Source organism: Nuphar pumila, chromosome 7 (assembly GCF_984573655.1).
Source record: "Nuphar pumila chromosome 7, dmNupPumi1.hap1.1, whole genome shotgun sequence".
Lineage (NCBI taxonomy): Eukaryota > Viridiplantae > Streptophyta > Magnoliopsida > Nymphaeales > Nymphaeaceae > Nuphar > Nuphar pumila.
In genome coordinates this window covers 31,759,837-31,904,015 of record NC_143255.1, presented here as the reverse complement: position 1 = coordinate 31,904,015, position 144,179 = coordinate 31,759,837, and the positions used below count along the sequence as shown (strand labels likewise).

Genomic DNA, 144,179 nt, shown 5'->3' with positions numbered 1-144,179 from the left:
GTATATGTATGCTAAATATTACAAACATGTGAATGAAAAACACTTGTTTCATTTTATGAGACATCGAAACTTACGAACCTGAAATCTTGCATGAGAAACTTTTTGAAGATTAAGGTAAGAATGCACAAATTTGCATCTTTAAATAAATAGTAGGATGATTTAAGTAAGCAGGAGTACGTAAGACTACGTACTCTAAATAAATGCACGTGTAATTGAAATAGAGCAAGAGTACGCAAAATTACATCCCTCCATAGTTATATTTGTATATAGGATACATATATATTAAAGCAAAAGTCTCTGCACATAATAGCGCAATGACAAAGTAAATAACGTAGAGTAGGGCTCGATGTGTGAAACCAACCATCGTGCTAAATAAATTGCATACGTAAGCAAAGCCCAATATATGAAACTATACATTGAGCTAAGTAAACTGTGTAAAGAAGGAGCTTGTGGACGTTACAATGCGATGAAAAAGTAAACAACGTAATTTAAATGAGACAAGAATACACAAAATTGCATCCTTTAGTTAAAAGCGTATATATATATATATATATATATATATATATCACCATCATCATCGTATGCAACTTTTTTCTACCATAGAGATGGTACGAATCTCTGACAATTCCGAGTGTAGATTATCAATTTGTTTGTACCTCATTATGCATGTCAAAGGTGTAGAGTCTTGTTCGTTGCACCGATGTGGTGCACTAAAAAAGGTTTTTATCACAGTGCATAAGAAACAAGGTTAAGTTCTTGTAATAGTGGAAGATGCGACGATCGTGTTGCAGGGGTCAAACCTAAACCTAGTTTGGATCGATCGGACCAAGCCGGGTAGATGAGACATAAAAAGAGTCGGTTAGGTTCGATAACAATCTGTGTTAACTAGGTTTGACCGAGCCGGATTCATTACAAAAAATGGTTTAAGCTAAGTTTGGCCTTTGTTGAACTCAGCTTGGTTGAATGAAGAAAGTGGCAACCCGATGCTACCCTTGATCGAGCCGAGCTCGGTTTAAGAAGACCGAGCCAGACTTAGGCCAAGGGTGAAAGACATGACCAAGCCGGTCTCGGTTACAAAAATATGGATCGAGCTGAGCTCGACAGAGCCAAGCATGTAACAACAACAGTTGTTGTTGCTCGTGCGAACAGGGTGGACTTAGTGGCCTGGCCGAGCTCGACCTAGCCTCCAATGAGACAGGACCATGCATGGGCTCGGTCCTCGTACAGAGAGAATCGATCTGGACTTGGTTTAAACCGAGTTCAGCTCAGTAAACCCAGGGGAAGGGGGCGAGGTTGGTGGCCAGGCCACTGCCGGAGGCAGTGGCCGCGACGGCTAGCCCAGGGTCCCTGCTCGCCCCTGGTGGCATGACAGGGAGAGTCGAGAGAGGCAGAGAGGGGGAGATACCATGACAACGCGAGTGTCATTGTGGCCTCTTTTGCCCCTGACCGAGATCCTTGCCCGCCCTTTGTAGCGTGACAAGGTGCTGGGAAGTTGAGCCCAACTTGGGTTCACTCAGACCAACCACTACCATTTGGGTGTGGCTGGTACAAGGCAGGGCAAAGGGGATACCCTCCCTTGCAGCGATAACAGCAACCGAGGTTGTTGTTGCATTGGTTGCTTGGGCAGCCACAAAAGAAGGGGAAAAAGAGACAGAAATGGGGGAGGAGGTAGGCGCAGGTGGCGCTTGCCCTCCGATCAATCAGAGGATGATGAGAGAGGTAGGAGGGTGCCGCCCTCTTGCTAGAAATAGAGAGACGAGGGAGCGGGGTAGGAGGGTGTTGCCCTCTTGCTGATCAGAGAGAGAGAGAGAGAGAGAGAGAGAGAGAGAGAGAGAGAGAGAGAGAGAGAGAGGGAGAGGTTTTCGATAGGTGAAGAGATTTTTGGCGAGGGGGAGAGGCGGTGAGGGTGCAAAGTGAGAGGGAGAGGAAACCAATGAGAGGAAGAGAGTAAATAGAGAGGGGGGGGGGGGGGGGGGAGTGCGTAATTTAAAAAGGAAAAACTCCCTGTAGGGGATTTAAATAGGGAGGCAAGAGGGGGGATGTCGACATCCCTTGCTTGGATCTGACCCAAGGATTTGGGTTCGAGACCTAAATTTGGATTGGGTTGGGCAACTCAATGCTCTATTATATATATATATTTTAGATTTGGATATTTCAAAGATCCAAATAAAAAAAAACCTTAGAGGAAAAGTTTTTAAGAAGGGGTTTGTAGTCAGATCAGGTCACTATTAGATTCTGATACCAACGTGTGTATTTGTGTTTTTGATTGGTTTGGATCTAATTCTAGACTCCAAATCAATATGGATATTTTTTTGGATCAAAGATGATTTGAGGTTAGATCCCTACCTCATGGATCCAAACTTATGCCATTTTGGTTTTTGAGTGCTCCGGATTTCCCTAGAGCTGCGTTCTCTCTTTTATATATACTTTGAACCTGGATCAGGTCTACTAAATGGGTCAGAGTCCTTGTTATAAGCTTTATAAGCTTGAATCCAAACATAATAAAACCAGAGATTCCTTATATGTCAAAAGTATCCTCAAAATTGAGTTTAATGGATGTTGATCTGTGTGGATCTTCTACCAAGATTTAGATTCATAATGTGTTTGATCAAGTTCCAAACCTTTTTAACATCTAAAATTTCATCAATTTATTCATGGTCGTTGAATTTCATTAAAATACAAAAAATTTGCAGACTTTACAACAATATCTCCGTCTCTCTCTCTCTATATATATTGTAGCCACAGGAATGCAGTTGCCTCTCTCTCTGACTCGTCCAACCATGGAGCCAGCAGGTTGCAGGCTGCAACATGGCGACATGCTCTCTCTATGACTCAACTCTCTCTGATTTTGCATTTTGTGAATTTGTGTAATTTTTTGTTTTGTGGTGTTGCCCTGTTTTTTTGGTATTTTTTTCACAATTTACATAGGAATGGCAGTGGACCGGGGAAAAACGGGGCCCCACCCTGCCTTGCCACTTTTGGACCGGAGATGGAGTACCTGAAATGGGGATGGAGGTTAAAATCAAAACCCGTGCAGGGATGGACTTACGCTTTCTTCCGCCCCATCCCCGATCCCTGTTAGTAAAATAAGTAAATACCTTTAGGGATGGCAGTGGACCGGGGAGAAATGGGGCCCCGCCCCATTTGGACCGGAGATGTTGGACATGAAACTGGGGCGGAAGCAGGATAGCATGATGGAGGTTAAAATCAAAATCCATGCAGGGATGGAAGGCAGAATTTTGAGAGGGAGCTGGGGTGGGGACCTTGTCCCCCGCCTCCAGCCTGGTCCACTGCCATCCTTACATTTACATTTGATATTGACTGTCAGCGTTGCTGCCTTGTTTTTTGTTTTTGCAATTTTCCTTCATAATTTTGTTCTGCGATGGTGACCTGCTTCATGACTCACGTTGTTATGCACATTGCACAACATCGAGCAGTGAGCACACCCCGACCCTGCTTCACCTTCACGTTGTCACGCACAGTAGCACACTCGCACAGCATGTCAGCACACCCCACGTTGAATTTAAAAGGGGTTCATAGTGATTCCTTGACAGAAAGACTTAAAAAACAAGAAAAATTGAAAATTGTAGAACTTGGACAGCAAAATAACATTCACTACTTTAATAGAAAAACTTGGAAATTTTCAAGGCGGTTGCATGGTTTCATGACTATCAATGTTTTTGTCTCGTTGATGGTTGCTTACTTGGTTGTCTATTGATCTATTCTGTTAAAAATTTTAGAATTTTTGATGTTTTTTAATTATTATTGATGCTCATAAAAGTATTGAATGTATAATCTTGTTATTCAAATTAGGTGTATATATTTATAATAGGAGGTAAGAAAATGTGTTTTTTATAATGATTGATTTAGGACGTTAGGTTATTTGATTTTTTGGGTATAAAATCATAATATATAATTTTGTTATATTTTTTTAATGAAAAACCTTCACTCGTGAGTTGATTTGTTCGAGTTACTAAATTGCAAACCGGCGATTAGATATCGAGTTTCAAGAAAGCCAACCATGGTTGTGTCTTGCCAGTCTAGTGAGTCTTTAAGGTCGTGTGGCCATAAGGCGACTCTTGAGGGCTTTCTAACGGTCACAATATTTAAATTCAAAAGACGTGCCTCTTGAGGGACGAAGAGATTTCTTCCATGTGTTATGTCTCAAAACTAAAACTCTTCACTAAATATAAAATGCACTGAAAAGATAATGTATAAAAAATACAGAAATCATATAAGCATTCACGATTATAGTAAAAAAGCATTTTTGGTTTGTGAATGAGTTAAGAGTTCGGACTCCCGGGCAATTTTGAGCGTGACTGCGAAGTCTTCACCCCGTTGCAAATCCGGTCCATTAAAGTTCAATTTCTTAAGGAGCCGACTATAATGTAAGGGCTGATGCTCACGACATTTAAACCTATACCCCATCTCTTTTTCAAAGAAAAGAGCGGAACAGTCATGAATTATGATCATGTTGTGTATAACCAGTCAACTTAAGCACAGATTTTACATCATCTAATGCAGTGTGGAGTAAAAGGTTAGAAGCGTTTGGCTTGTGAGAAATAGATTTAGAGATCAACTCTTACTCTTTCAGTTAGTTAATTAAGCCAACTTAAGCACAGATTAAAACGGGCAATCAAGGTTAGATTCTCATGGGCGTTGCCCCTTTGCGCAAGCCAATGCTTAGCATAAGACTCGGGGGCGGCGGGGGTGCTAGCATTGAAGCTTTATGCTGCCGGCACAACCGTAGATATGGCAGGCTGAGCCAGCACCACCAGGTCCCTATGCCAGGTGCAGTTTCTTCAAATTATAAAAAAAAAACACAGATTAAATTCTATTACTTCTCTCTGTAAAACAAACGTAGTAAAGAGTCTGGATCCACATGGTGGCAACTTGAAGTTTTACATCCTTCTCTAATGCTCTCATAAAATGAGCGGATGCCCTTGCTCGAAGATTAGGTAGATGCTAGGTTGGTTTGCAGTAGTCTTGCCATTTTCATAAACATGCAGGACTTTTTGGCCTCATATCTTCGAGCTAGGGATGCAAATGGGTCGAATATGAAAGAGCCAAACACAGAGTCGGGAACAGTCAAAATTTGCAAAATCTTCATCTTGGATCCAACCCATTTGCATTCCTACTCGAAGGGTGTGATTCCCTGAGAGTTAGGCTGGATTAGATATCCGAGGATCTCTCTTCCTCTCCCTTTATTTCACTGAAGTGAAGGGATTTGAGATTCAGCATTTCAATGCTTGGGATAGTTGGTATGGTGCAGCCAGCCCAGATTCTGGGATTCAAACGCACCCTGAGGATTCTCACGGAGTTTTAGGCTGCCAGGATAGTAGGTAGGTAGAGCCAACACGGCTAGGTCTTTGATCCTCGGGTTGGTTTCTCTGCCTAAATAAAATAAAAAAGCGCACCTTGAGGATTGCAAACATCCTTACCTGATTTTTTCCTTTTTTTTTTGGCCTGAGACGAGAAAAACCTCGCATCACCCTCACTGACCTTAAGTTGACAGGTCTGAAGTTGATAAAGTCCTTCCTGCCAACCGGATCTCTCGTGCACCCAGTTTGGCCCTTGCCGTAAGGGAAGTTACTCATGGATTTCGAACTGGAGATATCCAGTCTAACTTGATGACATTCACAATTTTACCCCCTACAACCATATGAGCGCAGCAGCCCTTAAAATCTAGTTACATTGTATTAAAAATATATAAAAAAGGTTGTAGATTTAAAAACCCACAAAAAAAGATTTCAACATGTATGAAAAGAATTAAGAATAAATTCGGTGATTTTTTTTTTTTGCAGTTAGATATCAATGATCTTTGGGGAACCCAATGGGTTCTCAGAAAGAGAAGCAACACGACGCTCTACCAATTGCAGGACATGAATGAATTGGTCCTGTCCATCTTGGAAGCCATGTTCTCCTACCCACTTCAGATACACCACTGAATAGGAGCGAGGTTCTTCTTGACTGAATTTGTTATCACGTTTCGAGAGTGTCTCAAATGAAGGTCGCCTCTCTCCGTTTCTCATCTCTTGGAGGAACAACAGCAAGAGCAGCGGCAATCTTCCCATAAGCCCAAATATATAACTAACATAGATAGAAAGATATGTCGGATTTCCGCACAGACACTCAAAGCAAAATTCCTCTCACCCTCTAGCACGACACCCACTCTATTTATTCTTGCTTCTCTTCTCTTCTCTCTCTGATGATTTTATGGTCGTCATAGACTGGGGATGGGAGCTCAAAAGAGCATTCTGGCCGGAAAAGGTACATGGTAATCTGCTTTGTGATGTGTTTTCCTACATAAGTTCTTGTCTTCGTTTCCTTGACTTCCATTAGCATTGCAGCAAAAATAGATGTGAACGTGGATTTCTCTCACCAGCTGTATGGAGCCCTCGTGCCCGCTTACTTTCCTGCTTTCAGGTATTGGGTTCGTCTGATTTCCTCTTCCTTTTCATCCCGGCCATCAATGGTGGTCGCCCCCTTTTTCTCTTGAAATCATCAAAAGCTGTTGTTTGTATCTGTAATCTTCTTTCTCTTCCATCATCAGGCACTTGGACAATCCCCTTTCTCAGATTATTGGGAGGTGCCACCTTACATCTCCTCATCCATTTTGCTTTCTAACGTATGTTAAGTTAACGTGGTTTAATGGATTCCCTGATATATTTACTCCAGCCTCTGCATCAAGCACCCGAATCTGTTTGGTAAAAGCGAAAAGCTCGACGTGTTGTTGGATAAGGGATTGTATGATTCCAATATTCTCATTGCTTATAGGAGACCAGGTTCGCAGTTGCTTGCCCAGCAGTCCTTTGTGATTCAGGTTTGTTTCCCAAACAATGGAGAAAGCAGAACTTGGTGGATGTCTACTCCTTTATTCTTCAACTGATTATTGATCTTTACAGCACTCCATTGCACCTGAAATCGCTGTGCACGGCATGCCGGTGGATAATTTCTCCCGTTCGGGCAGCGGGGGCGTCAACCTCTGCCGATTTTCTGCCGGTTTTAATCTCAATGAGCCTGCGAGCTCTGCCTGGAGCAGCACAACCAGTATAAGGTATGAGGTGAGTGGCGCAGTTCCGACGTGCTCGCAGTTACTGAGTTTCTCATGGAGATATTGTAGCTTGAACGTACATTTCTTTATGTATACTTAGCCTGACTCATATGCTTGTGACTGTTCGTGTTTCTCAGCATGTTCGTCTGATGAATGACGAAGGTAGATGCATAAGTAGAGACATGGATGGAATTCCACTAACTTTCAGGTGGCAGCTAGTTCTACATTTGGCATCGTGATACCTTTCGTTTATGTTTCTAATTACATGCACTTGACGTGTTTTGTCATTGATTTGTTCTGATTCAGTGGTGGTCTTCGTGATAATATGGTGATTGTGAAGACAGAATCTCAGTATGGAACAGCCAAAGATGACAGCTTCTCCCAGGTAAAGAAAAATACTGGAAGTTTCAATGTCTTCAAAATTATATACACGCACATTTGCACTCACTCAATACTTACACCAAGAAGCATTCATAGGTGCAATATATATATATATATATATATATATATATATATATATATATATATATATATATATAGAGAGAGAGAGAGAGAGAGAGAGAGAGAGAGAGAGAGAGAGAGAGAGAGAGCTGAACATATTAGGCCCTCTTTTCTCGTTCTGCCCCCATTAGGCCCAATAGTTTGAAGTGTTTTATGATAGATCTGAACCGTCAGATGTGTTAAGCATGCTCGATTTAGTGGGAATCGACCCTAGGATCATGTTTTTTTGACAAAAAAAATGTACTTTTATGAGCCGGTAAAAATTGATGCCTTCATAGCCATTGATTTTAGATCACCGGATAAACCTATATACAGATCAGATTCTGGTGATCCAAAAGCTGGTTCCCACTAAACAAAACCTATAGATCACATCTACGGTGTTAGATGTGAGAAAAAAAATACCAAAAACTATGCTTTTTGAAGGGGCCTAACAGGGTAGAACGAGAAAACGGGGCAGAACGAGCACATTACTCATATATATATATGATATAAATTTGCTATAGTCATTTATACATGCAATCTAGTAGAAAACACTATACATTTTCACATATTTTTTCTTATAAATTTGCTACAGTCGTTTGTAAATGCAATCTAGTAGAAAACATATATGTTTCCACATTTTTTTCACTGCATATCTAACCTTATAGATGTGATCTAATATTTTCTCTAGTATAAAACAGGTTTCTCTAATATATATAGTGCACACGTTTTTCACTTTTTTATTTTGTATTTCCAGTTGAATTTTCAAATAGAGCAAGGGTTACCTGTTCTTTCAAAATGGCTGGCATTTAATCGATTCAAGTTTCTTACAAGGAGAGGTATTAAAGTAGGACCAGCATTTCTCTTGATGAGGTAGCGTCATTATTGTTGCTTGACCCTCATGTTAAACTTTCGAAAATACAGCTAGATATGGGGTTGCTTATCTTTTCTTGACAGCCTTACAGGTGGTTCCATTGTTGGAGACATGGCTCCATACCAAGCTTTTTCTATTGGAGGGCTTGGTAGCGTTCGAGGGTACGGTGAAGGTGCTGTTGGATCTGGCAGACAATGCTTAATTGTTAATAGTGAAGTTTCAGTTCCCCTGGTATGATATATTTTGTGTTTGGTTATTAGGGTATTTTCTAGTACTGCACAAAACTGCAAAGTTGTACTCTATATGGCATTGCTAACAGATGGTTCTCAATTTTGTTGTCTCCTTAGATAGTAGTTATCTTTGAGAATGATAAACATAGTTGATCATAGAAGGCAACTTAAATGTGAAAAATGTGGATTTCAGATGGAACTTGATGGCCATTGGAAGATTGAAACTTTCTGTAAATAAGCCCTTAAATATGGGCAACAATAAAGTCTACTAAGGACTTGAAAATTAATATTTCTCACAAGATACACTAAAGCACATAAATCTCACAAAAATGCACTAAGGCACACACATAAAAGTTATCAAATATTATTGTGAAGAGCTTGAGAACAAGCTTGAATTACAAGAGGGCTGAAGCCCTTTATATAGAACATATAATGGCTGGCTAGACATTGGGCCAGAGCCGTTGGGAGCTGACTAACGGCTAGTCAGCCCAATCAAATCTGAAAAGAATAAAAAGAGGAAAAATAGAAGAATACAAAAAGTAGAAAGGAAAAAGATACAAAAAGACCTATATATGAAATATATTTGAATATATATATATATATATACTGTCAAATATATATACGTTTGTATATATAATTCTAACACTCCCCCTCGAACTTACGGTGCAATCACCGAAAGTTTGTCAAGAAGGAAGTTGAACCTTGGCGAACACAGAGCCTTGGTAAAGAAGTCAGCAAGCTGATATTCTGATATCACATAGGGAAGATCTAGTCTTCTTTAGGTATTCTTTACGCACGAAGTGACAGTCCATTTTTATATGCTTTGTTCGCTCATGAAAAGTGTGATTCCGAGCTATGTATATAGAACTCTTGTTATCACAACATAATCTTGTAGAATTCTGAAGATGTACTCCCATATCTGAAATGAGTTGTTTGAGCCATACAATCTACATGGTAGTAGTGGCTATCGCTCTATACTCACCTTTTGTAGATGATAAGGATACTTTTTGTTGCTTTTTGCATTTTCACGAAACCAAGGATTCACTTAGAAATACACAAAATCCAGTTGTTGAGTGTCTGCTATTTGGATCCCCCTCAATCAATATCTGAGTAGGCAATAAGATCTAATAAGGAGGAAGAGGGTAAAAAGACTCCCTTATTGATGGTGCTTTTAATGTATTTGATGATTCTCATAACTTCACCCATATGAACTGATGTAGGAGTGTGCTGAAACTGGCTAGGCACATGAACTGTATGAGCTATATCAGGTCTTGTAATACTTAAATACATCAGAAATCCAACCAATTGTTTGAAGGGAGTTGGATTGTCGACTCCATCATCGACTTTCATCTTCGTTCCAACAATCTCAGGAGTATCAACAACTTTGTCATCTTTCAGTCCTGACCTGTCAATAATATTTAGAGCAAACTTTGTTTGTGCCAATATATATCCTCTGGTAGAATATGATACTTCTATTTAAAAAAAATATGTTAGAAAACCAAGATTAGTCATTTCAAAAGTTTTTTTATTTTTTTAATTTCTTCTTTATCACTCTCTGTAATTAGCATATCATCAACATATAAAAGAAGAATTACAATTCTTACAAAAGACTTCTTGACAAACAAAGCTATGTCAGTATAACATGTTTTGAAACCGTATTCAGTAATAACATTGCTAAATGTATCAAACCATGCGTTGGGTACTTGCTTGAGTCTATGTAAGGCTTTTCACAGTTTAAGCACCTTGCTTTTAGGAACCATTAGCCCCGGTGGAACATCCATGTACACTTTCTCATTAAGTTCACCATTTAAAAAGGCATTCTTAGCATCCATCTGAAATATATTTCAATTTTTAACAGAGGCAATAGCAATAAGGGTTCTAACTGTGGCCATCCTGGCAACAGGAGCAAAGGTCTCTTCATAATCTACTCCATACTCCTGAAAATAACCTTTGACAAGTAACCTGACTTTATGTCTCTCCAAGGACCTATCACTCTTGGTCTTAACCTTGTAGATCCATCTACATCCCATGGCTTTCTTTCCAGGAGGTAAATTTATAATTTTCCAAGTGTTGGCACCTTTAAGGGCATCTAATTCTGTACTCATGGCTTTTTCTTATTCAGGTAGTCCTCTGACTTCATAGTAACAATAACATGAGGGTTCAAAGTATAAATGAATGGCTAAAGGGCAAGCACTGTGTTTAGGAGAGAAGGAATCGTAAGAGACAAATCTATCAGAAATCCTTGAAGTTTGCTCAGATCTATGAATGACAGGTTGTTCAGTGAGAAGTTCTAATGTTTCATGAACACCTTGATTTAGATTTTCAGTAGAAACATTCTTATTTTTTCGAGTGTATACTATTGGTTTGTCCAATGTTCCACCTTCAATAGAAGACTCTATAGAAGTTTCTTGATTATCATAATGATCATCACTACCATAATTAGAAAGCAATTTAAATAAGAAAGAGTAATCAACATCTGCATCTTGTGACTTACATCCTTCAAATCCACTTTCATTTTCAATAAAGTTAACATTTCTTGAAACAAGGAGTTTATCATTTTTGACATCATAGCATTTATACCCTTTTTGTGATTCAAAATAATCAATGAAGGCAAAAGAGATAGCTTTGGGTGATAGTTTATCTCCTTTATCATTCAACACATAACACTTACAACCAAATATTTTAAGTCTTTGATAATTAGGTTCATACTTAAACAGTTTTTCAAAAGGTATTTCATTTGATAGAAATTTTGAAGGCATCCTATTTATAAGATATACTGAGGTTAGAGCAGCTTCGGCCCAAATATTTTTTGAAACATTCTTAGAAATAAGTAAAGTCCTTGTAGTCTCAATAATATGCCTGTTTTTTTTTTTTTTGAAATGCCATTTTGTTGTGGTATTCTAGGACAAGATCTTTGATGTAAAATTTTTTCATTTTTCAAAAATTGTTTAAAATCATTTGATAAATATTCTCCCCAAGTGTCTGTCCCTAAGATCTTAATCTTACTTTCAAATTGAGTTTTGATCTTGTTATGATAGCTTTTGAAAGATGCAAACACCTCAGATTTAAACTTAAGAAAATAAATCCAACAGTATCTAGTATAATCATCAATGAACACAACATAGTAGGAGAAGCCTTCTTTGGAAACAATAGGAGCGGGACCCCACATCCGAATGAACCAACTCAAAAGGCATAGAGGAGTAAAATGTTCTTTGTCCAAAAGGTAGCGAGATCATTTTCCAAATGTGAATTCATTGCATTCAAAATTGTCTTTACAAAGATTCTTCGTAATAGATACAAAATTTAATTTTATTATATTTGGATGACCAAGTCTATAATGCCAAACTTTGATATCTTTGGTTTGAACAGAATTACAAAAAAATCTTTTGGAATACAAAAGGAGTTCATATAATACAGATCTCCTTGCCTAGAACCTTGCCCAATCAATTTCCTGCACCGGCGATCCTGCACCCAACATTTGTTTGATGAGAATACAATATCACATCCGTAATCCGAGATTTGAGAAACCGAAAGTAGGTTAAGATTTAATTTGGGTATGAATCTAACTTTTGGAATATAAAACTTGGGATTTATCAAATTGTTTTTGAAATTTTCCACACCTTTTATTTTCAAAGAAGTTCCATCGGCGGTAGAAATAAAGGATGCATTTGAGTTAGATTGACATTTGGATATAATGGATTTGTGTGGGGTCATATGAAATGAACCTCTGGAATCTAGAAGCCAAGAACATGTATCGGGAGTGGAGGAAGATGCAATGGCCGCCCCGGATGTAGATCCTTTGAGTAATGGTTGTCATGCCTCTGTCAATTGCGATAGAGATTTAGAGAAATCCTTGAGGCTTAAGTTGTCTTCTTCTTGTTTTGATGGAGCCGCGACAACCTTTTTTTCATAAGGTTTATAGTCCTTTTTGAATTTCGGACATTGAGGTTTAATGTGATTAGGCTCATGACAATTGTGACAAATTACTTTGAATTCTCCTCTATTTTGATTTTTGTTGAAGTGAGGGAGCTTATAAGGCTTGATATAATTTTCCGGTTTGAAGGCGACAAGAGCATAATAATCTCCTTGATTGCTACTAGGCGTAGCAAGAACACTATCACTTTTGCTCATATTAAGCCTAGTTTTTTCTCCACTAAGCTTAATAAGAATTTCATGAATAGGAGGAGGTGAAGAGGAAAACAATAAAGAAGCCCTAGTTTATTCAAACTCGGGTCTCAAATCATAGAGGAAAGCAAAAAATCAATCTTCTTCAACTTGAGCCCTCCTCATTTCAATAAACTTACCTTTCCATTTCGGTTCAAATTGCGCAAGTTGAGCCCAAACCGAAGACAACTTCTTGAAGTAGTCTCTAACACTCTTTTCCTCTTGTTTGATGTTTCTAGCTTTTTCTTAAAGATAGTATTTATGAGCCATGTCTTTTTCGGTGAACATACCTTTAAGATATTCCCATGCCTCACTTGCTTTTTTGTAACATAAAAGATTTGAGTCTATCTTAGTCTCAACTCTACTTAGCATCCAAGATAGAATTTTAGCATTTTTCATGTCTCATTTATCTAATTTTTTATAATATTTTTTCATTACTTTTTCTTTTCCTTTAAGATTTGTTTCAACACCATTTTCACATATAGTAATTTTAGGAGTAGGTTCGAAGATAGTACCTCTAACATACCCCCATAATCCTTTACTTTTTATGAATGTATCCAAGTGTCCTTCCCAAATGATATAGTTGCTACCGTCAAGTTTGAATGGAGGGACGAAGTTGGAGTTGCTCGAGTTGTGTGAGGAGAAATCAGCCATGTTGAAACAAAGAAGAAGAAAGCATGATCCAATGGGAGGTAAAAAGGAAGATCACCAACATGCTTTACGAGGTAGCTTCTACGAGCACCAATATTCTTCACGAGATAGCTTTCCACGATTAAACACGAACAAGCAGCCCCACGGCTCTGATACAATGTAAAGAAGCCCTTAAATATGGGCAACAATCAAGTCTACTAAGGACTTGAAAAGTAATATATCTCACAAGATACACTAAATCACATGAATCTCACAAAATGCACTAAGGCACACACATAAAAGTTATCAAATATTATTGTGAAGAGCTTGAGAACGAGCTTGAATTACAAGAGGGCTGAAGCCCTTTATATACAGCATATAATGGAAAAGATACAAAAAGAGGAAAAACAGAAGAATACAAAAAGTAAAAAGGAAAAAGGAAAAAGATACAAAAAGACCTATATACAAAATATATTTGAATATATATATATATACTTTTCCATACGTGAACTGTGAAGAGTATATATATTCATATACTGTCAAATATATACGTATGTACATGTAATTCCAACACTTTCATGGTACTAGCTTGAAACTTTTAGTCCATGAGTGTAAAATGATAAAGAAAATGGATCTAGTTTCTAAAAATTTGACTTCACTAGCCAATAATTCATTTTGACTCCTAGTTTCACCTGTTGACATGTTGCTTTCCATCACATCAGTTACAAACAGAATTTTAAAAAGGTGAAATTCATAGTAATTTGGTTAGGAAATTTAATGATAAGGTGTAAGCCTTGAGGAAATTATAAAGAAAGGTGTACTAAAAAGAAAGAAAGCTTTTTCCTTTGATCGACAAGCTGCGCGAATATGGGATTCAAACCTGAGAAAGCAAGTAAAGCTTTAGAAAAGTAATGAAGAAATTGGCTGGCCAGATATTCAATGATGCTATACATTTAAGCGTGTCATGTCATCATCATTCATAAAATCAATTTGGAATACAGGGATAAGATTTTGAGGATAGATAACATTTTAAACATATGAAAACAAATAATGTGTAATCATGAAAGCATATAAACTCATCAACCAAATAAAATAAACTCGATGAAAACATTCAGAGCTTTTGAAACACTTAATTTATAGTTTTTTCACGTGTGCTAACTGTCTATAATGGCTGATAAGAAATGGAAAAAAAAAGAAGTGATCCTATTTAGGGATGGCAGTGGACTGGGGGAAAACGGGGATCCGTCGGAACCCGTTCCATTTGGACTGGGGATGGAGGACATAAAATGATGAATGAACAGGGGATGGAGGTGAAAATCAAAACCTGTGCGGGGATGGACTTACTCTTGCCCCCGCCCTGTCCCCAATTCCTGTTAATGAAATTAATAATATACCCTTATATATATTATAATATATATATATATATATATATATATATATATATATAATTTTTCTAACCCTAAACCCTTTCTCTCCTTCCTCCTTTTCCTATTTTCTTCTTATTCCTCTTAAAAACTTAACAAATTTTACTACTAAACCTTCAAATCTACCACAAAGATGTTTGTTTTCTGTGAGCATTTCATGACAAAACCCATTGGTAATTACACTAAGTAATTGCCTTATGTCATCCCTATGGGGACGAGGACGGGAGCAGGGGCGGGAATGGGGACGGTTATTTTGGGACAGGGCCGGGGTGGAGGTCCAAAGTTTACCCCGCCATGGGGATGGAGGGCAAAATTTTGAGATGGGGTGGGGTGGAGATCTTGTCCCCCGCACCCGCCCCGGGTCCACTGCCATCCCTAATCCTACTATTGTTTATTGCATTGTAATATAGTATTCATTGATCCAATCTTGAAAGTCTACAACTCTGGAAACCAAAAAACACTTATCTCATTCCCGTGTATGCCTATCATCTCATGCAAAATTCTCTTTTCTCCTGCCATATTTTCCTTTAAACAATACATCAAACATGAAGCCTGTAAAAAGACTAATGAGTCCTGTATCTAATTTTGATCATTTGGGGCCCAAGCCAATTCATGTTTTTCTCTGTGTTGGTTATCTAGACTGCAAAATATTTGTAATTCTCATATGTGTGTCCTATATGTAATTGCCATCATTTGGAACCCAACCCACCTCAAGCCAAAAATATCAACCATGGTTTTCTCCACTTCTCTTCTTTCTTCACGCATTACATTTCTTCTTTTATGATTTATAGGAGTACATAGTTATCATATCAAAGGACAAGGCTGCTTCTTACAAGTTGTTGTCATCTTCATCATCCAAAGGAAAAACATTTGCTTCCTTCTTCCTTGAAGCTGCTTTTGTGGTGTCTGTTTGTCAGAATCACCACTATGCATTTTCAAGAAAAGTACCATTTTTGGAAGATCTAACATGGAAAAACTTTAAGTTGTTGTAAAGAAAGGAAATGATCTATAGTATATGTGTCTTTTTGAAGTCATGTGTCTTTTTGAAGTCTCTTTCATCCACCCCCTCTTCTTTCTCCATCCACACTTTTTTTCTCTTTCTTACTACTTTTTATCTTTCTTTCACTTGGTTCCTTATGCATGTATGAGGATGCTAACAAATATATCTGCTCTCATATCCATGCTTCTCCTTTTTCCTTTGTGTCAACGAAGGAAAACCTTGCCGTTCATTCCTTTGTGATTAAACTCTTTATGTAGCTTTTATGTCGTACTTTTGAACATTTTTTAACCGTTGTTCCCTCTTTCTTTTGAACAGTCTTCTCCTTGTGTTTCAAGTCAATCCTCTTCATTTAAGTTCTTTTCAATTTCATTTTTCCTGTAGCCTTTCATGATAACTTTAAAATAAAAACTTGCTTTTAACTCTTTTCTTTCATTTTTCTTTGTGTTCTTTCACGGTGTTACCTATCTCCTTTGAGGAAAGATTGAATATCAAGATTCTCCTATTTTTCCTTAAAATTTCACCCTATATTCTGGGCATTCTTTTTGGAATGCTGATTTCCTTCTTTCAAATTTACCTTCTTTTATAAGAAAGCTTAAATAATCAAATCTTCTTGATTGTATTGCTTGGGGGCTTCACTAAGCATGCCAGGTGGCAGCTTGCTTTTGTAGCTCTAGCAGTTAGATGTTATTTTGAATTTGTTGTCACAAAAGGAGATTCTCATATTTTGTCGTCCCAACTTCCAAGATATGTCATTGTCATAGACTGAAAAATGAAGTCATTGGTGGGTTGCTTTCACATGTTCAAAGCCAGGTGAATTTTTGGGAATTAATTAAATGTAGAATAAATTCATGCTTTGTTTATTTCTTATGTTGTGTTTCTTGTGTCATTCATGTTTTTCTGTTGCAATATGTTCACTTTTGTTGTTTGGTTCTTGTAATTGTTCATTGCTAGTAAATCTATCTTGTGTGCAGTGTTCATTTGTGCCTATCACTGTCACCTATTCAGTTTTTTTATTCTATTGTTCCAAGAGCTTCTTAGTTCACCTGAAGCTTCTATTTAGCTGCTTGTACTTCCTGTATATTAGATCTAGAAATTAGGATGAGAGCTATTAGGATGAGAGCTATTCCTGTAAAGGATAATTGAATTTATGAATTCTAGGGTATTTGATTGACACAAAAGTCGTAACAAGCTACTCGCAACCCATTGTATCAGCAAGTTTCAGATTGGTTGGGTATTCAATCTAACTGCATTATTGGAATTTCTTTGAAATTTGATATGCTTCTTACTTCATCAACTCATTGATTTGCAAGTTTCAGTTGAGGCTTAGTTATTTTAGGCACTATCATTAACTGATGGATGCCTTGTGGGCACTGAATCTTTGATATCTGTTAGGTAAATTTAAAGTCCAGCCAACATCAAATTGACGCTAGCTAGTTTAATTGTTTATACTACACATATTACTGTTACTTGACATCTTACTGATAGGACATTCTGCGTCTTCCTGTGTGTTCCTGAATGTTTCTGGTGCCTCAGGAAATATGCTTTCGTACTCTTCAATCTTGATGGGTCGGTGGATCATCAAAATCATGGATATAATTAATGAGCACTCACTGCTCAAGATTGTAGCCTTTTCTCTTTTTATGCTTTACTTCCTTAAAAGTCAAGAATGGAGCCTAAAACTTAGGCCAATATTGTCATATAGCCTTGTACACATTCAAGGACTGTTTTGGAAATTAAAAGGATGTTCAAAGAAATTTTGGGCACACAGCTGTTATACTTCAGAAATAGCAGCCAATAGCTTTCAGGAAATGTTGTCCAATCTGTCACTTGGGACACAGAATTCTTTCTTTCCTAACACCCTCAGCTGATAATGTGGCCAGTAGCAACTGGTTATTGTTTGCTGCCTGTTGAGTATGCTACAAGCTATGTCACATGGGTGTGGGTACGGGTGCGACACGGGTGCGGAGCAATTTCAAAAATTTTGGACACGGGGACACGGCTATATATATATATATATATATATATATATAAGACTCGGTCAAGGTTGTGCCTATTAGGGGACATGGCTATATATATACATATATAAAGATCGATTTTTTTTTTTGTTTTTATGTCTTTTGCCCTAAAAAATGGACAAAAATAGACTCAGTCAAAGTTGACCAAGTCCAAAATGTGGACGGACTCGGCCCCGGTGCGTTGACCGAGTCCGACACTTGGTTGACCGTGTCTGCATCCGTGTCGGGGCATGTCAATGCGGGTGCGTCGACCTTATAGCCGAGTCCGTGTGACTTAGGCTACAAGCTGCTTTGTACAATGTATTTATCTTTGCTATTCATCCTGTATGCTAGTTCAGTGTTTTCCCGTAGGAATAAAATACTCTACTTGATCCCTTCCTGTGGGAGTTCAGTTTTTTTTCTCAGGTAGCCAAATGGAAAACAAAACTGAAATTAAAGGGCTATATCATGACTGCACCGATCATAATATTTGTAGCACAGTAGAGGTGCTGCCCCCTATGGAAAGCACTCTCTTTCAAGACCCCTTCTCGTTTTCTCTCTCTTTCTCTTCATCTTTCATTTCTTCTAACTCAAGTCCGCTAGCATAAAAAAAAGGCTGCCAGTGATGCAGGCCAGATGTCATTTTTTCAACTAGCACACTGAACAAGTCTTTGTTTACTCTCAAGGGACTAAAACATCAAGATTCAAGACTCAATAAGGCTATACATAATCAAGATAGTATGTCTACTTGCACCAAGTAGGAAGGAAGCCATTGTGGTTATTGTTTTGCCTTTACTGTTTAATTGCAATTTTCATATCATTTACTGTTTATTTCACTCGAACTTGAAGAATTCCATTCAATGTTTCTTGTGAACCTTTAGAAGATGGAAAGAATATCTCTTCATGGTCCCCCAGTTAGTAGTTATTAATGCGTTCTGGTTGAGTTTATTGTTAAAATGTAAAACTGTACATATATGTATATATAATAATATTATATTATATTATATATATATATATATACATTTTTCATTTCTTTCTTTTCTGTAATTTTTTTCCTTTATTTTTTATTTTTTGTCTTTATGTCATCTAGTTCAGTTTGAACTAGAATGACTGTTGCTAGTCAAGTCCTGTCCAGACTTGACTAGCAATAGAGCTGTTGGACTGACACAGTCCAACAGCTCTTAATAGAGCTGTTGGACTGACACATTCCAACAGCTCTAAATAGAGCTGTTGGACTGTGCCCAACAGCTCTATTGAGTCCTCTTTCAGCTGTGTATATAAAGGGGTGCAGCCCCTCTTGTATTTTACTCCAATGCTTCTTAAGCAATTGATTTTTCATATCAATAAAGAATACATTTTTATTTTTATTTTGTTTCCAGTTATACCCTTTTTAAGGGTTATGCTTTAGTGTCATTCTTGACACTTGCTCTTGTTAATCTAAGCTCGTGTTTCGAAGATCCCCATTTCATTTCATGGTATCAAAGCCGCGGAAGTACTAAATCTTGAGGAAAAGCTGCCTCGGTTTCCGTGCCCGTTTGCAAAAGTGTTCGCCACTTGAAGAGAAGTGTTTTATCACTTCATTGGAGAAGATTTCACATCTTGTTGTATTGTTTTTTTTCTTTCTTTTTCATTTTCCTTGTTTCTCTTCTATACCTATTCTTTCTCTCCTTGTAATCGATGGATGACAATGATAAAGTCACCATCATGCCTATGAAACTAAGCGATACGAACTATGTAACATGGGCTTCAATCATGAAGCACCATATATGGGGAAAAGGCTTATGGGGGATTGTGGATGGTTCCGATTCGGAACCTAAGCTATCTCTTACTAAAAAGGAGGGAGATAAAGACGTCCCTCTATCGGAAGAAGAGAAAATCAAGGCTATTGCCTCATACGAGAAGAAATGGAAAGAATGGAGAATATCTCATGCGAAGATAATGTCATGGCTTATCAATAGCGTTGACATTAAAAAATGCTCAAGTCTTGCCAAATTTGATCATGCCGATAAGGCATGAGAATACCTTAAGAATATGTATTCCCTTAAAGATATTGCACACGTGTGCAACCTCCAAGAAAAAGTTCGAATGATGACACAAGGAGACAAAACTATTCGTGAATATTACAATGGGTTGTCCGAACTTTGGGAAGAACTTTCCCTTTTAGAACCAAAGTGGCATTGTGCCGAAGACATCGAGCTTCGTCAGAAACAACTCGATGTTGAACATTTTTACCAGTTTATCACTGGATTAAGGCCGGAATTTGAAACCACTAAATCGGCCCTCTACTTCACCGGGGAAAAATTCCTTCTATTGTTGAAACTATTGAAGAGTTAACAATGAAAGAAAATCGTCTCCGGAAAGGTTCTTTAAAAATTGAAGATGATTCCGTTTTAGCCGTGTCTAGACCAGAGAATCATGTTCGATCATATAGGCCTCCTCACTTTAACCGACAAAATGGTGACTATGATAAGAAGAAAGTTATTTGTCATCACTGTCATGAACCGGGACACTACAGGCCACAATGTCCCAAACTTAAGGAGCTGAGAGAAAAAAGAGCTGCAATTGCTGGATCGGAGCCTAAAGATCAGGATGCACCAGTTTCCCTGGCCCAACTAATGGAGATTCTTCAGCCTCTCATCAAAGGTGCCTCTTCCTCATCTGAAGCTTCAACCGGCGCAGCAGCCTCATCTTTTTCTGATCTAGGTAAAATTTCTTGGCTTCTTAACTCTGGTGCATCTTTTCATAAGACCCCAAATAATCAAAGTCTATCCAAATGTGTTAAAAATAAAACAAGTGTGTCAAAGGTCTTTACTGCTGATGGGACTTCTCTTGAAATAGAAGAAATAGGAAATTTTGAAAAAATTTATAAAACAAAAAATTTTTTTATTCCAGAAATTAGACATGTTCCCAAATTAAATTTAAATCTTTTATCTGTATCTCAAATTTCTGATTATGGGTGTAATATTTCTTTTTCTTCTCATGGTTGTTGGGTACAGGATCGCCAGTCAGGCAAGCTGATTGGGGAAGGCCATAGAGAAGGAGGACTCTATTACATGGATTTTTTGGAAATGCCAAAGAAAGCTTTTTGTTATAATATTCAAAAAATAGAGTTGGAACTGTGGCATAAGAGACTTGGTCACCCACATATAGCCAAAATCCAACATTTTCCAAATCTAGGGAAATTTTGTAATTCTGAATCATTTGATTGTAAAGATTGTATTCTCGGCAAAATGAAAAGATTACCATTTCAGAACAGAACCTTTTTCTCTTCAAGACCACTTGAATTAATACACTCGGATGTTTGGGGTCCTGCACCAGTAATTTCTAAAGGAGGATTTGTTTACTATGTTATTTTTGTCGATGATTTCTCCCGACATACATGGATGTACTTTCTCAAACATAAGTCTGAAGTATTTTCATACTTTCAAACTTTTCATAATATGGTTAAAAACAAGTTTCAAAATGATATTACTATTTTTCGCACAGATTCAGGAGGAGAGTTCTTATCCACAGATTTTCAAAATTATCTTAAATTACATGGCATCACACATCAAAGATCTTGTCCTTATACACCTCAACAAAATGGACTGGCAGAACGAAAACATCGCCATATTATAGAAACCACTAGGACTTTATTAATAGCAAATCAAGTCCCGAAAGACTTTTGGGCAGAAGCTGCCTTAACTGCCACATATCTCATTAATAGGATGCCATCTTCTTCGTTACAAAATATCACTCTCATTGAAAAACTTATGAACATTTCTCCAGACTACTCTAGACTAAGAATATTTGGGTGCAAATGTTTCATATTTACTGACAAAAATGATAAACTTTCCCCTCGTGCGATTCCCTGTGCCTTTTTAGGATATGCTGAAAACCAGAAAGGTTATAGATGTTTTGACTTCAAAAATAATAAACTATATGTGTCTAGAAATGTTTCCTTTCTTGAAAAGGAGAGCTTCTTTGATTTTAGAAAATTAAAAGACGTCACTGAGTACTCCTTTTTGCTAGATCTAACATCAACATCTAATGAATATGACCTTGACTGTAACTTTGATGATGATCAAAGAATTATTGATCTTAATGTTGAAAATGAAGAAGTTCATAGAGATACTAGTATTCAATATTCCAGGCGACAAGAGTCTAATCCTCCATGTGCACTTGAGAAATATTCTAACATTCCAACTAGACAATCAACCCGAATCTCGAGGCCTCCAGGAAAGTTTGTATCATACGAGTCTTTCTCACCCACATATAGGGCAGTTATTGCATTAATTCACTCATATGAAGAACCATCCACATATTTTCAAGCAAAAAATGATATCAAATGGATAGAAGCCATGAAAGCTGAATTAGATGCACTTGAAAAAGCTTCTACATGGAATATTCAAGATCTTCCTCCAGGGAAGAAAACTATAGGATGTCGATGGGTTTATAAAATTAAAACCAAGAGTGATGGTACTCTTGAAAGATATAAAGCCCGTTTAGTAGCCAAAGGTTATGCCCAAGAATATGGGATTGATTATGAAGAAACCTTTGCTCCGGTGGCTCGTATGACTACTGTCCGAACCTTAATTGCCTTAGCTTCTATCAAAAAATGGTCTATTTTTCAAATGGATGTCAAAAATGCTTTTTTAAATGGAAAGCTAGTTGAAGAAGTATATATGGAACCCCCTCCTGGTCTAAGTATTCCTAAGGGTAAAGTCCTTCGCTTAGAAAAAGCTCTTTATGGACTTAAACAAGCACCAAAAGCTTGGTATGATAGGTTTAGTCGTGTTATGATTGATATTGGTTTTCAATTCTGTTTAACTGACACTGCTTTGTTTATTAAGAATTCTGATGCAGGGATCATTGTGCTTCTTCTCTATGTGGATGATATGATCATCACCGGAAGCGATAAACAGGGAGTTGAAACAATCAAAACACTTCTTAAATCTCATTTTGAAATGACTGATTTGGGCTTGTTGAGATATTTTTTAGGCATTGAAGTTGCTTATTCTCCTAGAGGATATTTATTATCTCAGACTAAATTTGCTTTTGATATTGTTTTCAGGTCTGGTATTACTGATGATAAGAAAGTCGACACTCCAGAAGTTGTTAATGTTAAAATGAAGATTGATGATGGAGAACTTCTTGCAGACCCTACTCCTTACAGACAGCTTGTCGGGGCACTTTCCTATCTATCCATTACCAGACCAGATATAGCACATGCTGTTCATACAGCAAGTCAATTTCAACATGCTCCTACTTCTGTTCATATGGGAGCAGTCATGCGTATTATCAGATACATCAAGTCCTCTCTTTCACGAGGACTTTTCTTATCTTCCTCCTCTTCTCTTGATCTAATTGCATATACTGATGCTGATTGGGGAGGTGATCCCAATAATAGACACTCAACCACTGGCTTTTGTGTCTTTTTAGGGGAATCATTAATCTCGTGGAGGTGTAAAAAGCAGCAGAAGGTATCTCTCTCATCCACCGAAGCTGAATACAGAGCCATGGCAACCACGACCATGGAAGTAGTTTGGCTCCGACGACTGCTTGCTGACATGGGAGTTGAAGCAACAAAGGCTTCACAAATGTGTTGTGACAACAAAAGTGCGATCTACATTGCCAGTAACAGAACATTCCACGAACGCACCAAACACATCGAAATGGATTGTCACTACGTCAGAGAGGAATATCTACACGGGATAATTGATCTGCCATATGTCACTTCAGAATATCAGTTAGCAGACTTCTTTACAAAGCCTCTCGCTGCTCCCCGATTTCACTTTCTCTTAGACAAACTTTCGCTCATTGTACCGTAAATTTGAGGGGGAGTGTTAAAATGTAAAACTGTACATATATGTATATATAATAATATTATATTATATATATATATATATACATTTTTCATTTCTTTCTTTTCTGTAATTTTTTTCCTTTATTTTTTATTTTTTGTCTTTATGTCATCTAGTTCAGTTTGAACTAGAATGACTGTTGCTAGTCAAGTCCTGTCCAGACTTGACTAGCAATAGAGCTGTTGGACTGACACAGTCCAACAGCTCTAAATAGAGCTGTTGGACTGTGCCCAACGGCTCTATTGAGTCCTCTTTCAGCTGTGTATATAAAGGGGTGCAGCCCCTCTTGTATTTTACTCCAATGCTTCTTAAGCAATTGGTTTTTCATATCAATAAAGAATACATTTTTATTTTTATTTTGTTTCCAGTTATACCCTTTTTAAGGGTTATGCTTTAGTGTCATTCTTGACACTTGCTCTTGTTAATCTAAGCTCGTGTTTCGAAGATCCCCATTTCATTTCATTTATTATCTTAGTTTCTGTATCCATCAGTCATAACCTGCCCAGCAGTATTATCAAGAATCATTCCTGTTTCTTTGAAAGCTTAATTTCTTGCTCAAATTCATCTGCGGAATTATCTGTTGAAGGAGCTGCCATGCTTATGTTAATCTAGATACTGCATTCAGTTCATGTATGGTTTGGACGTACTATACAAATACAGCATGGATTCACTTTGCTTTAGCCACATTTGTGCACATGGCATTTAGATGTACAGATTAAGGCGTTCACTTATATCTTGATTATTTGATTTATGAAGACAAAATTATTCGAAGGCGCTGTCTTTATGGATTGTGGCACCGATTTGGGCTCTGGACGCCTGGTTCCTGGTTAGTTTGTTTCATACTCATGCAATCTTTCTTTTTGCTTTCACTAGTTTCTTGAAGTAAAATGGCATCTTGACACGGCTGCTATACACGTTGCCACTCTAAATCTATAAATCCCTTAAACATCTCCTTCACCTGTTCTGTTTAGCTCCAATTGCATACTTGATTTTGTACTACTGGCAGCATGACATGCTGGGAACTTGATCTTGTGTTTCTGGTATGGTCAATTTTATATCACTATCCTTATTCCAAAACCATTCCTTTATTCTGAAGAGTTTTTTTTCCCTCTGTTCCAGGGAATCCTGCACTTAGGTGTGGAAAACCAGGGTCAGGAGTTGGATATGGATGTAGCCTGCGATTCCAATCACATATGGGACAAGTTCAGGTTGATTATGCCATCAATGGTTTCCAACAGAAGAGTATCTACTTTGGCGTAAGCAACTCCGCATCTTAACTATCTCAACTTCAGTTCCCATGAAGTTCTGGTTCACGGGTCTTTTTGTCTCATACACTGAAATTCATTAATCTCTCTCTCTCTCTCTCTCTCTCTCTCTCTCTCTCTCTCTCTCTCCTTTGACCAAAATGCAAGTGTTTGACAAACCACTCTGTAATCATGACAAATTCACTTCACTTAAACCCTACAAAGTAACTTGTGTTCTTTCTCTCGACTAGGCAACTCTTTGCAGGGGAAGATGATCAAGGGTTTTCCCAACGTCTAAGTGTTCGGTGTTGCAATTGAAGTGGTTAAGAACAATCCAGTGAAATGGTTGGTTCAGTATGAGCAAGAACGGTTTAGGAATTTGTCAATCCTTGACAACTGATGTCAAAAGATGGTTCAGGTTACAAATCTCTCTTTTTAAGTCTTGAGCCTTTAATCAAACCACTAGCTTGATTGGTCTAATGCTAGATCAGAATTGGACCAAACCCAAATCAATGGTTCACCATCTCTTCACCAGCTTTATATGGCCTAGATGTAGTGACATCTGGCTTGCATTCTCGGGCATAAGCACCCATTTTTAGATGATCACCAACATTTGTTGACTCTAACATTCCCTAATGTAAATTGGGTTCTTGTCCAAAACTTGCACCGAATGGGTTAAACAACGGAAAGGGTCCAGTTCTTCATAGGAAAACTCTCAAGTACATTCCACACCCAATTTTTTTTTTATGACCAAGGTGTAATGCAAATTTAATTTTTTACAAATCACAAGGGCTTATTTTTTTTCCTTTAAATATTCACTGTATGCCAACAAAGTTCACACGTCTGACTAAGTGAGTCACGAATTTGATGCTTGGGGTGTGCACCCCACACTGAAACAGGGCCACAGTCAACCGTAGCACCTCTCAACTCATAATAGGACGTCTGAACAAATGGTGGTTTCTCTTCGTCGCCTACAATAAAAAAAACCAGTTTGTTTAAAGCAACAACGAATGTCCTGTGAGAAAAGATCAGGTGCAATGTGATTGTACACTTTTAGTGTGCCGCTGCACTTGATCACCCGCCATTTTGGAGATAGGGCTTGTCAGTTGTGGGGCCCAAGAAATGATGGAGGCCTAACAGGTGCAGCGGCACACAAAGTGTACAACCACATTGCACCTGATCCTCCCTCAATATCCTATTCCTCAGCTAAGCCTCATAAGGTGCTTACACTACATTGAAGAACGTCTTGTACCTTTTTTTGGCAATGATCCTTTCAGAATATTTGGCTATAAAATTGGTGACATCCCAACACTTGGACTGAATTCGATTCGGTTTAGTTGCATTCAGTAAACCAAAACCATATCCGATTATAATCATAAGCAGATATGATTTTGATTTTTTGCTACAAAATTAAAAAAATATGCGAATTTGAAGGGTATCTGAATCCGTTAAAATGTAAAAATGCGGTTTTGGTATTTCACATCTGAATCCAAATTCAAATTAATCTATTTAGCCTTCCAGTTAGTCGAATATGGTATTGGCCATATGCGATCAAAATCTGAACGGTTTACATCCCTAATCCCATGGTATCACGATTGCTGCAACCCAACCAAATCTGCTATTACATATAAACCTAATTTTATACACATTCAAAATTTCCGTAACAGTTTCCATCAATTATTAGCAAGGCCCTTTTGATACATTTGTTGGTATGGTCGCATCTGTTATTATACCCACACTATGAACATTTTTCCATTAGATTCTGCGACAATCTCAAATTAAGTTCCTTGGGGTTGCAGGAAGACGAATATAAAAGCAAAGATAAAGCTCTACGTCCAAATCTAGGACTTATGGTCAGACACCTTTTTTTCTTAAATGATGAGGAATCTTCCTAAGGATGCAGGTCACTTAATGGGCCTGCCTCCCTACCAAATAAACCCCAGGTAGTCCACTGACTCTCATGCCTTACAGGAAACCGACCAGAGAAAGACGGTCAGACACCTTTTATTATGTCCAGGATCACATGCTGGAGAACAGCAAGGCTGGAAGCCAGAGGGAGGCTGTTCCACATTGGCAGCCAGTGAGACTGCCTCCTGTTATCTGCGATTGGCGCGACCAACTTGACAATGCAATAAACAGGCACAATATACTAAACTATTATTCATCAAACCACACCCATAACTTTATGAACTAATTAAGTATCAGCTTACACTAGTTTCTGTTTAGAAACACACCATCTTTCATCACATAGCATAACTAAACCAAGCCAAACCAAACGCTATATTCTTACACATCAAATCCTGATCAATAGGGCTTTACCTGCAAGGATATTTTAAATAAACCATGTTTTTTTCAACACCAAGGATCCTTGTGTCAATGACCAGGGACCATTGACCAAGAAATTCCTTAATGCGAACAAGCCAAGAATGATTTGCCTTTGAGGGCAACCTAATGGAATGATCAATCCCACGATCTGAAAATGCTGCAAAGTGAACAGACACTCATAATGTGGTGATTTCTCCATTGGTTGCTTCAAGGAGGAATTCCCGAAAAATAGAATCCTTCATTGGCTCAATGAAGGGAATCATATAAACTGAGAATACCTCCTTCATGGTCTTCCTGCTGTCATACTTTGAGAAGATCACAGCAGCTATCAGCTGCTGTGACCCAATTGCAAAGGATCCCATTAACCTGCCCACCATCCCTCACATTGGAGAGTGGCTGAAAAGCAGCAAATTGGATATGCTCAATCTGAACATGACTTGCATCTTCATGTGAGTAGACACTCGTCACCTCTGGCACAAACAGATTTAATCCATACTGGTCCTCTGCTGATTTTGAGTTCACAGTATCAGATCTCAGTGACCTTCCAGCCAGAGAAAATTTCCCACCATTTATCTCACCATAACTCCCCTCTTCTGCATGCTCCACCTTCTTAGTGTTCAGGAAGCGACCACCACGTCCTCTTGCACGACGCGTTGCATGAAGATGGCGTGATTCATGGAGATATGGCTGAAAAAAATGAGATTGAGAAAATCCAAAGTTCATGAAGTTATTCAGAACTCATGATTTGATTGCCTCTATGCCACATGAAAACCACATATTTTCTTTCCATAAACATGCTGGGCATGATGCATAACATGCATTTAAGTGATCTCTTAAAGCTTTCATGCAGATGGAGCATGTGTCATGGCTTCAAGGAATTTAAGCACATACAAGCACAAAGACTATAAAACATTTATTAAGGTTGAAGTAAGATGATGTCGTTATGCTTCCATCCCACACTTCTTGTCATGTTATAATATATTTGGATATTTCAAAACATATTGTGACTGGTTTGGATATTTCACATGAAATCTACTACCCAATGGGCATTTGAATATGTCAGTAGTCATATTGTGACTAGTTTGATTATTTGACTGCATTCTTTTATATATGAGGCCTTCTATAAATGTCCCTTTTACATACCTTAGAACCCTCTTTACAGCTTCAAAGACATTCTAGGTGCATGCATGAACTGTGATATTTGGTTAACCACATATACTGTCTGTCTGCCATGTAAGAGTTATGTATTATAAGACCCCCACAATGCTTCTATGCTATGTCACATGGGTGCGGGTGCGGGGGTGCGGCACTTTCAAAAAATAAATAAATAATATATATATATATATAAGGGGGGTCCGCAGGGGGGGCCGCCCCTGGCGGGGGTCCGCAGGGGGGGCCGCCCCTGGCGGGGGTCCGCAGGGCAGTGCCCCCCCCAAGATCTTTTTTTTAAATTCCGCAGCCCATTTCATAGGGAAAAATTAAAAAAAAAATCCAAAAAATGGACCAAAATGACTCTGGTGCGTTGACCGCACCCAGGGTCAGGTTGACCACACCGGGTGCCGCACCCGCGTCGCGTCGATGCGGGTGCGGCACCTGTCTGGCCGAATCCCTGTGACATAGCTTCTATGGTAGTCTGACCTATACAATAGCTTCCTTTCAACATAGGTTGAGCGGACATTCAATGCCACAGGGAGTTCTCATGGGTTTACAATTGCTGTTACCTATTCATTCTAGTAGATCAAGGGAATATCTGTGTTGCATAAGAGTCAACTGATCATTGTTTCTGTCAACTTTGATCCCAAGCAAAATATCATAACCCCAAGTCCCTCATCTAACATCTGTAATTTATCAGCCTTTGGACAAAAAATATGAGTCATTACCTTCAGTGATCACAATGTTATACACAGGCAACAATATGATAGTAATTCCATGTAATCCATAAGAAATGAAGAGAGTAGTCAACGCTACTTCGGATAAACCCATGAGGTCTTACCATACAACAAAAGCTATCAAACCATGTCCATGTCCTTGAAAGCTGGTGACGGTTTGGCAAAAATGATGACATCATTTATTCGTCATATTTGTGATAGGATTCCTGTTGCTTTTTCTAATCAAGAGCAACATGGTTCATTCATTTATGCCACAGTGTCATAATTATCTTAATTCTTAACATGGTCCTATTCATGTATGAGATTAAAAGCAGCCTCCAATTTTTCCATTAAGACATTCCTCAAAAAGTTTCTCCAAAATTAAGGTAACTTTGCAACAAAATAAATGTGTCTCAGCTATTCTAGAGATTGATTCTTGAAGGGTAGTAAACAGTAGATAAGAAAGCAGCAAAATTGGTTCTTGAAGGGAAAGGCACATTGAGTTGGTAAGTACCTTCCGAACCTTTACTAGTTTATTCTTTAAGGCTGCCTTTGCTCGAGATAATCTGCGTCGAAGAATTCCATGGTACTGCTTAGCATTAACATAAACATGCTCATCTTCTGTCATGTGCTGTGGCAGCAGCATTCTACCATGCTTCATAAAACACAAAAAAGGGAAAAAGAGAAGGAATAAACACTATGGTCAAATATTTGTTTAGAGATAGCTTATGTTGTTAAAGAGCTTGTAAAAACTCAATGCATACCTTCATAATTAGGGCTGGGAACCAGGCCGTGGTGCAAACCATTTGGGCCAATTTTTTGGGAACCAATGGGGCCAGCACATTGCTCACCCCTATTTAAGAGAATACTAGGTAGCACAAGATATGAATGGCCATATGTTTAAATAAAAAATACATAAAACATATAATATGCAACGGGTACTTCGAAATGCCCACCATACATGTGTTGACGCTGGTATTTCGAGGTGTTGGTGCTAGTGGCTTCTGGGTGCTACCACATATAGACATACTATATAACATATAAATACATTCTACAATTTTATAAATATGTTATATATTTTATGTTTTTAGCATGGCTCTTACATTTTAGTATAATGTATATTATGCTATTATGTGTGCAGCAGGCAACCCAGCTGCACCATACACCCTTTTTTGGTAAAACAACTATGTTGTACCACATACCAGCACCTGAACCTGTGACACACACACACACACACACAGAGTTACAAGTGTTCTGTTAGCGGAAATTACCAAAAGACAGTTTTTAAAATTTGTGTTACTTTTTAATGACAAAGAAGTTACATTTACTTTTCCTTAACTAAAGTTACCGAACCACTCTTGTTACTTTTTAAAGATTGTCACTTTTTACTTTTCCCTAAAAAAAGAGACTGCCCCCAAAAGTAACATAAAAATTCAAAACCACAACCAGCTTAAGGGTGTTTTAGCAATTTAAACTAGTTGAATACTCATAAGCCATAACTTCAAAGTCCAAAGTTCTATATTTAGATACAACCCCCCCCCCCCCCCCCCCACACACACACACACATATATATATATATATATATATATATATATATATATATATATATATATATATATATATATATAGGGAAATGGAAACCTACAAAATGGGTACAGTGCTAAATGAAACATGCTATTGGATTTCCAGTGTTTTTTTGAAATTCTGATGTGATCAATATGTTTGTTTTTATAGGAATCACTTCTTGGAGCATTTGATTCCGATGCATGGATAGGTTCTTATAAGATTTCAAAAATCAACGGCCTACAATTTTCATAAATTTTTTAGGCTTCAAATACCATTTTTCCATCCAAAATGCATGATCCAAGTGTCTATTTCTAATAAATGAATCATGCTGAACACATCTATGGGGTTGGAATTTCGAAAGAAAACACTGAAAATCCATTAGCATGTTTCATTTAGCACCGTGCCCATTTTGTAGGTTTCCATTTCCCTATATATATGTATGTATGTGTGTGTATCCTGCATAAATGATCACTCAAGGAAGATGTTGAAATGACATTATCTATAATAACGAATCAAAATGGTTAAGTACATCTAAAGATGAAAAGGGTAAGCTACACCCCCTTTGTAAATGTCATATAGCAGCCATCTTAAAAGAATTCATAGATGTGATAAACAAAAGCCTACAGAATATAAAGAATCATTTTACCCAAAAAAAGTAAAACTAAAAGCAACCCACCATTGCATGAGCCCCATAAGTTGCAATTAAGCCACAACATTGACCACTATGAGAACAGTTTGCATATACCTAAAAGTCATCATGACCAAACAATCAATAATCCTTTTTTATTTGAGAAATATTAGTAAGAAACAAGAAAAGGAAACAAGTCTAGCTATAGAAGGCATACAGAGAAAAAGAAAATCATGTTATAAAAGGATAGGAAGAAAATACCATTTGCCGATGCAGTCCAAATCCAAAACATGGCTGTTCTATAAATGCTGATGAGCAAATAGAAATTGTCCCATCTTGATGCTGATCCTTTTTATTTTTCATAGGATCCTTGCCATCACCTGGGCCAGAGTCTTTTAAAAAGTTTGAGTTCATACTTGCAAGGTAAAGTCAATAATCACTATATATAAATTAGCAGTTAAGAAGTAGAGAAATAACAAGCCAACTATCAGGCTTAAATCACATACAAGCATCGGAATACATGCGTCATACTTGAGAGACCCATAAAAATCATGTGTGTGTGTAGACTTGGAGGAGGAGCATGTTAAAATGTAAACTGTAATATATATATATATTATTTAATATTATTATATTTTCTTTTATTATTTTATTTTTCTATTTTTCTTTATTTTCTTTTTTAGCATCTAGTTCAATAGAAACTAGATATTTGATCCGGTCAAGTTCCTGTTGGAACTTGACTGTGCAAATAGCTGTTGGACTGTAGTCCAACAGCTATAATAAATGCTGTTGGACTATAGTCCAACAACTATAATAATAAATGTTGTTGGACTGTAGTCCAACAGCTATATTAAGAGACGTTGGAATCCAACGTCTCTTTTTGGAGAGCTCAAAATGAGCTCTCCTCTCTCTCCCATTGTTTTGTATATATAGGGGTGAACCCCTTCAATGTATACAACCATGCTTCTTAAGCATTTTGTTCATGAATAAAGTATTATTTATTTTTCAAGTGTTCTTCCCTTTATACCCTTTCAAGGGTCATGCTTGTAGTGTCTCCAATAGACACTTGTTTGTGAGTTATTTGTGCATTTGTTGAAGACCACCATTTCATTACATGGTATCAGAGCTACGAAATCCTTAGATCTTGAAGTGCTTCCGCCTCGATTTCCGTGCCACATTTACAAAAGGTGTTTCATCACCTTGTTCTTGGCTCAAGAAGATTTGTTTGAAGAAAGGCGAACTTGTGCTACAAAAAAATTGGTTTTGTATCCTCTCTTATTCCTTTGTCTAATCTTTTTCTTTTCTTTTTATTTTTCTCTCTCTCTCCTCCTATTTATTCCTCTCTTACCCTTGTAAAAGATGGATGACAATGATAAGATCACCATCATTCCTATGAAGCTAAATGATACTAACTATGTAATGTGGGCTTCGATTATGAAGCACCACATTTGGGGAAAAGGTTTATGGGGTATAGTGGATGGTTCCGATTTGGAACCTAAACTATCTCTTACCAAGAAAGAGGGTGATAAAGAGGTTCCTCTAACGGAAGAAGAGAAGAGTAAGGCGTTAGCCACTTATGAAAAGAAATGGAAAGAATGGAGGATAGGGCATGCAAAAATTATGTCATGGCTCATCAATAGCATAGACATTAAAAAATGCTCTAGTCTAGCTAAGTTTGAGCATGCCGATAAGGCTTGGGAATACCTCAAAAACATGTATTCCCTTAAAGATATTGCACATGTATGCAATTTACAAGATAAAGTTCGGACAATGACTCAAAAAGATAAAACTATTCGAGAATATTATAATGAGTTGTCCGAACTTTGGGAAGAGTTGGCTCTTCTTGAGCCCAAATGGCATTGTGCCGAAGACATCGAGCTTTGCCAAAAACAACTCGATATGGAACATTTCTATCAATTTGTGAATGGTCTAAGGCCGGCGTTTGAATCCACCAAATCAGCCCTTTTACATCGTGGAAAAATTTCTTCTATTGTTGATACTATAGAAGAGCTCACTATGGAAGAAAATAGACTTAGAAAAAGTACTCCAAAAGTTGATGATGACTCCGTTTTAGTTGTATCTAGACCGGGGAATCATACTCGTACTTACAAGCCGCCTCATTTTGGAAGGCAAAACGACGACTTTGATAAAAGAAAAGTTATTTGTCATCATTGTCATGAACCGGGGCACTATAGGCCTCAATGTCCAAAGTTAAAAAGAAGAGAAGAAAAAAGAGTTGCATCTGTTGAATCTGAGTCAAAAGATCAAGATGCACCTGTGTCTATGGCTCAACTGATGGAAATCCTTCAACCTCTTCTCAAAGGGGTATCCTCCTCAACCGAAGCCTCAACTGGAGCGGCAGTTGCATCTTTCTCCGGTCCAGGTAACTTTCCTTGGCTTTTAGATTCTGGTGCTTCTTTTCATATGACCCCAAATGTTAATAGTCTATCCGAATGTCTTAAAAATGACTCAAGTGTGTCAAAGGTTTTTACAGCCGATGGCACATCTCTCGAAGTAAAAGGAATAGGATGTTTTGAAAATCTTCAAAAATCCAAAAGATTTTTTATCCCAGAAGTTAGATATATCCCTAAACTTAATTTGAATCTCTTATCTGTCTCGCAAATATCTGATTATGGATGTAATATCTCCTTCTCTTCTCATGGTTGTTGGGTACAGGATCGCCAGTCAGGGAAGCTGATTGGGGAAGGCCACAGAGAAGGAGGACTTTATTACATGGACTTTTTGGAATTACCCAAGAATGCATTTTGTTATAATATTCAGAAATTAGAATTGGATTTATGGCACAAAAGACTTTGCCATCCTCATATGTCTAAAATTCAATATTTTCCAAGTTTGGAAAAATTTTGTAATTCTGAAAATTTTTCTTGTAAAGACTGCATTCTTGGCAAAATGAAAAGGTTACCATTTCTTAGTAGAACTTTTGTTTCCTCACGACCACTTGAGTTAATACATTCGGATGTTTGGGGCCCCGCACCAGTTATTTCCAAAGGTGGTTATACATATTATGTCATTTTTGTTGATGACTTTTCTAGACATACTTGGATTTATTTTCTTAAACATAAATCTGATGTCTTTGCTAACTTCCAAATATTTCATAAAATGGTTAAAAATAAGTTTCAAAATGATATTTCTGTTTTTCGCACTGATTCAGGGGGAGAATTTATGTCCAACGAATTCAAAGACCATCTCAATTTACATGGTATTACACATCAAAGATCATGTCCACACACTCCACAACAGAATGGCCTAGCCGAACGCAAACATCGGCACATTATGGAAAGTACTAGGACATTGCTAATTGCCACCTACCTCATTAATAGGATGCCATCTTCCTCATTAAAGAATACAACTCCAATAGAAAAGCTTGTTAATTTAACTCCAGATTATTCTAGATTAAGAGTCTTTGGATGCAAATGTTTTGTTTTCACCAACAGAAATGACAAACTCTCTCCTCGTGCAATCCCATGTGCCTTTTTAGGATATGCTGATAATAAAAAAGGCTACAGGTGTTTCGATTTTCAAAATGACAAATTATATGTGTCAAGAAATGTATCTTTTTTGGAAAAAGAAAGCTTCTTTGAATTTGAAAAATCCAAGGATGTCACTGAATACTCGTTTTTAATTGATCCAACTTCAAAATCCAATGAATGTGATGTTGGATGTGACCTTGACAATGATCAAAGTCCTATTGTTGTTGAAAATGATGATAATGAAGAGCAAATCCATAGGGATGTTAGTCTACAATATTCAAGACGTAGAGAGCAAAATCTTCCATGTGCATTACAAAAATACTCTGAAGTCTCACCTAGAAGAACGTCTAGAATCTCTAAACCTCCAAAAAAATTTGTGTCTTATGAATCTTTTTCACCCACGTATAGGGCCGCCATTGCATTAATACAATCATATGTTGAACCATCATCCTATTCTCAAGCAAAAAATCATATAGAATGGATAGAAGCCATGAAAATAGAATTGGATGCACTAGAAAAGGCCAATACTTGGACGATACAAGATATTCCTCCGGATAAGAAACCTATAGGTTGTAGGTGGGTATACAAAGTCAAAACCAAAAGTGATGGGACCCTGGAAAGATATAAGGCCCGTTTAGTAGCAAAAGGATATGCCCAAGAGTATGGCATCAATTATGAAGAAACATTTGCTGCTGTGGCCCGTATGACCACTGTTAGAACTTTAATAGCCTTGGCCTCCATTAGAACATGGCCTATATTTCAATTAGATGTCAAAAATGCTTTCCTGAATGAGAATCTCGTTGAAAAAGTATACATGGAAGCCCCACCTGGTATTAGTATCCCTAAGGGTAAAGCTCTTCGTCTAGAAAAAGCTCTTTATGGTCTTAAACAGGCTCCAAAAGCCTGGTATGACCGATTTAGTCATGTTATGCTTGATATTGGTTTTCAACCTTGTTTAACTGACACTGCTTTGTTTGTTAAGAAATCTGATGCAGGCATCATTATTCTTCTTCTCTATGTGGACGATATGATCATCACTGGAGGCGACAAACAGGGAGTTGCAAATATCAAATCTCTTCTTAAAACTCACTTTGAAATGACTGACTTAGGTTTATTAAGATATTTTTTAGGCATTGAAGTTGCTTATTCCCCTCGGGGGTATTTGATATCTCAATCTAAATTTGCTCTTGATATCGTTTTCAGGTCTGGTATTACAGATGATAAGAAAGTAGACACTCCAGAAGTTGTCAATGTTAAAATGAAAATTGATGATGGAGAACTTCTTGATGATCCTACTCCTTATAGACAGCTTGTTGGAGCTCTTTCTTATCTTTCCATTACTAGGCCAGATATAACTCATGCGGTTCATACAGTCAGTCAGTTTCAGCATGCTCCCACCTCCGTGCACATGGGAGCGATTTTGCGTATTATTAGATACTTAAAATCCTCTCTTTCACGAGGACTCTTCTTGTCTGCTTCATCTTCATTAAATTTAATTGCATATACTGATGCTGACTGGGGAGGTGATCCCAATAATAGACACTCAACTACTGGTTTTTGTGTGTTCTTAGGTGAAACCTTAATTTCGTGGAGGTGCAAGAAGCAGCAAAAAGTCTCTCTTTCCTCCACCGAAGCTGAATACAGAGCCATGGCAACCACCACTATGGAGGTTGTTTGGCTCAGACGATTGCTAGCGGATATGGGAGCTAAAGCAACGCAAGCTTCAAAGATGTGCTGTGACAACAAAAGTGCGATCTACATTGCAAGCAACCGGACATTCCATGAGCGTACTAAACACATTGAGATGGACTGTCACTATGTCAGAGAGGAATACTTACATGGAACCATTGATCTGCCATATGTTACATCAGAATATCAATTAGCAGACTTCTTCACCAAGCCTCTCGCTGCTCCCAGATTTCACTTCCTCTTAGACAAACTTTTGCTCATTGTACCGTAAGTTTGAAGGGGAGTGTTAAAATGTAAACTGCAATATATATATATATATATTATTTAATATTATTATATTTTCTTTTATTATTTTATTTTTCTATTTTTCTTTATTTTCTTTTTTAGCATCTAGTTCAATAGAAACTAGATATTTGATCCAGTCAAGTTCCTGTTGGAACTTGACTGGGCAAATAGCTGTTGGACTGTAGTCCAACAGCTATAATAAATGTTGTTGGACTATAGTCCAACAGTTATAATAATAAATGCTGTTGGACTGTAGTCCAACCGCTATATTAAGAGACGTTGGAATCCAACGTCTCTTTTGGAGAGCTCAAAATGAGCTCTCCTCTCTCTTCCACTTTTTTGTATATATAGGGGTGAACCCCTTCAATGTAATGTACCATGCTTCTTAAGCATTTTGTTCATGAATAAAGTTTTATTTATTTTTCAAGTGTTCTTCCTTTTATACCCTTTCAAGGGTCATGCTTGTAGTGTCTCCAATAGACACTTGTTTGTGAGTTATTTGTGCATTTGTTGAAGACCACCATTTCATTACAGAGCAGATATGTGCGATGCATGTTTACCACCATCATCATCAAGATGAAGTCTTCTCCATCAATATGAAGCCAGCTTTGCAAGTCACTTATTTCAAGTAGCTTACTCCAAAATGTTCAACATCTATGTCACATGGGTGCGGGTGCGGGCACGGGTGCGGGTGTGGGTGCGGGGATTCGGCACTTCCAAAACACTCGGGTGCGGGGGTGCGGCAGGGGCAAAATTGTAAAATATATATATATATAAAGGGGGTCAGCAGCTGTCTGTCAGTTGTTGCAGCTGTCAGCATTACTTTTTTTTTTAAAAAATTCGCAGCCCATTTGGGCAAATTTTTTAAAAAAAAAAATCCAAAACAAGAATGTACTTAAATGATCCTGGGTGCGGTCAACGCACCCAGGATAGGGTTGACCGCACCCGGTGCCGCACACGCACCCGCGTCGAGTCGCGTCGACGCGGGTGCGGCACCCTGCTAGCCGAATCCCTGTGACATAGTTCAACATTTATTTCCTTAAATCCTTTATGAGCCTTCTCCTTCTGACTGCATTAAATCACCCATTCAAGCAGTGAACATTTCAAATCTCCACTTTTAAATGCCCAAACCATCTCAACATTGTTGGCTTGGGTCCATTGACAATGATCACTACCGTGATTCAACCAGGAAACGTCTGATGGTCAACAATCTGCATTTGTATTGAAAAGCATTATACCAGCCTATTAGGTGGATGTTTCATGTGTTATGATTTGGAATGATGACACTATCTTTTCTATGTACTAAGCAATCAGAAGCTTGACTTTCTCCTGCCTAGTAACTAACTTATGGAATGTAAGTGGGAATCTTAACATCATTCATATCTTTTAACTGAAAATTGTGCCTCATAAGTAGTTTGTCATCAATAAGGATGGATGAGATGCACCGAACCCTAGGTAGAGAGAGAGAGAGAGACGGCTGCACAAGAAGCAAACTCGTTAACACAATTAGGGCAGCTACTCTCTATGTTAAATAGAGAGAGGCCAAAAAGAATAAATTACATCTAAGTCCATTATTAAATAAAACTTCAAATAATCTCTAATCTAAGAAGGCTTAAACTTAAAACCACCTATTCTCAACACTCCCCCTCAAGCTGGAGCATAGATATCAATCATGATCAGCTTGTCACAACATTTTGAGAAATTTGGTCTAGCAAGAGGCTTTGTAAACATATCTGCAACTTGGTCTTCTGACTTTAGATATTTGGTAGTGATATGACCAGCTTGAACCATATCTCTTACATAGTGGCAATCAACTTCAATGTGCTTTATTCTCTCATGAAAGACAGGATTGTTCGCTATATATGTTGCAGCCTTGTTATCACACATCATGGTCATAGGAGAGGAAACCTTCACCTGAAGATCATGAAGAACAATATGAACCCACATCAATTCAGCAGTTGTTTGGGCCATAGCCCGATATTTTGATTCTGCACTCGACCTAGAAACCACATTTTGTTTCTTACTTCTCCAAGAAATCAAGTTGTCTCCCAGAAACACACAGAATCCTGTGGTAGATTTTCTATCCACTACAGATCTTGCATAGTCAGCATCAGAATAGGCCACTATCTCCAGAGTTCCACCTTTTCTGAACAATAACCCCTTTCCAGGAGAAGATTTTAGATATCTGAGAATCATTATAGCTGCATTCCAGTGTACCTCAGTTGGTTTGTCCATAAACTGACTAACTTTGCTTACTGCTAAAGCAATATCCGGCCTGGTCACAGCTACATACAGTAGCTTCCCTACTAGGAAGCGATAACTTTTGCTATCAACTGGTTTTGACCCTTCTTCAAACAACTGAACTTTATGGTCCATGGGAATATTTGCTGGTTTAGCTCCCAACATTCCTGTTTCCTTTAATAAGTCAAGAACATACTTCCGTTGAGACAAAACCATCCCTTCACGGCTCCTGGCAACTTCTATACCCAGAAAATATCTAAGTGAACCAAGGTCTTTTGTAACAAAGTGTTTTTGAAGATGAGCCTTTGTGGCTTCAATAGCTTTCACATCATCTCCTGTAAGAATGATGTCATCCACATATACCACCATAACAACTATGCCAGAGTTAGTTTTCTTGATAAATAGTGTATGATCTGCTGCTGACCTAGTAAAGCCAAAGCGTGACATCACTTCAAACAACTTTTGAAACCATGCACGAGGACTTTGTTTCAAGCCATAAATCGCCTTTCTCAATCTACACACCTTCTGACACTCCCCCTCAACCTCGAATCCTGGAGGTTGTTGCATGTAAATAGTCTCAGATAGATCCCCATATAGAAATGCATTTTTCACATCTAATTGGTACAAGCTCCAACCATGCTGAACAACTACTGAGAGAACAAGACGAATGGTACCCATCCGTGCAACAGGAGAAAACGTTTCAAAGAAATCAATACCATATGTCTGAGTATACCCTTTTGCTACTAATCTGGCCTTGTACCTTTCAATAGAACCATTAGATTTGTACTTTATTGTATATACCCATTTACATCCAACAATATCAGCATCTGCTGGGAAATCAACTAGATCCCATGTATGCTGAGATACTAAAGCATCCATTTCTTCTTCCATGGCCAGCTTCCAGCGGTTATCAATCTCTGCCTGTTGATAGTTCAGAGGAATAGTTTCAGCAGATAAGGCTGAAATAAAAGTTTTCATCTGATTTCCAATTCTGGCATCGAAGACAAAATGAGATATGGGATATAAGGTACATTGTCGTGTCCCCTTGCGTAGAGCAATAGGCCTGTTATCATCATCATGAAGATCACTATTGTCAGTAGAACTTACTTCAGGGGAAGAAGAAGATGAAGGCACTTGCGGAGGTGGAGCTCTACGCACATATACCAATGGAGGATTATTAAATCTAGAAGATGATGAAGTTTGGTTCGGTAATGAGGGCACAGATTCCAAAGGAAAATGAGGTATAGGTAATGGAAAAGACTCAGCTGGATCAACCTGCAGCGGGGAACCGGTACTAGAGTAATATGGAGTGGATTCCAAGAAAGATGCATCCGCACTGACATACTCTCGGCGAAAAATAGGATCATAACATCGATATCCCTTTTGATTTTTGGGATAGCCTATAAATATGCATTTTGTAGCTTGAGCAGCTAATTTATCACGGTCAGGGCCAAGTTTGTGTACAAAACAAACACATCCAAATATTTTTGGTGAGAAAGAAAAGAGTGGGGCATTAGGTTTTAGGATATATAATGGAATTTGATCACCCACAGAAGACGAAGGCATGCGGTTGATCAGATAGCAAGCTGTGGTAATCGCATCACCCCAGTATAACGCAGGAACATTAGATTGAATCATAATGGTCCGGGCAACATCAAGCAAGTGCCGATGTTTTCGCTCAGCCACCCCATTTTGTTGAGAGAAGTTTGGGGTTGAATGCCATGATCTTGGTAAAATTGTAACAGACCTTTTGATTTAAACTCAAGAGCATTATCGGTGCGAACAATCTTGACAATAGATTCAAACTGAGTTTTTATTTCAAGAATTAAGGATTTGATAATACTTGGAACTTCAGATCGTTCTTTTATTAAAAACACCCATGACAACTTAGAGAAATCATCAACAATAACAAGATAGTAACGACACTGAGTCCTAGTAGGAATCTTACTAGGACCCCATACATCTGCATGAAGAAGTTCAAAAACTTTATTACTAGACTGACTTTGACTCGAAGGGAACGAACTTCGATGATGCTTACCCAACTGACATGCTTCACACTGAAATGATGTAGTGGAAGGAATTTGAGGAAAGACCGAATGAAGCTTTGACAATGAAGGATGACCAAGGCGACGATGCCACTGAACATGACTGAATGAGTGTTCCACTGCAGCATGAACATTACCCACTGGATTATGTAGGTAGTAGACTCCATTTTCTTCATAGCCGCCACCAATCTTCTTCCCTGTCAGCAAATCCTGAAAATGACAACCCATCGGATCAAATATTACTCTACAATTTTGTTCTTTTGTAAGGCAACTAACAGAGAGTAAACTTTGAGGAAAGTTTGGAGCATGAAGAACATTTTTCAACTGTAAGGAGGAGGATATAGAAATATTTCCCTGACCAACAACCGGGGAGGAACTCCCATCAGCTAATGAGACTCCTTGATGAACAGTAATATCCTTTAGATCTGAAAAAACAAGTGAATTTCCACACAAGTGTCTGGATGCACCAGAGTCAATAATCCACTTACTGTCAGTCGGATGAAGATGATTTCCTGTTGAGTAGGCAACACCCGCTACAGAAGGAGTGGAAATCAAAGGGCGAAGAGCTATCAACTCATCATATTCAGCACGACTGAGGGTGATACTTGTAATGAAATGGTGGTCTTCAACAAATGCACAAATAACTCACAAACAAGTGTCTATTGGAGACACTACAAGCATGACCCTTGAAAGGGTATAAAGGGAAGAACACTTGAAAAATAAATAATACTTTATTCATGAACAAAATGCTTAAGAAGCATGGTTGTATACATTGAAGGGGTTCACCCCTATATATACAAAACAATGGGAGAGAGAGGAGAGCTCATTTTGAGCTCTCCAAAAAGAGACGTTGGATTCCAACGTCTCTTAATATAGCTGTTGGACTACAGTCCAACAACATTTATTATTATAGCTGTTGGACTATAGTCCAACAGCATTTATTATAGCTGTTGGACTACAGTCCAACAGCTACTTGCACAGTCAAGTTCCAACAGGCACAGTCAAGTTCCAACAGGAATTTGACTGGATCAAAATATCTAGTTTCTATTGAACTAGATGCTAAAAAAGAAAATAAAAAAATAGAAAAAGAAAATAATAATAAAAATATAATAATATTAAATAATATATATATATATATATTGCAGTTTACATTTTAACAATACTGTCACTTGCAGAGATATTATCATGTACATTTGTTGCCTTGAGAGTATTAACATTTGCTTTAGGAACATATGACTTTGAAGAAGAAGAGGTTGGCCGACCATGTTTATCCCAGCAACGATCTTCTAAATGTCCAGATTTTCTACAGAATGTACATTGAAGCTTTCTTCTGCCTCTCATACCTCGTCCACGACCTCGTCCTCTGATATTCTGAATATTTTCATGCTCATAACCAGAGGAGACAACTAGAGCAGATGACTGGGTCACAGGCTGTGATTGTGGAAGAGAGATCGCAAGTCTACTCAGGCGATTGTATGCATCAGCAAGAGTGGGTACATCTGGACTTTTGCAACAGAGAATTCTGAAGATAAGCCTATAAGAAACCGAGCAACCATAGTCTGTTCTTGATGATCCTTCTGCTTCGAACAACAAAGAGTCCTGTGAGCATTGAGTCTTTCAAACGCAGCTTTTACTGATGCATAGTACTGGGCCAAGGTCTGATCTCCCTGCTGTAAATTATATATCTCTTGTTCGACTTGCAGGATACGACTCACATTAGTCTCTTGTGAATACGTATCTCGAAGATTGTCCCACATCTGTTTGGCTGTATTATAGTAAATTAAACCATCTGCAATATGGGTTTCAACACTATTCATGATCCATGACATAACTATGTCATTATCTTCATCCCAAGTAACGTATTTTCCCACCTTTTTAGTGGGTTCGTTTTCCAACAAAATATGTTTTCTACGATGTCCAGACACCGACATCATAAAAGTTCTGGACCACCTGGCATAGTTAGTTTCATTCAACCTTATAGAAGAGCCGTACGAGAAGGGATTGGCAAAAGCCTTATACTCTCCAATATGTTCAATTTTGGAATCACATTTCGAAGTTTCACCCATACTGAATATTTAATTCTATTTCAGCCAAAAAAAAAATCAGATTTACCCACTTGAATAGCAGGTTTTATAATCCCAGCAGCCACACCAGAGATAAAATCTTGACAAGCTTCAAGCAGCACATAAAATAGCGTGTGTGACAATCACGCATCAGCCAAAAACGACGACCAACATCTATACTCAACACAGAATCCCACGACAATAAAAAACTTTCACATAAACAAGATATTTTTTCAACACAGCAGAGAAACACGCTTGTTGTTTCCACGACAGAACGACAGTAAAAAAAAAAACTTCCACACGAACAGGATAATTTTCAACACAGCAGAGACTCACGCTTGCTGCTTCCACGACATGAGCACAACTAAAACTAACATGCTTCTTTCACAGCATGAAAAAAACAAATCACGACAGCATGAAAAAAAAAATCACGGCAGATGCTGAAATCACGACAGATGCTGAGATCACGACAGATGCTGAAATCACGACAGTTGTAAATCATGACAGCTGCTGCTGAAATCATATTGATAGATGTTGTAACTCACAACATGGGAAAAAAAAATTCACGACCCAGCAGGTAATCACGGCAGATGCTGAAATCACGACAGCTAAAGAAGGAAGCTCTGTAAATCACGACAGCTAAAGAAGGAAGCTTATTTTTTCAAGGGACACGAAAAAAAAAATCACGGCAGCAGCACATCTCGATCACAAATAGCAGCACATACAATCTGTTATAAGCTGCCAAACCCAAAAATCATGGCAGGTGGAACTCAAGAGCTCAAGGGTTACGACTGCCAGACCTGAAGACACACACCCACGATGCTCCCTTAGATCTGATGACAGATCTGGGTCATGACCTTGGTCAAATCCCAGATCTGTTATCAGATCTTACAAAAAAAAACAGCTGACCTGATTTGAGTATATAATTTTTTTTTTCTCGTAGGTGTAGATCAATCGTAGATTGATCACGATCGATCACGCTCCCACGATCGACTGCTCTGATACCATGCTAAAGGATGGATGAGATGCACCGAACCCTAGGTAGAGAGAGAGAGAGAGAGAGAGACGGCTGCACAGGAAGCAAACTCGTTAACACAATTAGGGCAGCTACTCTCTATGTTAAATAGAGAGAGGCCAAAAAGAATAAATTATATCTAAGTCCATTATTAAATAAAATTTCAAATAACCTCTAATCTAAGAAGGCTTAAACTTAAAACCACCTATTCTCAACACTTTCAATAATAAAATTATGAAGACTGAAATAACCTATAACATTTTTATTTTGGTCGTGTTTCAAGATCCGGGCTAGATAGAAGAAAACTGATGAAGTTTATGAGTTCAACTCATTCAATTGAAAAGGCTAAGCTTTCTAAAGCAAGAAAACTGAAGTTCATAATCCTTGGCATTCATGTCTTGGACAGTTTCTTGGATATTCATCCAACCATCTTTTTCAGTTCTCAAATATCAATATTAATCAAGGTTGCCAGACTAGGAAGCGGAAGCGGGAAGCGAGAAATTAAAAAAATATATATAAGAATTGAATGGGAATTAAAATGGAATGCAAATAAAAACTAAAATAAAAGTTACTATTCATACATTTCATGATTTTTTAGTGTAAGAATCAAATTTTTAACAAAATCTAAAAAAGATGACTGCCAATTTAGAGAAAGTGCATGGAAGTGAGTGTGAAGTGTGAGGAAACACATAAAAAACATGAAAAGTAGAGTGAAAAAATATATAAGAAGAATAGATGAAGCGTGTGGAAAACATAGGAGAAGCGTGGGAGAATCGAGATTCTCATCAACTTTTGGAAGCGAGGTGTATTGCGCTTCCAAAGCAAGTTTTCAGGAAGCAGGCTTCCCACCTATCTAAGAAGCTTCCGGTAACTCTGGTGTTAATCTCCTTAACAATAGCTAAATGATTTCACTTACCTTATAAGAGTAAGGAAGTTTTCTTAGCATAAAATAATTTCATATGAATGATGTCACATAATTGAGTTCCTAATTAAAAAAATTTGACCAACTACAGAAGGAAGTTTACTGTCAAAGGTGAAAGCTTCCTTGAAACATTAAGCCATGTAGAGTGATGCCTCAAGAAAGTGGAGTTCAAGGATCAAATACCATCATCTACTGAAGGGAAATCATTCATGTCTTCTTGGATCATTTTTTTTTTCATAATGAAAAACCACCATTATGGTTCAGACGTCCTGTTATGGAATGAGAGCTGCCACATTGACTGTGGTCCTGTTTCATTGTCCATGGTGTAAAGCTCCATGAGTACTTCCCCCTTGCCCACCGGGGATCCTGTTGGATTCGAACTGGTGGCAAGGGACACACCCCAGGTATTGGACCCACGACATCATTCAACTTGAATGTCTTAAGCCAACCCACCTAAATAATGCCAATTGCCAAATGATATCTAAATAGTGCCTTTCTGAGTGCATATTGCATAAACAGGTTACTGATACACAATGTGTTATATCCTTTAATAGGAATAACACAAGAAAATCCAGTGATAGTTCTCTCTTTTCATTTTAGGATTTGTATAGGTCATCCATGAATTCTTGGATGGTGATGTTATGTTATGAAAATAGAATTTGGAAATGATAAGGTTGTCTCATGTATATATGTCATATCCATAACCAACCCAAAGGTGAAGAGAAAAGGATATTATGCATCAACTAATATCCCTCTGCTTAAAAACATTATAGTTTCAACAGGATGCAACTAAGGTAGAGTAGAATAAACTTGAATTCCCATAAATCCTAAACAAGAATTTCCTTGATGAAACATTTATCAACAAATTATAATAGTATAACTTTGGGAATCACAATAGAATGCCATGCCATACTATAGGATATTCTTGATACATACAAACATAAATACTTACATATGTATAGTCTATGTGTATGTGTGTGCCAAAACCAATATTTGAGTAACTGAGTTGTGTCTATCAGATGTAATGGTATTACTATAATTCTATATGTCATCATTGCATCCAAGTATTCAACTATTAATTCACATTCTTCTCTTTGGAGAAATGTAAAAATCATTGTGATGGCATTAGACTTATGCATCATGAGAGGTTGAGGAAAACCAAGAAGAAATGGCATTTCATCTGGGAGGAACTACTGGGATTAGTCTGCAGCTCACCCAGGGACCAGCCAAATAAACTTGTACATCAATGGTGCAACCAGGTTCTCATCTCTTGAAGGAAACTCTAAACCCTAAACCCTAAAAAGTTGGAGAAATCAGTTTTAAGAAATTTATTTTTTCTTTAAGATGGTCAGGAGTTGAATCAAATATAACTACTTGCTATCATGTTTGTGCACCAAATCCAGTATTGGACAAGAGAACTGGACTAGCTACGCTTTCTTAAGGAGTTAGGAAAACCTAACAAATTTTAGTATCCACTATTAACAGACATAATTAAAAAAAAAGGCTCTTTTCACTGCAACAATAATAAATATAAACTAGCATGCTGTGACAACTTCATCCCTATCTTGCAGCAGTGAAAACTTCATCCCTATCTTGCAGCAGTGAAAGAAATAGACTAAAAAAGAGAAAATTACCCTGAATTCCTGAAACAAACAAGACCAATGAAGGATAGGCAATAGATAGAGATGACAGAGGTGCATCTCAAAATAAAGAAATGGCAGGTAAGCAACAAAAGAGCAGATATCAAGAACCCTCATATTTAAAGGGTCAGTCACAATTTGGATAGAAAACAAGCAAAATGATTTGCATCAATGAACATGTGGGAGAAAAAAATCCCAAGTTTAAGCTTGGACTTTCTTGATTTCATCCATTCCCCTCGATGCCATGGAAGCTCTCCCACCCATAAATATAAAGAAATTACATTCCTTCCCTTAAGATTAAAAAGCACATGGAAGACATGAATATATATTTAAGAAAGTCAAATAAGCATGTAGCCATGGTCCCAGAAACAATGATTCCGCACTGTGACAAATTTAATGTTCAGAAGCATAAAGAGATGATTAGTTCAAATAGCACTGAAACTGACAGCTCAATGTGCTGTTATGAAACCAGCCTGGTGGTGGTTATCAGATAAACTTTTTGGCTGATAGAATTTTTACAGTGCAATGCATTTTAAATTTTAAGTTAACCATTGGCAAATTGACCAGTCTGACACTGAAACAGAGACCCTTAATCTTTTAACGACACAATAAATGTACAATTGAAGATATAGAAGAACACTAAGAAGATGTTCTAACAATGGTTAAGAAAAAAAAAGAACCCTAAACAGCAGAATATCATGGTCAATAAGCTGAAGTGGATAAATTACTTCTTTAGCGATATGAAAACTTCTCCAACTCGGTACCATGGGGTTGAATGTGATAGTTCGGTGAAATCATATTATTTCAATCAAGGAGACAGATTAGATGACAAATTCACATCAATCCAGGGTTATCCCCTTGCTTGGCCATAAAAGAAGTTAAAATAAGAAGAAGAGAGAGAGAGAGAGAGAGAGAGAGAGAGAGAGAGAGAGAGAGAGAGAGAGAGAGAGAGTACAAACATAAATTTTCAAGGCAGCTGAAGGAACTCTTTTTGCCACAACATGAAAAAAACATCAGAGCCTTTGAAGGTCAATTTCACTTCCATTATTGTCATCATTCAGATTCCTTTTCAAGGATGATTATATTTGTAACTACAAATTTTCATATCGGCGCCTCATAAAAAAGAAAAGGAAGATTGGTCAATACCGACTGCTAGAGATCTTTTTGCAGCATCCCAGATGCCTTTCTCCGGGTTCAACCAAGCATAACCTTGCATTAGAGTGTGCTGTGCGGGCAGGGGCATGCTTGAGGGTTGGGCACCTTCAAGAGGTTGGTCAGGGAAGGACTTCAACCGATTGAAAGATTCATGGCTGGCCACTTGAGAACCAAAGGCACTCCACCATGGTACCAAAGGAACTGGGGAGGATTGTACTTTAGTAACCTGGGGAAAACTCCCTTGATTTTTGTTCAGTGCTGCCTGCATCTTTAATGCTCCTCAGAATAAACCACAGACAATTTTGGTGAGTAGCCTTTAGATGACATATACTATTCCACAAAAGAAGGTCTGGATTTGAGGTTTATTCCAAAATTCACACCTTCAAACAGGTAAAAATTTGCGTATGGCATGACATGTGCATCTAAAAATTATAAAATCAGAAACCCCATAAGGCAGAAGCCATCAGTAATCAGCAGACAACTTTCTCCAGCCAGTTTTTAGGCATTCCATTCAATAGCAAGTCTCTGTGCCTCTTTACTGCCACTAAGAAAGAAACCAAACTACTGGAGTTCAAGAAATCAAAGTGCCAAAGACAGCAAACTGTCCTGATGGCAACAACTCATTAGATATCGGTGGGGGGTCTACACATCAAAATAAACACGACCTCTAAAAAAACGACCTTTTAACCCAGACACAGTGAGGAACAAAGTTCTCAAAACAGACATAAAAGAACAGAACCCAAAGCACAACCGTCAGGTCCATCCATCTAAATATAGATGGTCGAATGATTTAATACTCCATCCCAAGGAAAAAGAAAAGAAAAGTTGGGCACTTCACTGTTGAAAAAGTTTACCAGGGCATCAATGAAAGAAAGGGAAGCATTTTTTACAGCATAAAGAGTTAATTTCAACATCATATAAGCCACGATACTCAAGAAAAATATCACAAGATTCATCACTTTAGCTAACCTCCACAGCAGATTTAAACGCATTGGCTTCGGCCGTGTTCACTGTTCAAGCCTCCACAATGAGAAGCCTAGCTCCAATGCACCAGGAAATGGCCGCAGAGAGAGAGAGAGAGAGAGGGCCGTTCGATCCCTCGCCCTCCACAGCTTTCTTTATTACACGTACTGTTGTTTGACGGATCCGATAATATGGGTGGTGGGTACGCGGTTCAGGATTTGCATGCGTACACCTCGTATCAATGTGGCGGCGAGGAGTGGCGTAAGTGCCGGCATGGGACACTTGGTTATGGAGTGCTGACATAGTAAAGTGACTGTTCTCCCCCAAGTTCCAACCCAACTTTTGGCACGACCGTTATAGAGTGTAGATGGTTGACCGTTGAACTGCTTGAAACCCCGTAGACTTGCAAACAATCAGTTTATAGTTTAATCTCTCTCTCTCTCTGCCACTTTATTCCACCTTTAAGGGCTATAATGTGTATGTGCCTGGCTCGATATGTACATATAGAGCGAAAAGATTGCCGCGATACAAAGTGGATGAAATAAGATAAATATCCACCAATCTTTTTTTTTTTATAGTCAAGACTCAAACCCCTACCAGTTCATTTCACTATAATCATAAAAGTGCACAAAAAAACACCCTTCATTTAGTGGGTGGGGGTGATGTTGGTCATCCCCTCTAGCTAGTATTGCTAGATGTTTAAGCAAAAAATGAGATTTACAATAGTTGTAGTTAACTTTAATCTTATCAAAATTGTACAAAACCCGTATAAGTTCCATAGGTGAATTATTGGTTCTTCTTCCTTCTAGCACCTTCTTTTAAGTCATAAGCTAAACCGACTCGGCTGGTTTACACAATGACTTTCTGTTACTCTCCTATTCTTTAGGATGGTATGCCAAGCACTCCATTCCCTTTCCTCCACCTTTCCCTCTAGGGTGAAACAACCCGCCTCCACTATGTGGCCTCCATTGTTGGGTACCGTGTATCACGTGTCAAACTTCTTGGAAGATGCTTTGAAAACTGACTTTAATCCATTCTCCAAGGGGAATCCCAACACGGTAGATGCCTCTCTTTCCTTTTCCTCCATAACATCCACACTACTAAGTGAAAAAGAAATGTCTCAACTTATTTGGATTCTCTTTTCTTTGAACTTCCTCCCTATCCATCTGCTGTAGTCATCTTTTATATTGGAACCTGGCCTCCAAGGTCTTCCAGATTGGATGACAACCGATTTTCATATTGTAAGAACAAATGCTTGCTTGTTTTCTCCTCTTTTTGGCAAAATGAACACAAACCCAATCTTTCAAGCCTCTTTTGAGTTAGAAATTTGCCTTCCATTGCAAATCTTAAGGTGATGCAAGCTCTGATCGGGGGGGGGGGGGACTTATTTTTCCATACTTCTTTATATGTTGGCTCTTTCTATCCTTGTTCTCTAATCATCTCCCACATGCTTCTCATCATATATCTTTCAGCTGAACTGCAAAGAAGTTCGTCCTCTCTGCCAGGTTGCCATACTTCTCTTTCAACCTTTTTGTTTTTTTGGAGTGGGTGGTGTGTGTTCTCCCCGGCACGGACAGTGCGTGTTCACCACGTATGTAAGCACATGGGGCTCGTATTCCCGTGTGTGTCAGCATCACTTAGCATCGGAGTTTAGTGCAGCTGCAAAGACTTAAGTATTTTTTTTTGCTATTCTTGTGATGAAATGACGGTTCAAGAAAATGACAAAAATGTCCTTCATTCAAAAAAAAGGAAACAACGGTTCAAAAAAAAGATAAAAATGCCCTTCATCCAGAAAGTTGAGAATGATATTGACTCTTCAAAGTCTTAACAGCGAAACAAACCTGAAGCATTCTCTCTTTCTTTTTCTGTTTGAACTTTTCGTCGTCATCTTCTTCTTCTTCCTTCTTCCTTCTTCGTGAATCACTGTAAAACCCTCTCTCTCGAGAGAGAGAAGAAATTAAGGGAGGCAAAAAGGCGGCGATCCGATGGTGATCGTCATCCTCTTTCTGCTAGCAGTGGTCGGAATGCTTTTCTCGTCTAGCGGCCAACCGACTGCGGCCGCCTTCGAGGGACACCTACAACTAAATCTTCCTCCAGTACACCTACAACAGAGTCTTTCAAAGTATAGCCTGTATACCTCCTATGTCGACAATACTTTCGACCAGGGTTATGCCTTCCAAGCCACTCTGACGTTGCTCAACACAGGCGTCGAGAATGGCACGTTCCTCTCTGGCTTCCCCATCATGGACCTCAAGACTGCCATCGGGATGGCTGGCGGCTACGATTTGATTACGGTGAAGATCGTGCTTAAGGGAGCGATGTTCAACATCGCGATTTATGATTTACACACAATAGCGATTTACGAAAATCGCGTAGCGCAAAAAAAATGGCAAATTGCAAAATCGAGTAGCGATTTATGAAAATCACGTAGTGAAAAAAAAAATAGATGGCAAATCGCATAGCGAAAAAAATGGCAAATCGCTAAATCGAGTAGCGATTTACAAAAATCGCGTAGCAAAAAATAAAAAACAGAAAATCGTGGGAAAGGGTGTTACGAAAACCTCGAGCAAGAAACAACCGAAGGAAATATATGAGCGTCACGATCAAACAAAACACTTTATTGCTCTTTTTCGACAGTTACAAGAGGGAAAGAAAAGAAAAAATTTATACAAGGCCCAAAAAAAAATTATACAAGACTTGCGTCGGGGGGAGCCCCCGAAACCCCCTCCTGTGAGGGCAAAAACTCTGAATCAGGCTCCACAACTCATCAAGTTGAACCATGCTACAGTCAGTGTGCAGGTCAGTCGGTGCTTGATGGAGCAATGTAAGATCGTTTGCTAGATGTGCACAGAGGCAGAAAGAGATGCGAGAGAGAGAGATGGTTGATGTTCATGGCCTTCTTCAGGGGGATTCCTTTCTCGGATAATCCTTCAGTATAAGGATTGGATCTTAAATAACCATCTTCGGGGTACTTAAGTCTTTGCAACCGCTCCTTTTCTAGAATCGTTGTTTTTATGGCACCCATGGAGGAAAATGTACTTAAGTCTTTGCAATCGCACCGGACTCCGACGCTAACTGATGCTGACAAACATAAAGATACGAGCCACACATGCTTACATACGTGGCACTCATTGGTACCCCGAACACACGATGTAGCTAACGGCCGTCTTGGGGGAGGGGGGAGAGGGGGACATATAACCTGCTTCCTTGTTTTTGGGAGAAGACTTACCCTTTCATCCATCAACTTAATGGAGGGGGACACATGTTTGTCTATGACATCCACGTGCATAATTGTTGCGAAGAGATGTATATAAAACTTGTTGGGAGTTGACTGGCAATTGTTGGATGAGGGAACCCCTTGGCATCCAAGGGTCAAACCAAAATCTAATTTTCTTACCTTCTTCAACCTCTCATCTAACACCCTTCATTAAAGCCCAAGGCACCAATTTTGCATTCCTTCCAACCATAGGACATACAAATAATTTCCCCCCGGGATAGTTTGTTGTTGGCCTACAACCAAGCTAGTTTAGTGAGAGCCGCAGTATTCACATCCTCCATGCTTTTAATGTCCAAACCCCCTTCAGCTTTGCGTTTTCACACTTGGTTCCAGTTGAGAAGGTGAGAATGCTTGTGAGATTCATCATACTATAGAAATTTATGAATGATTGACTCTATCTGAAGACGAAAGCAACTCATCCAATACAATGAAAAGAAAAGTAAAAATAGACCTGATTAAAACAATCTTGGCTGCCATGGATAACAACTTCCCACTCCACATTTCCAATTTTGCTTAGAACTTTCTAACCAATTTTCCACATTCCCCACTGATGAAGTTGGTTGATCCACTCCACTGATGAAGTTGGTTGATCCATTGGCGAGAGAGGTTGAAATGAATAAAAATGGTTTTCTATTTACTAACCTAACGGAGTAAAAACTGTGTTGCCAAGCAAACCCTCAGACTTTAACGGGACTTATCCTTTGTTCTCCTCATGATTCATGCACCTTGATAGTTGTTACCATCACCATTAGAAAAAGACAAGGAGACATTGGATCTCCTTCTCTAATACCCCTTTCACTAGGGAAAAAGAGAGCTTGCCTCCCCATTAATTATAATGGCAAATTTTGGTGTTATAATACACATGATCGTTGCAATCCAACTTTCTGCAAACCCATAAAACCCCACCCCACTCTATCATATACTTTAGTTAAATCTGTATTAAACATCTCTTTTTCTTCCCGCTGCCATATAATGAATCATCTCATGGGCCAACAGATGTCTTGAATAATTCTCTTTAAAAATGCTCTCTGATTGCTACTGATTATTATTTTGACTGATATACTCCACGGCTACACAGGATAAGCATGAGTCAATCTTCTGAATAAACCGGACTCCTGTATGAAGAGTCCTTTGACAATCAATTGTCGATCTTATGAATAAAACGAACTCCCATATGATGAGTCCTTAACAACTACTTCCACACATCCATCTCTTGGTGTCCAGAATTTAAAAAATTTGAAAGATGCTGCCACTTAGTGTCAGGGTGAACTGCTTGATAGAAATCCGTTATGATCATATATGTCCCGTGGCAAAATTTGCACTGTGTTGGGGAATCTATTGATCCAACAATCATTGACTAGGGCTCTGTCCAAGCGACCTGCTCGAAATTGAGATCCATGTTGTCCATTTTTCCATATAAACGTGGATCAGAATACTCCACCTCTACTAGACAGCATTTCTTAATCATTTCATTCAATCACTGGGGATCCATATGGCCTACATGAGCCAAACTTTCCCTTAAAACTGTCAAACAAGGGCATGCATTTGATATTTTCCTTTAACTCAAGCTATATCACAAGCTAAAATTTAAAAAAAAAACAGTCTTAATCATTAAAAGTTCAAATTATTTACTTTTTTTTTTATAAAGATGAATGAGTACTTTTCAATTTTCAAGGGACAATACTAGAAACCAAAAGGTATCATGTAATTCCAAGATGATAGATGTTGACCTAAGGTCTCTATTTGACTATGTTTAAGAAAAGTTTGTGCAATACTTAAAATTCTTGAGAAGTGTCCCATATTCGAAATCAAAGACAGAAGGTTGATCGGTAAATGAAATTTTCTATTTTTTTCCCCATCTTTTTGAAAACCTACAGTTAACTCATTAAAAAAAAATCTCTGGTTGACATGGTTCTCTTGGGTGTGGAGGGGAGCAAAAATATTGCTTTTTGGGTACGTTTGGTTTCTTGTGGGGGGGGGGGGGTACTGTCAAATGAGATTCACTTTTTTAGATCTCACTGGTTGCTTTTGCCAAAAAAACAACTGGGATTCACTTTCTGAGGAAGTTAATCTCATGTGATCGAACCGAACGTAACTGTTTTTGTGGGACACAATCACTTCGCTAATCTGGTAGGCACGGCTTGTGATATTGTTGCTTAAGTGTTTTCGATACTGACCAAGAACATCCCTTGCCAAAGCTCTGTACTTAAATGAGCAAAGGAGACCTCAAGTGTTTTATCAACCCGCCGAGACCTGCTGATGTACAGCCGCTGACGAGGGTTTTTCCTTTGGCTTACACCGGAAAAAAGTGTTTTTTTCCGTTTAGAAATGGTGGTTATGTCCCCGATACTAATTGCATGGTGCTACATTAAGTGGGTGATAATGAAATCAAAATTATTAGGAAGACTTAAACAAAGCTATACTGGGGGCATGTCTACTTTAAAAAAAAAAAAAAAAGGTAGACCTTTTGTTAAGCTTTTTCCTATCCCAACAGGGTCACACCTTTCATAGGTGTGGGTCCATCGCCCATAATCAAGTCACTTAATGGGCCTTCCCTCCTGCAAGGTAAAGTCCAAGTGGGGTCACCGACACTCAAGCTCTTACCCGGTGAGAGCGGATCCAAAGTCATTTTGGTTTTTCTCTTTTTTTTTTTTTTTTGCTTTTCTCAGTTCATGGCCACTTTATGTCTCCCTTTTCACTGTTTTATAATTCCCATGAAAAGGACGTGGTTGGTCTGGTTCCATTAACACCGCACGTCATCAGGCTGCAACTTTAGAACATCAGCGTAGCATAGGGTGCGTCCGAGTTGCTATCCACGTCTGAGAGGAGGTGCTTGAAAAAGTTTTTTCTCGAAGCTCTTTGAGTGGGAGGCGACGTGTTCACCAGAATTCCGTCACCCCCACTCACTCTCACTCGTAAAGGAGCAGACAGCCTATGGTGGTGCCATCGGATCCAACAATGCTGTTAGTCCCCACCCATGAATCGGTACCGGGCCTGAATCGATTTTCAAAAATGGTTTGGATAATCGCGTGGTTTTGGATAAGCGAAGCAAATCGATCTGAATCTGCCATTTTCACATTTTTCTTTAATATAAAAATCATTAAAACCAATGTCCGCACTTGTGGAGGGGTGACAACCAATTTTCCTATAATGGTTGGGTTACATCAAGGATCTGCTTTAAGCCCTTTCCTATTTGCTATAGTGATGGATGAGCTTACGAGATCAATTCAAGAAAATGTGCCGCTGATGATATTGTTTTGATTGATGAGTCTAGAGCTGGGGTTTATGCTAAGTTAGAATTATGGAGACATACATTGGAAGTAAGGGGTTTTAAGTTGAGTAAAAGTAAGACAAAATATATGGAATGTCGATTTAGTAAGCAACGAAATAGAGATGAGAGTGTAGTGAAGCTTGGTGAGAAAGAAATACCGGTGGATGATTCTTTCAAATATTTGGGATCTATCATTCAAAAGTATGGAGAAATTGATGGAGATGTAAATCATAGGATAAAGGTTGGGTGGATGAAATGGAAGAGTGCAACTGGAGTGTTGTGCGATCGTAGAATGCCATTGCGGTTGAAGGGAAAGTTTTATAGGACGACTATTAGGCCCGCTTTACTATATGGTACGGAATGTTGGGCTACCAAGAGACATCATATTCAAAAAATGAGTGTAGCTGAGATGCGTATGCTGAGATGGATGTGTGGAAATACAATAAAAGATAAGATTCGGAACGAGGAGATACGTAAGAAGGTAGGTGTTGCACCCATTGAAAATAAGATGAGAGAGAATCGTTTACGGTGGTTTGGACATATTCGATGAAGGCCTAATGATGCTTCAGTTAGAAGGATGGAGAAATGGGAAAATATATTAGTTAAAAGAGGTCGGGGTAGGCCTAGGAAGACATGGATGGAGGTGATAGGAAAGGATATGAATGCTTTGAACCTCACCGAGGACATGGCATTGGATAAAAATAAATGGAGGAGAAGGATTCATGTGGAAGACCCACAATGATTTTCTTTGTTGGTTCATATCGCCGACCCCCAATTGTTTTGGGATGAAGGCGTAGTTGTTGTTGTTGTTGTATAAAAATCATTAAAAAAAAATTTTAAAATTAACTCGTTGGAAATCAATTTCAGGCATTTGAGTGCTCACCATTTTTATTGCGTGCATACAAGGAGGGGAAATAGTTAATTGAGTTGATCAGCAATTAGTGCTATCTGTTCTTTCTTTAGCACAATAGACGTCTAAAGATGGGATGGAGATCAGTGGGGACATGGACACGAGAGCGGATAAAGTCCAAGGACCTTGGACAAAAAACTGTGCAAGGCACCTTAGATGTCGTTCATCATGAAGATGGTCGGCACTCAAAATCCGACAAAATTGATGGTCCCCACCTAGATGAGCATCATGGGAGCCTTTGTTGTCATTGTTCTGGACCTGAAGCACGTCAGAGGTTGTGGGTGTTTGTTTATCTTCACGGTGGGCGGACGGACGACGACCTCCAAGGTGGCTTGGATAGTTTTCTTTCCTAAAGGTATGCATGTTTGCTTCATTGAACAAATGCCACTTGAAACATGCCGGGTGTCATTTATCCAAGACTAATGAGTCACATGGGCATTGGTTCCCTGCCTTGGAGTTTTACGCTGTCGGCACAACGGCTGACAGTGGCGGAGCCAGGGGTGGGCAGGGGTGGGCGGTCGCCCACCCCAAAATTAGAAACCGAAAAAAAAAATTGAACAAGTGTCGGGTATAATATCAGTAATAGTTTTTTGCACATTATCCAATAATTTTGTTACTTTACCTTATATTTTTACATACATTGGCTTAAAAGAGTCTTTGATTAGCTCATAAATGAATTGATTCGTACCTAAATTCACACGGGTGTGGACTGTAGTCCGACCTGTATGCAGCCTTAGACTCTCTCTTTCTCTCTCTATATATGTCTCTCTCCCTCTGCTGCCAAAGCCGAAATAGAACAGGAGAAGACGACCATCTCTCTCTGAAACCGATGGCCTGCACCATCAATTTTCGGCGTCTAGATGAAGGGCTGGGAGACCAGAACAGCAACAAGCGGAAGAGATCGGCTGCCGACGATGGTGGTCAGCCCCTCTCCATGGAGATCGATGACCACCCATCTTCGAAGAGGGTGGCCCTCCCTTCCGCCGAGGAACCGGACAGACCCACCTTCGGCAAGCCTACCTACGATGAAGTCATCGCCGGAAACTTCTGGCATTGTCCCTGAGACCCGAAGTCTGCCCACCCAACCAAAAACTTCTGGCTCCGCCACTGACGACTGTAGGTATGGCATGCTGAGCCAGCACGTCCAAGTCTTCGTGTTGGGTGCGGTTTCTTCAGGTTATAATTTTATAAAAAATAAGAGGCTGGAAGCAGCAGGTCTCCCCCGGACCAGCCGGTTTCCGCATATCAAACATGGAACTATACTCAGGCAAGGACCGATCAGTCCTCTCTTGGGTGTGTCCCATGACTCAAACATGCCCTAAGGTTCCTTGGACTTGATCTTCTCTAGACAACCACTAACGACAGGTGACTCCAACTTGATCATTGCAATTTAGGCTCTGTTTGGGAGCTACATATGAGAGAAAAGATGGTACTTAACGAAGATTTAATAAACAAAAACCTGAACTGTATTTAATAATTTGACATGATTTCTTAAAAAACATACAATTTTCAATATTCTTGTATGTCTAAACTTGTAAATATTCAACATCATCAGGACCTTTTTAACCTTTGTAATTGCAAATTGACAACTTATCGCGATAAAATTGTACCTCGACATAAAAAAAACATGCGGTTCTGAATTTAAGTGAGAGTTTGCACTAACCTGCGAGTGGTACAATTTTATCACAATAAAGCATTAATTCGCAGTTGTGAAGGGTAAAAAGGGTCATAACAATATTGGATACTTGAGAGTTTAGACATGGAAAGTATAAAAAATTATAGTTTTATTTTAGAAAATCGTGTCAAATTATTATGACCATTTTTATTTTAATAAATACCACTTAACCCCGATCAACAGGTGCTTGGAAACTCTGTTTTGAGAGAAGAGAATGGTGTTGGGAGTGGACATGTGATATTTTTAACTACATCTTCACAAAACAAAGATGTTGCTCCCATTTTCTTCTTCACTCCCACTACCTCTCTCATTTACATTGTTAAATTGGGTGTTGGAATAAAGCAAATGCGGCATCTCTTTATGCAAATCTGGAACATGGTCCCAAGGATAAAGCCTAGAAATTGAATATAATCACACACATATTTTTGAAAAGTAGCGAGCAGAGGATGTCCCGTTCATGGATTATTTTAGTCTCAGTATGGTGCTTTAAATCGTTTTCAGAATGCTTTTGCAAATGCTTTATTCCCTTTCTGTCCCATTTTGCAAATGCTTTATTCCCTTTTTGTTCCTTTTTAGAGTAGAGTAGAATATCGACCAACCATTGAATTTAATGCAAACTAATTGTGGAATTTTTAAGGGTTTGAGCAAATATTCTGGAATTTTTACAGTTGATGGGATTAACCGGACACTGGACATCATTCAAAGGATATTCAGCCATTGGATCGACCTAGTTTGAACCGCAAATTAATTAAAAACAACATCAATAGATTGGCCATGGTACATGGTTTTCAATAGGGGTGTCAACAGGTCGGGTTTGGTTTGGACCCAGACTTGAACCGGATTTTCGGGTATGGTATTGAGTTCGGACTTGGGTTTAATCAAGTCTACTACAAGAAAAACCATACTTAGACCCAATAAGAACTACATGAACCCGACCCGGACTATACCCAGTAAAATAATATTTTTTATCATTTTACATTGAAAAATTGATGGTCTTGATTGGAACTCAGGTCGGGCCTGGGTCTGATATAAAATTTCATAAACTATACCCGGGTCCATGTATTAATCGGTCCGTTGAGTCCGGACCCGGATCTTAATCAGGTCTTCTTATTTGTCACCATACCCGGACCCTATAGGGTCTGGTCCCGGTAAACCCCGCCCCTTGACACCCCTAGTTTTCAAGCCATATGCCGGCAAAGAACAGTCCGGTTTATGGTTGTACTTGTCTTTGTTGTGGGTTGTCGTTGATCCAGTTCCAAGTGTTCAACCAGCAGGTGTAGTCTTGGTTTTAAGATATTGAAATTTAGGCACACACGGACTGACTTTCGTACTATGGTTTTTTTGCTTCCAAGTCTACTTCGAGAATTTCTCTGCTTGAATAAAATTGAGGATTCCTGTCGTCACAGGGACACCCCATTTCGGCTGCATGTTCCTGGTTGACACGCTCGGACATGAGGATTTGGACTTGCGAGTCAACCGCATTCTATGTCATTGAGTGAATTTGTGAATCAAACCCATGCTTGGGAATGAAGACTAAAAAATCCTAAAAAGAAAATTATAGATCAATTCTGGGGAATTCAAATCATTTATTTATTTATTTATTGATATTTACACGAAGAAACCAACTCCAGGATAAGAGACTTGGCTGAGCTGGCTTGCCTGCCATACTTACGGTCGCAGTCCTGGCAGCGTAAAACTCAAAATGCATAATGAACTAAATAAAATATGACAACTTGCTTTGATGGGCCGGATTTGCATTTTTAAGGGATAAATCAGGATAATTTGTTGTCATATGTTTAAATTTAAATACTTCAACATAGGGCCCAAAAGGGTTTGGCATAGTGGGATGGGACCTAGGCCCCTAGACAGGTGGTCTAAGTTCAAATCCAATGGGTGTCACCCCTGGTCTAGGTTCAAATCCAATGGGTGTCATCCCTTGCGCAAGTTGAAGCTTGACAACTCCCTGTGGTCGGGTAAACCCAGCCGATCTTAAGTACAGTAGGCAGAACCAGTGCAGCTAGATCTATGATCTTGGAGGTGGTTTCTCCATGTAAATATAAAAGAAAAAATACTTCAACATGGGATAATTTGTTACTTTATGCTCTTGTAGAAACAGAACCATGAGGCTGCTGCCACGAAGAATGCCCTTAAATTTTTTTGATAAAATGTCTTAGATTCTCTTTTTATGAGTACCCCTGTCCAACTGGATGTTCTAATTTTGTCCGGCCCACTGTATCACCACTCTATAATAAACACGCAGAGAAAGAGAGAGAGAGAGAGAGAATACAGTGAGAAACACAAACTAGTCAGAGTGAACAAAAGAAGTGATCACAAAGTGAAGATTGTCAGCCAACATTAATAGCCACACATTACACACCTGAAGCCAAAGAAAGATCACAAAGACATGAGAGAGAGAGAGAGAGCCTTCACACGTGAATGCAAAGAGAAACGCAAACTAGTCACAGAGTGAATAAAAGAAGAGAGATCACAAAGTGAAGATTGTCAGCCAATACTAATAGCCACACATACATGAAGCCAAAGAAAGATCACAAAGTCATTACAAATCTGTCAACCTGAGGAGCCATATCAGCCATCTAAAAGAATTTGTACTGGCTAGTCAGAGAGTTCTTCAGGTTGGAGTATAAGCCATACAGAGAGTACTGCCGTAGATTCTTCACCTCATACCATGAGTTCAGAGCAGCATAATGCTTGTCCGTACCAGAAAAAGTCAGCTGTATGCCAAGACTGCAGTCTACAGAGCCCCCATGGATTTTACAGTTTGAGTATTTGATAGCACAGTCATGCCCATTCAAGCACACAAAATTTGATTTCCCTGAACATGATGCACACCCATCCCTTTTCCAGTACAAGTTTTGGAGCCTTCCTTTCTGAAATTCAAGTACCTGCAGATATGCATATGATCACTCCATCAGATCCAACAACAGACTAAGCTGAACATGTATTGACCCTTAATCAACAACACAATCATACCAACGTGAAGCTGGTTACGATGTAGCTGCTGTTTGCAACAAATGTGGGAATGGATCGTGCTGCATACTTCCGACCAGCAAATGCTACCATATAACCCCCATACATATCCTATAAGAGTAGTAGATCAATCAATAGAATTCAAAATACAAATACTGGCAGGGAGACAATAAAATACAACTGAAACTGCTTTGAAATATATAAGCATTCTCATTAAGGTATCCAGTGACACAAGATGAACATCAATGCAAGACTGATTGAAAAGAGGGCAAGGTTGATCTATCTGAGAACCATAAATCAACACAGCATGCACCTAGAGAAAATGAGTGAATGGAAAGATCCTATAAAAAGAGCAGTATACTAGCAGTTTCTGTACATAACCAATAAACTGGACTTGCCCAAATTGGAAGATGATTGCAGAATGCAGGTTACTTAAGAATCTTGCCTAAGATACAAGGATGTAGACGAAAGGCTAAAACCAATCATCCACCATCCCAATAGTAGCGAAACCAGGCATGGTGCCAGACATTTTATCTTGCTTTAAGCCTCATCTAATTATCCTTAGCCTGGCATCACTGGCCAATACTTAAAAACAATAGAATATGGTCCAATTGTTTTATGAAACTTTCATAATAAAATCATTATATTTGCATGTGCACAAATGTGTGTTCGTGCATGTGTATCTTTCGTACCATTGATAGTACTATACTATCTAGTAGCCCCATTCAATTTCTAATATTAATATCAAATGTTTGCGGAACTGACCATACAGATGTGATCTCCATAGCTTTTTAGTGGAGAGCATGTACTAAATTAGGACATTTTGATGTTCAGACAGGTTCTAAAAGAATATAGAAAAATCAATCACCTTTGATACACCCAAATTTCACAAGAAAATCAACTTTTGCATAAAAATGATTAAATCAAAAGTACTTTTCTTTCTTAGTACAAAGCCATGGCAACCACATCCCTAGGGTCAAATTGAGTAAATGATACCTGTAACCCATGTCATTAGGGACATGCCAAAAATCTATTCGTGTCAACTGAATACGACACATGGTCAGACGACACCAAATATGCCATGACTTACCCTGGACACGTTTTTTAATGTCTCTGACACGGTCAGCTACCATTGGCTGAATCAGGTACAGTCAATCCTAAGGCACTTAAAATCTAACATTTTAACTTTTTGGAGAACCTGGTATAAAGTGACGATTTTTCTAAGCCTGTTGAACCATTAGATGGCTAATGAACCCTGCACCTCTCACCTTAGATAGAAAAAAGAGGTCTATCAGCCTCTTATTTTGGTCAATATGGGGCTAAACTTGCATCCTATAACCTTAAATGAAAAAGAGAGGTCCATGAGTCTCTATTTACATGATATAAGCTTGGAATTCAACGGTTCAAAAGATTTTCTTCATTAAATGCACTTTTGACAGCAGGTGAGGGGTTGGAGGTACCTAGTTTGGCAGCATATGAAAGAGAGAGTGTGTTTTGCAACATGCAAGAGGGACCAAGTACATGGCATCTAAGTATACGACTCTGGGTTCGGTTAAGGCCCAAAACTAAACCACTACATTTTGTGTCATGCATACATTTTTCAGGATTGCTAAGAAAACCAACATACTCCAACTCTTTGTTAAAAAATTAATAAAAAGGCATTTACATAAATTTAAGTTATGAATTTTTTTTATTAGATAACCTATATTTTTGCTTTAAAAATTTATTACATAATGTAATATATAGTATAAATATAAATATTTAATATACACACCTACATACATACATACATGGCTAATGAACCCTGCACCTCTCACCTTAGAGAGAAAAAAGAGGTCTATCAGCCTCTCATATTGGTCGATATGAGACTATACTTTCATCCTATAACCTTAAATGAAAAAGAGAGCTCCATGAGTCTATTAAAATGATATGAGCTTGCAATTCAACGGTTCAAAAGATTTTCTTCATTAAATGCACTTTTGACAGCAGGTGAGGGGTTGGAGGTACTAGTTTGGCAGCATATGAAAGAGAGAGTGTGTTTTGCAACATGTGAGAGGGACCAAGTACATGGCATCTAAGTATACGACTCTGGGTTCGGTTAAGGCCCAAAACTAAACCACTACATTTTGTGTCATGCATACATTTTTCAGGATTGCTAAGAAAACCAACATACTCCAACTCTTTGTTAAAAAATGATAAAAATACATTTACATAAATTTAAGTTATGAAAATATTTTTATTAGATAACCTATATTTTTGCTTTAAAAATTTATTACATAATGCAATATATAGTATAAATATAAATATTTAATACACCTACCTACCTACATACATACATATATGCATATATTTTCATCCTCGTGTCCTAATTTTTTTAATTTTCTTGAATTTGTGTCTCATCTACTAGTTACTTATGCATATGTGCCCATGTCTTTGTGACATAACCTGAAATTTTGACTTTCACCTAGAGATTATGGCACTATTGATGGTATCAAAGATAGTCCAATATAGTGTTTGGGTGTTTGTGCACATGAACAACGTTTTACATTGCAGCGCATAAAATTCATGATGTACACTAATGTTTTCTGGTATCATCCAGCATCAGGTTGGTCAAAGATCAGAATGGCTGGTGTCACCTCACTGTTTTTTGGCCAATCCATTACTCCAATGGCACATGACAAAAAGACAGCTTTGACTGGTCAGAACAAACTTAAAATTAGCCTAGCAGCACCAATGAGAATACAATAGTTGGCTCTTGGTTTCCCCAAGTCTAAGTAATGGTAAAGAGCAATGTTGTCAGTATCGGAATTGGGCCTGCATTGTTTGGCCAACGATTCAGGTGAATCGGCTGATACCGATTCTCAAGTGAATCGTGAAAAGAAGTGTATTCTTCAGTTACGGGTTTGGAGATCCAGACCCGTAACGTGTCATTAATGGCACTGTGTAATTTTCCTCTTTGTAATAAGGGTACTTTTGTACCCTAGTCTTATATTTGTATGTTATTATAAATGAGATGATATAGCAGCCGACCCTGTGTGATTAAGGGTTATCGGTTTTTATTTTCTGCTCTCTCTCTCCCTCTCTCTTTCCCTGTCTCTCAACTCTCACGAGTGAATCAAAAACTAACATGGTATCAGAGCCACGTTACAGGTGAAGCTGGAATCGATCCAAAAGGTACGTCTTAAAGATCCCTTTCTCCACGATATTTTTTCTTTCTCCTAAGTCAAGAAAATACTTTTGTTTTTCCCCAATCTCGTCTGCCCCTCATTTCTGGTTTACCCAAGTTCAATCAGATCTGACATTATTCAGATCTGACGATATTCAGATCTGACGATATTCAGAGAAATACCTTTGCTTTTCCCCAATCTCGTTTGCCCCCTCTTTTCTGGTTTACCCAAGTTCAATCAGATCTGACATTATTCAGATCTGACGATATTCAGAGAAATACCTTTGCTTTTCCCTAATCTCGTCTGCACCTTCTTTCATCTCGCATTTATTTCCATCTCCAAATAATGATCAGATCTGACGTTAATCAGATCTGATCATTTCTTCTCCTTCTTGTCTGAGTTACAGAGTTAGATATCTCTTACATATATTTTAATATCCCTTCATTCTGTTTTTTTTTCAGATCCTTCATACACTTTGCCAGTTAACTGTACTGCTTTTCATTTCACAGTCGTGAATTCATATTCACGACTTTCATAGTCAATATTCAATCACTTTTGAAAGTCAGAAATCTGACAAATATTTAATTTCTGCTTCAAAATCAGCCACTGTCGTCGGCCATTGATCTGAATTAGTTTCTGCTAAAAAAAAAAAAGATTACAGAAATGGTAGACAGATTGTGCTAAATCCATTCTTAATACTATAAACCATGGATTCAGTTCCTAATCAGTCAGTTCTTTCTTCAAGCTTCCTCAATCAACTCGTGTCTGAAAAATTAAACAATGGTAACTTCTTGACTTGGAAGAGACAAATCATACCTTTTATTAGGAGTCAGGATCTTTCTGGACATCTGGATGGATCTATTCCAGTTCCTCCTGAATTCATATCACAAGAAGAAAGGGACAATAAAGGGGAACCTACTACAGTATATGTTAGAAATCCTGAATTTGTGGTTTGGATGAAAAGAGACCAAGCGCTTGTTGCTTATATCACATCTACACTGTCACAAGAGGTACTTGTAGTAATTCCAGATGACTGTACTGCCATGCAACTTTGGAACAGACTTGTTCAGACATACTCACAGGTTTCTCAGGCCATGATTATGTTTCTTAAAAGAGAATTTCAAATGTTAAGAAATGATTCCATGACCATCATGGAATACTTGAACAAAATGAAGGTTATCACAGATCAACTTGCAGTTGTTGGAAGTACAGTTACTGATAAAGATTTGGTACAGCAAACTCTCAGTGGATTGGGACACGACTATCATATGATTGTTACTTCATTGTTATGTTTACCTGAGCTCCCCAATTTTGAAGATCTGCGTGCAAAATTGTTATAATATGAGATGAACCTAAAGGGGTTTTCTGAAGAATCATCTATGCATACTGGGGCACATGAAGTTCTTGCTACAGGGGTTACTTATGCACGAGGACGAGGAAGCTATGATATCAAGGGAAAAGGAGGACAAGGGAGAAATGGTCAAGGAGGTCGTGGATTATTACCCACACCCAACACATATACCAACTCATAAAGACAGAGGCCAATCCCTATATGCTTTTTGTGTAATAAAAGGGGGCATATCAAAGCTAATTGTTGGTTCAATCCTTTAAATAAAGGAAAATCAACCCAAACTGAAGCAAAAAGAAGCACAAACAATACAAGGATCAATGGAGAAGTAAAGGAATTATTGTTGTCAGCTTTAGCAGAATTGAATCTGAAACAACATGAGCAAGGTACTTGGTATGTGGACTCTGGTGCGACGACTCACGTTACTGGTGATGCAGGTAAGCTCCTAAAACTTGTTCCTTACATTGGTAAAAGCAGTATAGTTACTGGAGATGGATCACACCACTCTGTCTCTCATATTGGAAACTCCATTATACCGATGTCCGAATCTTCTATCAATCTTTCAAAGGTTCTTTATGTTCCTGAAATCAAGAAAAACATCGTTTCAGTTTCTAAACTTGTTGATGATATCAAAGCCTCAGTTGAATTTACTCCCTCTTCTGTTCTTGTCAAGGATCTCTGCACGAAGGAGACGTTCGCTAGAGGAAAACGACAAGGCAATATGTATGTTTTTCAAGAAGATCCTTCAGCACATATTCGCTCTGCAGATCCAAACTTGAAGCTCCAATCATCGTTGCCCTCTGAAAATTCCACTTGTGTCTTCAGTGTCTCTGAAATCAATAAGCCAAATCTTTGGCATGGTCGTCTAGGTCATTGCAGTAGTAGTTTCATTGAAAAGCTTGTTTCAAATAACCTCATTCCCAAGTCAAGTTTAAGAATAAATGTCAATGACAACAAATGTCCTAGTTGTCTCTTATGTAAGAGTCATGTTTTACCATTTCATTCTATCAATAAAAGAGCTTCAAGACCTTTTGAGACTATTTGTTCTGATGTTTGGGGACCTGCTCCAGTTGCTTCCATATCTGGAACTAGATATTACCTTTTGTTTGTTGACAGTTATTCTCGTTATTCTTGGATATTTTTCATGAAACACAAATCTGAGACCTTCAAGTTGTTCTGAAACTTCCATTCCTTTGTCAAAAACCAATTTTCTGAAAACATCCTTAGTTTCCAATGTGACGGAGGAGGTGAATTTTCATCCATTGACTTTACTAACTTTCTCCAAAGTAACAGGATAAGGAAAAAAGTGTCTTGCCCACACACACCTCAGCGGAATGGGATTGCTGAAAGAAAGCATCGCCATATTGTTGAGAGTGCGATGAGCATGATGCATGACAGCAGTCTCCCGATCACTTTATGGACATAGGTTTTTCATTCTGCAGTTCATGTTATAAATCGTTTACCCATGACTATTTTAGAAAACAAGTCTCCTTACTTGTGTCTTTTTGGTGTACATCCCAACTATCATGATTTGCATGTGTTTGGTTGTATATGTTACGTTCATGTTGATAGTTCAATGAGACATAAGTTTCAGGACAAGGCCCTGAAGTGCAGGTTTGTAGGTTATGTCGATGACTATAAAGGGTATAGGTGCTATGATCCGGTGAGCAAGCGCATCAAAATATCAAGAAATGTCATCTTCGATGAATTGAATTTTGATTGTCGATGTACTAGTTCTTCAGAATCACAACCTGAAGTTGAGGCTTATCATCCTTGGTTGAATTATGAATTTCTCTCCGGAACTAGTGAGGTTTGCTCGAACTGTACTCAAAAGAATAAGGAATCTATGTCTGCTGATGAAGTGGTTGCTCATGAAAATACAGACCCAACTTCGAATTCACAAAGGTATAAAGGTCTTGTCTACGCTCGCAGAGAAAGAGAGCCGCCCACCATAGTTAATTCAGAAACAGACAGATCCTCTACACCCAACATCGCTGATAATAGAAGATCGACACGTACTCGTCATCCAATTGAAAGATGGGTCAGTTATGAAAATTTCTCATTAGACTTTCAACTCTTTCTAACAGCCTTGAATAAAGAAGATGAACCCACAACGTTCTCTCAAGCATCAAATTCCAGAAGATGGATTGAAGCCATGAATGAGGAGATGGAAGCTCTACATGAATGTGGTACGTGGGATGTCGTATCAAGACCACTTGACAGAAATGTTGTTGGTTCGAAATGGGTGTACAAAATAAAGTATAAACCAGATGGATCTATAGAGCGCTACAAGGCGAGACTTGTAGCCAAAGGATTTACACAGGAGCAAGGACAGGATTATGATGAAACTTTTAGTTCAGTGGTGAAGATGGGAACAATCAGGATTATACTTTCTTTAGCTATTGAACATCAATGGACTATTAACCAACTTGATGTGAAGAATGCCTTTCTTCATGGAAATTTGAGAGAAGAAGTATACATGGAACAACCCACTGGCTACGCAGAAGGCGATCCTACAAAATATGTATGCAGACTAAAAAGGGCGATATATGGATTGAAGCAGGCATCCCGATCTTGGTTCGACAGTTTCTCTGTTGAAATTCAAAAATATGGTTTTAAGAAATCTCTTCTTGACCATTCCTTATTTATCTTTAAGAACCAAGACACAACTACTCTGTTATTGATATATGTAGATGATATCATCATCACTGGCAGTTCCAATGAGCACATTAAAGAAGTGAAACATCTCTTGAATCAAAGGTTCAAAATGAAGGACCTTGGAAAGCTACGATACTTTCTTGGAGTTGAAGTCGACAGTACTTCTGACGAGATGACTCTCACTCAACATAAGTATACCATTGATGTTCTAAATAAAGCGGGTACGAAAGACTGCAAGCCCATGGGAACTCCTAGTGTCCTTCATCAAAGGCTTAGGTCTCAAGATGGGGATCCTTTTGATAATCCCACACAGTATCGTAGCATAGTAGGTATGTTACAATATCTCACCTTTATTCGTCCAGATATAGTCTACTCGGTGAATCAAGCTTCTCAATTTATGCATGCACCATGTGAAGGGCATATGAAAGCAGTTAAACGGATACTTCGATACCTCAAGGGAACTGTTGGGGATGGCCTCATATATCAGCGAAAGACAAATGGGCAAAATGCACATGAGATCACTGTTTATTCTGATGCAGACTGGGCAAAAGATCCAGATGAACGCAAATCGGTATCCGGCTATTGCGTGTTTGTTGGGATGAATTTAGTTTCTTGGAGTAGTAAGAAACAAAAGGTTGTTGCCAGATCCAGTACAGAGGTTGAATATAGGTCAATGGCAGCCGCCACTGCTGAAGCTACTTGGATTAGACATTTACTGACAGAAGTAGGGGAATCGATCTCTCGATCACTTCTTTTGTGTGACAACCAGAGTGCCATTAGTATGTCTTTTAATCCAATCCATCACAGTAGTGCCAAACATATTGAAATAGATCAGCATTTTGTGAGACAAAAAGTAGAAGAGAAAGAGATTGAGCTTGAATTTGTACGAACCATAGATCAGGTGGCGGATATATTTACAAAAGGATTGACGAAAGACAGATTTTGGATGTTAAAAGGCAAGTTGTTCATGGTCCAAGATCATGCACAACTTGAGGGAGGGTGAAAAGAAGTGTATTCTTCAGTTACGGGTCACGGGTTTGGAGATCCAGACCCGTAACGTGTCATTAATGGCACTGTGTAATTTTCCTCTTTGTAATAAGGGTACTTTTGTACCCTAGTCTTATATTTGTATATTATTATAAATGAGATGATATAGCAGCCGACCCTGTGTGATTAAGGGTTATCGATTTTTATTTTCTGTTGTCTCTCTCTCTCTCTCTCTCTCCCTCTCTCTTTCCCTGTCTCTCAGCTCTCACGAGTGAATCAAAAACTAACAAATCGTTCTGAATCAGCCAAAAAATAATTAAAAAATATTATGTGTCAATCAGAATATGACACATGTTAAAGCCATTAAAATAATATTAATAAATTAATTTTAAGCTATTTTTTACATTTATTAAAAAGTAGCCGATTCAGGTCAGTATCATATTGAATTTCTGGCGATACGGACAAACTGGTAAAGAGGGAAATGTTTCTAAGATGTTGCCAAGCCTATCAATTTCTGACACCACCATTGCCAGAAATAGACAGAGTTCATAGTGAGACCTATATAGTAAAATGCACAGTGCATTAAGACATAATCTTAAACACATAATACTTGATCTGACCCCATAGATGTGTTTAGCATGATTAGTTTACTAGGAAATACACTTGGAACAAGTTGTTTAAATATAAAAGTTTGTCTTTTTAATCAATAAAATAATTAAAGATATGTATGAAGGAGTAGTAACCAATGCCCGCACTTGTGGAGGGGTGACAACCAATTTTCCTATAACGGTTGGGTTACATCAAGGATCTGCTTTAAGCCCTTTCCTATTTCCTATAGTGATCGATGGGCTTACGAGATCAATTCAAGAAAATGTGCCGTGGTGTATGTTGTTTGCTGATGATATTGTTTTGATTGATGAGTCTAGAGTTGGGGTTAATGCTAAGTTAGAATTATGGAGACAGACATTGAAAGCAAGAGGTTTTAAGTTGAGTAAGAGTAAGACAGAATACATGGAATGTCGGTTTAATAAGCAACGAAGTAATGATGAGAGTGTAGTGAAGCTTGGTGAGCAAGAAATACCGGTGGATGATTGTTTCAAATATTTGGGATCTATCATTCAAAAGTATGGAAAAATTGATGGAGATGTAAATCATAGGATAAAGGTTGGGTGGATGAAATGGAAAAGTGCAACTGGAGTGTTGTGCGATCGTAGAATGTCATTGCGGTTGAAGGGAAAGTTTTATAGGACGACTATTAGGCCTGCTTTACTATATGGTACGGAATGTTGGGCTGCCAAGAGACATCATATTCAAAAAATGAGTGTAGCCGAGATGCGTATGCTGAGATGGATGTGTAGAAATACAATAAAAGATAAGATTCGGAACGAGGAGATACGTAAGAAGGTAGGCGTTGCACCCATTGAAAATAAGATGAGAGAGAATCGTTTACGGTGGTTTGGACATATTCGGCGAAGGCCTAATGATGCTCCAGTTAGAAGGATGGAGAAATGGGAAAATATATTAGTTAAAAGAGGTCGGGGTAGGCCTAGGAAGACATGGATGGAGGTGATAGGAAAGGATATGAATGCTTTGAACCTCACCAAGGACATGGCATTGGATAGAAATGATTGGAGGAGAAGGATTCATGTGGAAGACCCATAATGATTTTCTTTTTTGGTTCATATCGCCGACCCCAATTCTTTTGGGATGAAGGCGTAGTTGTTGTTGTTGTTGTTGTTGTTGTTGTTGTTGTTGTTGTCTTTTTAATCAATAAAATTTTGCATATTGTGCAGCCAACCAGTTTTCTAAATTTTCAAGAAACCTGTTTAGCTTTACACATCACAATAACATGATCCAAAACATGGTTATTAATTATCTAAACATAGTTGTAGATTTTGATCCACAAAGCATTCAATAAAATGTTAAGAAACCAATGTGATCTACTGGATAGTTTGGTATATATATATATATATATATATATATATATATATATATATATATATATATATATATATATATATATATATATATAGTAATGATACGGTGCTCCCAGAGCACCTACTCCCTTTTATTAGCCGTTGGATATTTTGAGATCCAACGGTTGTGATGCATGCAGAAATAGAGCTGGGAATCACTTTAAATATGCATGCTACCTTAAATGGTACATGCATGCTTTGGAAATTCCCAGCCGTTACCTTAAATGGCTCTCTCTCTCTCTCTCTCTCTCTCTCTCTCTCTCTCTCTCTCTCTCTCACACACACACACACACACACACAAAAGGATAAATGTGTAGATCTCTCTCTCTCTCTCTCGTCCTTTCCAATGCAGCTACCTTAAATGATACTCTCTCTTACAAATACAAGCATACTTTTCTAGAAAAATGGGAAATTTTCAAATACCCCCAAACGTTTCGGCCTAATTCATGCACACACTAAACGCTTCAGAGTTTGCACATGCCCACCAAAGTTTTCTTATTGTTTAATCAAATTACCCCAATCATAAACTAACATTAGGTTGTTCTTGGGTTAACCTAACTCATGTTTTGAAGTTACCATTTTACCCCTATAACTGGCAAAATAAAGTTACTAATTTGCCTTTATTCTAAAAGTATGAACAAAGTAAGTTTGACCGTGTATAGAGTTGTTAACTGAATGTATTTAGTAAAAAGTTTATTCACTACAATGATACTTAAACCGTTGACCTCCCCAACAAGAAACAAGACACTAACTACTACACCATGAAGCTCATTGTTGGCCATTTTTAGAAAAAAATTTATATAAAGCTTAAATTGCAACAAGCCAATCAACTCAACAATTACTCGACCCACTAATAGCGCAATTGGGTCCGTTTGGTTCCTCAATAGTTGACCTGATAATTATCTGAACCCAAACTAAATGCATTTTCATTTGATCCAAAAGCCAATCTGGTTATAGTTGACAAAAGTTCTACTAATTCAAGAATCAAGTTCAATTAGCTATTGCCATGATGGTGACTATGCGAGCTCTAAGGTTTTCATTTAGATCTGACAACTTAATCCACTTAATTTTGAGCCTAATATAGATTCAAATCTATAAATATATGCATTTGACATAAATAGCCTTAGTTGTCATAGGCGCTAAGCGATGAGCCCCTAAAAAGGCCTAGGCAGTACCCCCAAATAAAAAACATAATAAGAAACATGTATACAATACAAAATCAATCAACAATAAGCAATAGACAAATAATATGTCGTTGAACACTGTAAAGTAATTATATTATATAACCTTAACCTGGTCAAACAAATTAAAAATAAATTTAACAATTAAATAAACAAACCATACAACTAACAATGTGAATGAAAAATACACAAAAAATAAAATCATGTATACAAAAAAATTAACAACAACAATAGACATAATACAAGAAATAAACAAATAATGTCTTCTTCTTCTCAACAATAGACAAATAATGTCTTTTTCTTCTTCTCTCAACAATAGACATAATACAAGCAATAGACAAATAACATGTCTTCTCCTTCTTCTCCTCGAAGAAGAAAATAAATGATATGTCTTCTTCAAAAAAAAAAATCTTCAAAAAAAAAAGGCCTAGGCGGTCCCGGCCTAGGCGGTAAAATAGGGCTCCACCACCCGAACCTAGTCGCCCAGGCGGTGGGGCTGCGCCTAGGCTCCGCCTTTGACAACTAAGTAAGCAGCTAATAAATAGTTTGGGCTGGCTTATTAGACCCACATCCATACCATCATTGACTTTAATTTAGATAGGAAATACATTAAGTATGAATGTATTAATCATGGCAACTTAAACAAAGATTGTGATTCTCTCTCTCTCATCCTCTTCGCTACAGATTTTGATGGGTACGTTGGGCGTCGCCTTAAATTGAAAAGCTGAAAGTACGTTCAAATTCAAACCGAGATTGCAGATTGGAATCACATTTTCCACCTTTTTCAAAGATAGAGTATAAACATAATGGTATTCTAATGAAATATAAGAGAGAAAACGAAAAAATATCATTATATGTTGTTGCTTAGCATCTCTTGGGCTACGGTCTATGTTATCAAAATTAAAAAAAGTTTGTGAACAAAAAAACATCATGTTGTTGACTTGGTGATCAAATTAACGTGATCACATTGAGAGAATCAGATATTGTTATTTTAGTAAGGAATGACCTTTCTGGCCATAAAAGAATTGACTACTCAATATAGTGAAAACGATTACGCATTTCTTGAAATAGAAAAATCTCATTGTGTTTTGGTAATTAAAAAGTCAAGTTATGTATTCATTCATCTACATGAAGGCTTATACGGTTATACCTTGTTCAAAAATTATCATTGCATAACTTTATCAACTCCAATGAGGCTGTACATGTTTACTCACAAGGCATGTGCACACATGTTTGGTAAGGTGTGAGGCATGTCACAATGGTCTAGAATAACCAGTTGGATCCTTGTTTAGGGTATGTTGTATTGTTGTAGAGGATGGAGACGGTAGAAATAGTTAGTCCATTGAGCCTTCACTAGGGTATCACAGTACCTTGATTGCTCCCTAATAAAAATGCCCTCAGAATGATGACTTGGCCTTTTGTCTAAACAAAATCCTTCTTGTTTCCAACTTTTCATAACATTCCTAATGTACTATATCTGATTTTTCTATAACACGAAAAAAGTCAAATTTTGTTATATGTGAAAATTACTCATAATCTTATCGTAAATGAGACGGTCCATTCCTGTCTCTCTCATGAACTGCAATGAGAACCTAAAATGTGGAAGGGTGCACAACCAAAAATATTAGCATCGAATTGGTGTCAGAGCGACCCGATACAATCACTGGATCTGCTTTCGAGTCGAACCCTTTGGTCATGTTAGTGTGACAAAACAATCCAGCTATACCTCATTTACCCCTTCATTATTAGTTAGTGTAAGCTTTAAAAAATTCTTAACACATTATATGTATGGTCATGGGTACCTGATGTATTAGCACATAAAAAATATTTTTTTGCATTTGTTTTTTATTTTTTTTTCATTTGCCATTATATGTAAGGTCTTCCTTTTGTCACAGAATATGGTGGCAAGCTGGAAGAAATAAGATTACAAAAAAATACATGCAAAATATATCTAAAATATGTTAGACATGGATGCATGTGCTCACATTCCATCATCCATGTCCAAGATCCACGTATACATCTATATGCTGGGGATTAAGGCCCCCTTCCTTTCCAGTAGGCAAGCCCTACTGCTGCCTATACAACCGGCAATTATTCAACCACACATACTAGTAGGGTTCAAACTGCACCTACCGACCAAACAGAAACCTCATCAGTGGAGGCCTACCCATGCATGGTGACTATGTTCTTGATCCATACACGAGGAAACATTTGTGGTTTACGAGAGAAGGGGTCATGTTCAGGTAGTAACAAACGAATAACAGTTAATACAGTTTACATTTTATAATGTATGTGTACAGCTCTGATTTGAAGCTTGAAATTAAATATTTTGTTGGGTAAGTAGAGTACCTCTCAATTTAATATTCAAAAAGCTGTGGCTTGACTCATGCATATGCATGAATTAGATGATATATGGTGTTAAACAGTACAAATCATCTAATTTTTTTTTCAGTTAAGTATCCTTGAACCAATTTTTGTTTGAAATGCCAAATTTCATTGTGCATTACCACTCTTTGTGAGTGAAGAGGTAGGTAATTAACATGAGAATCTTGTGCCCTTGTCAGTCAATCCTCTTCCAATGTTATCCATTTTCATACATACATGCATATGAACATATATGTATATGGGCTAGTCCTTGTCTAGACTCTGGCCTAAAAATCTATCTTCCAGTAAATTTCTAGTGTCAAAAAAGCTAACATACATGGACAATAATCACACATGCATTCTACCAAGTTTCAGTTCAAGTCAATATCTGGAATATAACATCTATTGTTTTTATTGTGTTGCCTTTTTCTACTGGGTAAATTTCTTTGCAAGCTGTATGAATGCTTATCATTGATTACAACATGATGAAAACTCAAGGTTTTTTCTTGTTTTTGTTGTAGTCCATGATTTCTAATGCAGAGGAAAAAGTAAAGCAGCTCAGGCAGTCTGTTGAACTTGTGAAGAATGAACAATTCCGATATGGGAGAAAAAAAATAAGACCCACATCACCAAATTCAATAAGAAAAAGAAAAGAATGAAAGACAGAATAAAAAATTGGAGAATATAGTGAATGGAAATGGTTTAGGCAGATACTACAAGATCAAAGTAGCACAAACATTGAAATGGTAATCTAACACGAGCATTGCTCACCCTGATTGATTCGGATGGGGGAAGTCTTCCAGAGAGAGAGAGAGATTAGACACTAAGAGTTTCTTTTTTTAGAAAACCAATAGAGTTCGTTGGACATGGATGCATGTGCTCACATGACATCATCCATGTCCAAGATCCACATATGCATCTATTTGTGAGAGAGAGTATCATTAGAGAGAGAGAGCCATTTAAGGTAACAGTTGGGAATTTCCAAAGCATGCAGGTACCATTTAAGGTAGCTGCATGCATATTTAAAGTGATTCCCAGCTCTATTTCTGCATGCATCACAGTAAAAGGGAGTAGGTGCTCTGGGATCACCGTATCATATATATATATATATATATATATATATATATATATATATATATATATATATATATATATATATATATATATATATATATGGAGTTTTATTGGCTATTGTCGCCATTACCTACAAATACCTCTTTGTTTTCATTTTTTTTTGTTGTTTTGCATGAAACCAACCTTAAGATGTGATCTACATGTTTCGCTTAGTGGGAATCGGCTTTTGAATCGTTCGATTCGTAGGTAGGACCTTATCAGACTTCAAAAATCAACGACAAACAATGTGTGATACTTTCCTGGGCCATAAAATCGTGTTTTTTCATTGAAAAAACATGATCGAAAAGCCGATTCCCACTATTTTGAGCATGCCGAATCCATCCATGAGGTTGATTTGGATCAAAACAACTTGTGCATAGGAGATCCAAACTCATCTGTACATAATGGCACCATTATATATATATTAAAATACCATGAATGAGGGCTCCTCCAATTCAAATTCAAATTAAATCACAGAAACACTAGCAACCATGGCCTAGATTTGGGGTTTCAATCTGGTAGTTAATAGCTGAGATAAGTATTAACCCCACAAACTGTGCCCACATAATTGTGATAAGAAGAGTCTTAAAAAAACTGCAGTGGATTCTCAGTTCCATGCATGTAATCTAAATTTTCTATTTCTTTGCCATATTTCTCTTCAAACATTGAGCTCGCAAACCTATGAATCACTTCAATCTGTTGCAAAATTCTGTTAAATTCTTAAATTTAGGCATAGAATATCCTTAGTTACTAATATAAGACAGACAAGTTACATCACTACCCCTCAATTACATGCATATAGCTATACTCTCCCCCAACATGCCTCTACAATTTTTTTTACAGATCTCATATTTTGGTTAACAGAAATATTATAAATGGAGATGTACCAATTATTCCAACTCTCAAATTGAAAACTCTATCGTTTGAGTTCTTGTCCTTCCCCCAAAAAAAATCTATTTTCAAAAATTAAAGGAAAGAAGTTACCATACTTGATACCTATATATTTATACTTGCTTTGCATGGGAAGAACATTTGAGGAACACAATGTTGCATTTAATGGAGTAGTCATGACAACTGATGGATTTTAAAAGAGGCTTGACCGTGCTCCCATGGATCAACCTTTACATCACCCAATACAGCAAAAGGCCCTGTCCTTCGTCTTGTGGAAGATCAGTCTCTGATTTATTATTATTAAAGTTATAAATGTAAATGTTGCATTCGAGTTGTCAACTTGGGAAAACAAAGTGAAATCTTTAGTAAGAATATGGAACTGCCTTTTTCCTCTGAATTTCATCCCTTCAAATGCACGAGGCCAGGAAAATCAAATCCATGATGAATAGAAAATCACATGTCTTGTCCACTGATGACCATAACAGATTTACAATGATACATTTTGTTGAAATAAGTCGGAAGTATTCATTAACTCCCACTCCCAAAATTCAGAGGTTCTGATCGAATCCAACTGTAAAAGGCAAACCACTTGTTTTGTTGCTCTAAAAAGGTGTAAAAAGAGAAACCTCCAAGACCTATGGAAGCTAGAAAAAAGTTTTGCATGTATATCCATTGAAACCAGCGTCCAGAGCATGATTCGACATCTTTTGCTAGGGAGAACATGGTTTTCTGCAAATTCTAGCTAAAACTTAATTTCCTTTTACTATCATAGACAAATGATAACATCCTTGCAAACAGTTGTAGGGATTACTTAAAAATCATTTCAAATAAGTGGAGCACTAAAACGATAAACATTTTGAATCACAGACCTTATCCAAAAACACAAAAAAACTCATAAATGAAGCATCAAAATACACAATCACGAACCAAAATCTCCCATCAGAGCAAATAAAGCGATCGAAAATCTATTGAATCACAGACCTTATCAAAATAAAAACTAAACCGATAAATAAACGAATAATTGAGTCAGCAATCTACACAAGCACGAACCAAAGTATCTCATGATTTCATAGCATGGGGTGGAAGGAAGGGATACCGACCGGATTAAAGCTAGATGTGTTAATAGTGAGGAGGGAGATCTCGTCGACCTTCGGCCGGAACACGGAAAGCATAGCATTAGAAGCTAGGGAAAGGCGTTGATCGCAGGGAGACAGCTGGGTCTGTCCCGAAAAGAAGCCCTTGTATGAGTAGAAAGCGACCCCAAATGTGAAACCGTCCGATTTCTGGATGAGAGCGTCGTCGCACGGCTGAAAGACGTGGTTGGTGTCGGCGCCATCGACTAACACCACAACTCCAACCAGCAAAGAAAGCAGCAAAATGTGACTCCTGTGGATGCTCCCCATCTTCTTCTTGTTCTTCCCTGTGTAACCTAACCGGGGGAGGGGAAGAAATGCCCCTACTCCCTCCTTCCCCTCTCGTTTTTTTATCTTTTTCAGAAATTAGCCGCCTTGCCTTTACCTGGAACAAGAGGTCACCACACAATTCACCAAATCTACGTACTTTTTCCCCTTTGATTGATCTATGATACATGTGTAGAGGAGAGTGGTTCATTGCAACTATATTGATTGTTGGTTTCAATCTCATACAAAACAGAAATGAACGTTCTTTTAAGGGTTACAATGTGAATGGGCACATTGATCTCTCCCTCTTTTGTAGGGATGATGTTTTCCGTCACAACCCAGAGAGAGAGAGAGAGAGAGAGAGAGATCATACCGGAGTTTATCTGCCACAGGTAGAGATTTTCGATGGGAAGGAGTTTCCGGCGGACGGAGGACAAGGTGGAGAGAGAGAGGAGGGGGAGGGGGGGCAAAGGCCAGACCCTCCTCGGCGTGGATGGCTGGGATCGCATCACATGTTCTTGTTTTGGGGGGTGTTTGGTTCGAACCGTGGACGTCCGATGAGCTATTGGTTGAGCTGTACTTTTCCCGTTCTCCTCTGGCTTGTGCGTTTTTCTTTTATATGTATGCGTGCAAGTTTTGGGCTGTTTAAGGTTAGGGAGGCCGGAGGGGTTTGAAATTCCTTTGATGAATTTTTGAAGTTTACCCAAAAAAGAAATATATATTGGCCTTGTTTGGAAACTTGGCGTCAGAGGTAGTCGGAGTGAAAAGTTGGGAATACCCATGGACGCAATTGTAGGAAATGATGCAACTGAGGTGGTAATTGTCAAATACTACATCAGTTTCCACACCCGTGCATAATGCTCTTGCAACGAAGCAGGTTATATGTTCCCCCGAAGACACAGGTGCGTATTTGGGGGTCCGAATAAGTGCCACATATATAAGCATGTGGAGCTCGTATCCCCATGTGTGTCAGCATCACTTAGCATCAGAGTTTGGTGTTGTTGCAAAGACTTAAGTACTCTTTCCCACCATTCTCACCATGAAACGATGGTTCGAGAAAAGGATAAATTGTTCTCTTTCTAAAAAAGGGAGGATGATCTTAACTCTTCAAAATCCAAACGTTTTGTTTTCGCCATAAGCAGTAAACTCCTATGCTGCCACCAAATTACCCTTTGATGACGCACTATCTGTTGTAACAAGAGCTTCCTTTGATGATGCACTCTTTTCCATCATCTGTTGCCGTCAGAGTGACCTTTGTCATTGTATGCGCAGTGGAAGCATCGTTACCACCATCTGCTACATCTATCTTTGGGGTGTTTCTCTTCTACTGTCAGATTACCAAAATTTATAGCATTTTGGTGAGTTTCGTGTAAGGTTTCGCTATGTAAACAAATTGATTTGTAAATCTGAATGCTAAATCTTACAACTGATTGTATTATTCATGTTAAATAACACCTATTTTCATATTGAAACAAATCGATTTGTACATATTCACCTTCTTGGCATCGAAAAACAATTAGCATGATTTGTTCTTAAGAAGGTCAAACATTACAACGATATGTACTTATGAATGCTATTTTTTTACAATGATTTATACATTGAAATGCAACAATGATTTATACATTTAATGGAGTAGTGGTTTATACGTTCAATGCAGCAACGATTTATACGTTTGAAGCAGTAGCGATGTGTATTTATGATTTATGAAGTTACCATAATTTGTACTTAAGTTTGCTAAATCATACAACGATGTTTACTTATGAAGCCCAAACATTACAATAATATGTACTTATGAAGGGTGTGATTTCTACAACGATTTGTAAGTTTGAAGCATGAACGATTTATATATTTAAATCAGTAGTGATTTATACATTTGAAGCAACAATAATTTATATGTTTGATGCAGTAGCGATGTGTATTTATGAAGTTACCTCGATTTGTACTTAAGTTTGCTAAATCTTACAATGATATTTACTTATGAAGCAAAATATTGTGATTATTTATAATGTTGGTGATTGTGTAACAAATGTGATAATTTGTAATAATATATACTTGGGGAGGCAGTTGTAACATATAATGATGCGGTTAAATTTATGTGTTGTGCAGGTTAGCAATGACTAAAATTTGTAAGACAAGAAATCCTCCGTCGTTTGATGGGATGATTACTGGAGAAATTATTCATCAGTCTGATATATATGAGCGTTATGAAACGTACAAAAGTATAATGAAGATTGAGAATGATAAAGACAAGGACAAAGCGTTGGAATTTTATAATGTAGAGCCTGATCCATCATATATTGAAGATGAAGAGCAAAAGAAGAAGGATGAGGAACAACTATAGATGATGAAGAAGAAGAAGGATAACAGAGAGAAGGAAAAGCAAAAGAAAAATGAGGAGGAGAATGAAAAACAAAGAAAGAAAAGACAAATGAACTAGGAGGAGGAGAGGGAAAGACAAAGGAAGAATGAGGGGGAGAATGAAAAGTAAAGGAAGAAAAAGCAAATGAAGAAGGAGGAGGGGGAGGAGGAGGAGGAGAGGAAAGGAAAAAGAAGAAAAAGGAGGAGGAGGAAGAGAAGGAAAGACAATTGAATAAGAAGAAGGAAAAGAATAAGGAGAAGGAAGAAGAGAAAGAAATGCAATTGAAGAAGAAGAAGGAGAAGGAAGAAGAGAATGAAAGGCAAATGATGGAGATGGAAGAGAAAAGGTAAAGGAAGAGGCATCAGGATAAGAAAGAGAATGAAAGGCAAAGGAAGGAGAACGAGGACAAGGAAAAAGAGAAAAGACAAATGAAGGCGAAGGATGAGGAAGAGAATGAAAGACAAAGGAAGGAGAAAGAGGACGAGAAAGAGAAAGAAAGGCAAATGAATGAGAAGGAAGGTGAGACAAATAAGGAAAGGAAGACGAGAAAGATAAGGAAAGGAAAACGAAGAAGCATGAAGAGGAAGAGAAGGAAAGGAAAAGAAAAAAGCAGGAGGAGAAAGAAAAGAAAAGGGAAAGGAAGGAAGAAGTAGAAAAATAAAGAAGGAAGGTGAATGAGCGAATGAAGGAAGAAGTAGAAAAGCAGAGGAGGGAGGTGGCGAAGTGAAGGAGCAATAAGAAAGGCAGAGGAGGAGAGAATGAATGTGGAATAAGAAAGGCAGAGGAGGGAGGAGGATGAGCAAATGATAGAGCAATAAGAAAGGCAGGGGAGGGAGGGAGGGGATGAAGAGGAGAAAAGTGTGATCAAGGTATGTAAATCACTCATGTTTGTCACGATTTACTATGATAGGCATTATTATGTATAGTGATTACTATGTATAGCGACTATTGCGATAGCAATTACTATGTATAGTGATTACTATGTGTAGGGATTACTGTGACTTATGTATAGTGACTACCGTAATAGCGATTAGTATGTATAATGATTACATGATGATTTACTGTGATATGTATCATTATGTATAGCGATTACTATGATAGTGATTACTATGTATAACAATTATTGTGATAGTGATTACTCTGTATAGTGATTACTGTGATAGTGATTACTATGTATAGCGATTATTGTGACCTATATATAGTGATTACCGTAATAGCGATTAGTATGTATAGTGATTACTTTGATATTGAGTGTACAACAATTATTATATATAGCAATTAATGTGTACAATGAAGTACAAATATGACTAATTATGATTTGATGCGAATAATATGTTATTTTGTGTTACAGGAAAGTCAGAAGAGAAGTAGAACACTAGGTAAAAAGCTCAGAGGGCGGTGTCAGTAGCCTATAGTTCTGTCGTGGTATGAACAATTGAATGAACATCAGAAGGACTGATTACGAAATATGCACTTCGGTGGCCTTCTGGACCAACATTATTTTGAAATGTATTGGAGCAACATAACCCACCTGATCAGTAAGTGAAATTATAAGACGAACACATTTTAGTTTGATGATTTTGAGATCACCATGACCCTAGAAAATGTTGCACGAATTACGGGTCTTAAGTGTCATTGAAGTGTTATCCTAGCATGGCATTCAAACTATAATGCATGGGACAAGTGCACGACCCTTCTAGGAATGTCGATGGAGGACTGGGGTCAATGTATTTCTGGTGAAAGCAATTTCACATCGATGAAAGTTTCTTATTTCCATAATAAATGGGAAAGCCGATCTGCTACATGTGCATCTGAAAGAGCTGACCAAGAGTTGTGCGGCTTCTTTCTTTATTTTTTTGGACTTACTTTGATTTTTAATTTGTCTGGTTCAAGGTTAAGTTACATGTGGTTGCAGTTCTTGAAAGACTTAGATGAAGTCGACAACTATGCATTGAGTGTTGCTATGCTCGCATACTTGTATAGTCAACTTTACTGTGCAAGTAAGAGTACAAAAACCATCAAAGGGTTTTAGCAATTTGTCCAGGTAATTGTTTATTACATATTTACTAATTGTAGACTAAGATCATTGAATGTTATAGTCTTACTAATATATTATTTTTGTAGGCTTGGATGTGGGAGCATATTGTCACCTTGCGTCATCAGTGTGACCCTACGATTTATGATTTTTCCAAGATTGGCTAGTGGGCTACAATAAATGTCAAGGAAGATAATGCTAAGTTCATTTTAGATGGTCTACAATTAAATAAGGTAAATGATTTAAAATAGTTTATAATCATTTTAGCATTTATCATTCATTAGTATAAATCGTTGAAATTTTTAACATTCTTAAGTAATCATTGTTCTAGGATTTTGTCTTCGTTAGCATAAATCGTTATCATATTAGCATTTAACATTCATTAGTATAAATTGTTCTAATGTTTAACATTCTTAAGTAATGGTCGTTACAAGATTTTGTATTCCTTAGTACAAATCATGATTGCTTTACCATTTAACTTTCATTAGTGTAAATCGTTATAATATTTAGCATTCTTAAGTAATCATCACTGTAGAATTTTATCTTTGTTAGTACAAATTGTTATTGCATTAACATTCATTAGTATAAATCGTTGTAATATTTTACATTCTTAAGTAATGATCGTTGCAGAATTTTGTCTTTGTTAGTACAAAGCATTATCGCTTTAGCATTTAGCATTCATTATTGTAAATCGTTGTAATATTTAGTATTCATTTGTGTAAATCATTTTAATACAAAGCGCTCATTAGTATCAATCATTGTAATATATTTAGCACTTGTTATTATAAATCATTTTAATATTTAACATTCATTAGCATGAATAATTATGTATATACCTAAACCACAATCTCCAATGTACATGTTGTATGGAGACTGTATGGAGATGAGGAGGATGAGGACCAAGAGGTTGTTGCTGAGATTGCGAGACTGTCTGGCTGCGATATTTGACTGTTTAGCAAATCTAAAGTCGAGTTGCCACATGATAGTCAAGTTCTCCTACAAGCTGGCTTGGGACAGTCGACCCCAAAGTAGCCTATGGTAGTGACAAGGAAGATGAATGATGGTGGGGCCAAGAACGTGAATTGGCATGAACGCTTTATACAATAATTGTATAGCTGGAACAAAGAAGGTGTTTGTGCCACAGCATATGATTATAAAGAGCGACAATATGACCCTAACTATTTCAAAAAATATTAAGAACCCATGCATCAAAATCTGAAGATTGAGAAGAAGCAACGTGGAAGTAAAATCTCTCTTGTCCCCCAGCATGTCGTTTCTCAAGATAGAAATAACGTTCATCGTGTCCCTCCGACTACAACTATAATTTTCTCAGTTGTTGTACACGATGAGAAGCCAATACAGCTCACAAAGAAGAAGGTAGTCTCCACCACAAGGTTAAAGATATTAGAGAGGAAGAATAAGGAGTTATAGAAGTAGGTACAGAATTTGAGGAAAAAAATATGATTACAATATGGTACACTAGTAGAGATGATTACCAGTGGTTTTAATAAGATCGAGTGAACCAAGAGGCCACCGAGGAAAGAGATGATTTGTATGTCATAGTCCATCTGAGTTGTCAAGTGTCACTGAATAAACATTATATGATTTTTTGTATCCCGATAATTATTTATTGCAATTCTATAATTCTTTTTTGTGACGTGACACTCTATAATTCTATAATTCTTTTTTTAATAAGTGTAACACACAAGTGCCACTTTAAAAATCAATGTAATATTCGGCCTTCATAAATAAATATCGAAGAAGCGTTTAGCATTGTGTACTGTGGAAATTATGATTTGCTTTTACAAGTTGTCTTCCTATCATGATTTACACAATGATTGATAAAAGGCTGAAACAATTTATACGCATGAAGGCTACGTGCTATCGTGATTTGCTTGATACCAATTGGTTTGCAATCAGTTATAATTCTTGGTTGTAATGTAACATTCTATAATTATATAATTCTTTCTATAAGAGATCGCGATTTATTTTTTATAGAAGAAGTATTCTATCACAATCTCTACAACCACGGATATAAAGCAGAAATAATTTGTTTTATAGCGATTTGCATTTACGAGCTTTGTCTATGTGAACGATATGTTCTATCACGATTTACACAATGATTGATTCATAAAAGGCAGAAAATAAGAACAATAAATAAATTGACACGATATTTAGACTTAGTAAAGTATAAATCGTGGTAACCTCAACGATACAAATCGAGGTAACTTCATAAATACAAATTGATTTCGTTCATAAAGACAAACAAAGACATATTGTTGTCGTGGTAACTTTATAACTACAAATCGATGTGATTTACAACCACATTCATTTGCAAAAAATATGAGTATTTAGTTACAATACATCATGACCAATGGTTTGGCTTAGATACAATATATGACCATCATGGATATAGAAAGAGTTTAGACTCATAACAGGGTTTGGACAGAACTTATAAGAGATTTGGATCCATTTAAGACCCAAATAGACATCCTCTAATATAAAAAAGTATTTTAGATCCATTTAGAGACCAAATTGGATCCTACTAAGAAAATAAGATATTGAATCTACTTGAAAACTCAATTAGATCCCATTATGTAAATTAACATTTGAACCCATTTGGAGATCTAATTGGATTCCAATAAGTAAATAAGGCTTTTGGATCTATTTGAGACCTAAATGGATCTCATGAAGGTCAAATAAATTTGTTTGGATCTGAATTCAATTCGAGACCCAAATAGATCTTACTTAAGAAAACAAGATTTGGATTCACTTATGATCTAAATGAATCTTTTTAGTGTACTGTGAATTTTACTAGAATATAATAAGTTTTGGATCTATGTAAATTCCAAATGAATCCTACTTAAATAAATTGAATTTAGGCTCATTTGAGACATAAATAAATTTAATTAAAATATATATATATATATGTAAATGTGTATCTCTCTCTCTATATATAATAGTTTAGATTGAGCTTGGATTTGATGAGAGTTAAATGGGTCTCACAACCAACACAATCCAATCACTTCCCCACCTAAACCCATCAATTCAATCAAATACATCCCATTCCACCAAATTCGTTTAATTATCCTATCGTGATTTGCCTTTACGAGCTTTGTCTATGTGAGCGATATGTCCTATCATGATTTACACAATGACTGATTCATAAAAGGCGGAAAAGAAAAACAATAAACAAATCGACACGATGTTTAGACTTAGTAAAATACAAATCGAGGTAACTTCATAAATACAAATCAATTTACAACTTGATACTGATTTAAGTTTTATATTAAAATAATATTTTATTAACAGTGCAAATCAATGAGTAAATCATGATATTACATATCGATATCGTTCACAAAGACATATTGTTGTCACGTAACTTCATAAATACAAATCGATGTGATTTACAACCATATTCATTCACAAACAATATGAGTATTTAGTTACAATACATCATGATCAACGGTTTGGCCATGAAACAATTTGTATTATGAAAATCTTATCTCGATATTTTATTTTCTATAATGATTTGCAAATGAAACAATATTTTTTAATTTATGCATAATATAATTTATTTGTTTATTATATACTTTGTGCATGATTTTTGAAAATGAGCGGGATGTGAAATGATGTTTTCTTTATAAATGAGTGACACGTCGCACAAGTTCTAGAGGGTGTTGCTTCGCTTTGCTTCATGAGTAAGGAACAGACAAACCAATATTTTTTTTATAAATGATGTGTTCGGGGCCCGAACATATAACCTGTTTCATCGCAAATGAGGTATCAATGGTGAGGAAAGAGACGATGACAGTTACACGGCCAACAACGGTGAATCTATATTATATAAACGTGACAGATCGTATATTTGATTTATCTATTTTTTGTCGTATATTAGATTTGTTTTGTGTACTATAGAAAGGAATTATATTATATTGCAACAGATCATTTATTGAATATTTTGCTAATGTTAGTGGAACATCCACAAAAAAGATACCCGAAAACTCAGCAAAGGGCTCCAAGAGAACATCATCCGGCTGTGAGATGAATTTGTAGAAGGAAACACTATTAGTAATTTTGTATGTATGAAATCACTATCATTTATACATTTACGTATGCTATAGGTATGTATGTTAACACATGCATATTTGTTGCAAACAGACTATATATGATTTCATCATGTATATTCAAAGCAACACAATAACAAATATTAGAGGCATCGTCAGCCTTTATTTCATGGTATATCGGTTCTCTTATATGTTTATTTTATTTTTTGATTTACTCTTGTTGCTTTGTATTTTAACCTTACTATTATCAATGTTTCGTTCAATAGAGTTTCGTCTGGCGACTGTTATACGCCACTGGATTTCAAGATGGACTACAATGTTGGGGTAATGATGATCACTCCGGAGATTTTTGGTCAAGTGAAAAGTTAGTGAAGAAACTTGTTGTTTAAGGTTTGTGAGGCATAACAATCCTAACAGGATTTATACTATCAATTTGTAAGATATTATATCGATTTAAGATATTGTTTTGATTCTTAATATCAATTTGTATGTTGATTCTTAATATCGATTTCTAAGCTATCATTAGGAATTTCTATATCGATTTGTCAGATAATGATTCCTATATTGTGGTGATCGTCTGAGCATTGGGTATTATACGTGATGGATTTACGAAAACAATAACTATGGTGCTACAACTCATTGGACTTTCATAATGCATTTGGTAAGTTTCTATCTATAAGTGTATCATATCTTATACGGTGGCTCAGAATTTACATGCCTCTGCATTAACCACAAGTGGGATTCCTCAAAAGCGTCTTGGATGTCGACATTGGTGAGTGGAGGTTTCACTGCACACTCGATGCTCATTTATAAAATAATGGTATCGATTATGGCGTATTTGTAATGAAGTATATTGAAGCAATATACTTCATTACAAGAACTTGATTTCGACGTTTTATGCTCTACACTTAAACATGTTTTAGTATCCTATATCATTGAGGACTCAATTTCTATATTGGTCTCACATTACCTTTTTGTAGTAGGATGATATACCTGGATTTCGCATAAAACTATGCAAAAAATTGATAAAGTTTCTAATTACGGAAGAGAAAAAAACTCAGACGACAAGAATACCTAGAAGACAACGAATGACGCAACCCCCCAATGAGTAATATGATGTACAAAGATTTGTAACAAATTTTGTAAACTGTGTATATAAATTTTATAAGATTGTATACAAATTTTGTAAGACTGTGTATACAAATTATGTAAATCTCACTAGGTTGAAATAAAAATTCAACAATTACCCTGATTTCAAGAGGAGTACTGATAAATATTGATATCAAGAGGAATGTTGATATATACTTCTAGAATGGAAAGATCTCTGTTTTCCATCCTTTTACATAAGACACTATATAAATTGATGTAGTTGTAAATCACGCTGATGGACTACATGAAAAGATGCTTTTACTAAACACGTTAATAAGTTAGACTATTATTTATAGCCAAGGCAAATCGTTGTCTTCAACATAGACGTTATTGTGTAAATCATTATAGGACACTATATGGTATAACGATTTAAATACTGTATATATATAATGATTTGTATATGTGAAGGCCAAATGGGATAACAAATTTTAATTTTAATACAGTTTATTCAAAGAATAACCTTTTGCGCAATGATTTAACTGCAATATATGTACAATGATTTGTATATGTGAAGGCTAGATGAGACAATGATTTTTACTTTTAATACAGTTTATTTACAGAATAATTTTTTGCGCAATGATTCAAATACAAAATATGTAGAACGACTTGTATATGTGAAGGCTAAATGAGACAACAATTTTTACTTTTAATACAGTTGATTCACAGAATAACTTTTACGCAATGATTCAACTACAGTATTTGTACAACGATTTGTATATGTGAAGGCTAGATGAGACAATAATTTTTACTTGTAATACAGTTTATTTATAAAACAATTTTTTGCGCAATGATTCAAATATAATATATGTACAATGATTTATATATGTGAAAGTTAGATGAGACAATGATTTTTACTTTTAATACAGTTTATTCATAAACTTTTTGCGTAATGATTCAACTATAGTATATGTATAACAACTTGTATGTATGAAGGCTAGATGAGACAATGATTTTTACTTTTAATACAGTTTATTCCCAGAACAACTTTTTATGCAACGATTAAACTATAATATATGTATAACGATTTCTAAATGTGAAGGCTAGATGCGACAACGATTTTTACTTTTATTACAGTTTATTCACAGAACAACTTTTTGCATGTGAAGGCCACATGAGACAACAATTTTTACTAATGATATAATCACTGAGCAACCACGATTTACCTATGGTATTTACCAATGGTATCAAAACCGTAGCTTTGTAGGCTAGATGAGACAACAATTTATATATGCGAAGGATACATATTATAACGATCGATCATGTTAATACAATCAAATACAATTATGTAGTTGAAGAGTTCACACGTGATTCCTTTGTTCTATTACTCACTTTTGAATTGAATTGAGTCTGTCATGAAATAGAACAATACAAGACACTACATTAAGTTTAACAAGAAATGCAAACATTCTCCCAACATTGATTACATACCAAAAGACTTGTAAAACTAATGTCATTGTTCCACTCAAACTAGCAGGGAGGATTGAAGGTTTCAACATTGTAGTGCACGTCCGTATGATATTGTTACATGTTGAAAATTACATAAGTTAGATATTAATAAGCTGCATATAATGCAATTTACATGGGAAGCAATATAATATATTACATATATGTTCATGTGAAGGGCTTGGTTGCTTTTGCTTAGAGGTTAGTTATTTCGTAGACATTTTCATACCAATCAATTCTAGTGCGCCCTTGTCCTCTAACAACTGCGATCAGAGGCAGGTTTTCTTTTGATATCTTTCGCTAGGTAAATTTATCCATCATAATCTATAACATTGATTCTTGACTTATTGAAGATGATGTTTACGCTTCGATGCAACTTCTCATGTGGGTCAGAGGAAGCATGATTTCCACCTTCGTTGTTCACTCTCATTTTCTTAGATTGGTCTTCATGAGCTGCAACAGACTGGTGGTGAATTAACTGCACATTTTCAAGTAACTCCCTTGATATTTTTCTCATGCATACATAGGCTTCTTCACTTCTCGATGCCAAATCTGCAATATGCATAAGTGACCTACATAGTTGTTGGTAACAAGAGGTTATGTGACACTTCTCATTAATACTAGATGAACTGACGTTATCTGTATCCATCAGTTCAATCTTTGCTTGTCTCATCCATCTTCACATTAAATATGACTCAGGTATTTCTTGTATCTTTTCTTGATTAAGTGTCGTTAATGCATGATGATATAAAACACTATTGAATTTATACGTTTTGCACGTACATTCAACTGTTCTATTATCAACATTGTACGTAACATGTGGTTCTTGCCTTTTCAGATGCTCTTTACCCTCCCATACAATATGGTATTTGTGCATATTCTCGGTTTTCATATGTTCTTCTATGTTGCAATTCATGACCTGTATAACCTTCTTCTTAATACATTCAAATACAGTTAGTGTATACAGATTTGCAGGTTGCATCAATATTTTTATGCCCAAAGTTACAGAGCGTGTGTTGAAGCATTTCACATCTTTTTCAAGCTCATTTTGTCTAAGACCGTCTATAAATAATTCATATTATTTCATAAAGTGAAACATTGTTAAACATGAATACACAGTTTTCTTCAGTGTAGCATGCATAGATTCAACTCTTTGTGTGCTTATCATACTTGCACAAAAGTATTGTCTTCCATATGCCAATGATCAATTCTCTTTGTCTGCATATAAATTTTGTAACCATATACAATCTTCAAGGTCGTATAACTGAATCATTTCCTTCCAATCAGATATAAAGGTGACCTCGTCTATGCTATGAAGTACACACCTTGTAAACTTTTTATCAAACCCTTTCTTCTGATTAAATATGTATCATATGTTCTTTGCTGCATTTTGAAAGATATGCCACAAACATAGGCGATGATGTGCATCTAGCCATGCATGAGACACTACAGCTGTAATTGCGTGATCATCATCTGTAAGTACAGCTTCAGAGTGCTCCTCATTCATTGCCTATGTAAATACTTTGAACAACAACTCAAAGGTTTCCTTTGTCTGGTCATACAAAAAAAAGTTGCCTAATATGCAACTCTGTGAGTGATGGTTCATTCTGACAAACTGCACAAATGCCCATTGTTCAATATTAATCTTCATTATCGTATAAAAAATAAGCACATCATTAAAGCATTCATAATCTACTCTTCACTTTGAATCTGCCCAAAACATATTCACAACATATTCATCTTCATCAAGTTGCATTGCACTAAAGAAACTAGGGTTATTGCTTGATTTCTTCTGTAAGTAATCAACCAAAGAACATATTTCTCCATTCTTCATGTTATATGTCATCTTTCTTCTCAAGTGATTTCTTAGATCTATAGGTGTGAATGACGTATTCTCGCTACCACTATTTATGTGCGTGCATAAATTGTATGTCTTCCTCGGTGCAATGTCGGCGCTATCAACTATTTCAACAATTGCAACATGTGCTTTAGTTACTTTATGATGTGACCTTAACATAGGAGTCATAAATGAAGCTGCTAATTTATGGTTATGATCATTGATTAAAGTACGACCTACATATTTTTTTATTCAGAAGTCTTATTAACACCATTCTTGCTGGACAACCACATCTTGAATCTGGTTTGCTCCTTGTTGAATTTTCACTTGATTTCTTTCAACCTTCCTTAGAACAAATATATATGTTTCTCACCATGACACCCTGTGCATTTTTTGACAAAGAATGTCTTCTAACACTGAAGTCAAGTTTTAAGGCATAATCATTGTAAAATTTGTATGCAGCTTCCTCATTATTAAACTGCATTTCTTCTACAGGAACAGAGACAAGTGAATTGTCATGATCGTCTACCTCATTATCGAATTGCATTTTTTCTGCTGAAATATTCAAGTCAAAAGTGAATTCAATGTTTGCACCCTTCTTATCATGTGCATCATTAGTGCACATGTTCACTTCTTCAGGTATGTCAGTAGTACAGATGTTCACTTCTCCATAACTTTCCAATGATTGAGATACATCATTTTCACTGCAACTAGATGATAAACTCACTACTGTCATAAGCAAGATATCAATTTGCATTAGCCAACACATACATTTACTATGATTTATTCAAGATGCATATAACAACGGATACTGATTAGTTAAGCAAGTCAAAGAAACGATTTAATGAATCGCAATATAAAAGCTACAACGATTTGTTATTTGCTTATACTATGCATCGAGTTGTTATTTACCATGCCAATAAAAGAAACGATTTATCATATATGTGTGTTGACGATAGCGATTCACATGACAACGATTTAATTATATCTACTGCGTTATAAAGCGATTTCAATAGAAATCGCTAAATGAACATCGATTTGAATATGCAAACCGTCACTGTAAGAGCGCAACAATATAAATTCTGCATACATATTTTAAAATCATACTATAAATATCTTACAAATCGATACTAGAAAACACATAATATCTTACAAATCGATATACATATCGCATAATATATTACAAATCGATACGACAATTTAGCATAATAGCTTACAAATCGATATTAACAAACAAAACAATATCTCACAAATTGGTAGTATGTTACTACAACCGCGATTTGCAATACATTGCATATACTAAGTGAATGGACAATACCGGATGAGGTAGAGGCCCTTTCTCGCATTTATAACCAAGCATTCTTGTCAACAAGTTCCAACGTCTTACAAATATCTTTAATTTTTCAACCATCGAAAAGCCATCTACTTGCAATAACAAAACAATGCCTTAATAGCACTCACGACGACATACGTTCTTCAACAATAGCATGATGACATAGAAAGGTATTCACGATGCCGTAATGACACTTGTTTGAATGTTTGTGCATTATTGCTTTTTTTCATACTGTCTAACGAAAATAAAGAAAAAGAGAAGACTGTAAAAAGAGATGGCTGACAAATCTCCCTATGATGCCCACCAATGATCGAACCAGTTATCTCCATGAGGTAGGAACGAACCCGAAAATGTTTTGTAACACAAGGCAAGAACGATAAGGCGGCAATGTGTTGTACCACAAGCTAAAAACCAAGGCAAGAATCTAAACTCGTGAGAATGTGCAAAGCTATTTACGGGAAGACATTTTCGTCAAACACATATCTATCTTACGAGAAGACATTTCCATCAAACGCATATCTATCTTTTTTAGATGTTATTTATCTTTTTTATATGTAATTTTATTATAAAATTATCATGGGTAACATTGGCATATGAATTATCGCAGGTCCCAAGATATTCCTTCGTGCACCCCCGAACACACAAATTTGTCTTCAGGGGAGAACACACAACCCCCTCTCCTCTTGCAGTATTAATTTCAGTTTTTCAGCTGCATTCCAAACAACTGCACAGGTGGAAGTGGTACATATGCCGTTCATCTAAGGCATTGACGGTTCTGAAAAAAAACTTGAGATCCATCTATGGCATTTTTTATGTCGTTCATTGCATGGATGAACGACATCAAGTTGAGCTCTGTCAAATCCTACTCTAACCTGTTAAGTACTTGACTTAAATTACTTAATGGGAGCATTAAAGTCAATCAAGTTGCCAAACATTTTAGCGGAAGTGGTGTCTTTTTTTTGTAATCCAAAGAAACTACACCCGGCATAAAGACCTGGTTGCGTTGGCTCAGTCTGCCATACCTATGGCATAAAACTCTGAAGCTGGGACTCTCACCTCCCGGGCTTATATATGTTGGGAGGTCGGGTCGGGTCGGCTCAGCTCAAGCAGAAAGGAGATGCTACAGGAATGGAAACCTTAACTACCTGTCTAGTGGCAAAGGCCAACACCCCACTATGTCAATCCTCTTTGGGGCTAGTCCAACTGATGGTAGGTTCATAAGTTCTTAGTTGCAACTTGCAAGTTTTTGTTTCATGTTATGTTAATGGCTATAAGTGGGCATGAAGACAGGGTGAAACGTGAGAGCGGATCCTGTAAAACGCTGGGTGAGATTAGCAATCACACCAGCGTTTACAACCACAAAACCCGCTCTTCTTTGACTCACAAGTTTGAATTTATTTTGAAAAATAGGACGTAAAATCTAAAAAATTTTAAACAGATAATTTTTTGGTTATTTTAATAAAAAAATGCAATTTTGTTTTAATCACATGATTGTTTTTTGTTTTCTCCATATTGGACTCTGACGGGTCCCTTATTAATTTTATCAAAAGCATCATCCTCTATTGTTTTTCGAGTATCGTCTTGGAAGGTAGATACAAGATTTTTCTTGATGCTGAAAATCTTTATTCTCAAATCCCCACCTGCTGCCTAAAAAGTCAGTCATATAGTTTCTTATGGTTTGATACGAGTCAAGGGAAAGAAAAACTCTATTTTGAGGCTTAGAATGAAGTTTAGAAGAAACAGAAGATTGTTAGTTTCTCAAAAGTTTATTATGAAAGTCCAAGAAAATGGCTCCTGTTTTGATTTTTCACTTCCCTCTCTTGTTTTATCTTGCTTTTCCTCTATCTCTCGAGCACTTCTCAGCCATTTTGTTGAACAGATATCCAGAAAACGGTGGTGGTATTTGCTTCTGTATATGGACGGCCATTCATCATTCCTTCCTGATTACCTCTACATTGTCTGCCCATAAATCGTATAGATTCCTCATTTGATCACCTACAACATCCACAATTATTTTTTTTCACCAAAGAGGAGTGCTGCACACTTATTATCACTCATGACTGTCATTAGCATCATTTTGCTTTCTTCTTTAACACCATCATCATCTCTTTCATTCTCCCTCCCCTCCTTTTCTTTCTGTTATTCATCACTTATGCACCAAGAGAAGAGGAAAGAGGGATGTGTATGTGTGTGTGCGCGCGTGAGAGAGAGAGAGAGAGAGAGCAGTGAAAACGCACCGTGATGTGAGAATCCTAACTAGGGGTGTCAACGGGTTTGGTTTGGTTCGCACCCAGGTGGTACCAGACTTGGATTCAGTTTTCGGGTATGGTATCAGGTCCAAACCCGAGTTTAATTAGGTCCATTATAAGAAAAACCATACCTGATAAAATCATATTTTTTATCATTTTTACATTGAAAAATTGCGCGTCTTAATCAAAACTCGGATCGGGTCTGGTATAAAATTTCACAAACTATACCCAAGTCCACTTGAGTATCGGCAGATACAGCTGAATCGTTGGCCAAATGATTCAGGGCCGATACCGATACTGACAAGGGATGGGTTGGAACTTGGAACCGGAAAACCATGGTGATGATAATGCGACCCAACCGTCCAGCCCATCTCATTCAATCCCAACGGTGGCCCTTTTTGCCACCAGTCATGATCTAATGCCAGAAACTTAGCTGAGTTGTGATTGTAAACAAACTCGACCATGCTATCATTCTTTGTCATATCTCACGTCACTGACCGCACATCGGCTGGATTCTGTTTGGTAAAACCCCTGATTGGTGACATTCACAAGTTGGCCCCTACCAGATGAGGGGTAGCTACTAAAAACTAGCCTGTAAGACAAGTAATCGCCTGCTAAGCAAGTAAGCACCTCGCAAACAGTTATTGGTGCCTCACCAACTGATCAATTATTAGCCTTTCCAACCACACCAGTGAACAGTATCAGTTTCATTTCAGATGCTAAATTGAACCCCACTGGCACTTGAGTGCAACGGCAGAGCTACATATGGGGCCCGCCAAAGCCAATAAAGGGGTCAGGGTGGGCATATCTAACCCAAGTCTTGTCCCTCATCCTTAAACCCACCCTCTCTCTCTCTCTCTCTCTCTCTCTCTCTCTATATATATATATATATATATATATATATATATATATATATATATATATATATATATATATATATATATACATACCTGCTCACCCTAATTTAAATTTCTGGGTCTGTCTGCAACTTTTACATGGTTGGGTAATATAAGACAGGGTGGTTCTAAACCTCACTTCCCATCAAGTGACCCAGTTCTCAGAGAGGGTTTCTCGCCCCTGCACAATTCCACTTTTGGAACGGCCATGGTCACAGAAGGCCATGTGATGTCAGCTTAATCTTTTCACATTTCCTCAACAGCTTGACTATGTATTTCCAAACAGCGACCCGCGGGCGCTTACTCGAACCCAAACTGGCAGCAGCAATTTATTTATGACTCAGGCGATCCAGCCTAGATTTGCATTGTTTACTCATACGTAGTAAAGGCCTGGTCAGTGAACGTACAGCGGAATGGTGGGCTTTCCCATTCCACCTCCTCAGCAAGGACAGGCTACCAGAGACGCAACCAAAATACAAATAAACATATCTTAGTTTACTTTGTTTATCCTACTGGTGGTCACAAAAATCCACCGACACTCCGCAAGATTTCATGCCTTCCCTTTCCTTCTTCTCTTGTCTTCAACAATGACTACAACGAGAAGCCAGAAATAGATTATGGGGAGATCATGATCAGCATCGTTGCATACAGCATTCATTGTCAGTGAATGTCCTTACAGTTTGGCACAAGCAAAACCAATATGGTTATTGAGAGAAAACTCAACCAAAGAGAAAAAAGGAAACGAATTAATATAACACCTGTTTCTGCTCTTCCTCTGGTAAAATCCCAATCATGTTCAGCAAAAGGAAACACCTCTAATAAAATTCCCATCATGTTCATCCAAAGGAAACAAGTATTTTATAGCATTATACAACATAGATTTACATAGAAGTGAGCCACTCAACACACATTGATAGTATCAATATTAGCAAAACAGAAGTAGAGTGGTCGTAATCGTTCCTTCCCTACCAAGCATGCAAGTATAGACGCACAGAAAAGGAGGAGACGAGGATGATGAGGAGGGTAAAGGTAGAGGTGGGTTGGATAGAAAAAGTGAACAAACATCTATCCGTATTCTAGTTCCTGCATGACAACCAGCACCAACAACCAAAAAAGAAAGAACAGAAAAAAAAAACTTAAAAGGGCGACCACAAGACGCACACCATACACACATACCCATTCTTTTTCTGATATCCGATGCGTGAAAGTAATGCATCACACAACAATCCCTCCGCGATGACGAGGGAAATGTAGTCAGCCAGCCTACCAGAATTCCTTCTCGTGGGAACCACCACCACCAATCGACCCATCTTCTTCATTCAGGATTGATGGGTTATGAAAGAGAGAGGTTTGTTCCCATCATCATCATCATCATCCTGTGGCTAATCCCAGAAGATGAAAGGATCCGCGAGCTTGAGCAGCGGGTGGAGGCAATCAGGGGAGAACTTGCGGGCGAAGAAGTAGGGGAAGCCGGTGAAGTTGGAGGCGCGGAGGCGCCGAATGAGGGAGGGCCGGATCTCGTCGACGCGGTAGGTGTGGGGGTGTCCGTCCGTGCTGTCCGTCCAATTGACGTGGGTGAGGGTGAAGGGTCGGCATCCGGAGGGGTCCTCCATGCTGAGTAGCGTGGGGAAGTAGTGCTCCTCCGGGTAGCATGACTCCACCCTCAGGCAGGGCAGCCGGAACTTGCGCCAGAGCCGCCGGTCCTTGATCACCAGCAGCGCGTGCTCCCTCGTCAGGATGAAGAATTGCGAGCCCACCCTGAAGCTAGAGAAGGGCACCTCCGGCAGCATCACGTCCTCCCCCCTCGCCGTGTACCTCGCCCACAGCCCCGGCTCGTTGTCCAGGATCTCGATGAAGCTCTGGTACCGATTGGTAGGAGGCGAGGGAGGGGAGAAGAGGGAGTGGTAGATGAAGCGGAAGGAATGCAGGGGGATGCAGTGCTGGGAGACGAGGGCGAAGAACGCGTTGGATTCGTCGTCGACAAGGGCGGCGGCGAGGAGGCGGCGGGCGGCGGAGATGAGCGTCGGGGAGGAGCGGTCCGTCCGCTTCCCCGGGATGAATCGGCCCTGGAAGACGCCGCCGGGAGGGTTGAGAGGGCGGGAAGGGTCGGCGTGGACGTAGATGTTGTAGAGCCGCTGGTTCCCCTGGAAGAAGCGCTCCCACAGAGGAGCGAAATGCAGGTCGGAGTTGGTGAGAAAGAGGAAGGCGATCTTCGGCGGGGTCGCCCCCGCCGGAATGAGTTGCTGCCTCCGGCGGTGGGTGCCGGCCAATGCTGCTGCCGACGAGGCCGACGCCGCCCGCTGGAAGAGGGCGAGGTCCTCGAGCTCGTCCGGCAGCGTGATGACGACCGGCGGCGGTTTGGTGGGGAGCAGCCGTGGGGCGACTACCAGGAAGAGGACGGGCACCGACAGTAGCAGCGCGAAGGACAGCACGAACGGGTAAGACAGCATGGTCGCTGCTCAGTTTGAAGGCCCCTTCCTCTTCCTTCTGATAGAGGACTGATGTGGTGTGGTGGGTGTTTTTGTGAATGCAAAATTCTCTCTTATTTCCTTTTCTTTTCACTTAATCGTCGCCTGCACCGAACCAGCAGTCTGCTATGAAATGTTGAGAGGCTGTCTCGGCTTGCCACCCTATCCCTCTGTTTCCATCAACCAAAGCAGAGATGCAGAGAGCAGTTCCCGTACACACACACACACATCTAATATAACACACGCCAGATTAACAAACGTAAGCTGGTGCGGCTTTTATGTTTGCTTTGATGACACGGCATTTATGGCCGTTGCCCTCTCTCTTTGTTTTTTGTTTAAATGTACTTACCCAACCAATAGTACCCACCAGCTTATCCTTCTCATGCGTCATCTTTCTATACATTCCGGCGTGTCCCGTGTCCGATGTGATCGGAAAAGTTGGGTCTCAAAAGAGACCCCATTAGACAGGGTATCTGGTTCAATCCATCACCTGCTACTGTAAGTTATATATGGTTCAGAGATGCAAAGGACGTGTGTCGACAGAGAGACATGGAAGGAGACGGTACGATTCATAAACATCACTACCAAAACCAAAAGGAGAGTTACAAATGTATAGCAACATAATCAAATCATCCATTCACCTCTCCCCTCCCTCACCACAGAGATTTACAAACAGTCAAGAATGGACTCGCTCTTTTATTGACAGCACAAACAATGCCTCGAAGACTGAATTGCTTGATGAAGCTCACACACCCTCTGGTTCAGAAGAGGCCATATGTACACTAGGTTACAACTTACAAACACAAGCAGAACTCCTCAACCCGACCCGGCCGCAAACTTTAGAACTGAACTTTTATAACTGTAACGGAAAAACTCGAGTAATCACACAACTATGGTTCTGATATCCTACTCAACTGGGTCCCCGCCATTCAAACCGCCTCTCTCGCTGGTCTTTGTATGATCGACAGCGATCTTTTGCGAGTTTGTTTTCCGGTTGGCTGCCACCCTGTTAGGAGGAACAATGGCCTTTCGAGCTCCAGCACCTGTATAATGGAGAAAAGAAAGAAATGTCTGGATCAGTACTGAGAAATCAGAGAAACGTTGCTTTTGTCAGCAGTTCATAATCATTCTTCCACATTGACAGATTTCACAGCTTTTCAATAAAGAAACGTTTAGTTGTGAATGCCCCAGATGCGTGCAACCACCACATAAAGACACCAAGGCTTTTGAATGCCCCAGATGCGTGCAACCAGCACATAAAGACACCAAGGCTTTTTCTAGGTAGGAACCTGAGTGTCTCCTGTACAGAAGATGATTTTCTGCAGTCTGTACATGCGGCCAAAGATGGTTTCTGATGCAAGGAAACTCCCTATGTTTTGACAACTATGATATCGAGGATGGGGAAATGCCAGCCGAAATTGGATGATATCAGCTACTCACCAGTGTTTGGAAGGGATAACCGCTTCTTTGCACTAACATCTGCCTGTTTAGGTCGTTCTCTGGGATTGCTCATGGAACGGGCACCCAGTTCGTGGCCAGAATCAGCTTCTCCAATTGGTTCCTCCGGGGAAAGGTTAGACTTTAACTTCGCTTTTAGCAGGTTTGTTACAGCAGGTGTGGCAGCAGACTTGACAGATGAAGATCCACTTCCATCAGCTTGAGAAGGATGTGTTTTCTGGTTAGAATTACTGGTGTGAAGGCCAGGTCTCTTGGCAGTGATCTTGAATGGAGGCTTAGCATTGTTTGATATAGCAGCAGGCCCATTTTCTAGAACGATCACACCATCTCTAAGATTTGTGTCCATGAAGCGGTTTTCCCAAGGGCGAACAGCCATCCAGCGTTCTAACCAGTTCCAGCCCCAGTTGTTTTTATCTGGCTCAAAACCTGCAGGCACTGCAACTTGTCTTGATCCTGCTTGCCACTGTAGAACAATCGCACAGTTGGCATGAGCACCCATGCAAGTTTTCAGTATGGCAAACTAGAAGGTTCTACAATATGGAAAGCAATCATGACCAAACAACACAAAAATAGACTGGTATTAAAATGTGGGCATAAGGCTCAAGCCTCCAGCACAGAAGAATCTTCTATTTTGGATCCCAATACATCCGAATAGGTCTTCGTTTACATAAATGTGAAACATAAAGAATGACAAACTACAAGCTGTTTAAGCATTGTGTCTGGATCCAAGGATAGAAGCATACACCAAAATCAAGAAGGAAACTGCAGCACAGCACAGTGGCACTTGTTTGGAATTTACAACTAGAAATATACCCCCTAGTCAAGGAGATGTTTTCAAGAAAAATTCATCCCTGCACCAACTTTGAGAAAAGGTGAAAAAAACCCAATTTATCAATTTCAGGACTGAACCAATATCACCACAGCAACCACACCGTATCCAAATATATTTCATCTATAAATCAAGCAAAATACAAAGTTTAAACTTTACCTATTCTGCAGTAAAATGAAGAAAAAAGAAAAGCCAGATTGAGCAGGTAAGTGTACAGAAGATAAAAAAAGGTATTGAATAGCACATGAAAAAAATTGATAAGCAAGGCCATAGAACCTGAATTCATCAGGGCCATATCAAACTGGTTTAACCCTGTTCCTGTCCCAGCTTTAACACTACCAGCCACACGGATGGTGACCCTTGAGCCAATAATTTTTAAGAGGTAGTCCCTATCCCATAACAAGATGAAAGTTTGCAATTATTTTAAGAAAAAGTCAATTTTGAATGTAGTAAGCACAAAATGAGAAAAGGAAAAAAAATAAATTCTTGAAGATAAAATTTGACCATTTTCTTGTGCTATCAGGGAGGCTGCTAGGAATTTGTAAAAGCAAAGTCAAAGCCCAATCAATTTCAAATAAGAACATGCCCTGAATAATAGAATGCAATATTAAGAATTTACGCAAATGTATAACCAAAAGAAAGAAAAAAGTATAGTGGCAGTGCATCAGGGCAACATGGCAAGTTTGCTTACATAATCTTCAACAGCTGCTACAAAATAATGAAAAGGGGGGGAAAAACTGTTGAGCCCTTTTACTACTATTCGTAATCTGACTACTTTCACTGATTTCATTTGATCATAGATTTCAAATTATTTATTCTAAAAATAAATAAATCACAAAGTCAAGCTGACACCATGCATTTGGGTAAGGCTCGATGATGACTATTGTCAATTATGAGGAAATAATCAAAATAGTCATATTAACCGCTCATGTAAACTTTCTGAAATTCATGGTATCAACAGTTGTCACCAGTCCGACTTATACACCAAGCATTAATCAAATGCAAACACAAGAGCACTTTCAAATAATCATCCATAGCTACTTACTTGATGAGTCAGAGCATATGCCATGGCTCTCTCCCTTTTGGCAGCAGCCTCCTGTCTCTTTAATAACTTGGCTTGAATCTCTTCAACGGATCCAACACTATCACACCAACCTTCCTGAATTGGCATTCAAATAGTAATCAAGGAAACATTATCAAAGGGCTTTTCACACTTACTATAGCAAATGGCATCAACTGAATTTGACAATTAAGTTTCAGATTTAAACAAATACAGCCAAAAGTCAATGATAAACAAGATTTTGTCAACAGATCCAACACTACTACACTGACCTGCATTGGAATTCAAATAGTAATCAAGGAAACATTATCAAAAGGCTTTTCACAATTACTGAAGTAAATGGCATCATCTGAAATTGAATATTTAAGTTTTGGATCTAAACAAATATAGCCTGTGAAAGTCAATGAGAAACAGGAACCCGTAAGTTTGTGCTATGGTAAATAGTTGTTTGATTTTAAAAGGATAGAAATGCTCCAGCTACCCGAAGGTTATAAGCTTGCAAGCTGATGGATCCAGCCGTAGGTGCCTCTTCATGAGCTTCAGGTGACCAAATATGAACTGGTACCCTAGGCACAATCTACTTGTGGTTGAAAGGAGTCCCATTGGAATTGATCAACAACATCGCCAAAGCTCATGGAGGTTTTGCAAAAGGAACATTATTTGGCAATTTCTGATACAGTGCAAGCCCCTGGATATTTTAAAATGATAAAACATACAAATGCAGATCTAAATAACAAAATCAACGCATTTGATGTGAAATATGCAGTACCCCTTTCAGAGTATTGTAACTTAATTGAAGGCCTTTCAGTATAATTGAATCATATTTGAATCCCTTGGTTAACATAAACTTGCCTTTCCACACTTTTGAGATGAGCGAAAAAAAATAGAGATTCTCAAGACGAATATAGTTTTGGATTCACTTAGATATTTAGCCAATCAGAAGAACCATGATCTCATTACCTCTATTTCGCGAACTCGAGCATCTTGAACAATTTGTTCCTGACATTTTTGTTGCACCAACTGATTCTCCAATGCCATTCGAACACGTCTTGCCCTGACACGAGCTTGTACTCTAACTAAAGCTTGCATAGCTCGGAGAGTTATTGCAGCTTGCTTTCTCACAGCGTGGCCTCTAACAAGAGCTTGAAGTCTTACCAGTCCTTTTAATGCTCGAAATGCACGCCTAGCCTGTAAAGAACCCTAGAACTGTTATCAAAGTAATTTGCAAACACAAACACCAGATTTCATAGAAATCCATATTGCAAAAAAAAATAGTAAGCATTTAATGTTTGACACATCCTTAGTTTACCCCTCAAGCAAAGCGATTAATGGTGCAGATGCCATAAATGTTACTTTCCTTGCGGAAACCTCAACCAAAAGAACTTAAAATAACAAGATTTTTCTGTCAGGTATGTTAGACAAATATCTCGTCATATCATTGGCAATCATATCACTATAAAATCTAAAAAGTCTCATCAGATAACCACAGAAAACTGATAATCATAACACAGTTTAAAAAATCTTGGCACCTACCTTTTGTGTGTGCAGGTGTGTGAAAAGAGAGAGAGAGAGAGAGAGAGAGAGAGAGAGAGAGAGAGACTTCTTCCAGGTATCCAGATAGATGTTTTGAAAAGTTTAGGGGGTGTTTGATTGGACCCTCAATATAATTTCAGGTAAAATATATAGAATTTACCAATTTTTCATTAATTTTAACTGCCTGATAAGTTTTTGCCAGCTCAATTACAAGCTAGTTGGCATGAGCTTTTGAGGTAAAATGTGGGTAAGATAAAATTAGGCATTATCTGTTTTTACCTGAAGTGTACAATACATGTACAACAAAACATCCCCTTGGTGACTAATTCATGATCACCCTTTGTGTTTTGCAATGTCTATCAGTGACCATAACAGCATATAATTTATAATTGCCACAGGGCTCCTAACCCTAGTTTTGAGTTTCTACCACACAGAACAAAACTGGGATTTGTTGAAATTGTCCATTACCTGAATTACAGCAGGCTCCTAAAATTGTAAAACATTTTAAAGCATGGAAAGCACCAAGCAAAAGACAGTCTTTTAGTGCCTTCAAACCAAAAAAGACGAGTCTTTGACAAGCTTGGCTTGTGTAAATCTATTGTCTTGACACTTGATAAAGGGAATTAAATTGTACCAGAAATGCTCGAAAACCTGTCTGAATGCATATAGCAGCTTGTTCCTCTCTCGCTTTTTGTTTTAATTCATCAGTAGGAGGTGCATCATGTGATCCAGTAGAGGTATTCGAGCTAGACTGAACACTGAGTTCAGTCGTCTGTGGAACAATATCATTGGGATTCTCTTCCTTTGTACCAGTCCTGCTAATTTCAGTTAAATGCTTCTTACGGTTCCCAAAGATTGACCGAGATGACGTCTGTGACAGTTTTATAAATACAAATCAGAGGAAAAGCATATCAAGAAAATGATGAATTTCATAGAAGAGTTACTCAATGCAGTAGATAACAGGTGGATCATTATTCAGGTATAATGGACATCACAAACGCCAGGAACATGAATATGTTTTACTAAAAGAATGGCCAGATTCAACACAGAAAAGTTTGATTGATGTGCAGTCCATGCTATGATAGAGTCTATATGCTAAAAAAATGGTCTACCAGACAGTCATTCAAACTACAGATTCAAACCTATTAATAATTTTTTTTGAGGAATTTTTTAGTCATTCAATTGAAGAAAGCAGATCTAATCTTTGTCACTTTAGAGATCACAAGAACATGCAGTGTCTATAAAGTTCATGAGAACCAGAGATGCACAAAAGCCATATTTGGCTCACTGGATCCCTGGAATAACTACAAATAGGAGGCACAATTGACATTGTGGTGGTTCGTGTGCTGCAGCTAAAATTCAAGCACGAGTTGACAATTATTGCAGAACAATAACAGCAAGTAGTGACTTGGCAAAGAAAAGGAGTACGCCTAGGAGTAGATATATCAAGACACAGTGGAAAAGGAAACTTCACAAATGCCATTATTGCCTCAAAGCTATTTCACTTTACATGAAGCACCATTACCCTCTGTTTGGGAACCCGTGTTGGAGGGAGTTGAAAGGAGTCGGGGAGAGTAGAACTATCGGAATTCAAGGGAAATGGATTTGGGAGGAATTTTGGACTCCCTCTTTTGTTTCGAAGCATAAACAACTCCTTCAAGGATTCAGGCTTGTAACTTCTACTGATTCCTCACCATGTTTGGGAAACCGTAGCATGGTATTTGGGCTGGCTCAGGCCTATAAATTAGGCCTTAGCTCGGCCTGTATGTATATATATTATGTATGCATATATATTATGTGTATATATATATATTATGTATGCATATATATTATTATGTATGCATATATATTATTATGCATGTATATATATATATATATTATGTATATACATATATAATATATATACATACATATATAACATAAAAAATTAGGATTTACTGAGGTGAAATCCTATTGTTTATTGAGGTAAAATAGGTGAATATAAGATTTAGTGAGGTAAATGGCATAAAAATTTTGAACCATCAGAAATTTAGGAACCCACGGGAATCCTTCTGATTCAAGGAGTTGCAAATACCTCCTCTTTTTAAGAAGAATTCAAATGGGTATTTTGAAGGAGTTGGAGTCGGCTGATTCCCATCCTAAAATGTTGACTCCCTCCAACTCCTCCCAAATGGCAGCCAAATCCATGAGATGAGTGCCACATCAGATAACCGTCTCCGATTACACTACAAATACTCCGGTAACATGCTCCCAAACAGAGCCTTACCTTATAATAAATTAATCTGTCTATGAACACATTTTGGGGAGTCAATGGGGAGTCAACAAAGAGTACCAATGGTGACCAGGGGAATCAAATTCATGTAGAGAACACATGTTCTCTTCCCAACCATCAACCACTCTTCCCATGGTTACCACAATTTCCATTATCGAAGGTGACTTGACACACAATCAAACATAATCCCACATAGTTCGAAAACCCAGTGACTCGACTTGGTCACCTAGTACCTCAGCCAGGTTTTGTTGACTCTTATTTTATATATACAAACAACAGAAATATATTATGAAAATGAAAAATTTATATACAATGACAGAAATGTCTATGATATCAATTTATCAAATACCACAAATTAGTTAATTGCTATTATGCATAAACTATCCAACTCCACAATCAATCATCATGAAATGAGAACTTAGTTGTAAACTTATGACATTGTAGTAAACAAGGTTTTGAATGGGAAAACAATATCAATGATCTAAAATAGTAAATGATAGCAATTAGAGAAGCTAGTGTTTTGCATCTTAATGAAAGACTAACATGAGAATAAGTTCATGTATAAATAAAACAAGTGAAATTGCAGATTTTATCATCACAACTTCTATAAACTAGAGGTCAACCAATTGGTTGACTTGGGAGAGGGCGGGACACTGAGTTGACTTGAACAAGTCACTGGGTCAACCCACCAGGGTTTTAAACTCCACATATGGACTTGTCTTTGCTACAACTGGTAGAAGCATACCATCTTGTATAAAGTCAAAGCTTCAGGCACTATTTACTCAATAAGTACTTGTAGATATGTTTAACAAGATTTTTCAAACTAAGAAACATGCCTGGAATCTAATTGATTTGATGTGAGCTTGTACTTTTTCTTAATGAAATTTTGGTGCATTGTGGGCCATTGGTTTTTGCATTTCTTTACAAACTTATACAAACGTCAAAGTCCCTTGATTTAGTACATGTGCTCTACTAAAAACACTCCACAGATCACTTTAGCACTATCAATGGTAAAACCACACACACACACACACACATGAGAGAGAGAGAGAGACGAATAGGTCATAATGCTTAAGCTGCAAACCTGTCATAACCGATTCAAAGTCATAGTTCCAGGTGACATTTTGTAAATCCAATCCTATAGATGTGATCTCTATAATCTATTTGATGGAAAACATATATGTGATTAGGAAATTTGTATGTTTAGACAGGTTTCTACAGAGAGCTGAAAATAGACAGCGCTATTTCATTGAATTTTATGATAGAAATTCAGTTTTTTTGTTGAAATAATTTGATTTTTTGTGAAGCAAAGAAAAAGTAGTAACAGCTTCAGATTAAACAAAAAATACCTGCAACCGTCACTTTTTGAACCAGTTAGGACTGGTTAGGAACTTAACTAGTCTCTCTTACCAGTTAGGAACTTAACCTCTCTCTCTCTCTCTCTCTCTCTCTCTCTCTCTCTCTCTCTCTCTCACACACACACACACACACACACACAGACAGACACACACACACACACAACAAAAAAAAAATCCTCCCCTATCATCCTGGGATTCCTGGATGCCAAGGAATGCCGTCACTTGCAACCATAACCTTGGTGATAATGCCCTTACTGTCTCAAAAGTCTCGCTAGCTACCGATGGTGTAAACTGATATAATGATGCAAAGGCAAAAATATGCATGGCACGTGCATAAGTCCAATGATTTCCAGTAGTGAGTAGAGTGATATATTACAGGCTTCACCTAGGCCTTCATTTTCCTCCATAATCCAAATCCAGAAAGCATAAGATTGTGGTCTTCAGTACAGTATAAAAGGTGTTTAAAAAGATCTTGCAAATACATCCTTATTAGATAATTTAGTAAATAATGAGAAGATTTGAGAGCACATCCTTGTTAGATTACTTATGTTTAATCCTCCAATTTTGACATTTTTCTTCTCAAAATAATCCTATCATACTTGCTCTGTTTCAGTATTCTTGCAGAACAAGGAAAAAGAAAGAATGAAATAGAGAAAGCACTGGGAAGATCACTTGTGTTAAAGTGAACTGAAGTCATATATTCAAACTTAAAATAATGGACTGAAGCAAATTATAGCTATCCAAAACAGTAAGAAGGAAAAAAGTATTCTATTGCATTTCTCCAAGTGGGACATAAATTGTTTACCACTATAACAAAGAAATTGGCAGCAGCAAACAATTTTATATTGAGTGAAAAAAAAATGAAAACACAAAAATCCTATAGTGGTTTCACCCACACCCACATCCTTCTCCAGATGTGACTTTTCTTTCTTCAAGCCAACCAGCGCCTTAAACCACTTGCCAGAAACACCCATTATGCTGATCACTTTGACAATGTTGTTTTTAGTCCTGCAGACAAAACTTATGTGTCATCAGCATCATGGAGATTCATCAACACATACTTCAGCAGAAGTGAAAAAAAGACAGGGAAAAGATAACAAAGATAAGAAAAAATGGGGTACAAATTTATGATAAAATATTTTAACACTAAGTGAAGATTGTCATGCAATTATCATGAAAAAAAGCAATATCCATCTAGGCCGATAAATAACTTGTTTTGACAAAAATCCAGAAATAGTTATGCAACATATCTATAGAAATTGTCATCAAGAAGATTGGAAAAGCAGTATATGCAACAAAAACATAAACACGGTGACCTACTTTAATATCCAACTCACTTGGCTCCATCAGTCAACCAATATGAATTACAAGATGCAAGAACACATCATCTGTTTAACTTTGCACAAGCTTTAGTAAGTAACAATGTGTAAGACTTTGTATTTCCAGCCACGTCAACCTTCAGCAGAGAAAGAGGAAGAGAAAGACAAGAGGTTGCGGCACAGAATAGGTCAATATTGTGACCTAGAGAAGCTGTGTTTATATATAGTGTTTTACAAAAATATTATGGATGATAATGTCCCTGATTATAAATACAAAATACAAGTATATGCAGATGTGCAAATTAGAAACTAAAATATGGATCTGGACCGGATGTAAACCAAGAACCATAACACGCCATCTTAAAAAGCCACCATCTTTAACAGCCTCCCTCAAGTTGTGCATGATCTTGAATCATGGACAACTTGCTTTTTAAGAACAAAAAATTATATTTGGTCAGCCCCTTTGTAAACATATCAGCCACTTGATCTTCAGTGCAAACATAGTATGGCTCAATTTCTTTCTCTTCAACCTTTTGCCTGACAAAATGTTGATCTATCTCGATATGTTTAGTACGACTGTGATGAATGGGATTAAAAGAAATATTTATTGCACATCGATTGTCACATAATAATAATGATCTTGAGATAGGTTCTCCCAATTCTGTTAGCAAGTGTCTAACCCACATAGCTTTTGTTGTAGCCGCTGCTTCAGCCTCAATACTAGATTTGGCAACAACCTTCTGTTTTCTACTACTCCAAGACACAATGTTGCTGCCAAGAAATATGCAATAGCCAGAAACTGACCTTCTCTCATCTGGATCTCCTACCCAATCTACATCTGTATAGATAAAGATTTTATGAGCCCCATTATCTATAAGATTCTTCTAGTAAATAAGTTTATCTCCTACCGTACCCTTTAAGTATCTCAATATCTGTTTAACTGCATCCATATGCCCAGTTCGAGGTTCATGCATAAATTGAGATACTTGATTTATAGAATAGACAATGTCAGGTCTAGTGAAGGTAAGGTACTGGAGCATTCCGACTATACTTCGGTATCTGGTGGGATCATCATATAAGTCTCCATCATGGAAACTCAACTTCTGTTATAAAACGCTCGGAGTAGCTAAAGGCTTGCAATCTTTCATCCCTGCTCTACTTAACAAGTCAAGGGTATATTTATGTTATGTTACGGTGAACACATTGTCTTTCCTGTCAACTTCTATTCCAAGGAAGTACCTCAGTTCTCCAAGATCCTTCATTTTAAAATTCTGACTCAAGAATTCCTTGACTTCCTGGATATGACTGCAAGAGTTGCCCATGATAATGATGTCATCTACATAAATCAATAAGAATGTGATTGTATGTTCATCCCTGAAGATAAAGAGTGAGTGATCAAGAGTGCATCTGCGAAAACCAAGATTTTTAACTTTGAGAGAAAAGCTATCAAACTAGGACCGTGATGCTTGTTTTAAACCATAAAGGGCTCTCTTCAATTTGCAGACATACGCCTTAGGATCTCCTTTCACATATACAGGTGGTTGTTCCATATAAACTTCTTCTTTAAGAGCCCCATGAAGGAAAACATTTTTTAAATCCATCTGACTCAATGTCCATTTGTGATGGACGACTAGAGATAGTATGCTACGAATTGTCCCTTCTGTTTTACGTTAGATTGGTTTCTTCTTTTCTCTTCTGTTTTACGCCAGATCTAAATTTTAGATCTGGGCTTTCTCCATATTCTATCGTTTTCATATCTGAATTTTAGATCTGCATCCAGTCTAAGACAGATCTGATCATATCAAATCTGGTATTGTTTTCTTTTCTGATCTACACTTGAATCACGTCAAACCTCTAATCGTTCTTCTTACTCTAATCCTTTTTTTTTCTCACAAAACTAGATCATGTCAAACTGATATGTTCTCTCTTCTATTGCCTTAATCGGCCAAATATACTTTCTTCTAAAAATCGTTTTGGTTAAGTATACTTTTCTTCTAACATCATTTTCGTTATTCTCTCCTAATCTCTTCCTTAATTTTTTTTTTAGCCAAATTGTTGTATTTCATAACAAAAGGGAAAAGAAGAAAATAAAAAGGATGAACAAAAGAAGGGAGAGAAGAAATATGAAGCCAACCTTAGTGAGTGTGAATCGGTTCAACTCGCTCTCATATCATGTAAGACTTTGTATTTCCATCCACGTCAACCTTCAGCAGAGAAAGAGGAAGAGAAAGACAAGAGGTTACTGCACATAATAGGTCAATATTGTGACCTAGAGAAGTTGTGCTTATATACAATGTTTTACAAAAATACTATGGACGATAATGTCCCTAATTATAAATACAAAATACAAGTATATGCACATGTGCAAATTAGAAACTAAAGTATGGATCTGGACCGGATGTAAATCCAGAACCATAACACGCCATCTTTAACAGCCACCATCTTTAACACAATGTACATAAACGAACGGTTGAGAGAATACTTGGGTGTGGGCACATCATGTTAGCATAATAAAGTCATGAGATGTATGTCATAATCTACATAACAGCACAGATTCATAAATAGCAGATTATCTAGGATGATGGAACCAATCATGAAATTCAATGTACAAAGATCCACTTAAACCAATGTTATGAACATGGTATCGCATCGCACAAACTATTGTAGTATCAGGCTCTGAACCAACATGATGCAGGGACTGTATTGTTTAAAAATGATCATAGGGTTGCATCGGTCCATATCATACGATGCAAGTCTATATCGTACAATATGACCCATATTGTACGAGTTCGCCTGGACTCAGCCTAGCCAAGCTCAAAAGCTGCTATCTGAGTTTGGCTTGAACTCTGCATGGCTCAGATCAGCTAATTATGCCATGATTGTTCAACCTTGTAGAAGCCTTCCAGCTTATGAAAAGTCAAAGCATTTGGCTTTTCCACTATCCATCATAACTTTTTCTTGTTGCGAGATTCCACCACCGTTTGAGTATAAAAAATCAGCCTGTTCCTTTCAATATTCTGGAACCAACATAATCCATATGGTGAAGGATAGACAGTTGAAATTTGCCAAGTAGTGACCTTTCCATCTACAAGCTCTTCTAAGTGAAGTTTGAGAGTAGTAACTTCAAAATAGTTTTGACTTCCTTGTGGATAGTCAAAGGTCCAAGTACCAAATCTCTTTTCAATCATATCCTCCACTTCAGTACAGTCACTATCTCTAGAATCTCTCTTATTCAAAGTCGTATAAGAAGTCAACATAGCTAAGTCCAGCCAAGCTCAAATGCTGCTGTTTGAGACGGCTTCAGCTCGAGTCTAATACTGATACCAAGCCAACCTTGAAGAGACTGGGATTCGTTCAGGTCAGTTCATGCTTGACTTTCGCTCTATCCATTATAACTTTGATTCTGTTGCAAGCTTCAACCGCCATGTAACTAACAAAAATTACCCTTGTTTCTTTCAATATCCTGGTACCAACATGATGCATCTGTAGAGAAATAACCTGATGGACTAATAAATGAACCCATTCATAGAACCAATTATAGCATGGCATATACAAATACTACCAGATTATGTTATCCCAATATGGACAGGGTGCCAATTTATCTTGGTCATGTTAAGCTAAGTAAAGTTAGACACTTACTTTTTAACTCCTTATTTTGAACCATAAGGGAACAGAGGGTTAAGCTGCTGATACAATGAATGAAAAATGAGATATAGAAGATAGGTATTCACTCTGTAATTTGTATCACACTATAAAGGCATTATTTACTTCTATTTTTCAAACGCTTGTGGACATTACGAAGAAGTGCCCCAGTTGTCCATAGATATTTGACACTTGCAAGAAGAAATTTTTTTAGCATAGCAAAGCATTGAACACCAAATAAAATATTCATAGACCGTGAAACGAGTTGGAGCCTCCATGAAGTAAATGTTAGAGTTTTGTGAAATGCCTAAGCCATGTTGGTATTGGCATCCATGACAACACATGGCATGCATTGGTATGAATGCTGGTAGGAGCATCTAGATAGTACAGCAGCCAGATTATGTCAAAGGGATGCTCCAATTCATTTTTGGGTTGCAACCTCTTATACTGGTCTTATTGGAAAATTTGACAAGAATGGTCTGTCCTGTGTACTTTTCTCCATGTCCCTATGACATAGGCGACCAATTCATCAAGGTTGAGAGAGAATATACCACCTGTATTAAGCTTCAAAATATATTAAAGAAGCCAGCGTTATGTTGGCGATGTCAATAGATGCCTTAGAGAAATGCTTAAACTTCCATTTGATAGTTCAAAGCCCAGCCCGTGTTCTCTAGCAACTACCAAAGAAAGCTCCTAGACAATCATATGTAGTATCATTTCAACATGAATCTCACATAAAATCATGTTCGCCATGCATTTAGACCAAGTAACAAACTCATGAACTTCTACTTTTGACAAACACCTTATGTGATTATGAAGAATTTTATGTTATCTTCTCATGGCATCTAGGTATCAACCTTGCTAGTAAATCCTAAGATGGAGATGAGAAAATAATGACAAGTTTCCTCCTTAACAATAAGGACAAGTAAAACCAAAAAGGCTCATTATTCAAACTAGGAAAAAATTAATGGAGGGCTTGTGGATTAGCTGCCTAACACCTAATTGATCAAAAGAATTACAAGAAAAAGGCTCAGCTTGAACTTTTTGGATTCTGTTAACTTATGCCTCAATGCTTCAACAATTTCTAGGCATTTAATCTTTTGGGGATCTCCATTGCTTTGAATGGTGTTTCCAATCACTTGGACTCTTCGATGCTAAGCAAGCATTGAATTGAATGCTTAGGGCAAGTTACACTCTAATATTGCAATCTCTTGCAATATTAGTTCATATTACGCTAAATAGCCCATCCTTCTCAACGTTGGCATGTTTGGATACCTTTTTGGATGTGTTATCATATGCACAAAGTGCAAGTTTTTTCTTATGTAGAAATATATAGGTAAAGCCTCAATATTTGGAACCAAAAATAAAGTCTTAAAAATAGGAAACTATTTGTTCCCCTTTTGTCTCTCTTCATCGAAGTAGAAGCTAATTAGACATTCCTAAAAATAGAAAACTATTTATTTTCCCATTTTCTTGTAAAAAAAAATCTAATTTCCCATTTTCTATCTGTATTTTCAAACAAACCATGAAGTTATAATATAATAAAAAAAATGAATATTTCATGTTAAGAACAAATTTATAAGTTTTATTGTACATATTTTTTAGCCCAGTGACACCCAAAATGTACCTTTATACGATGTTTTTTCAGATGTCATACTAAAGGCTCTGAAGTGGCCTCTGAAAAGAAGACGCCATTATCGTCATTATGTATATGTCTGACCCGATCCATTATATATAATGGATCAGGTCCAGACCCAATTAGTATATAATGTAAATTAACATTCTATTAAAGGGGTATTTTCGTACCCTAGTTTTACACACTTAATACATTAATAGAATGAGAGGTGCAGTCACGATGGACTGAACCCCTTTTCTCTCTCTCTCTCTCTCTCTCTCTCTCTCTCTCTCTCTCTCTCTCTCTCTATGACAGGCCTGTGCTGAAGAACAAGGGCTCCTTTCTTACATGGTATCAGAGTGGCGTGACGTATGGGAGTGAAGGGTTGTCTCGTTTTCAGTCTATCAACGTGAATCTGGAAACGTAAAGTGCAGGTGCGTGGAATCTGCGTGGATCTAACCAAGTCTGGGTGTAAAGAGGTTGATCTCGGTTTCATGATAACAGGTTCCCCTTTCTTCCTGTAAAAAAAAACTCGACCAGGTTCTTCCTTCCTTTTTTTTTTGTGATTCTGTTAGCCGAGTGTTCTGTCATCTCACCTGGCGAGTATTTCGTTGGTTCTGTGATTCTATTTGATTTGTTAGCCGAGTATTTCTGTTAATCTGTGATTCTTCTGTTAATCCCTGTTGTTTTTCGTTGGTTCTGAATTTTTTTTTTTTTTTGACTGTTGAGTATCACCTGCCGAGTATTACCTGCTAACCACGTGACCTTGCTTTCTCTCGTCTGTCATTTGTTTTCTCTCATCTATCGAGTGTTTTGTCTGGTACCACGAGTATTACCTACTAACCATGTGACCTTGCTTTCTCTCTTCTGTCATCTATCATCTATCAGCCGAGTGTTCTGTTAGCCGAGCCCTCTGTTTTGTTTTTCATACTTAAGTGTCAGTTCAGGTTTTCCCTCAAATGGATTTTACTCATGCGCAATCATGTCTGTCCTCAAGTTTTCTCGGTCAACTAGTCTCTGAAAAACTGAATAACTGCAATTTCTTAACCTGGAAAAGACAGATCATCCCTTTTATAAAGAGTCAGGACCTCTCTGGTCATCTGGATGGATCAGTTCCACCGCCTCCAGATTTCTTTTCGCAGGAAAAAGCGGACGATAAAGGAGAACAATCTGTTGTTCTTCACAAGAATCCAGAATATGTTGCTTGGATGAAGATGGATCAATTGCTAGTGGCATACATCACTTCAACTCTCTCACAGGAGGTCCTTATTGCTCTTCCTGATGATTGTTCGGCCAAGGAACTGTGGGATACGTTAGTTCAAACATATTCACAAATTTCTGAGGCAAGAATTATGTTTCTTAAGCGAGAGTTTCAAATGTTGAAGAAAGATTTCATGTCTATTATGGAATACCTGAATAAAATGAAAGGCATCACAGACCAACTGGCTTTTGTTGGGTGTCTTGTCAGTGAAAAAGATAAAGTACAACAAACCTTGAGTGGATTGGGGTCAAACTATCATGTTATGACGACAACCTTACTATGTTTACCAGAACTTCCAAAGTTTGAAGATCTTCGTGCGAAATTATTGCAATATGAGATGACTCTGAAAGGATCTTCTGAAGATTCTCATGGGTATTCAGGAGCACAAGATGTGTTGGCTATGGGAATGAGCTATGGTCGAGGACGAGGAAGTTCTTTTCGAGGAAAAGGAGGTCAAGAGAGAAATACCTATGGAGGTCGTGGCATACTTCCAACACCCAATATACAGGGACAAAGACTCATTCCCACATGTTTCTTATGCAACAAGAAAGGGCACATTAAAGCAAATTGTTGGTTTAATCCTCAAAACAAAGGGAAAGCTCCACAAGCAGAGGCTAGGAAGGATGGAGAAGTAAAGGAGTTGTTGTTGGCAGCCTTGGCAGGATTGAATATGAAGCAAAATGACAAAGGAATTTGGTATGTCGACTCCGGAGCAGCTACTCATGTCACGGGTGATGTAGGTAAACTCTTGACTCTTACTCCTTATGTTGGCAAGAATAGCATAGTCACAGGAGATGGATCTCATCACGCAATCTCACATACTGGAAATGTCATTATACACATGTCAAAGTCCTCTCTTAAACTTCCAAGTGTCATCCATGCGCGTAATATTCAAAAGAACATTGTTTCTGTCTCAAAACTTGTTGATGATGCTAATGCTTCAATTGAATTTACTCCCTCTTCTGTTTATGTCAAGGATCTTCGCACGAGGAAGACATTCGCTGAAGGAAAACGATGGGGCAACATGTACATCTTTCAAGAAGATCATTCCTCCATTCATTCCAACTATTCATCCTTGAAGCCTCACCAACGTCAATTTTTTTATCCTGATTTTATTTTTACTATTTCTGAACGTAATAAGCCAAGACTTTGGCATAGTCGTCTTGGCCATTGTGGTCGCCATTTTATTGAAAAACTTGTCTTGAATAATCTTATTCCTAAGTCCAGTCTGAGTTCAGAAGTCGTTGATACAAAGTGTTCTAGTTGTCATTTATGTAAGAGTCATGCTTTACCTTTTGCTTCTATTAATAAAAGAGCTTCAAGGCCATTTGAGGTCATTTGTTCAGATGTCTGGGGTCCTACCCCAATTACTTCTCTTTCTGGCAGTAAATACTATCTTATTTTCATTTATAGTTACGTTATACTTGGATATTTTTTATGAAGCACAAATCAGAAATCTTTGGATTGTTCCAGAGATTTCATTCTTTTGTTCAAAATCATTTCTCTACCAACATTCTCAATTTCCAGTGTGATGGACGAGGTGAATTCTCCTCGAGTGACTTTGTTAGTTTCCTTCAACATAATGGGATAAAGAGAAGAGTGTCTTACCCGCATACACCTCAACAAAATGGGATTGCTGAGAGAAAGCATTGACATATTGTTGAGACTGCAATGAGCATGATGCACGAGAGCAATCTCCCTTTATCATTATGGACTGAGGCCTTCCACTCCACAGTTTATGTGATAAATCGATTGCCCATGAGTATCTTAGAAAATAAGTCACCATACTTCTCTCTTTTTGGCATACAACCTGATTATCATGAATTACGTGTGTTTGGGTCTGTTTGCTATGTTCACATTGACAGCTCACTCAGGCACAAGTTCCAAGATAAAGCCTTAAAATGCAGGTTTATAGGATATACAGAAGACTACAAAGGGTACAGGTGCTATGATCCCCTGAGTAAGCGTGTCAAAATATCAAGGAATGTAATTTTCGATGAAATGAACTTTGATGATCACGATGCTAATTCAACCCTTCACGCTGATAACTCAAGCCCCAGCATTGAGGTATACTACCCATGGTTAAATTCAGAACTCTTCTCCAATGGTAAAGTAAATTGTCCAGAAAATTGCAATCAGAAGAAAACACATGAGGAATCAGCCAATGAGACTCAAACGGAGGAGACTGTTACACATGACTTGGAGCCAACAAGGTATAAGGGTATTGTGTACACCCGCCGAGAGAAAGAGCCCTCATTCATTTCTTGTACGAATACGGATCCATCTGGATCATCCGCTTCGCAGACGATGGATATCAGAAGATCCTCACGGATTCGACATCCGCTTGACAGGTGGGTAAGTTATAAAAAAAATTCATTGGATTTTCAGTTATTCTTGACATCCATAAGTAAAGAGGATGAGCCCCTCATGTTCTATCAAGCTGCGAGCTCTAGAAGATGGGTAGAAGTAATGAATGAAGAAATGGAGGTCATACATGAATGTGGGACATGGGAGATTGTACCTAGACCACTAAACAGAAATGTTGTTGGGTCAAAATGGGTGTACAAGATAAAGTATAAACCAGACGGGAGCATCGAAAGGTACAAGGCTAGACTTGTAGCCAAGGGATTCACACAAGAGGAAGGCCAAGACTTTGAATGAAACCTTTAGTCATGTAGTTAAAATGGGGACCATTCACATTGTGTTGAGTCTAGCCATTAAACATGCATGGACATTGAGTCAGCTGGATGTAAAAAATGCATTTCTGCACGGGGATTTAAAAGAGGAGGTCTACATGGAACAACCCACTGGATATGCAGAACGAGACGCCAAAAAATATGTATGCAAGTTAAAAAGAGCACTCTATGGTTTGAAACAAGCTTCTCGTTCCTGGTTCGACAGTTTTTCTCTAGAAATACAACGGCATGGCTTCTCTCGGTCCCTTCTGGATCACTCATTATTTATTCACAATGAACAAGGAGTCACTACTCTTCTATTAATATATGTAGATGACATCATCATCACAGGGAACTATAAAAGTCACATTGAGCAGGTGAAGAGTTATTAAATCAGAGATTTAAGATGAAAGATTTGGGAGAACTGCGATATTTTCTTGGGGTAGAAGTTGATAAAAGAAATGATACACTCACCCTTACTCAACACAAATATACGTTGGACATTCTCGGCAGAGCAGGCATGACAGATTGTAAGCCGTTAACAACTCCAAGTGTCATTCATCAGAAATTGAGTTCAAAGGAAGGGGATATATATGGAGATCCCACTAAATATCGCAGCTTAGTTGGCATGTTGCAATACTTGACTTTTACTAGACCTGACATAGTATATTCGGTTAATCAGGTATCCCAGTTTATGCATGAACCTCGCATGTCACATATGGAGGCAGTCAAACATATACTTCGCTACCTGAAGGGTACAGTTGGAGATGGGCTGGTATACAAGAAAAGAGAATTAGATCCAGGTGGGGGCCATGAGAACGTCACTTATGCTGATGTTGATTGGGCGGGTGATCCAGACGAACGACGATCAGTATCCGGTTATTGCAGCTTCATTGGGCCAAACTTGGTATCCTGGAGCAGTAGAAAACAAAAGGCGGTTGCTAGATCAAGCACTGAGGCTGAATACAGATCGATGGCCACTGCCACGGCCGAGGCTACATGGATAAGACATCTCCTGACAGAAATGGGTGAACTGATTGTTCGTTCACTGTTGTTGTGTGACAATCAAAGTGCCATCAACATGTCCTTCAATCCCATCCACTATAGTCGAGCAAAGCATATTGAAATAGATCAACATTTCATTAGAAAAAAGGTTGAAGACAAAGAGATTGAGCCTATGTATGTGTCAACTGAGGAACAAGTTGCTGACATCCTCACTAAAGGGTTGACAAAGGATAGATTTTGGTTTCTGAAAAACAAGTTGTTCATGGTTCAGCACCATGCACAACTTGAGGGAGGCTGAAAAGAAGACATCATTATCGTCATTATGTATATGTCTGACCCAATCCATTATATATAATGGATCGGGTCCAGACCCAATTAGTATATAATGTAAATTAACATTCTATTAAGGGGGTATTTTCGTACCCTAGTTTTACACACTTAATACATTAATAGAATGAGAGGTGCAGTCACGATGGACTGAACGCCTTTTCTCTCTCTCTCTCTCTCTCTCTCTCTCTCTCTCTCTCTCTATGACAGGCCTGTGCTGAAGAACAAGGGCTCCTTTCTTATAGCCTCTAGGATGTGATTATTGTTCTAAAAGTGATTCCCTTAATTTCTTAATGCCAATCTTAGTTAGTTGTCCTATCAACACCATTATCTGAGAATATTTCCTATTTTGATTACTTTAAGGCAAAACAACAATTGCTGCTTAGCAATTACAGGGAAAATAAAATAAAATGAAATGGACTTACAAGAAACAAAAATCATGATGTAGAAACATGACAAAAATGGAAACCATCATCATTATCGTGCCTCATTCCATATGTGAATTGGCTAAATGAGGCCCATTCTTTCATTCCCTAGCCTAGGGCTCCCCATGTTCGTTAATATCACCTCTCTTTTCTTCTCGTCCATGTGTTCCCAGTTCCACCCACCTTTTTCTATTTCTCCATTAATTTATACCTAACTATAACCCACTCCTCTTCATTCATGTAATGTCTCATTGTCCCCATGCAAGTCTATATTGCCCCCACCCCCTAACCCAAACAAGTTTTTTGAGTTCCATCAAGATTATATCCTCCATTACTCCATATATCTAGCTTAACGTATGCATTTCAGCTCTGTGTACGCAAAATTTATTTATTCTCTAATACATAGCACTTTGTATCATTGCAACATAGTTGCCACATGTGGAATGGGTATGAGCATGGGGCATAACATTACCTACAATTGGTTTGATATGAGATATTTAGGGCATGGCCATACGGATGCATGTCCAAGTCTCTGTGTGAATATCACAATAATATTACTGACAGTTCATGGATCATAATTTGAAAGTAAAAACATGAATATTTCCATAAACAATTATTGATTTGTCAAACTCACCTAAAATCATAGCTTACTAACTTTATGTTTGTATGTACATGCATCTCATTTTAAGCTATACCCTTATGTGCCCCTCTACATAACTTTTCCTATTTTTGCTCTTAATAGTATCCATTTGATGATAGTTTATACTCATGAATATATCTAATTTTTTTTCCATGAATGACCATGCACCATATCTGGCAGAATACATGTCCAAGAGAGGCATTCCTTACCCATTTCTTGTAAATAAAAGCTAAGATAACATTTAAGAAAACAGAGAAATAAATGCGAGTAAGAGAAGAAATAAATATAGAAAGTAAAATTGAACAAAGGGAAAAAGAAGTTTGATTATGACAAAAAATAAAAAAAATGGATAAGAAATGAAGACTAAAGGTAAGAGATCACATCACAATTTAGTTAAACAAGAAAAACAGAAACATGTCCATTGTGATAGAATTAGAGAGAGAGAGAGAGTAATTCTTTGGATATGGATACCACAACTTTGTAATCAAAGAGTAGAATATCAGCCTCATGCATTTTCAAGTAGTTCAGATTGTATGAACGCATTTATTATGGTTTATTTAGAACAAATCATGCTTTGCATCTGCAATCTGGACCAAAGTTCCATTTTCTTAATTGTTGCATTTTGTATCTACTTCTCTCCTTCTCATAAGTATATTTACTATCTAAATCCCTTGGTCCAAAGCACATCCCATGGTAATAAGACATGACAAATGCATCTGTGTCATCTAATCTACATGATAATGCACAAAATAGGTGGGACAAGTGCATCCTATTTTTTAACATTGCATTTGCTAATTCCACTTATCCCCCATCCGCTGTCTCAATCTCTTCACTAGTGCCACTTCTTTCACAAGATGGATAAAAAAAATTCATCAACTGTCCCTGTTAATGAAGAACAGATGCGCACAAGACAAGAAGAGACAAGGTGTTTTGTCACTGCTAAGCTGGATAAATGATGCGAAGCATTTTTACACATCTTGATAGCCTCTAACATCCCCTTAACGGAACTTCTCACTAACCCCATGACACATTCATTCGTAGAAAACCCTTACAATTTAAACTCAGATAACAAGAAAAATCCTAATTTTGAGAATCGACATCACAAAGACTTGAGTTGGGTGACTTGGGAAACAACTCTAAGAGCATGGATTACACAATAAAAGGATATCTTAGAGAAAACAGATACAGTCCCATGGCAATTTTTACACTTTGGACTGTTCATTGGCTGGACAAATGCCGCCAAGACACCCGTGAGTCACGCCCCGCACACCACCATTAAAAATACGCTCTGCGAAACGCATTTCGTGCAAACGGCCATGACGAAGGCGCACCAGCCATGGCTATGTGTAGTGCGCAAATGGTACCACTAACTACAAAGAAAAGAGTTCGAGATTTATGCAAGCGATATTTACCTATGAAGGAAATAAACAAAACAACAAACGAGTAAAGGACGCAAATTGTACAGGAAGTTGACATCCAACTCGTTTACAATCGGTGTGAAAACCAAAAGGAAGAGAAAAAGAACATGAAAACTGGAAAAAAGGAAAAAGGATTCGTGTATACCTCGGATCATGGCACAACCGACGGTTCGATTTTACGTCAATCTACAGCATTGCGCCCTCCTCGATCCTACATCCGGAGTGATTGGCAGAGAGACGACATCCATGGCAAAACAGAAAAGCGATCCCAGAGTAGAAGATACCAAATTAGGGAAACCCCGGAGAAAAGTTACGAAATTTAATCAGACGAATGAGCAATTTCCGGACATCCGCAATGAGAACGGAGAACAAAAAAAAAAAGATACTCACCGAAATAAGGGCAGAAAAGCGCACGAGTCACCAAATTGTAGCATCCGCAGATCTGCATAAAAGCAAGATCCCCAGAAGATTTATAAAGTAAAAATACCAACCAGCGAAAAGAAACTGCAGATCGAAGCAAAGAAATAGGGAGGAATTGCAGTCAAGACCATACCAGAGAGAGAGAGAGAGAGGAGGTACGAGCGGCCTCAAGCCGTCGAGAGGGGAAAAGGAAACGAACGAACTTAACCGGCGTCAGAAACAAAAGGGATAATGTGTGAAGCAGATTGGTAAAAGAGAAGATGCCGAAAATTAGAGTTAGTTAGGACGAACAAAGGGATTAACAACAGAAGAAGAGAAGCCGGGGAAAAAAGAGTGGGGAGAGGAAATGTGATTCAGGCTGAGGCACCATCTTAGTTTAATCATTCTTTCTAATAAGTTGGCTAGTGTGAAATGTATATTTCGGTGGGTATTGATAATACATATAGCATAACGGGGGTGGTTAAGTGCGAGTGTCACGGACTCGCAGGAGGCGACAAAAGCAAACAAAAATACCGCACGTCTTCGACAATCGGTATCCGGGTTTGGCGTTCCTGTAAAACGGATACTTGTGTGTGGGTCTTCTCTCTCTCGATATATATATATATATATATATATATATATATATATATATATATATATATATATATATATATATATATATATCGAGAGATAAAGAGTAATGGGTCCCTGTTAAATGAATTTGGTGCTAAACGCATACTAAAAGGGTTTTGGGGGCTTTTTTTCATTTTATTTTTAAATTCTGACCGTACAGATGGGATCTATGTACTTGATTTTAGAGGGATCAGCTCTTGGAGAGTTTGATTCCAACACATTGGAGGTTTTTTATAAAGTTCAAAAAATCAACTGTCCAAAATCTTTGTAAAAAAGCTCCAAACATCATTTTTTTATTGAAAATACATGATCCAAGTGTGAATTCTTAGTAAATCAACCATGTTAACACATTTATAGGGCCAGAACGGCATAAAGGCACCTGAGAAGCCTGAAAAAACCATTTAACACGGGGTTTAGCACCAAAATGGTTTAGTACGGATTCATCTCTCTCTCTCTCTATATATATATATATATACACACGAGACTAGAATATCAGAACTAGAAATATGGCATTTTCAATAACTTTTTGCAAATCTAACAGTGTGGATGTGCTTAGCACGGTGAATTTGCTAGGAATCAACCATTGGATCATGTATTTTCAATAAAAAATATGGTTTTTGAATGTCTTAATATTTATGAAGATTATGAGCTATTGATTTTAAAACCTTAAAAAAATCTTGTTTATGCATCAAAACTGGATGATTCAAAGAGTTCAAGAAAAAAGAACAAAAAATCCATAAAATCACAGTTTACATATTAGTTCTCATATTCTAGTGACTATAAAGAGAGAGGGAAAAAATATAAATTTATGCTTTTTTGCCCTTTAACGACAGTTTTCAACCACTGGTAAATGCTCAGGTAAGGACGTAGGCATCATTATTAAAATGCGTTTAGCGACGATCAAAACTGCCCCTTTTCATATTTTGACATTTTTCATATTTTTTCGATTATGGTCGCTATGATGGACGACCACATGCATCTTGTCGATAGCTGCATACCTAAGGGTTGTGCAACTACCCCTCTCTCACAATTCAATAGGCAAACGATACTTTATTATTTGGTCATGCGAATGTTAATCAAATGTCCAAGTTATGCTTCATTATTAAAGTAGTCGCTGCAATTTCAGGCCTTCGCCTGAACAAGAGTAAGTACGCTCTGGTCTTATTTAATGTTGACCCTCTTCTCCAATCAACTGTTGCAAGGATCTTCAACTGCCCAATATTCGACCTTCCAATCAATTTCTTGGGTCTTTTGTTACACTCGCTGCAGTCAGTGGAAACTTTATCTTGGATATCTAGTATAGAGCGGGTGCAAGGGAGATTGCAGGCTTGGACGGCCCGATATTTATCTTTTGTGGGACGAGTGACGCTAATTGGCCATGTTTTAGCTTAATTACCAGAGTTTCGTATGAGCATGTTTATTATATCGACGGCAGTAGAGCGAACAATTAACTGTTTGCTTTCGCACTTCTTTTGGTCTAGGAATGTGTCTCACAAAAAGTACCCGCTTGTTTCTTGGCAATAGATCGTTCTCCCGAGGCAGCGAGGAGGCTTGAAGATTTCAGCTCTAAGAAAGAGGAGCATCGTTTTAGTCTTGAAGTGGGCTTGGGTAGCTTCCACATCTCAATCTCCTTGGGCTACGTTTGTTAGGCAAAAATATGGTAGTCTACCTGACTCCCTTCTTTTGACGCCCAGTTCAGTGTGTCATTCGTCCCTTCTGCTGGAGTGGCAGAAGACACTTTGCTCCTTCAGTGGCAAGGATCTTAGGTCTATCCATGGTCACCCGTGGCTTCACTGGGCCATGACGAGCGGAGATACGTTCTCCATTAAGCAAGTTTATCATTCCTTGTTGTCATCCAGGATGAACTGGTTTCCTAGTGATTGTATGTGGGGTAAGGGCCCGCTCCAAGGGCAAAAGCTTTGGCGTGACTCTGGATCGTGTTCAAACCCAGATTAACGCCAGGAAATGGAGGATTCAATTTTCTAGCATGTGTTCTTTGCGAGAAAGCAGTAGAGGACACGACTCACCTATTTTGGCTTTGCCTGGTCGTTTTAGACTTATTTTGTCAAACTTGGGGTGCACCGTCTGTTCAAACTCGTCCAAGTTTCGTTATTCAGGACCTCTTGCTTGGTCCCATGATTTTACGGAACAAAAAAAAATAGAGATTATTGTGACGGGTATGGTTGTTTTCAGCATGGTGGGTGATCTGGACTGAAAGAAACGACATCTTCCTCAGGAGAATCAAATTCGATTTCGAAAGGCTTCACCAACGGGTCAATGTCTGATGTGTATCCCACCAAAACTCCAACGAACCCAAAGATGGTTTGTGCACTAACAGCAGCATAAAGAGCACAATCTAATTGTACACGTATTTATTGAGGAGTGTTATTATTTGAAACCCTTGCTGGTGATGCAAGTAAAAAACACGAGTAGCTGAATAAAGGAAACAAAAGGGCAATGAGAATGCACTTTTGGGACATCCTCTTCAAAAGCACACACCGCAGTTGGTAAGGTGACTCCGGAATAGGATCCAATCTAAGTCAATCAAGTGAAAAAACTATGGTGGGTGGTATTACCAACGGGGCTCCTTGTGCTGGAACGTTGCAGATTCAAACCCCAGTGGTAAGTTGAATAATAACCTGTGGGGGTCAGACTAACCCCAGCTTGCCTTTCAAAAAAAAACTATGGTGGGTGGTATTGGCCTAGAAGTATACTAAGGCTCTAATTGGGAGCTAGTGTTGGAGAGCATAAGTCATCTTTGTGGAAAAGGGCTCCATCTTTACTCATTTCACCAATTTCATCATCGTTTTCTCATCTCCCAAAACCTAACTTCCAAGCACCAATGTGGGTAAGTAGTAGGGCTGTCAATGGGTCGGGTTTATCCAGACCCAACCCATACCAAACCCTATAGGGTTCTGGTATTGTGATAAATAAGAAGACCCGAGTCTGGACCCGAAGGTCCGATTAATACATGAATCTGAGTATAGTTCATGAAATTTTGTACCAGACCCTGGCCCGACCCACGTTCCGATTAAGACCTACAAATTTTCAATGTAAAAATGATAAAAAATATTATTTTACCGGGTATGGCCCAGGTTTTGGTTCATGTAATTATTATCGGGTCCAAGTATCCTTTCTCTTATAGTGGGTTTGATTAGACTCGGGTCCGGACCTGATACCATAGCTGAAAATCAGGGTCAGGTCTGGTTCCACCTGAGTTCGAACCGGCCCGACCCGTTGATACCACTAGTAAGTAGGATAGATAGCATTTATTAAATTCCCATCTCGCTTCTTATCTTCAACTCTCAAACAGAGCCTAAAAGAACAATAGAGTCTGTCTTTGTCGTGAATTTTTTTGAGAGGCAGCCTTTTGTCATGACAAGCCATTCATGCCATAGTTAAAAGCTGTCACCTGAACACGGACACGAAAGCGGGCCTTTATATGAGTTTGAAATTCTAATATGCTATTTTTTCATAATTAAGGCAAGAACCTTTCATTATTTATATATATAGAAAAAGTGGGAGCTGCCTACCAATTTTTTGGCCTATTGTGAGCGAACAAACATTTGTGGGTTGTTTTTCTCAAATCTTACCCTGAGGATGTTTTCAATATGGTTGATTTGCTAAAAAAAAATGATACTTTAGATCATGTTTTTTGATAAAAATATGATTATTTAAGCTTTGAATATTCTATAAAAAATTTAGACCATTTAAATCTTATAAAAACATAAAAATGATCCAAGAGTCTATTCCTATAAAATCAAGTATGTAGATTGTGTCTACATGGTCCAATTTCACGGAAAACAGTGAAAAAAAACCCTTCAAAAGCTTAGTTGTAGGCAGCTACCACCTTAGATATATTATTTATTTTTATTAATATATATAGTTATTTATTATTAAATCATATCATTAAATTAGAATATTATTGGATGCGTCATGATTAGGGGTGGCAATAGGGTCGGGTTGGCGAGTCGGGTCGGTGAGTTGGTGGGTCAGCATACCTCAACACGAACCCGACCCGTTTATTAAACGGGTCGACTGTGGCAAACACGAACCCGACCCATTTATTAAATGGATAACCCGACACGACACGGTTAACCCGTTTAATAAACAGGTCGGGTCGGGTAAACAGCTTGGCAGATTAGCAGGCAGGTTGGCGGGTCAGGTTCGGGTAAACAAGTAAATGGGTTGGCGGGTCGGGTTCGAGTAAACAGGTTGGTGGGTGGGTCGGGATCGGGTAAACAGGTTGGCGGGCGGGTTGGCGGGTTGGGTTCGGGTAAACAGGTTGACCCACCTGCCTAACCCGTTTATTAAACGGGTCGGTTGGGTTGACGGGTTGGCATACCCCTAACATGAACCCGGCCTGTTTAATAAACAGGTTAATTAGGCGGGTCGACCCGTTTTCGATATGAACCCATTTAAGCCAAACCCGAACCCGGCTAAGAAGCGGGTTGGCGGGTCGTGTCAGATTTTGCCACTCCTAGTCATGATGTATCCAATGTCTTCTCGTGTCCCCTAGATAGGGCTGTCAAGGAGTCAGATTTTTTGACCAGATTTTTTGACCTGGATGAGACCGTATTGAACCTTATATGGTCTGGGTTCGGTGACAAAAAAGGTGGTTAAATTAGAATCCTAAAAGAGCTTGATTAGTATATGGAGCTGTGTATGGTTTATAAAATTACTTGGGTTTGACCCGAACTTGAATCCTTAGTTTTTCAATGTAAAAAAGATAAAAAATATTATTTTATCCAATTTGGTTCTTGTAATCTCTATAAGACCCGGGTCTATTTTTTCTTAATGGAGGGTCCGATCAGACACGGTAACAACACCTCAAAAGTTAGAGCTGGGTTTGAACCCAGCCGGGTCCGAACTACGGTCAACCGATTGTCATCCCTACCGATCTAGAATGGTCTGTCGCCATGACACAGGTTAAAAGTTAAAACATAGGAAAAGAAATTGCTTTATTCTTGTTTTGCTTCACTTACGGTAGGAAGACCTGGTCATGCTTTCTCAGTCTGCCATACCTACTGTCGTCATATCAGCAGCATAAAACTCTGTTGTGTAACTGGTGGGGTCTGCCTCACCCCCATCTTGCCATTTAAAAAAAAAAATTGGTTGGTTGGATTCAGATGAAGATGAATACGGACTACCACTGAATCTCAATATATTGAACATTATTATTATCATGTAATGGGATTTGGATATCTGTTGGAATCGGATATCAGTTGGATTGGGTTACAAAATTTTATACCGAATACCAATCCGATTGTTAGTCCGATTTGGTTTTCTTTACTGAATCTGACTATCGAATATGGGAAAACATCCGTCCATGGACATTCCTACCCACCACTCCCCATGTGAAAGCTATTTCGTACGTACATGAAAAAAAAATTTGCGGCTCCGCCGGACTGCTTGTTTCACAATGAGAGTGAGTAGTCCTTTCATGCCCTTTCCTATGAAACAGAAATAAAAAAAGGTGGTGTTCGTTCCTCCGTCTAATCGAGATAGCTAGAGATCCCATCTGAAAAGGGTGATGGTAATTGCCTGCCACACCTCCTGAAATTTCACAGGTGATGTGATTATTATTGCTGAGGACTTACTTTGGGATCCGGGATGAAGCTGATCATCACTTCGATCCAAGCGAGAAAATTAGAACTACGGGCTGCCAACTTCATGAAACTAAAGGTACGTTCTGGTACCTCAACTCGACAGGATTTAGAATCAGAATGATGGGCAACCCTCACTCGTTGCTATGATTCGAAATGACTGCTTGCCTGAAATCTCATATTCAGCAACTCGACGGGATTTAGAATCAGAATGATGTCACGGGTTGCCTAAAATCTCACGAGATTTTATGCTATTAGAATCGCTTTCTCAGGTTCCTGAGAAATCAATTCTTAATGATCCAACGGGACATGGGGAATCTCTCTCTCTCTCTCTCTCTCTCTCTCTCTCTCTCTCTCTCTCTCTCTCTCTCTCTCTCCGTGCAGGCGATCAGGAAATGTGGGGAATCCACAAGTTGGTAGGTCTCACATGCAAAGTCAACATGGAGGAAGCTTCTTTGGATTGATTTGTATCAACAGAGGGAATCCAAATAACATAAGAAACGACCTCATCTTTGCAGTTGATCCAAGCAGGCTCCATCCCGTCATAATCACATGCTCTAAGGTCCCCCTTCACAGTTATCACGAGCCTGTCGCCCGAACCTCATCACCACCAACTTTGCCAACTTAAAAAAGAAAGAAACGGAAAAAACAAAAAGAAATGTAGCAAGTAGTGTTATTCTTCCGAAACATGACAGGCATGAAATGTCTTAACACCCTCCAGAACCGAAGTTTCTGTATTGGTCGCCCTGCCCCTGCGCTCTTTCTTTTACGTAGTAAAATAAACACAAAACCCCGCGTATCAGAATTGAATTTTGCAAACAATTGAACGGGTTCTCGTTGAGCAACCCCAACATCGACCGGCTTTTATATTTCTTTTATCATCTCGCATGCGTCACCGCGTGGACTGTGAGCTGCACGCAAACTTTAAAAAAGAACAAAAGAAACAAAGAGAGACAAGGAAACCAGCAAGGCTTAACAGCAACACAATAGAGAGAGGGATGACCAAAGCAAGCCATGATTCTACAAGTTTAACCGCTGACTTTTAAAGTTTTGGATTTTATAATACCTAAGACTTACCCAGTTCTCTCTCTCTCTCTCTCTCTCTTGCACGTGCTGCTCGAGGAGAGGTGCATCTCTCCTTCCCTCTCTGCGAGTTCTCAATGCCGACTAATGGTTGACATCTTCACCTATTTGACTGAAAAGCCCCGCACGATCTGATCGTGAAAAAAGAAAACTAACGATCCTTCTCCCACCTAAGCCGCGCCTGCAACTGTATAGGCTGCAAAACTCCGTCATGAGCAGCGGCACCGGAGGTTCTGGCTACGAAGACGGCCATGGCCAGACGAGCGGGGTTTTTAACTGCGCGGGCGTGGCCGCCGGTGTGATGCTCCTCATCACCACCATCACCGTTCTGTCCTACCTCTGCGCGCGCGTCCGCAGCTCCTCTCAACCGCAAGGATCGAGCGAGCCCGTCAACAGGGTGGTGATCGTCGGAGGAGGGTTGGACGACGCCACCTTGCTCACCTACCCTAAGCTCACGTACTCGGAGGCCAAGAAGGAAAGGGAATCCGTCCTCTCCAACTGCTGCTCCATCTGCCTGTCGGATTACAAGGACACCGACGTGCTCCGGCTGCTCCCAGACTGCTGCCACTTGTTCCATCTCAAGTGCGTGGACCCATGGCTGAAGCTGCAACCCACCTGCCCAGTGTGCCGGACGTCTCCTCTGCCGTCCCCCATGCCCACCCCTTTGGCAGAGGTTGTTCCCTTTGCACTATAGTCGGTCTAGGGATGATCCAATCTGGTTATTGTCCCAAGCCTCCTCTTTTTTGTAATTTCATGTACTGTTACATAAATCATGTAATCACATTATAAATTGTTGAAGGTTGGACCTTATGACATCTTAGAGTAACGGTAGAAACGTATTCTCTCATTTTGTCAATTTTAGATTTTATGATGGATTAAATTGAAAATAGATTATAAGGTAGCTACAATTAGTTTATGCTCTCCAAAACTATATATAATGGTTGTTCTCTTTTGCGGTTCAATCAAGAAAAAAAAATTTGTTCATCTCTCGTAAGGTTTAAAGAAGAAAAAAAAACCACTTATGAAAGATCAAGCATGTGAAAGATCTATCGGAGTATCAATAGATTCAGGTACGTTTCTACATCAAGTTTCATTTATGTTCTTTTCAATGATTTAGCATGAATAAGTTTAACGATCAAATAAAGTATTTTCTGAGATTCTAAATCCAACAATTGGTATCAAAACTTCATATTCTTGTTAAATCATTGAAATATATGATTTTACCATTGTTTATTTGTTAGGTAATGATAATTTCATCGGATTTGGTCTTTTTCCTTTTCGACTACCAGCATTATAGAAGCTAATAAAAAAAACTTTTTATTTGTCGCAGTCGACAATATTGTTGGAGGACTGATGAGACTGACGGCCTACTGTAAAGGGTGGCTCACCCTCTTTGACGACCAGAGGCCACCGGACGGTGTTCGACAGCTTTTCGGTCGTCGTCCTATCATTGGCGCAAGCACCATCTGGTGCCTCCACAGTTATTGAGGAGAAGGGAGGACTTGTCGGTCCTCCCTAGCCTCTTGCTGATCCGATGAGGGCCGGAGCCCCCAACCCTCTCCCCCCCCCCCCCCCCCCCCCACCACCAATTTTTTTTTGTTCTGATATTAGGGCGTAGGGGGAGGAGGGCCAATTGGCCCTCCTTGCACCATCGGCCAATCTAGCCCTCCCACTTTTGGTCCGGATGGTGGAGGGGGCCAATCGACCCCTCCCTGTTTTAGTTTTAGTTAGAGGAAGGGTTGATCGACCCTTCCACTTTTCAGGCTACCGGGGCAGCCCCCCTGACTGTTCACCCACACCGGATGGCGCCCGACGGCAGTGGTTGAGGTTTTTGGCTTGCCCCAACCACCATCGGGTGACCAGGTAATGGCACCGGGTGGCTGGGGTATCATGTTCGCACCAGCCGCGGTCGGGTGACCGGGGTGCGGCACACGGCCAGCCGGGCTCGGTCCCCATCCAGCTTGCGGGGACCAACCCAGGTTGGTATTGGTCTAATCCGCTGGTCAGGTCAAGCCCCGCCCGACCCGGTGGGCCGGACCTTGATGCTTGGCCATGGACTATAAAAAAAAAGGGGGACATTTTTTTTTAAGATTTTTTTTATTATTTTGGGGTCCAGAACAATAAGTATGCATTGCAGGTCCCTTTAGAGGGTTGATTTCGGATAATTTTTTTGCCCTATTTGGACTATGGCTTTGTTTTCTTTTTGTTCATATATATGTAATCTAATATTAAATTTGAAATATGGTATTATTTTCGAAATAAGGGTCTGATATTTTAAAATGAGTTGATTGAAACAACATGTTAGCAATGTAACTTCTCTTGTGTAGATTGACTTGTTTAGGATATTGAGATATTTATATATTTGAGTTTCATGTGAATAGTGATCGGCTCAAAGGAATATTACTATTTTGACGAGCCCATATATATATATATATTCAGTGATAAATATGAGATAATTATCAAATTTTTTATGTAAACAATGAGTCAGTCTAAAGAAATACTTGTTATTTGATAGGATTAATTATTCATGTTTGATTATTGTAATAAGAGTACCACTTACAAGTCGATATTTTTATCCAAAAACTAAATGTCAATGTTTTGCTGGGTATCTTGTAATGGGGTTCACTATAGTTTAAATAAGTTAATTTATATTAATGCATGTAAATTTGTATGTTAATTATGAGTTTGTTGTGGTTTGTTTTGTTCTTGATTCAGTTAATGCTTCTGCTTCTACAATATTTGCAAATATCAATTTGATCACTATTTTGAATGACTATAATTTTAAAAACTGGAAAGAGAATGTTATGATTATTCTTGGGTGTATGGATTTGGACCTTTCACTTCAAGAGGGTCAACTACTTGCTCTTACAGATAGAAGTTCTGTTAAGGATAAAAGAAATCATGAGCGATGGGATCGATCCAATCGTATGAGTCTTATGATCATGAAACGTGTAATTTCAGAAACCTTCAGGGGCATTATATTTGAAGAGGTTAATGCCAAAAAATTCTTTGAGAAAATTGAAAAATGTTTTGCTAAAAATGAAAAGGCTGAGACAAACACTCTCCTTTAGAGTCTTGTTTCAATGATGTATGAAGGAAAAGAGAAAATAAGTGAGTGCATTATAGAAATATCGCATCTTGCTTCAAAACTAAAGCCACTAAAGATAGAGTTGTTTGAGGACTTACTCGTGCATTTAGTTCTGATATCTTTTCTCATACAATACAATTAATTTAAGATCAGTTATAAGTACCAAAATGATAAATGGACTCTTAATGAGCTCATTTCATATTGTGTACAAGAGAAGAAAAGGATGAAGCAAGAAAAGACAGAAAGTGCTTACTTGGCAGTTACCTCTAAAGACAAATTTAATAAAAGAAAAAAGAATAAGAAAGCTGCAGTGGATACTCAATCGCAGAAGAAACAAAAGAGACATCAAGATACAAAGTCTAATTGTTTTTTTTGTAAATGCGAGGGTCACATGAAGAAGGACTGTACCAAATATCATACTTGGCATAAAAATAAAGGTACCCACCTTACTTTTGTTTGTTTTAAGGTTAATTTAATTTTATACTCAAATACACTTGGTAGATGAATTCTGGTGCTACCACTCACATAAGTGCGTCTAGGCAGGGTTGACTAAGTTGTCGAACATTAATTGATGCTGAAAGATTCATTTATATGGGTGATGACAAATCAGTTCAAGTTGAGACAATAGGGACCTTTAGGTTATTATTAAAGAATGATTGTTATTTAGATTTGAAAGAAACATATATAGTACTGTCGTTTAGACATAATTTGATTTTTATTTCCTCATTAGACAAATTTGGTTATTCTTGTTTATCTGAAATTATTCAGTTTAAATTATTTCTTGATTCAAATCTTACTAGGACCGATTTTTTATCTGTGATTGATAACATATATTTACTTAATATTGCTGCCTGATATCATGAAACCTTGCATTCAAGTTCACGTGGTACAAAACAAAAATTAGCCAATAAGAATTCTGCTTTATTATGAAACAAGTGCTTAGGTTACATTTTTAAACAAAGAATTAAAGGCCTTGTGACAAGTGAAATTATTGATTTCCTTGATTTCACTAACTTTCACTTTCAGGTTTGTGTTGAGTACATAAAAGGAAAACAAACAAACCTAAAAAAAATGTGTGTCGAAAGAAGAATAGACGTCTTAGAACTAATTCATACAGATATTTGTGGGTCATTTTCTATGACTTCTTGGAATGGTCAACAATAATTTATTACATTCATAGACAACTATTTACGTTATGGGTACTTATATTTGATTCATGGAAAGTCTCAGTCCCTGGATGCATTCAAATCATTTAAGGGTGAAGTTGAAACCCAATTTGGCAAAAGGATTAAGGCCATCAGATCTGACCGTAGTGGTGAATATTATGGTAGATATGATGAATCAGGTGAACAATGTACATGGCCCTTTCTAAATTTATTAAGGAATGTGGTATCGTCCCTCAGTACACCATGGAAGACACTTCTAGCATTAATGGTATTGCTGAGAGGCGAAATAGGACCTTAAAAGATATGGTAAGGAGTATAATTTCTCTTTCTACCTTACCAAAGTTCCTTTGAAGAGAGGCACTAAAGACAACTTATGTACTGAACAAGGTACCAACTAAAGCAGTAATCAAGACCCCATATGAAATGTGAATAATATAAGGCCGAGTATGACGCATTTTCATATTTGGGGATATCCAGCTAAGGCTAGGTCACATAGGCCACATGAGAAGAAACTAGATTCAAGAACAGTTAGTTATTATTTTTTTAGGTATTCTGAAAAATCTAGGGGTTATAAATTTTATGACTCTATGAATAAGTCCTTTTTTGAGATGAAAAATACTTATTTCTTTGAAGATGATGAGTTTGAGGAGAGTGATAAGGTAAAAGGCATTGTTTTTGAAGAAGAATCTATTCATTTTCCTACAATTGTTGTTGACAATGATCAGATTTTAATTTCTGACATTGTTTAAACAAATCCAGAACAAGGCAATGTTTATGATCTCATAATCTAAAATCAAGTTTTTTCTCCTGAAATACAAACTCAAAAACCTCAAGAAATACCTCAAGTAATTTAAGAACAAGTGTCATTAAGAAAATCCATTAGAGAGAGGAGAAGTGCAATTTCAGATGATTATATTATTTTTTTTCAAGAACATGAGGGTGATATTGACTTAAGGGAAGATAATCCAATCAACATCCATTAAGCTATACAAAGTTTTAACTCTCAAAAGTGGATAAATGTCATGTATAAGGAGATTAAATCCATGAAAGACAATGACATATAGGATTTTATCCCAATACCTAATAGTGTAAAGCCCATTGGTTGCAAATGGATATTTAAAGTCAAGAAGGATTCAATGGGTAATATGGAAAGATATAAGGCCCATCTTGTTGCAAAAGAATTTACTCAAAAAGTAGGCATTGGCTATACAAAGACTTTCTCTTTAGTTTTAACAAAAGAATCTTTCAAAATTATGATGGCACTTGTGGCTCATTATGATTTGGAACTACATCAGATGGATGTAAAGACTACATTCCTTAATTGTGACATTGATGAGACAATATATATAGTGCAATACGAATATTTTATTTTAGGCGCTGCAAAGAAAATGGTTTGCAAATTAAAGAACTCCATCTATGGATTTAAGTAGGCTTCCCATCAATGATATCATAAATTTCATCAAGTTGTTCTCTCATTTGGTTTTGAGATGAATGTGGTTGATGAATGCATATACCATAAGTTCAGTATGGGTAAATATATTTTCCCGATTTTTGTTGTCGATGACATATTACTTGTACAACAAGAAAAATGCTAATTAGCGACAGAAATTTATGATGTATTTTTTCCTTCACAAATTTGCAAAATTAGCGACAAAAAATATTTCATCGATAATCCATCGCTAATTAGCGATGGATTAGCAATGAATTTTATTCTGTCTAACGATCCATCGCAACTTAGCGACGGATCAACGACAAAATTTTTTTGTGGTTACCCCATCGCCAAGTAGCGACATAGTAGCGAGAGAATTTTTCCACCGCTAATCCATCGCTAATTTCCCCGTAAATCCCTATTTTGAGTCCCTTTCTTTTCCTTTCTGTTTTGACTTCGCTGCTCGTTGCCCGCCGCCTATTGCCCGTCGCTCGCCGACCTCCCCCTTCGACTCAGGTAACCCCCGACTCCCCCTCTCTCTTTCCTTTTCCGCCGACCGTTTCCTTTTTTGTCAGGGAACGGCCAAGCCTCCTTGTCTCCCTATCTTAGGGGATGCGAGGGAGGGGCTCGACCCCCCTCCCTGTGTTTTTTTCGATGGGGAGGGGCTGATCCCCCTCCGAGTCTCCCTGTCTTACGGGATGCGCGGGAGGGGCTTGGCCCCCTCCCCTGTTTTTTTTTTTTTTTGCCAGAGAGGGGTCAAGCCCCCTCCCTGTCTCCCTATCTTACGGGATACGCGGGAGGGGCTCGACCCCCTCCCCTATTTTTTTTTCCACCAGGGAGGGGCCGAGCCCCCTCCCTATTTTTTTTACGCCAGGGAGGGCCCGAGCCCCCTCCCTGTCTCCTTGTCTTACGGGATGTGAGGGAGGGGCTCGACCCCCTCTCCTATTTTTTTTTTGTCAGGGAGGGGCCGATCCCCCTCCTTGTCTTACGGGATGCGAGGAAGGGACTCCGACCACTCCCTGTTTCTTTTTTTGCCAGGGAGGTGTCGAGCCTCCTCCCTATATTATTTTGTATATTTGTGCTTTGCAGGTACATTGCTGAGCTAATTGTGCGATGCTTAGTGTTAAGCATCGCATGCGATTAAAAATGCAATGCAAAAAGAAATACGAAAAAAATGCAAAGACAAAAGAAATGCAAATCGGGTAAATACCCATGGTGACTAAGTGATGCAAGCGCATCACATGTTATTTAATTTCTTGGATGCAATACTTTTCTGTTCACACACTCACTTAGTTATGGATATCTAGGATTGCTTTGATGAAGTTTAGAGATCATGTTGAGCATGATTTTAATGTATAAAAATAGAAGTGTTCTTATTTTTGGAGTTCGAATTCCATGCTAGGCATGGTAGTAGTTAACTGGATATTAGAGTGTGTTTGTTGCAAGTACATGTTTGACATTGTTTTGATATGAATGATTTGAATGTATTATAATGTTTGATGTGTCTGTATCCATACTTGCATGAAATTATTTTCCATTTGATTAGGCCTTCCATGTGAAATTGTATCATGAAAACATGCTTAAAATGAATGTATCATTTTATGGAATGTGATTTCATATTTTTAAATATCCACGTGATGTGTATAAATATGATTTGATGGTGTTACACACAAAAATATTGAATTATCAATGCATGCATAATAGTTCATGAAATTGCATTTTATGTTAAGCATGTTTGTGGTGTAGAGAGAAGAAAATTTACGCATTAACGGAAATAAAAAAAATGCTCACAAAAAATCACCAAACAAAAATTAATAGATAAATTAGATATTTTTTTCATCATAGCACTATTATGATTCTCTTTTAACTGGTGATGATAATATCTGTAACATTATAGAACAAAATGGCTGCAAACCGTGAATGGATGTACCGTAGGATAGTTGATAATGAGGTGTCTCATGATTCTCTTTTTGTGGCATTCTTGTGCAGCTGGTAAATAAGCCACGTTTCTTTCCAGGCATGTTCAACTTCAACTATAATGTAAGCCTTTATCAAGTGCTTTGTTGGTATATCTTAAATTTTTATTAATGTATAGCAAGTGGATAATATTTTGGTGTGTTTTTCTTTTCCTTTGGCACCACAAAATTTCATTTTTGAGATGGTAAAACATCAAAGTCTCACATTTACTTGAGTGTTTATGATTTTGAGCATTATGTTTTTAATAGTTGTCATAGGTACAAACATGTTGCTTTATTTTTTTATGGCAGGAAAACAGAGAGAAGTAGGATCAGTTTGTTGGCATATGAAGATTAATTTACTCTTGAGTGATTATATTAAGCCAATGATGAGAGAGATTCCAACTAATCATGTTAATGATTAGGAAACTTGAACTTATGTTTATGTTAATGAATATTAAAAGTTATCATATACTTTCATTTGACTGTGTAATTGTTATTGTAACGTCCCAAATTTCAAACTTGCGAACCTTTTCAGAAAAACAGGCAAGAGACTAAAAATATCTCTTTCCTTCATAGTTTGTTTATGAAATCAGCGAAAGATTTTTCTTTTGTTAAATCAGAAGGCAAGCTAACAACTTTGGGCACGTTAGCTAAAAGAACCAAAACTCACAAAATTTGGGTATCTTAAAAAAAATCCGATACAAACCCAAAGCGTCCAGGATGCGAGCTAAGAGCAGGAAGAAGAAGTCTTGAAGCCATCTTGCAATCGCGATATCGCCCATAGTGTACCTAATCATCACCTATACCCATAGAATGAGTTAGTTTCACGAAAAACTAGTAGGTGCACAAGAGAGACCACAGAAAACTGAATTAAGTACATTTAATTTAGTATGTTGAGCAGTTTAAAGCAGATATGCAGTTAAACAGGTAAGCAGTACAACAAGGTAAGCAGTGCAAACAGGTAAGTAGTGCAAATGCGTAAGTAGTGTAAGCGAGTAAGCGAGTAAGCAGTGCAAACGAGTAAGTAGTGCAAACGAGTAAGCAGTGCAAACAGGTAAGTAGTGCAAGTGGGTAAGTAGTGCAAGCGAGTCAGTAGTGCCAATGTGTAAGCAGTGCAAATGACAAATGCAACATACGATTCAATTGATCGTAGGCTGTGGACCACCACGCAATTAGTTTGTTCTCGTTCCTATAATGAGGTTTCTGCATCTAATCATTATCAGGTCATCGTTTGTCGCCCTCACTACTCCTAACAAACGCTTTGTCCTGAACCACCTTAAACTATTCCCATCTCTCAAGGCCTTACGCGGCCAACTGTCACCGGTTATGACTCACTAAGGCATCATACTTTTTCAGAAAATCCCACCATTCCGTAGAAGGTCCAAAATATGATCATGATCTAAAATCGCTAAAGATCTGATTTTCACATCAGGGATCAGCATGTAATCATGCTAAAGCAGAAAGTCAAACTATAGATTTATAATTGGCTATCTCAAACAATCTTAGAAGATCATCACAGCTCACCATAACTTTTTTTATGGTAAGCAAAAACACAAGATCCGCGTTGGATTGCTTGGTCCGGGAGATATATGACCGGACAAGTAATTACCGCCCTAGAGGGTATACCTGGTCTTGGACCATACATGCCCTCGCAGATAATCTTTTGGAGATCAGGTACTCAACAGACAACCAACTCAATGATACATGCATCAATACAACCGACTGCTCCGAACCATTGACCGCCTCGGGGTCAGTAGCCACAATATGGGCACAAGCATATATATTAGCAATATGCATCGTATCACTTAACATAGAAGCATATAATCCTACACATCATATTATTGCCACAAAGAAAATTGCAATACTCAAATAGGACCTCAAAGCATGCGTAAATGACACATGAGAACACGCAGATAGGGCAATCCAGTTGATTCTATAGGCGAAGAGTAACTAACTCTATCTGACAACCAAACAAAACAACTGAATAAGACAAGCACTCGTAACAATGCTCGTAAAACATACAATTACCATCAAATAGCTCAGTTCATCAGCAAGTAATTAAATTAATCGTAAGGCATAAACCATTGCATCATAAGACATTCATAAGCTATACATGATAAGCAATCATACGGCAGCAGTTATATCACAATATGTAAGCAACTTATAAGACAAGCAACCACATCAATCCTAGTTGCCACCAGTTCATAGATTACGAGCTGTATGCAATCACATCAATCATAAGAGATACAAGCTAACAAGTGCTACGTTACAACAAACACCAAGCAGTTCAACCAAGGGGTAAAACAAGTCACATGCTAATATGTAGCAACTGGCATAATGCTATTATTATAAGCATTTAACTAGAGAAGCTATATGTTACTTAGCAGAGAACTGCGTAAGCAGTTTAATAACTAGAGTAACGCCTCGATAGACGGGTACAGCTCAACGAGTAGCATACTGAACTATCGAGCAAGCAAGCAATCGACCAGTGTGAACAATCTTTATATTTCGATATTACTAGCCCGCGGGTACGCGTAGGCAAAACGTAGAAACAACTGAGACTAGTTCAGGTGTCTGTTATTCTATGTATTTTCAATAACCCGAATAGCTAGTTGAGTCCGCTCCTAAAGGGTCGGCTTTAGCCGAGAGAGAATTCTCCAAAGGAGGTAGTGTCACGGATGCATCTAACTTCTGCAGAAGTGTTAAGCTAACTATTGTAGCCCCTTTCTCCTTAACTCCAATGACTGGGGAGGCTTGATCATTGCTCGTGGGGTGGTTGTTAACAACCTGTCCATTGGAGTTTTGTACCACTTTGTCATCTCCCTTGACAGAACAACCAGAAGTGAATGGGTGTGTTAGAGATTGCTTAACTAACGACCCATCCTATGTTGTGGTCTTTAAACCACTTGAACATCTTGCCTGTGAAGGCGAATGTGAGGCCATTTATGTGATTACAGCATTGTGCATTTAGCACTATTCGAGGTCGCATGACCGTCTCATCCGATCATCGCAGTACTAGATGTGTTATGCATGACTACAAGTACTCTAGGATGAAGGGGGTATAACTCCTCAATAGAAACCTCAACAGGAGTGTTTCACAAAGACGTAATGTTTATCTTTTGAAACAGCAGTACCTTGTGCCAACATTATGCATGCGATTTTCTAGAATCTCATATGCTATCAGGGTATCTACATGCCTCGCATGACTCGATACCAGCCTCGATAGACGGGATACAAGTTTCTCAACAGAACCTCTGTTAAGTAGTTCGCTCGAACCCCAACTCGTCTACAAGACTGCATACTCAAAGAGTCAGGATCCTTGCAAGGTATCTCTCTCCTTAGACGAGGATGTAACGCTAGCTCCAAACTCAACTCTCGTCGCAAGAGAGAGAGTGGTAAATGTCTCTTGCATCCTCCACAAGGATGTCTTTAAGGCATACGCAAAGAGCAAAAACATGCACATCATCTGCAATAGCAAAGCTATACCAACACATATGCAAAAGCAAGAGCCTAGGCGCAAAGCGCAACGACAAAGTAAAGGCTGTAAGCAGGAGTGCAATACAGAACCTTTGCGCGATGTACGACGGCAAAGTAAAGGACTGTAAGTAGGAGTGCAATGCAAAACCTTTGCACGACGACAAAGTAAAGGTTATAAGTAGGAGTGCAACGCAAAACCTTTGCGCGAGGCGCGACGGCAAAGTAAAAGACTGTAAGCAGGAGTGCAACGCAAAACATTTACGTGAGGCACGATGGCAAAGTAAAGGACAAGGATCACGAAACCGCGTCCTTGAGTTAAATGCGTACTCGTATAAATATATATGATATATATATGCATATATATTTATTTAATTCTCCTTTTTAGTTAATTGAACTCAATTCAATTGTCCAAGTCTTCTGTGCAATCTTTTTCTACCTTTGGGAGTTGCAAGCTTGCTGGCGTCTGCGAGTGTAAGCGATAAACAGCTCGGGTCGCGGAGCGCGAGCAAGATCCATCGCACGAGCTGCAAAAGTAATGATCTTAGCAAGCTAATACCAAAAATAGAAGGTCAGGGGCACTGTCGTCGTTCTAACGTAAGGGAAGCAGAGGCAGGGGCAACGTGCCCTTGCACACCTGCTATAAGCGCAAGAAGCAGGGCCGGGGCTGCGAGCCCCTGTTGACCTGCTGTCAGCGGACTACGATGAGGCAACAAGATCAAGGCTGAGGAGGCAACAAAAAGCTATGTAACAACTTTTTGTCCAGTAACACAGAGCAGTTGTTACATAACAGACAAAACACGTTATGTTGTTCTGTCCAATCTTGGATAAGCAATCAAACACACTTCATATAAGGGATCACTTGGGGCATTTGATACCAAGCCACTCAAGAAAAGTTACTTTTCCTTGAAAGGGATGCTAAGGAGCATGGAAGTGTGAAGTGTGAACACCATTTTGGCAGGAAAGATGCTTCTTTGCACTTATTATGTGGACTCCACCACATATTTTTCATGGGAATGTTTATTTTACACCTTAAAAAAAGAGGGTCCCTTTCATGGGAAAGACTATGAAACATAAACCTCCTAAAGGGATTGTTTGATCCCTCGTCCCACACCCATTTTCGAATGGTGCGGCCACTAGGAGTGGGGGATCCATCAAACAACAGACGCACGAAAGGCCGCCCATCATGACCTTTTTTCATTGATCCCGTCATTTCACACCCCTATTACACAGAGAACATGACGGGGGGAACGGCGTAAAAAAATCGAGTGGAGGGGAGGGAAGCTCTAACCTTGACCCTCTCTCCCCTCCCTCACTCTTTCACCCATGTGCATCGGTCGAGCGAGGCTATCGACGATTGAAGAGGACACTGGTGGTTGGCGAGGCCATCGACGGTTGGCAAATGCACCCTGTCCATGACCCCCTCTCTTTGTGTGGGCATCTCCCCCTCTCGTCCTGACCCCTCTCTCTCTCCCCTGTGCAACGATCGGACAACGAGAGTATGACAGCGAGTCCAGTGGCGAACGACTGCTATCTCTCTCTCTCTCTCATTCTTTCCCTTCTTATTTGTTCCTCTCCTTTCCTCCTCTTTCTTTCCCATATTCTTTGTTCAACTCTTTCTTCTTCTTCCTAGTAGGGATTTAAGTAGGGTTCTGAATCAAAAAAAATTTATTAGTGATTTTTTTCTTTGATTAGGGCATGAATCAAATTTCTTTAATTAGGAATTCTTATAGTTAATTTGATTATGACTTTTCTTGTATTTGATTAGGGTTGTTTTTCTTTGATTAGGTTTTGAATTTATGCTTTATTTTTCTTGTAATTTAGGGTTTTTTGGTTTATTTACGTCTTTTATAGTTAATTTTAGTATGGCTTTTCTTGTAGTTGATTAGGGTTGTTTTTCTTTAATTTTTTATTAGGTTTGAATTTATGCTTTATTTTTTTATAATTTAGGGTTTTTTGGTTTATTTATGGCTTTTTATAGTTAATTTAATTAAGGCTTTTCTTGTATTTAATTATGACTATTTTTTTATTTTCCTCTATTAGGGTTTGAATTAGGGTTTTTTATATTTTTTATTATAGTTTAGTTATTTATTTATTTATTTTATGGCTTATTTATAGTTTATTTTTCTTGCAGATTAGGGTTTTTTGGTTTATTTATGATATATTTTCTTGTATTTTAGGGTTTTATAATTTATTTATGATTTTTGCATTTGTATATAAATATGTTTGAATTTTTATTTTTTTTCTCAAATTACCCAAAAATTTAAACATTTTTTTCATACTTGAATTCAGTTTGAGATCCATATTTGGGGCTAAAATCCATAATTTTTTGACAAACTTTCATAATTAGATCTAATATTACTCTGATTAAAGTATTTATATTTCAAAAAATATCAATTCTTATTTTTTTTCAAATTACCTAAATTTTAAATACTTTTTATTTTTTAGATTTAATTTGAGATCTATATCTGGGGCTAAAATCCATAATAAACTTGTCAAAACATTGACAATGGTGGGACAGATCGAATTGTAATATTAGGCCCAATCTTTTTGTGCAGTTTTTGCCTTGTACTAAACCTACCGAAAGCCTGTATGGCTCACACGGGCATTTTGGCCTTGTAATGTTTGTACAACTTTACATACTTATAATTTGCATTTTTCTTAATGAGATTGTGGTGTATGACACTATTTTATATTCTCCGCGTTCAATGAATTGATTATTATCGAACGTTCCTCTCTCCCTCTCAATTTTGTCCTCTCTCTGCTCTGTGTGATTGTTGCCTCCTTATAATTATGTATTTGCATGCAATATTGCCTGTGCACTTGTTGCTTCGAAAGATCCGTTACATTTGCTTTTGAAACTCACGAAAAGGTTTGTTGGGTCAAGGTTCCCCAACACTGTACGGGCATCTAAAATTTAACCCGTGACAAGTGGTACCAGAGCTGACTTCACCCTGGGCAAGGTGAAGTTTGTCGAGTCTCGCTCGACCAAGCGACAATCGTTGATCATGGCTTCTAGAGATTCTAGTGTGGTGATACCGCCGAGGCTAAAGAGCAAGAAAGGAAAGGGGACAAAGATGTCTACCACTGAAGAAGCTTGGGAAGCTCCTTCGGTATACTCCACCAAGTTGGAAAAGATGGTGAAAAGACTCATACGAAAAATGCAGAAGATGAAGGCTACAATGTGTGAAGCCTCTCTCAGCTATCCAAAGCTCTATGATAAGCTCAAGATTGTGCAAGAAAGTATCATGTTACTCAAAGATAGAGTAGATTCAATCGTTGCCGAGTTGGAACAGAAGAACCAGGTTTTGGAATGCAGAATCCTAGCTCTGGAATGTCGGCCAGTGATTGACGGTTATAGTGTATTCGAGATGTCAACTACTCATCTGAAGGTTCTCAAGCCCATGAAGTTCACTAGTGCTCACGACGCCAAGGAAGTAGAGAATTTCCTTTGACTGATGGAGGAATTCCTTGAAGCAAGCTTTGTCAATGATGAAGCGATTAAGGTTCGAGCCGCCACAGTGCGGTTGGCTGATGACACCATTGTTTGGTGGCAAAGAAGACACAATGACATGAAGAAGGGTCTATGCATAATTGATACATGAGATGACTTCAAAAGAGAGTTGCGAAGTCACTTCCTTCCAATGGACGACAATTACTTGGCGTACAAGAAGATAATGGGCCTGAAACACACTGGGTTGATCTATGACTATGTCAAGACCTATTCAACCCTCATGCTAGAGATTATAAATATAAGGGAGATAAAATGCCTCCTCCATTTCATGATGGGATTACAGCCCTGGGCGGAGCAGGAGTTGTTGAAGCAGAAGCCTAAGAATCTTGCTAGCGCCTTAGCAACAACAGAAGTACTATCAGAGTTTGAGCGAAAACCTGAGTTTAAGGGAAGATATCTGAAAATAATAACTTCTGGGGATAAAAGGCAAAATGATAATTGAGAAGATAAACAGAATGCCCAAGGGCAGAATCGTTAAGATAACTGAAACCAAAATTATCGGGGACGGTATGGCGAAAACAGAAACTACTATGAGAATCATAAAAATGATGATAAAGCTGTGAATACAACTCAAACAGAAGACCCACTAGAGGACCAACTAAGGATGAGTGTGCAAGAAAGAATATTGACACTCAAGGAAGTGAGTATTGACATGCCTTCGTCCAACAAGGCACTCATGTACGTGGATGTCATCGTGAAAGGAGTGGCCACTCAGGCCATGGTCGATTCAGGTGCCACCCATAATTTCATCTTTAAGAAAAAGGCAAACTCAGAAGAGAAGCCAATCCTCGGTGAAGAAAAAAATGTGACGTCAAGATGGGAGATTAGTTGGGCAAAACCAGTTTCTTAGTAGCCCCACTCGACGACTTTAAGGTGATCCTCAACATAGAGTTCTTGCGGGCAAACAAAGCCTCTGTTATGCCCCACTTGAATGTGGTGTCTATTATGGATGAGTGATGCCCATGTATGGTCGTTGCTTGTCTTATTGACACTTTGCAAATGTAGACGATCTCTGCAATTCAGTTAAAGAAGGGCATCAAACAGGGAGATGAGACCTTCCTAATGGCCCTCCGTAAAGCCGAGCCTGTGAAGCAAGCCGACACCCCGTCTGGTTTGGTCC

The 144,179-nt window shown here is 38.1% G+C and overlaps 5 protein-coding genes and 1 pseudogene across 9 annotated transcripts; 2 read left to right on the top strand and 4 right to left on the bottom strand.

Annotated features, from left to right (window-relative positions):
- Positions 1 to 5,843: 5,843 nt before the first annotated feature.
- LOC149831789 (protein SUPPRESSOR OF PPI1 LOCUS 2, chloroplastic-like) lies at positions 5,844 to 25,394 on the top strand. Of its 3 annotated transcripts, XM_090014132.1 has the most exons (12): positions 5,844 to 6,270; positions 6,351 to 6,426; positions 6,554 to 6,589; positions 6,679 to 6,823; positions 6,906 to 7,064; positions 7,192 to 7,262; positions 7,361 to 7,439; positions 8,292 to 8,407; positions 8,492 to 8,639; positions 24,450 to 24,519; positions 24,813 to 24,949; positions 25,189 to 25,394. In XM_090014132.1, the coding sequence occupies exons 1-12, from the start codon at positions 6,237 to 6,239 to the stop codon at positions 25,210 to 25,212; spliced, it is 1,095 nt and encodes a 364-aa protein (XP_089870258.1). In that variant the 5' UTR covers positions 5,844 to 6,236; the 3' UTR covers positions 25,213 to 25,394. The 3 variants fall into 3 exon arrangements, with proteins under 3 accessions (XP_089870258.1, XP_089870259.1, XP_089870260.1); XM_090014133.1 differs by lacking the exon at positions 25,189 to 25,394 and having other exon boundaries at positions 24,813 to 25,161; XM_090014134.1 differs by lacking the exons at positions 24,450 to 24,519; positions 24,813 to 24,949; positions 25,189 to 25,394 and adding an exon at positions 22,904 to 23,032.
- Positions 25,395 to 27,099: 1,705 nt separating this feature from the next.
- Positions 27,100 to 48,971, bottom strand: LOC149831788 (nuclear transcription factor Y subunit A-10-like). The gene is made up of 6 exons (XM_090014131.1): positions 48,837 to 48,971; positions 47,859 to 48,135; positions 31,586 to 31,716; positions 31,373 to 31,441; positions 29,645 to 29,785; positions 27,100 to 27,949 (listed from the first exon to the last, which is right to left on the bottom strand). The coding sequence occupies exons 2-6, from the start codon at positions 48,133 to 48,135 to the stop codon at positions 27,563 to 27,565; spliced, it is 1,005 nt and encodes a 334-aa protein (XP_089870257.1). The 5' UTR covers positions 48,837 to 48,971; the 3' UTR covers positions 27,100 to 27,562.
- Positions 48,972 to 60,289: 11,318 nt separating this feature from the next.
- Positions 60,290 to 78,550, bottom strand: LOC149831787 (uncharacterized). Its single transcript, XM_090014121.1, has 4 exons — positions 78,410 to 78,550; positions 77,737 to 78,154; positions 60,955 to 61,062; positions 60,290 to 60,866 (listed from the first exon to the last, which is right to left on the bottom strand). Exons 2-4 carry the CDS (start codon positions 78,037 to 78,039, stop codon positions 60,558 to 60,560), a joined length of 720 nt encoding a protein of 239 aa, XP_089870247.1. The 5' UTR covers positions 78,040 to 78,154; positions 78,410 to 78,550; the 3' UTR covers positions 60,290 to 60,557.
- Positions 78,551 to 96,241: 17,691 nt separating this feature from the next.
- LOC149831786 (glycosyltransferase BC10-like) lies at positions 96,242 to 98,118 on the bottom strand. Its single transcript, XM_090014130.1, has one exon. The coding sequence runs from the start codon at positions 97,852 to 97,854 to the stop codon at positions 96,787 to 96,789; it is 1,068 nt and encodes a 355-aa protein (XP_089870256.1). The 5' UTR covers positions 97,855 to 98,118; the 3' UTR covers positions 96,242 to 96,786.
- A 304-nt stretch (positions 98,119 to 98,422) lies between these two features.
- Positions 98,423 to 121,537, bottom strand: LOC149831785 (protein IQ-DOMAIN 5-like). Of its 3 annotated transcripts, none has more exons than XM_090014126.1 (9): positions 121,263 to 121,537; positions 121,100 to 121,151; positions 120,855 to 120,920; positions 107,279 to 107,390; positions 103,387 to 103,623; positions 102,180 to 102,407; positions 101,205 to 101,318; positions 99,313 to 99,793; positions 98,423 to 98,915 (listed from the first exon to the last, which is right to left on the bottom strand). In XM_090014126.1, exons 4-9 carry the CDS (start codon positions 107,354 to 107,356, stop codon positions 98,779 to 98,781), a joined length of 1,275 nt encoding a protein of 424 aa, XP_089870252.1. In that variant the 5' UTR covers positions 107,357 to 107,390; positions 120,855 to 120,920; positions 121,100 to 121,151; positions 121,263 to 121,537; the 3' UTR covers positions 98,423 to 98,778. The 3 variants fall into 3 exon arrangements, with proteins under 3 accessions (XP_089870252.1, XP_089870254.1, XP_089870253.1); XM_090014128.1 differs by having other exon boundaries at positions 107,285 to 107,390; positions 121,263 to 121,356; XM_090014127.1 differs by lacking the exon at positions 121,263 to 121,537 and having other exon boundaries at positions 121,100 to 121,222.
- A 6,698-nt stretch (positions 121,538 to 128,235) lies between these two features.
- On the top strand, positions 128,236 to 129,228 carry LOC149831784 (RING-H2 finger protein ATL70 pseudogene; annotated as a pseudogene).
- Positions 129,229 to 144,179: the final 14,951 nt, after the last annotated feature.

Excerpts from the sequence above, each read along its gene's own strand:
- LOC149831785 (XM_090014126.1), bottom strand. The coding sequence starts at position 107,356 with ATGGGTGTTTCTGGCAAGTGGTTTAAGGCGCTGGTTGGCTTGAAGAAA. Across the intron at positions 102,408-103,386 it reads CAGGTTTTCGAGCATTTCTG|GCTAGGCGTGCATTTCGAGC; the intron begins GTACAATTTAAT and ends GGTTCTTTACAG. Across the intron at positions 99,794-101,204 it reads CATATGCTCTGACTCATCAA|TGGCAAGCAGGATCAAGACA; the intron begins GTAAGTAGCTAT and ends ATTGTTCTACAG.
- LOC149831788 (XM_090014131.1), bottom strand. The coding sequence starts at position 48,135 with ATGCAGGCAGCACTGAACAAAAATCAAGGGAGTTTTCCCCAGGTTACT. Across the intron at positions 31,717-47,858 it reads AAAAAGATCTCTAGCAGTCG|ACTCTGGCCCAGGTGATGGC; the intron begins GTATTGACCAAT and ends ACTTTTTAAAAG. Across the intron at positions 31,442-31,585 it reads TTGGACTGCATCGGCAAATG|GTATATGCAAACTGTTCTCA; the intron begins GTATTTTCTTCC and ends GATGACTTTTAG.
- LOC149831789 (XM_090014132.1), top strand. The coding sequence starts at position 6,237 with ATGGGAGCTCAAAAGAGCATTCTGGCCGGAAAAG. Across the intron at positions 6,271-6,350 it reads GAGCATTCTGGCCGGAAAAG|CAAAAATAGATGTGAACGTG; the intron begins GTACATGGTAAT and ends TTAGCATTGCAG. Across the intron at positions 7,065-7,191 it reads CAACCAGTATAAGGTATGAG|CATGTTCGTCTGATGAATGA; the intron begins GTGAGTGGCGCA and ends CGTGTTTCTCAG.
- LOC149831787 (XM_090014121.1), bottom strand. The coding sequence starts at position 78,039 with ATGGGGAGCATCCACAGGAGTCACATTTTGCTGCTTTCTTTGCTGGTT. Across the intron at positions 61,063-77,736 it reads ACACATCTAGCTTTAATCCG|GATATGTATGGGGGTTATAT; the intron begins GTCGGTATCCCT and ends CTACTCTTATAG. Across the intron at positions 60,867-60,954 it reads TCGTAACCAGCTTCACGTTG|GTACTTGAATTTCAGAAAGG; the intron begins GTATGATTGTGT and ends GCATATCTGCAG.
- LOC149831786 (XM_090014130.1), bottom strand. The coding sequence starts at position 97,854 with ATGCTGTCTTACCCGTTCGTGCTGTCCTTCGCGCTGCTACTGTCGGTG.